Source organism: Oncorhynchus tshawytscha, linkage group LG25, assembly GCF_018296145.1.
Source record: "Oncorhynchus tshawytscha isolate Ot180627B linkage group LG25, Otsh_v2.0, whole genome shotgun sequence".
NCBI classification, from domain to species: domain Eukaryota; kingdom Metazoa; phylum Chordata; class Actinopteri; order Salmoniformes; family Salmonidae; genus Oncorhynchus; species Oncorhynchus tshawytscha.
Window position 1 is genome coordinate 45177547 of NC_056453.1, and position 127062 is coordinate 45304608.

At 43.7% G+C, this 127062-nt stretch overlaps 1 protein-coding gene across 1 annotated transcript; it reads right to left on the reverse strand.

Moving 5' to 3' along the window:
• Positions 1-12653: 12653 nt before the first annotated feature.
• Positions 12654-67107, reverse strand: LOC112222549. Its single transcript, XM_042305791.1, has 14 exons — positions 65603-67107; positions 64151-64201; positions 39697-39797; positions 36157-36304; positions 35073-35122; positions 32894-32999; positions 24075-24233; positions 23269-23389; positions 23111-23163; positions 21475-21563; positions 20974-21153; positions 20214-20410; positions 14233-14362; positions 12654-13984 (listed from the first exon to the last, which is right to left on the reverse strand). The coding sequence occupies exons 1-14, from the start codon at positions 66687-66689 to the stop codon at positions 13946-13948; spliced, it is 2511 nt and encodes an 836-aa protein (XP_042161725.1). The 5' UTR covers positions 66690-67107; the 3' UTR covers positions 12654-13945.
• Positions 67108-127062: the final 59955 nt, after the last annotated feature.

Genomic DNA, 127062 nt, shown 5'->3' on the forward strand with positions numbered 1-127062 from the left:
TTCCAGGGTTAGTCAGTTATAGGGCCTTATAGAGGGTTATAGTTAGAGGGCCTTCCAGGGTTCCAGGGTTAGTCAGGGGTTCAGGGGTAGAGGGCCTTCCAGGGTTAGTCAGGGGTTAGAGGGCCTTCCAGGGTTAGTCAGGGGTTAGAGAGGGCCTTCAGGGTTAGTCAGGGGTTATAGATAGCCTTCCAGGGGTCAGGGGTTATAGAAGGCCTTCCAGGGTTAGTCAGGGTTATAGGGATTATAGAGGGCCTTCCAGGGTTAGTCAGGGTTTATAGAGGGCCTTCCAGGGTTAGTCAGGGTTAGAGAGGGCCTTTCAGGGTTAGTCAGGGGTTATAGAGGGATTATAGAGGGCCTTCCAGGGTTAGTCAGGGTTATAGAGGGATTATAGAGGGCCTTCCAGGGTTAGTCAGATGGGTTATAGAGGGCCTTCCAGGGTTATCAGGGTTATAGTGGGTTATAGAGGGCCTTCCAGGGTTAGTCAGAGGGTTCCAGGGTTAGAGGGCCTTCCAGGGTTAGAGAGGGCCTTCCAGGGGTCAGGGGTTATAGAGGGCCTTCCAGGGTTAGTCAGATGGGTTATAGAGGGCCTTCCAGGGCCTTCCAGGTTAGTCAGGGGTTAGAGAGGGCCTTCCAGGGTTAGTCAGGGGTTAGGATTATAGAGGGCCTTCCAGGGTTAGAGAGGGCCTTGGGTTATAGAGGGGTTATAGAGGGCCTTCCAGGGTTAGAGGGAGGTTAGAGATGGGTTATAGAGGGCCTTCCAGGGTTTAGGGATTATAGAGGGTTAGAGAGGGCCTTCCAGGGTTAGTCAGGGGTTAGAGAGGGCCTTCCAGGGTTAGTCAGTTATAGGGTTAGAGAGGGCCTTCCAGGGTTAGTCAGGGGTTATAGAGGGCCTTCCAGGGTTAGTCAGGGGTTATAGAGGGATTATAGAGGGCCTTCCAGGGTAGAGGAGCCTTCAGGGTTATAGAGGGCCTTAGTCAGGGTTATAGAGGGTTATAGTTATAGAGGGCCTTCCAGGGTTAGTCAGGGATTATAGAGGGCCTTCCAGGGTTAGTCAGGGTTATAGAGGGCCTTCCAGGGTTAGTCAGGGGTTATAGAGGGCCTTCCAGGGTTAGTCAGGGTTATAGAGGGCCTTCCAGGGTTAGTCAGGGGTTATAGAGGGCCTTCCAGGGTTAGTCAGGGGTTATAGAGGGCCTTCCAGGGTTAGTCAGGGCCTTCCAGGGTTAGTCAGGGGTTATAGAGAGGGCCTTCCAGGGTTTAGGGGTTAGAGGGCCTTCCAGGGTTAGTCAGGGGTTATAGAGGGCCTTCCAGGGTTAGTCAGGGGAGGGCCTTAGGGTTAGAGGGGGGCCTTCCAGGGTTAGTCAGGGGTTATAGAGGGCCTTCCAGGGTTAGTCAGGGTTAGAGAGGGCCTTCCAGGGTTAGTCAGGGGTTAGGGTTAGAGGGCCTTCCAGGGTTAGTCAGGGGTTATAGAGGGAGAGGGCCTTCCAGGGTTAGTCAGGGTTATAGAGGGCCTTCCAGGGTTAGTCAGGGTTATAGAGGGCCTTCCCAGGGTTAGTCAGGGGTTATAGAGGGCCTTCCAGGGTTAGTCAGGGTTATAGAGGGCCTTCCAGGGTTAGTCAGGGGGTTATAGAGGGCCTTCCAGGGTTAGTCAGGGGTTATAGAGGAGGGCCTTCCAGGGTTAGTTATCAGGGCCTTATAGAGGGCCTTCCAGGGTTAGAGAGGGCCTTCCAGGGTTATCAGGGCCTTCCAGGGTTATAGAGGGCCTTCCAGGGTTAGGGTCAGGGGTTATAGAGGGCCTTCCAGGGTTAGTCAGGGGTTAGAGAGGGCCTTCCAGGGTTAGTCAGGGTTATAGAGGGCCTTCCAGGGTTAGTCAGAGGGTTATAGGGTTATAGAGGGCCTTCCAGGGTTAGTCAGGGTTAGTCAGAGGGTTATAGAGGGCCTTCCAGGGTTAGTCAGGGGTTTAGAGAGGGCCTTCCAGGGTTAGTCAGGGGTTATAGAGGGATTATAGAGGGCCTTCCAGGGTTAGTCAGGGGTTATAGAGGGCCTTCCAGGGTTAGTCAGGGGTTAGAGAGGGAGGGCCTTCCAGGGTTAGTCAGGGGTTATAGAGGGCCTTCAGGTTAGTCAGGGGTTATAGAGGGCCTTCCAGGGTTAGTCAGGGTTATAGAGGGCCTTCCAGGGTTAGTCAGGGGTTATAGAGGGCCTTCCAGGGTTAGTCAGGGGTTAGAGAGGGCCTTCCAGGGTTAGTCAGGGGTTATAGAGAGGGCCTTCCAGGGTTAGAGAGGGTCAGGGTTATAGAGGGCCTTCCAGGGTTAGTCAGGGTTATAGAGGGCCCTTCCAGGGGTTTAGTCAGGGGTTATAGAGGGCCTTCCAGGGTTAGAGAGGGCCTTCAGGGGTTATAGAGGGCCTTCCAGGGTTAGTCAGGGGTTATAGAGGGCCTTCCAGGGTTAGAGGGCCTTCAGGGGTTATAGAGGGCCTTCAGGGTTAGTCAGGGGTTATAGAGGGCCTTCCAGGGGGTTATAGAGGGCCTTCCAGGGGGTTATAGAGGGCCTTCCAGGGTTAGTCAGGGTTAGAGGGCCTTCCAGGGTTATAGAGGGCCTTCCAGGGTTAGAGAGGGCCTTCCAGGGTTAGAGGGCCTTCCAGGGTTATAGAGGGCCTTCCAGGGTTAGAGAGGGCCTTCCAGGGTTAGTCAGGGGTTATAGAGGGCCTTCCAGGGTTAGAGGGGTTAGGGCCTTCCAGGGTTAGAGAGGGTTATAGAGGGCCTTCCAGGGTTAGTCAGGGTTAGAGGGCCTTCCAGGGTTATCAGGGTTATAGAGGGCCTTCCCAGGGTTAGAGAGGGCCTTCCAGGGTTAGAGAGGGCCTTCCAGGGTTTAGAGGGCCTTCCAGGGTTTCAGGGGAGAGGGCCTTCCAGGGTTAGTCAGGGTTATAGAGGGCCTTCCAGGGTTAGTCAGGGTTATAGAGGGCCTTCCAGGGTTAGAGGGTCAGGGGTTATAGAGGGCCTTCCAGGGTTAGTCAGGGTTAGGTTAGAGGGCCTTCCAGGGTTAGTCAGGGGTTTAGAGGGCCTTCCAGGGTTAGTCAGGGGTTTAGAGAGGGCCTTCCAGGGTTATAGAGGGCCTTCCAGGGTTAGTCATGGGTTATAGAGGGCCTTCCAGGGTTAGAGATGGGTTAGGGCCTTCCAGGGATGGGTTATAGAGGGCCTTCCAGGGTCAGGGGTTAGTCAGCCTTCCAGGGTTATAGAGGGCCTTCCAGGGTTAGTCAGGGGTTATGGGTTATAGAGGGCCTTCCAGGGTTAGAGATCAGGGGTTATAGAGGGCCTTCCAGGGTTAGAGAGGGTTTAGAGGATTATAGAGGGCCTTCCAGGGTTAGTCAGGGGTTTAGAGGGCCTTCCAGGGTTCAGGGGTTCAGGGTTATAGGCCTTATAGAGGGCCTTCCAGGGTTAGAGGGCCTTCCAGGGTTAGGGGTTAGAGGGCCTTCCAGGGTTAGTCAGGGGTTAGAGAGGGCCTTCCAGGGTTAGTCAGGGGTTATAGAGGGCCTTCCAGGGTTAGTCAGGGGTTATAGAGGGATTATAGAGGGCCTTCCAGGGTTAGTCAGGGGTTATAGAGGGCCTTCCAGGGTTAGTCAGGGGTTATAGAGGGCCTTATAGAGGGCCTTCCAGGGTTAGTCAGGGGTTATAGAGGGCCTTCCAGGGTTAGTCAGGGGTTTAGAGGGATTATAGAGGGCCTTCCAGGGTTAGTCAGGGGTTATAGAGGGTTATAGAGGGCCTTCCAGGGTTAGTCAGGGGTTATAGAGGGCCTTCCATTATCAGGGGTTATAGAGGGCCTTCCAGGGTTAGTCAGGGGTTATAGAGGGCCTTCCAGGGTTAGTCAGGGGTTATAGAGGGCCTTCCAGGGTTAGTCAGGGGTTAGAGAGGGCCTTCCAGGGTTAGTCAGGGTTATAGAGGGCCTTCCAGGGTTAGTCAGGGGTTATAGAGGGCCTTCCAGGGTTAGTCAGGGCCTTATAGAGGGTTATAGAGGGCCTTCCAGGGTTAGTCAGGGGTTATAGAGGGCCTTCCAGGGTTATAGAGGGCCTTCCAGGGTTAGTCAGGGGTTAGAGAGGGCCTTCCAGGTTAGTCAGGGGTTAGAGGGGTTATAGAGGGCCTTCCAGGGTTAGTCAGCCTTCCAGGGGGTCAGGGGTTATAGAGGGCCTTCCAGGGTTAGTCAGGGGTTATAGAGGGCCTTCCAGGGTTAGTCAGGGTTATAGAGGGCCTTCCAGGTTAGTCAGTAGAGAGGGCCTTCCAGGGTTAGTCAGGGTTATAGAGGGCCTTCCAGGGTTAGTCAGGGGTTTAGAGGGCCTTCCAGGGTTAGTCAGGGTTAGAGAGGGCCTTCCCAGGGTTTAGAGGGCCTTCCAGGGTTAGTCAGGGGTTAGAGAGGGCCTTCCAGGTTAGTCAGGGGGGTTAGAGGGCCTTCCAGGGTTAGTCAGGGGTTATAGAGGGCCTTCCAGGTTAGAGGGTCAGGGGTTATAGAGGGCCTTCCAGGGTTAGTCAGGGGTTAGAGAGGGCCTTCCAGGTTAGTCAGGGGTTAGAGAGGGCCTTCCAGGGTTAGTCAGGGGTTATAGAGGGCCTTCCAGGGTTAGTCAGATGGGGAGGGTTATAGAGGGCCTTCCAGGGTTAGTCAGGGGTTATAGAGGGCCTTCCAGGGTTAGTCAGGGGTTATAGAGGGCCTTCCAAAATTAGTCAGGGGTTATAGAGGGCCTTCCAGGGTTAGTCAGGGGTTAGAGAGGGCCTTCCAGGGTTAGTCAGGGGTTAGAGAGGGCCTTCCAGGGTTAGTCAGGGGTTATAGAGGGCCTTCCAGGGTTAGTCAGGGGTTTAGAGGGATTATAGAGGGCCTTCCAGGGTTAGTCAGGGGTTATAGAGGGCCTTCCAGGGTTAGTCAGGGTTATAGAGGGCCTTCCAGGGTTTCAGGGTTAGAGAGGGCCTTCCAGGGTTAGTCAGGGGTTATAGAGGGCCTTCCAGGGTTAGTCAGGGGTTATAGAGGTTATAGAGGGCCTTCCAGGGTTAGTCAGGGGTTATAGAGGGCCTTCCAGGGTTAGTCAGGGGTTTAGAGTTATAGGCCTTCCAGGGTTAGTCAGGGGTTATAGAGGGCCTTCCAGGGTTAGTCAGGGGTTATAGAGGGCCTTCCAGGGTTAGTCAGGGGTTATAGAGGGCCTTCCAGGGTTAGTCAGGGGTTATAGAGGGCCTTCCAGGGTTAGTCAGGGGTTATAGAGGGCCTTCCAGGGTTAGTCAGGGGTTTAGAGGCCTTCCAGGGTTAGTAGAGGGCCTTCCAGGGTTAGTCAGGGGTTATAGAGGGCCTTCCAGGGTTAGTCAGGGGTTATAGAGGGCCTTCCAGGGTTAGTCAGGGGTTAGAGGGCCTTCCAGGGTTATAGAGGGCCTTCCAGGGTTAGTCAGGGGTTATAGAGGGCCTTCCAGGGTTAGTCAGGGGTTAGAGAGGGCCTTCCAGGGTTAGAGAGGCCTTCAGGGTTAGTCAGGGTTATAGAGGGCCTTCCAGGGTTAGGGCCTTCCAGGGTTTCAGGGGTTATAGGGCCTTCCAGGGGTTATAGAGGGCCTTCCAGGGTTAGTCAGTTATAGAGGGTTATAGAGGGCCTTCCAGGGTTAGTCAGGGGTTAGAGAGGGCCTTCCAGGGTTAGTCAGGGGTTAGAGGGCCTTCCAGGGTTAGAGAGGGCCTTCCAGGGTTAGTCAGGGTTATAGAGGGCCTTCCAGAGGGCCTTCCAGGGTTAGTTATAGAGGGCCTTCCAGGGTTATAGAGGGCCTTCCAGGGTTAGAGGGCCTTCCAGGGTTAGTCAGGGTTAGAGGGCCTTCCAGGATTAGTCAGGGGTTAGAGAGGGCCTTCCAGGGTTAGTCAGGGGTTAGAGGGCCTTCAGGGATTATAGAGAGGGCCTTCCAGGGTTAGAAATGGGTTATAGAGGGCCTTCCAGGGAGGGCCTTAGTCAGGGGTTAGAGAGGGCCTTCCAGGGTTAGAGAGGGCCTTCCAGGGTTAGTCAGGGGTTAGAGAGGGCCTTCTAGGGTTATAGAGGGCCTTCCAGGGTTAGTCAGGGTTAGAGGGCCTTCCAGGGTTAGAGAGGGCCTTCCAGGGTTAGAGAGGGCCTTCCAGGGTTAGAGGGCCTTCCAGGGTTAGAGGGCCTTCCAGGGTTAGGGGTTAGAGGGCCTTCCAGGGTTAGAGAGGGCCTTCCAGGGTTCAGGGGGTTATAGAGGGCCTTCCAGGGTTAGGGAGAGGGCCTTCAGGGTTAGAGAGGGCCTTCCAGGGTTAGAGAGGGCCTTCCAGGGTTTCAGGGGTTAGAGGGCCTTCCAGGGTTATAGAGAGGGCCTTCCAGGGTTAGTCAGGGGTTAGAGGGCCTTCCAGGGTTATCAGGGGGAGGGCCTTCCAGGGTTAGGGCCTTCCAGGGTTCCAGGGTTAGAGGGCCTTCCAGGGTTAGAGGGCCTTCCAGGGTTAGTCAGGGGTTATAGAGGGCCTTCCAGGAGAGGGCCTTCCAGGGTTAGAGAGGGCCTTAGTCAGGGTTAGAGAGGGCCTTCCAGGGTTAGAGAGGGCCTTCCAGGGTTAGTCAGAGAGGGTTAGAGAGGGCCTTCCAGGGTTAGAGAGGGCCTTCCAGGGCCTTCCAGGATTAGTCAGGGGTTAGAGAGGGCCTTCCAGGATTAGTCAGGGGTTAGAGAGGGCCTTCCAGGGTTAGAGAGGGCCTTCCAGGGGGTTAGTCAGAGGGGGTTAGAGAGGGCCTTCCAGGGTTAGAGAGGGCCTTCCAGGGTTATAGAGGGCCTTCCAGGGTTAGTCAGGGGTTAGAGAGGGCCTTCCAGGGTTTGTCAGGGGTTAGAGAGGGCCTTCCAGGGTTAGTCAGGGGTTAGAGGGCCTTCCAGGGTTAGTCAGGGGTTAGAGAGGGCCTTCCAGGGTTAGTCAGGGGTTAGAGGGCCTTCCAGGGTTAGGGCCTTCAGGGGTTATAGAGGGCCTTCCAGGGTTAGTCAGGGGTTATAGAGGGCCTTCCAGGGTTAGTCAGGGGTTAGAGAGGGCCTTCCAGGGTTAGTCAGGGGTTATAGAGGGCCTTCCAGGGTTAGTCAGGGGTTATAGAGGGACCTTTAGAGGGGGCCTTCCAGGGTTAGAGAGGGGTTAGAGAGGGCCTTCCAGGGAGATCAGGGTTAGGGTTAGAGAGGGCCTTCCAGGGTTAGTCAGGGGGTTAGAGAGGGCCTTCCAGGGTTAGAGATCAGGGGTTTAGAGGGACCTTCCAGGGTTAGAGATGGGTTAGAGAGGGCCTTCCAGGATTAGAGATGGGTTATAGAGGGCCTTCCAGGGTTAGTCATGGGTTCAGGGGTTATAGAGGGCCTTCCAGGGTTAGAGAGGGGGTTATAGAGGGCCTTCCAGGTTTAGTCAGGGGTTAGAGGGATTATAGAGGGCCTTCCAGGGTTAGTCAGGGGTTAGAGAGGGCCTTCCAGGGGTTAGTCAGGGGTTAGAGAGGGCCTTCCAGGGGTTAGTCAGGGGTTAGAGAGGGCCTTCCAGGGTTAGTCAGGGGTTAGAGAGGAGGGATTATAGAGGGCCTTCCAGGGTTAGTCAGGGGTTATAGAGGGATTAGAGGGCCTTCCAGGGTTAGTCAGATAGAGGGCCTTCCAGGGTTAGTCAGGGGTTAGAGGGCCTTCCAGGGTTAGTCAGGGGTTAGGGAGAGGGCCTTCCAGGGTTAGTCAGGGGTTAGAGAGGGCCTTCCAGGGTTAGTCAGGGTTATAGAGGGGTTAGAGAGGGCCTTCCAGGGGTTAGTCAGGGGTTTAGAGGGTTAGAGAGGGCCTTCCAGGGTTATTCAGGGGTTATAGAGGGCCTTCCAGGATTAGAGAGGGGTTATAGAGGGCCTTCCAGGGATTAGTCAGGGGTTAGAGAGGGCCTTCCAGGGTTAGTCAGGGGTTATAGAGGGATTATAAAGGGCCTTTCAGGATTAGAGAGGGGTTAGAGAGGGCCTTCCAGGGTTAGTCAGGGGTTAGAGAGGGCCTTCCAGGGTTAGAGTTGGGTTAGAGAGGGCCTTCCAGGGATTGTCAGGGGTTAGAGAGGACCTTCCAGGATTAGGGACCTTCCAGGATTAGTCAGGGATTAGAGAGGACCTTCCAGGATTAATCAGGGGTTAGACATGGCCTTCCAGGTTTGGTCAGGGGTTAGAGAGGGCCTTCCAGGATTATTCAGGGGTTAGAGATGGCCTTCCAGGATTAGTCAGGGGTTAGAGAGGGCCTTCCAGGTTCTGTCAGGGGTTAGAGATGGTTTAGAGAGGGCCTTCCAGGGCTAGTTAGGGGTTAGAGAGGGGTTAGAAAGGGCCTTTCAGGATTCGTCAGGGGTTAGAGAGGGCCTTCCAGGGTTAGTCAGGGGTTAGAGGGACCTTCCAGGTTTGTCAGGGGTTAGAGAGGGCCTTCCAGGATTAGTCAGGGGTTAGAGAGGGCCTTCCAGGTTTAGTCAGGGGTTAGAGAGGGCCTTCCAGGATTATAGTCAGGGGTTAGAGAGGACCTTCCAGGATTAGTTCAGGGTTTGAGAGGGCCTTCCAGGATTAGTCAGGGGTTAGAGAGGGCCTTCCAGGTTCTGTCAGGGGTTAGAGATGGGTTATAGAGGGCCTTCCAGGGCTAGTTAGGGGTTAGAGAGGGGTTAGAAAGGGCCTTCCAGGATTCGTCAGGGGTTAGAGAGGGCCTTCCAGGGTTTGTCAGGGGTTAGAGAGGGCCTTCCAGGGTTTGTCAGGGGTTGGAGAGGACCTTCCAGCTTTATAGAGGGCCTTCCAGGGCTAGTTAGGGGTTAGAGAGGGGTTAGAAAGGGCCTTCCAGGGTTAGAGACAGGTTAGAAAGGGCCTTCCAGGATTAGTCAGGGGTTAGAGAGGGCCTTCCAGGGTTAGTCAGGGGTTAGAAAGGACCTTCCAGGTTTGGTCAGGGGTTAGAGAGGGCCTTCCAGGATTATTCAGGGGTTAGAGAGGACCTTCCAGGATTAGTCAGGGGTTAGAGAGGGCCTTCCAGGTTCTGTCAGGGGTTAGAGATGGGTTAGAGAGGGCCTTCCAGGGCTAGTTAGGGGTTAGAGAGGGGTTAGAAAGGGCCTTCCAGGATAGAGTCAGGGGTTAGAGAGGGCCTTCCAGGGTTTGTCAGGGGTTAGAGAGGGCCTTCCAGGGTTAGTCAGGGGTTGGAGAGGACCTTCCAGCTTTATAGAGGGCCTTCCAGGGTTAGTCAGAGGTTAGAGAGGGTCTTCTGGTGCTAGTTAGGGGTTAGATAGTGCCTTCCAGATTTATAGAGGACCTTCCAGGGTTAGAGAGGGGTTATAGAGGGCCTTCCAGGGATTGTCAGGGGTTAGAGAGGGCCTTCCAGGGTTAGTCAGGGGTTAGAGAGGCTCTTCCAGGATTAATCAGGGGTTAGAAAGGACCTTCCAGGTTTAGTCAGGGGTTAGAGAGGGCCTTCCAGGATTATTCAGGGTTTAGAGATGGGTTCCAGAGAGGGCCTTCCAGGGTTAGTCGAGGGTTAGAGAGGGCCTTCCGGGGTTAGTTAGGGGTTAGAGAGGGCCTTCCAGGGTTAGGGTTAGAGAGGGCCTTCCAGGGAGAGGGCCTTCCAGGTTAGTTAGGGTTAGAGAGGGCCTTCCAGGGTTAGAGAGGGCCTTCCAGGTTTAGTCAGGGTTAGAGAGGGCCTTCCAGGTTTGGTCAGGGGTTAGAGAGGGGTTAGAGAGGGCCTTCCAGGGTTAGAGAGGGCCTTCCAGGGTTAGAGAGGGCCTTTCTGGGTTTGGCAGGTACGAGTGTGAATCCCTTTGTTAATATCATGCGAAATGCCTCTTTGTCTAACATGTTTTCTTAGGAATTCCTTTGGTGGGCTTGTTGGAGGGGAGGTGTCATGCTCTCTTTCAATCTCTCTCTCTCTCAATTCAATTTATGGGTTTTATTGACATGGGAAATATATGTTAACATTGCCAAAGCACGTGAAGTAGATCATTAACAAAAGTGACAAACAATACCAATGTACAGTTATTACACTCACAAGCGTTAAAGAATGAAGACATTTCAAATGTCTTATGTGCAAATAGTTCAAATACAAAAAGGGACAATAAATAAATATCTAATAATAATATATATATAATAACTAATAATAATATATATATAATATCTAATAATAATATATATATAATAACTAATAATATATATATATAATATCTAATGATAATATATATATAATAACTAACAATAATATATATAATATCTAATGATAATATATATATATAATAACTAACAATAATATATGTATAATATCTAATAATAATATATATATAATATTTAATAATAATATTTATATAATATCTAATAATAATATATATAATAATATCTAATAATAATAATATAATATATAATAATAATAATATATATAATATCTAATAATAATATATAAATAATATCTAATAAAAATATATATAATATCTAATAATAATATATATATAATATCTAATAATAATAATACATATATAATATCTAATAATAATACATATATACTATCTAATAATAATATATATATATAATATCTAATAATAATATATATATAATATCTAATAATAATATATATATAATATCTAATAATAATATATATATAATATCTAATAATAATATATATATAATATCTAATAATAATATATATATAATATCTAGGCAAGTCAGTTAAGAACAAATTCTTATTTACAATGACGGCCTACGAACAGTGGGTTAACTGCCTTGTTCAGGGGCAGAAAGACAGATTTTTTTACCTTGTCAGCTCGTGTATTTGATAGTCCAACGCTCTTACCCCTAGGCTACCTGCCGCACCATATTTGACCATATTATATAATATATATGATATGTGGAAGGACCACCAGAGGGCAGGCTGGAATCACGGATAGTAGCCCAACAAGGCATGGGAGACAAGGTAACCAGAGGCAATTAAGTACAGCTGAAGGTACTAATGACATATTCTCCTTCCCCTATAAGAGAGAGAATGGAACCAGCAGAGAGGGAGGGGAAAACTATCTCTGGAAGATGGCCACCAAGACAGAGGAGCGATCCATGAAGAACCACTAAAACGGTGATAATCCCGTGACTTTTTTTGTAGTTTAAAGATAATCCTATTGTGTTCCTGTTTAATCTGGAGAAGAAGATGCATGTTTTTCCTTGGGAGATTTTCATTTATTATGTTGGAGTGTTTGTATTGACCAAATGCCCTCAATAGAGAACTGTGTTCAATCAAGAAAACCAACTCCTGGCTCGTTTATTCCACCTTCACGCTTTAGAGTGACGCCCAATTAGTTGGTCCGCTCACAGATATAATATAATTGTATGACCATATTAGAGACACATATCTCCCTCAGATTACACAGACACACAAAGAATTCAAAATCAAAACCAATTTTGATAAACTCCCATATCTACTGGGTGAAATACCACAGTTGTGCCATCACAGCAGCAATATTTGTGACCTGTTGCCACAAGAAAAGGTCAATCAGTGAAGAAAAAATATAATTGTAAATACAACCATATTTATTTTGAGGTTAGGCAGTGCAGCTCAGTTTCCACCTCATTTTGTTGGCAGTGTGCACATAGCCTGTCTTCTCTTGAGAGCCAGGTCTGCCTACCATTGAGCACCACATTCTTTTGGAGAGATTGGAAACCCAAATTGGTCTACACGGACAAGTTCTGGCCTGGTTTAGATCTTATCTGTCGGAAAGATATCAGTTTGTCTCTGTGAATGGTTTGTCCTCTGACAAATCAACTGTAAATGTCGGTGTTCCTCAAGGTTCCGTTTTAGAAGACTATTGTTTTATTGTTTTCACTATATATTTGACCTCTTGGGGATGTCATTCGAAAACATGTTAACTTTCACTGCTATGCGGATGACACACAGCTGTACATTTCAATGAAACATGGTGAAGTCCCAAAATTTCCCTCGCTAGAAGCATGTGTTTCAGACATAAGTGGATGGCTGCAAACTTTCTACTATTAAACTCGGACAAAACAGAGATGCTTGTTCTAGGTCCCAAGAAACAAAGAGATCTTCTGTTGAATCTGACAATCTTAATGGTTGTACAGTCATCTCAAATAAAACTGTGAAGGACCTCAGCATTACTCTGGACCCTGATCTCTCTTTTGAAGAACATATCAAGACCATTTCAAGGACAGCTTTTTTCCATCTACGCAACATTGCAAAAATCAGAAACTTTCTGTCCAAAAATGATGCAGAAAAATTAATCCATGCTTTTGTCACTTCTAGGTTAGACTACTGCAATGCTCTATTTTCCGGCTACCCGGATAAAGCACTAAATAAACTTCAGTTGGTGCTAAATACGGCTGCTAGAATCCTGACTAGAACCAAAAAATGTGATCATATTACTCCATTGGGAATAGGGTGCCATATGGCTCTGGTCTATAATAGTGCACTCCATTGGGAATAGGGTGCCATATGGCTCTGGTCTATAGTAGTGCACAATATAGGCAATAGGGTGCCATATGGCTCTGGTCTATAGTAGTGCACTATATAGGGAATAGGGTGCCATATGGCTCTAGTCTATAGTAGTGCACTCCATAGGGAATAGGGTGCCATATGGCTCTAGTCTATAGTAGTGCACTATATAGGGAATAGGGTGCCATCTGAGATGCTGACATCATGTGAAACCGGGACAAAAGGCTTATAGTTTAAACGTTGATTTATTCATGTTTAACTCACCGACATGGTTGAATGGACATAAACTCTCTCTTTTTCCCATGAAATATGATTTTTATACATTTGTTTCTGAGTGATCCACCCATCCAATGGACGATATGGATAAGACATTAGGATTGTGTGTGTATTAACCAAACGTTGAGTCCTATCCATGTGGGTTTCAATGGGAACATATCATTAAGACAAACCCATAATGAAGTTGACAGATCTCTTCCCCTTGAAGAGATCTTCTGACCTCCTGGTTAAATGAAGGATCAATAAAACAAAAGACAAGGATGTACTTCTGATCAGAATCAGAGACGAATAACAATGACATGAAACAGAAACATCCGATCTAAACTAAAACATCTACTACTTTACAACATATCTGCGGTATGTTCAGCAGGGCAAACAGTTCACAAACATTAACACTGTGTTCTCTAGGACACTAGAGTCCTTCTTGTTACGAGCAGATCTACAGGTGTATTTTTTTTACTATGGACAATACAGGGACTAACAAATGGAACAGGCATACTTTACTATGGACCAGAGACCTCCATCTCCAGAATAGAGAGGGGTTCAGTAAAGACCTCAGTCTCCAGAGTAGCGAGGGGCTCAGTAGAGACCTCAGGTTCCTGATGCTCATTGTGGTGGTAGAGTAGAGAGGGGCTCAGTGGAGAACCCAGGTTCCTGATGCTCATTGTGGTGGTAGAGTAGAGAGGCTCAGTGGAGACCCCAGGTTCCTGATGCTCATTGTGGTGGTAGAGTAGAGAGAGGCTCAGTGGAGACCCCAGGTTCCTGATGCTCATTGTGGTGGTAGAGTAGAGAGACTCAGTGGAGACCCCAGATTCCTGATGCTCATTGTGGTGGTAGAGTAGAGAGACTCAGTGGAGACCCCAGATTCCTGATGCTCATTGTGGTGGTAGAGTAGAGAGGGGCTCAGGGTTTACCAGGTTGTGGGTCTCAGCTTGTTGGTTGACAGGGTTGATGGACTTAGACCTCATGGAGCCGGGGGGCGGCAGTGCTGTTCTGGACTACACTGTCATGCTTAAAGATAGACGGGATCAGCCTGGTGTCTATGGGGTGTCAATCTCATGGTAGATGGGATCAGCCTGGTGGCCTATTGGGTGTCAATGTCATGCTTGATGGGATTGCCTGGTGGTACTAGGTGTATCCTAATGGAGGATGTTGCTTCAAAGGGGGGGTCTGGGAGGAGGAGGAGGTCTCCTCAGGATGATTATCTGAGCACTTGGTCCCTGGCGGAGTAGGGGGCTCAGCTCCTCTTCACTGTACCCCATCATCATTCACCGGTACCCCATTCACCTCCACAAGCCGACAGGAGAAAAACAAGGCAGGGTTAAGGTGAGTAGTTGATGTAGGGTTTCAGGGTTAACACAGAAGCTTAACATTACTAAATAAAACACATTATTAAATGTTAGGGGTTAGGGTACCCTGTCCTGCAGTGCAGTCCGTAGGTTAGGGTTAGGGGTTAGGGTACCCTGTCCTGCAGTGCAGTTTGTAGGTGAGCCACTTGTCTGTTGAGCTGCACCAGGGTTAGGGGCTAAGTTTACCTTTTCTAGACTGTCTTGTAGTGCTGTCTGTAGACGTGACACCTGTCTGTTGATGTAAACCAGGGAGATCTCTTCTTTAAACACCTGACAGTTCAACTTCATCTTATCCAGAAGACAAACCTCTGATGGCCTGTAAGGTCACATGACACAGATAAAGATATGTTATAAACCTTACAATGAGGACATACAGGGAGCTGCCGTAATAATGGAAACACGACTAAATGAAGGATACAAAGTATATTCAAAGCATGAGCTTCCACACAGGTGTGTTTCCTGAGCTAATTGACACTACAACCGCCTGGGCCTCCCGGGTGGTGCAGTGGTTAAGGGCTCTGTACTGCAGCGCCAGCTGTGCCACCAGAGACTCTGTGTGACGTAGAAGTCCGTCACTGGCCGCGGGCAGCATTTGGTTCTTTAACGCACACACATATTCATCACTCCTCCCTGCGCCATTATACCATAAGTTAACAATGTGGGTCGACACACAATTTAACTTCTGTCTTGGTGCATGCATTTCACACTTGTCAATGTTCATATTTGAGAGATACAATAATTATTATACTTATCAATGTTGTGGATGAGCGCATTGTTTGTTTGTTCTGTTCCTCTCTCTCCATCTCTGTAGCTTCTGGGTATGCTGGAAAAGGACCCGAGCTAAGGGAATTGGGTTGGCTTTATAGTGCCTGTCCCAAATGGATTATTAATGCATATTGAAAGATATTGTCAGTAATGATGTAATGTTGTAAATGTTATGTTGTGATATTGTTTAAAACCGTGTTGCAATGTATATCCTTTAGTATGTTTAGTTCATGGAAAATGTAGGTTTGTATTGTTAATTGATTAATTAATTAGGGTTAATTGTTCTGAGGGGAGGGGCTAGCCCTACAAAAGGAGCCTCTCTCCAGTCTCTAAGGGGGATTTTTTGGATTGAGCTGTGGATGGGGCAGCATTGTTGTTAAGCTGTCCCATAAGGTAGACGTTGATGGCAGTACTGTTATTTTCTGTTCCGGAATCACTTGTAAATAAGAACTTTTGCGGTTCCGCCATCTTTTTATTTTTATAGAGGTTAGGTTATCCAGTTTAGCCATCTGGCCTACTCTACGTGACACTCTGGGTTCGTGCCCAGGCTCTGTCGTAACCTGGCCGCGACCGGGAGGTCTGTGGGGCGAGGCACAATTGGCATAGCGTCGTCCGGGTTAGGGAGGGTTTTGGCTGGTAGGGATGTCCTTGTCTCTTCGCGCACCAGCGACTCCTGTGGCGGGCCAGGCGCAGTGCATCCTAACCAAGGTTGCCAGGTGCACGGTGTTTCCGCCGACACATTGGCTGGATGCGCGCTGTGTTAAGAAGCAGTGCAGCTTGGTTGGGTTGTGTATCGGAGGATGCATGAATTTCAACGTTCGTCTCTCCCGAGCACGTGTGGGAGTTGTTACGATGAGACTATCAGTACTCACTAACACAACAAGCACCTGGTCGTTCAGTCTATCAGTACTCATTAATGAGTACTGATAGGCTGAACCACCAGGTGGTTGTTGACGGGTTAGGGTTCCCTTTTGGGAACGACCCCTCCCCCGTTCAGCTGGAACGTGGCGCATGGAACGCAAAAATATTCGTAGAAATATTTAACCTCCACACATTAACAAGTCCAATAGCTCAAATGAAAGATAAACACCTTGTTCATCTAGCCAGCAAGTCAGATTTCTAAAATGTTTTACGGCGAAAACATAGCACATATTTTTGTCAAACCACCACCAAAGACACAGCTAATTTGAATAGCCACGGTGAACAAAATATGCAATCAACAACCGCAGGATTAAAAGAAAAATAATTCATTAACCTTTTGAAAATCTTCATCAGATGACAGTAATAGGACATGTTATACAGTACATTTATGTTTTCTTCAATAATATGCAATTTATATCCATAAATCTCTGTTTACAATGACGCCATGTTCAAAAAATGCTACTCAGATGTCCGGAGAAATGATGATAGCCCCGGCAGATAACGTCAGATAACAAGCAATACACATCAAACTTTGACTAAATATACATGTTTTACGTATAGTTAGAAAGATACACTTCTTCTTAATGCAACTGCTGTGTTACATTTATTTTTAACGTTACAGAATTCGTTCACTAGGCTATAATATGAGACGGCGCTCATAGATAAGCAATATGACTCCGCTATCTTGGAGTCCACAGAAACCCAAAATTAACACATAAATATTCCCTTACCTTTGATGTTCTTCGATCAGAAGACGTGGAAGGAGTTATACTTACCAAAAACTGTGTTTGGTTTTCAAGTCTCTGTCTTTAGGTTATCAAACGCGACAAATTCCGGTTGAAATGCAGCCAAAATTCTAGCGGATGCACATCAAAACTTCAAAATTACATATTATATGTCGACTAAACTGGTCAAACTAAGTGCAGAATCAAACTTTAGCATGTTCTAAACATGCAAAACAATCTTTAGCTCGAACAGACAAACCTACATCGTTTGGTCAATCCTGGAACAAAGAGAGCTCCGGACCCGACGCGCGCATGAAAGTACATGTATTTTCGCGTGACCCGGAGGTTTCAGCCCGCCAAAACTCGAGGGAGCCGATTCTCACAATGAGAGGCCCCACTGAAAGAGGACACCGCGCTGAAGAGATAGGAACTGTTCCCAGATCCGTAGCTGGTTGGGAAAGGTGGGGGCGATGACGTCAAAGTTGTGCCAACTTTCATGATGACAAGAGAGAGTTCGGGAGAATGGCTGCCCTGAGAGTTCTGCTTTACATACAGACATAATTTGAATGGTTTTAGAAGCTTTAGAGTGTTTTCTATTCAATAATAATTATTATATGCATATATTAGCAATTTTTGACAGATTTTTTTTCTGTTTACTATGGGCACGCAATTCCTCCAAAGGGGGCAGTAGTCAGCCCTATCTTTAATAAACCTCTTGCGTCGACCTGAGACGCAGACGTCCCATCTAGGCATCTGGAAATGCAAATGCGCTACGCCAAATGCTAATAGCACTCGTTAAAACTCAAACGTTCATCAAAACACACATGCAGGGCACTGAATTAAAGCTACACTCATTGTGAATCTAGCCAACAAGCCAGATTATTAAAATGCTTTTCGGCGAAAGCATGAGAAGCATGAGAAGCTATTATCTGATAGCATGCAACACCCCGAAATACCTGAAGGCGACGTAAACAAAATAATTAGCGTAGCCGGCGCTACACAAATAGCAGAAATAAAATATAAAACTTTCATTACCTTGGACGAGCTTCTTTGTTGGCACTCCTACATGTCCCATAAACATCACTATTGGGTCTTTTTTTTCTCGATTAAATCGGTCCATATATACCCAAAATATCCTTCTATGGAAACTGTGATTCAGAAAAAAACACTTTCAAAACGCTACGTCATTTTTTTAAATTAAAAAAGTCGACGATAAACTTTCACAAAACACTTCGAAATACTTTTGTAATCCAACTTTAGGTATTAATAAACGTTAATAATCTAGCTCCACGCTTTCAAATCATCTTCCAAAGTCTCTCTTCCAAAACGTCCTGTCGGAGACCGGATGGAAAGTGGTCTCTCTTCCTCGTTTGACCAAGAAACAACGAGAAGGCAATTGACGAGTGGTGACATCGTGTGGAAGCTGTAGGACTTGCAATCTCGGCCCCATTTAATTTCGTGCCCCTTGAACAATACATGCAAGTGGCGCATGGATATTTTTTTCAGTTTTCAGTGATCAGTTTTTCTTGCGCTTTTCGATGAAACAGACGCTCTGTTATAGTCACAGCGGTGATTTAACCAGTTTTAGAAACGTGAGAGTGTTTTCTATCCACACATACTAATCATATGCATATACTATATTCCTGGCATGAGTAGCAGGACGCCGAAATGTTGCGCGATTTTTTTTTCAGCCTATTAACACAACAACCACCTGGTGGTTCAGCCTACCAGTACTCATTAACACAACAACCACCTGGTGGTTCAGCCTATCAGTACTCATTAACACAACAACCACCTGACCTTTCAGCCTATCAGTACTCATTAACACAACAACCACCTGACCTTTCAGCCTATCAGTACTCATTAACACAACAACCACCTGACCTTTCAGCCTATCAGTACTCATTAACCCCTCAACCACCTTGACCTTTCAGCCTATTAACACAACAACCACCTGGTCATTCAGCCTATCAGTACTCATTAACACAACAAACACCTGGTGGTTCAGCCTATCAGTACTCATTAACACAACAACCACCTGACCTTTCAACCTATCAGTACTCATTAACACAACAACCACCTGGTCGTTCAGCCTATCAGTATCATTAACACAACAACCACCTGGTGGTTCAGCCTATTAACACAACAACTACCTGGTCGTTCAGCCTATCAGTATCATTAACACAACAACCACCTGGTGGTTCAGCCTATTAACACAACAACTACCTGGTCGTTCAGCCTATCAGTACTCATTAACACAACAACCACCTGGTGGTTCAGCCTATCAGTACTCATTAACACAACAACCACCTGGTCGTTCAGCCTATTAACACAACAACCACCTGGTCGTTCAGCCTATCAGTACTCATTAACACAACAACCACCTGGTGGTTCAGCCTATCAGTACTCATTAACACAACAACCACCTGACCTTTCAGCCTATCAGTACTCATTTACACAACAACCACCTGGTCGTTCAGCCTATCAGTACTCATTAACACAACAACCACCTGACCTTTCAGCCTATTAACACAACAACCACCTGGTGGTTCAGCCTATCAGTACTCATTAACACAACAACCACCTGGTGGTTCAGCCTATCAGTACCCATTAACACAACAACCACCTGGTCGTTCAGCCTATCAGTACTCATTAACACAACAACCACCTGGTCGTTCAGCCTATCAGTACTCATTAACACAACAACCACCTGGTCGTTCAGCCTATCAGGACTCATTAACACAACAACCACCTGGTCGTTCAGCCTATCAGTACCCACCAGAGTTGCAGGGTGTCTTCTTTAGCATATGCATCAGATGCAGCAAACATGAGCGCCAACACTTGATAAATACTGCATAAACTATATTAAAAGATAAATTGCATGAAGAAATATATATATATTTTTAAAGTAACAAAGTATAATTCTACAAAGTCCTAGACAAAAAACATTGACATTGCCTTTTTGTTTCCCTTAAAATAAAAACATTACAAAGGCATCAATTTGATCCAGTTTATTTGTAGATTTGATTAGTAATAGAGTTCTAGTAATGCATAACGTCCATTCATAGCTTCTTTTGGCAAAGTAGAAACTAAATATATAATAATAATATAACCAGCCAGGTTGGTGAAATGATTTGCTGTATTCCTAAACAAAAGCACGAGTCCAACTGTAAAGGATGAATTGCATAAATAAATAGCATATATTCATTTACATTTTATTATGTTACTAGTGAGTCAGTGTGCGAGCGAGAGACTGAATCAGTAACTGAGAGTCGATTTGAACTATGAGAAAGTTGTGAGGAGCTTCTTCTTTTAACTGCTTTCCTTGGTTGACCACCAGAAAGACTTTTCCCTCCGTGTGAACGTGACCATATATAGGATATATTTTATATGAAAGACTGATATTACACCACCTACTGTATATCTTAAAGACTGATATTACACCACCTACTGTATATCTTAAAGACTGATATTACACCACCTACTGTATATCTTAAAGACTGATATTACACCACCTACTGTATATCTTAAAGACTGATATTACACCACCTACTGTATATCTTAAAGACTGATATTACACCACCTACTGTATATCCGAAAGACTGATATTACACCACCTACTGTATATCTTAAAGACTGATATTACACCAGCTATTGTATATCTTAAAGACGTTCTAACAACAACAATGCATTGTCTGTACTGCATTGCATTATGGGAACAGTAGGCTTTGTTGTCTACACATAGCAGCCACCTACTTGTTCCTGTGAGCGCCTGCATCTCTCATGGTCTCTCTGAGGCTCTGTAGACTGTGTCTCTTGTCCCTGAGCAGTCTCATAGCCAGCCCCAGGCGCTGCTCCAGCTCAGGGAAGCTCAGCCCTGACGTGTCCACCTCTACACCCATGCTCTTCAGCTCCGAACAGAATGCTACCAGGCCGTGGTGGATCTCCTGCACCTGAGGTGTCAGAAAGAGGAGTCAACAATGAATGAAAATACCCCTAGATGCTATGCTATGCTTAGTTAAGCTATGTTATGCTATGCTTAGTTATGCTATGCTATGCTTAGTTATGCTATGCTTAGTTATGTTATGCTATGCTTAGATATGCTATGCTATGCTTAGTTAAGCTATGTTATGCTATGCTTAGTTATGCTATGCTATGCTATGATCTTTATGTACATATTCTTTATCCCTTTACACTTGTGTGTATAAGGTAGTAGTTTTGGATTTGTTAGCATCTAGCTAACGTTGGTTATTACTGCATTGTCGGAACTAGAAGCACAAGCATTTCGCTACACTCGCATTAACATCTGCTAACCATGTGTATGTGACAAATAAAATTTGATTTGATTTGATTTTATTAGTTATGCTATGCTATGCTATGCTATGCTTAGTTATGCTATGCTATGCTTAGCTATGCTATGCTATGATAAGTTATGCTATGCTATGCTATCAGAAGGCTACCAGGCAACATGAGAAGAAGAAGATCAAGAGTTCGTGGTGGGTCGTCACCATCTCACCTGTAGGATAACGTTTTGTAGAGAGTCCACCTGTTGGTTGAGCTCCCGGATCTTTTCCTCTTTACCTGGCAGGCTGACCACCTGTATCGGCTGTATCTGGCGGTTCTGACTGACATGTCCGTTGTCATGGTAACCATTAACACCAGGGGTTGGGGCCTTGCTTACACTTTTAGCCTTCGCCTGTTGGAGGGACAGAGTTTAACAGAGACAATTAGTTCAACAACCCACAGAAAACCCTGGAGAACAACCTTGTCAGTTGAAGGCTTGATGGTTCATCATTAGTTTCTTGATATAAGACACAACTTATTAACTTTTCACTTGTATAGTCGCATCTTCTCTTTGATGTATTGCAGCTGGGAGTAGACTACAGAGCCAATACTGTAACTTGTAAGTGGACATGATTGTGAGTATTGCAGTGATGTCTGGCACAAGAACAAGCTATTGTGTGTGAAAGCCAGATTGTACATTCTATGCAACAATGTTATTGGGTTCAGTGTTTACTTTTTTGCACAGCTGCAGCTCTAGTTGTTGGTTCTCGGAGATCACCAGATCAGATACATGTTGGTCTGGTATCAGCTCCTCTGAAGAACCTTCAAAGCACAGACAAACATGATTTATTGTCACATATCAATTATACATTCAATAATAAAGTATGGCATAGACCTAACCTGGTCCAAGATCTGTGCGGTCTTGCCAACTCCCATAGTCATTGTCTATGTTTGGCGTGTAACAATGAAAAGAAGTGTTGAGAATACAGTACAAACAGATCTGGGACCAAGTCAAGTCAAGTTGAGTAAATTAGAGTAGAGTAAAATTGAATAAGGTAAAATAGAGTACAGTAGAGTAGAACAAAGTAGAGTGCAATAAAGTGGAGTACGGTAAAGTAGAGTAGAATAAAGTAAAGTAGATTACAGAAAGGAGAGTACAGTAAAGTATAATAAAGTAGAGTAGAATAAAGCAGAATACAGTAAAATAGAGTAGAGTAGAACAAAGTAGAGTGCAGTAAAGTAGAGTAGAATAAAGTAGAGTATAGTAAAGTGCATTATAGTAAAGTAGAGTACAGTAAAGTATAGTACAATAGAGTAGAACAAAGTAGAGTACCGTAAAGTAGAGTACAGTAAAGTAGAATAAAGTAGAGTACAGTAAAGTGAAATAAAGTAGAGTACAGTAAAGTATAGTACAATAGAGTAGAACAAAGTAGAGTACCGTAAAGTAGAGTGCAGTAAAGTAGAATAAAGTAGAGTACAGCAAAATGAAATAAAGTAGAGTACAGCAAAGTGAAATAAAGTAGAGTACAGTAAAGTATAGTACAATAGAGTAGAACAAAGTAGAGTACAGTAAAGTATAGTACAATAGAGTAGAACAAAGTAGAGTACTGTAAAGTAGAATAAAGTAGAGTACAGTAAAGTCGAATGCAGTAAGGTATAATAAAGTACAGTAGAGTAGAATAAAGCAGAATACAGTAAAATAGAGTAGAGTAGAACAAAGTAGAGTGCAGTAAAGTAGATTACAGTAAAGTAGAGTAGCATAAAGTAGAGTAGAGTTAAGTAGAGTAAAGTAGAGTGAGGTAAAGTGGTAGAGAGGACATCAATATACAGTAGATTGATACAGTAGAGAGGACATCAATATACAGTAGAGGACATCAACATACAGTAGAGAGGACATCAATATACAGGAGAGAGGACATCAACAAACAGCAGAGAGGACATCAATATACCGTAGATTGATGCAGTAGAGAGGACATCAATATACCGTAGATTGATACAGTAGAGGACATCAACAAACAGTAGAGAGGACATCAATATACAGTAGATTGATGCAGTAGAGAGGACATCAATATACCGTAGATTGATACAGTAGAGGACATCAACAAACAGTAGAGAGGACATCAATATACAGTAGATTGATACAGTAGAGAGGACATCAATATACAGTAGATTGATACGGTAGAGAGGACATCAATATACAGTAGAGAGGACATCAATATACAGTAGATTGATATAGGAGAGAGGACATCAATATACAGTAGATTGATACAGTAGAGAGGACATCACAAATAATTCTCTCTCTGTGATCTGCTCTAGTGTACAGTATGATGTTAAATGATGATTGACAAACCAACAAACGCAACTAGTACCATTTATGGTGATCTCCATCAGCTGAGAGGTCCTCTGGACCATCAGGTTAGGGCTTTGGCATCCATTACAGGAAGCAACCAAAAGAAAAAAGGAAATATATATTTACAATATAGAATAGAATTATGGGTTAGTCCTGATAATTGGTAGACATACATACCTGAACTTGAAGGAATTCATTGGATTCATGTTGAGGCAGTTTATTTGCAGAGAGGACTTTGATTTGCTCATATTCACTAATGCTGCTATGAATTTCTCTACGTCATTAGGATCCAAGGTTTCTACAGGGAAGAAAAATACACTGCTAATGAGGGAAATGGCTGTTATCCAGTGTGAAGTACTCGACGGAGGATTGGCAGAGTAACATTAAAAACGCTTTGATAATCTGGAAAAACGCAATAGAAATCCAAATCAATCATTATTTGTATTACTGATGAATGACATGGTATTTGAGACAACACAGTCAACAATAAAAATCAATCATTGTTCTATTGATCGTATAATCGATTAACCAATTGATCGACAGATCGATTGACCGACTAATCAACTAATCAGCTGATTAATTCATCACACCCAGTAGTAAGTCCATCATGGTGGGTGCAGTTCTCTGTAGATTGACATGTATCATTAACCCGACTAATCAACTAATCAGCTGATTAATTCATCATACCCAGTAGTAAGTCCAGTCTCTGTGAGGTCGTGGATGGTGGGTGCAGTTCTCTGTAGATGGCTGACATCGTATAATCGATTAACCAATTGACCGACTAATCAACTAATCAACTGATTAATGTATCATACCAAGTAGTAAGTCCAGTCTCTGTGAGGTCGTGGATGGTGGGTGCAGTTCTCTGTAGACGGCTGACATCGTATAATCGATTAACCAATTGATCGACCGACTGATCAACTAATCAGCTGATTAACCAGTTGACCGACTAATCAACTAATCAACTGATTAATGTATCATACCCAGTAGTAAGTCCAGTCTCTGTGAGGTTGTGGATGGTGGGTGCAGTTCTCTGTAGATGGCTGACAAAAGCTGCTCTCTCTCCTGCACGCTGGAGATGTGAAGGACATCGAGGGTGGTGAGGTCTATGGAGGCTATATCAGCCCCACACAGCTCTGCCTCTGTCAGGGTCAAAGGTCAGTAAAAACTTCAGTGGACTTAAGCCTGGAATATAAGTTTGCCTTTGGAGTTCCATCATCAGATCTTATTTTTTCAATTTAATATAACAAGCTTATAGCCCACATTAGGCACACAAGTAAATTTATTTCAATGTTTTCAAGAAGTAAAACAAATAGTCTAATGATTTCATTAAATATTAATAAAAGCCACACAATACAGGCTTTCAATCCACAACAAGGATGACTTCATATGTCAGCATCAAACTGAAAGTACAGTAGTTCTGTCAGTGTTACTATCAGGTTATTGGTCACCTCCCTGACCAAGGCCCTCCCCCGATAGCTTAGACTTGCCGGGTGGCAACACTAGGAAGAGTCTTTCCAAACGTCTTCGACGCTGCAGACATGTGTTGGTCTCCTTCCCCAGATCTGTGCCTCGACACCATCCTTCCCCAGATCTGTGCCTCGACACAATCCTTCCCCAGATCTGTGCCTCGACACAATCCTTCCCCAGATCTGTGCCTCGACACAATCCTTCCCCAGATCTGTGCCTCGACACAATCCTTCCCCAGATCTGTGCCTCGACACAATCCTTCCCCAGATCTGTGCCTCGACACCATCCTTCCCCAGATCTGTGCCTCGACACCATCCTTCCCCAGATCTGTGCCTCGACACCATCCTTCCCCAGATCTGTGCCTCGACACCATCCTTCCCCAGATCTGTGCCTCGACACCATCCTTCCCCAGATCTGTGCCTCGACACCATCCTTCCCCAGATCTGTGCCTCGACACAATCCTTCCCCAGATCTGTGCCTCGACACCATCCTTCCCCAGATCTGTGCCTCGACACCATCCTTCCCCAGATCTGTGCCTCGACACCATCCTTCCCCAGATCTGTGCCTCGACACCATCCTTCCCCAGATCTGTGCCTCGACACCATCCTTCCCCAGAACTGTGCCTCGACACAATCCTTCCCCAGATCTGTGCCTCGACACAATCCTTCCCCAGATCTGTGCCTCGACACAATCCTTCCCCAGAACTGTGCCTCGACACAATCCTTCCCCAGATCTGTGCCTCGACACAATCCTTCCCCAGATCTGTGCTTCGACACAATCCTTCCCCAGATCTGTGCCTCGACACAATCCTTCCCCAGATCTGTGCCTCGACACAATCCTTCCCCAGATCTGTGCCTCGACACCATCCTTCCCCAGATCTGTGCTTCGACACAATCCTTCCCCAGATCTGTGCCTCGACACAATCCTTCCCCAGAACTGTGCCTCGACACCATCCTTCCCCAGATCTGTGCCTCGACACCATCCTTCCCCAGAACTGTTCCAATCCTTCCCCAGATCTGTGCCTCGACACAATCCTTCCCCAGATCTGTGCCTCGACACAATCCTTCCCCAGAACTGTGCCTCGACACAATCCTTCCCCAGATCTGTGCCTCGACACAATCCTTCCCCAGATCTGTGCTTCGACACAATCCTTCCCCAGATCTGTGCCTCGACACAATCCTTCCCCAGATCTGTGCCTCGACACAATCCTTCCCCAGATCTGTGCCTCGACACCATCCTTCCCCAGATCTGTGCCTCGACACAATCCTTCCCCAGATCTGTGCCTCGACACAATCCTTCCCCAGATCTGTGCCTCGACACCATCCTTCCCCAGATCTGTGCCTCGACACAATCCTTCCCCAGATCTGTGCCTCGACACAATCCTTCCCCAGATCTGTGCCTCGACACAATCCTTCCCCAGATCTGTTCGACACCATCCTTCCCCAGATCTGTGCCTCGACACAATCCTTCCCCAGATCTGTGCCTCGACACAATCCTTCCCCAGATCTGTGCCTCGACACCATCCTTCCCCAGATCAGAGATCTGTGCCTCGACACAATCCTTCCCCAGATCTGTGCCTCGACACAATCCTTCCCCAGATCTGTTCCAATCCTTCCCCAGATCTGTGCCTCGACACAATCCTTCCCCAGATCTGTGCCTCGACACCATCCTTCCCCAGATCTGTGCCTCGACACAATCCTTCCCCAGATCTGTGCCTCGACACAATCCTTCCCCAGATCTGTGCCTCGACACCATCCTTCCCCAGATCTGTGCCTCGACACAATCCTTCCCCAGATCTGTGCCTCGACACAATCCTTCCCCAGATCTGTGCCTCGACACAATCCTTCCCCAGATCTGTGCTCGACACAATCCTTCCCCAGATCTGTGCCTCGACACAATCCTTCCCCAGATCTGTGCCTCGACACAATCCTTCCCCAGATCTGTGTGACACAATCCTTCCCCAGATCTGTGCTTCGACACAATCCTTCCCCAGATCTGTGCCTCGACACAATCCTTCCCCAGATCTGTGCCTCGACACAATCCTTCCCCAGATCTGACACAATCCTTCCCCAGATCTGTGCCTCGACACAATCCTTCCCCAGATCTGTGCCTCGACACAATCCTTCCCCAGATCTGTGCCTCGACACAATCCTTCCCCAGATCTGTGCCTCGACACAATCCTTCCCCAGATCTGTGCCTCGACACAATCCTTCCCCAGATCTGTGCCTCGACACCATCCTTCCCCAGATCTGTGCCTCGACACAATCCTTCCCCAGATCTGTGCCTCGACACAATCCTTCCCCAGATCTGTGCCTCGACACAATCCTTCCCCAGATCTGTGCCTCGACACAATCCTTCCCCAGATCTGTGCCTCGACACAATCCTTCCCCAGATCTGTGCCTCGACACAATCCTTCCCCAGATCTGTGCCTCGACACAATCCTTCCCCAGATCTGTGCCTCGACACAATCCTTCCACAGATCTGTGCCTCGACACAATCCTTCCCCAGATCCTTCCCCAGATCTCCTTCCCCCAGATCTGTCTCGACACCATCCTTCCCCAGATCTGTGCCTCGACACAATCCTTCCCCAGATCTGTGCCTCGACACAATCCTTCCCCAGATCTTCTGTGCCTCGACACAATCCTTCCCCAGATCTGTGCCTCGACACAATCCTTCCCCAGATCTGTGCCTCGACACAATCCTTCCCCAGATCTGTGCCTCGACACAATCCTTCCCCAGATCCTCGACACAATCCTTCCCCAGATCTGTGCCTCGACACCATCCTTCCCCAGATCTGTGCCTCGACACAATCCTTCCCCAGATCTGTGCCTCGACACAATCCTTCCCCAGATCTGTGCCTCGACACAATCCTTCCCCAGATCTGTGCCTCGACACAATCCTTCCCCAGATCTGTGCCTCGACACAATCCTTCCCCAGATCTGTGCCTCGACACAATCCTTCCACAGATCTGTGCCTCGACACAATCCTTCCCCAGATCTGTGCCTCGACACAATCCTTCCCCAGATCTGTGCCTCGACACCATCCTTCCCCAGATCTGTGCCTCGACACAATCCTTCCCCAGATCTGTGCCTCGACACAATCCTTCCCCAGATCTGTGCCTCGACACAATCCTTCCCCAGATCTGTGCCTCGACACCATCCTTCCCCAGATCTGTGCCTCGACACAATCCTTCCCCAGATCTGTGCCTCGACACAATCCTTCCCCAGATCTGTGCCTCGATACAAGCCCAAAGAGGTTCTACTGAACTACAATACTACAGTCGTGGCCAAAACTTTTGAGAGTGACACAAATATAAATTTTCACAAAGTCTGCTGCCTCAGTTTGTATGATGGTAATTTGCATATACTCCAGAATGTTATGAAGAGTGATCAGATGAATTGCAATTAATTGCAAAGTCCCTCTTTGTCATGCCAATGAACTGAATCTCCCAAAAATATTCCCACTGCATTTCAGCCCTGCCACAAAAGGGCCAGCTGACATCATGTCAGTAATTCTCGCGTTATTAACATAGGTGTGAGTGTTGATGAGGACAAGGCTGGAGATCACTCTATCATGCTTATTGAATTCGAATAACAGACTGGAAGCTTCACAGGAGGGTGGTGCTTGGAATCATTGTTCTTCCTCTGTCAAACATGGTTACCTGCAAGGAAACACGTGCCGTCATCATTGCTTTGCTAAAAAGGCTTCACAAGCAAGGATATTGCTGCCAGTAAGATTGCACCTAAATCAACCATTTATCGGATCATCAAGAACTTCAAGGAGAGCGGTTCAATTGTTGTGAAGAAGGCTTCAGGGCGCCCAAGAAAGTCCAGCAAGCACCAGGACCGTCTCCTAAAGTGATTCAGTACAGTACAGAGCTGGCTCAGTAATGGCAGCAGGCAGGTGTGAGTGCATCTGCACGCACAGTGAGGCGAAGACTTTTGGAGGATGGCCTGGTGTCAAGAAGGGCAGCAAAGAAGACACTTCTCTCCAGGAAAAACATCAGGGACAGACTGATATTCTACTAAAGGTACAGGGATTGGACTGCTGGGCAAAAGTCTGTCCCTGATGTTCCAGGAAAAACATCAGGGACAGACTGATATTCTGCAAAGGGTACAGGGATTGGACTGCTGAGGACTGGGGTAAAGTCATTTTCTCTGATGAATACCCTTTCTGATTGTTTGGGGCATCCGGAAAAAGCTTGTCCGGAGAAGACAAGGTGAGCGCTACCATCAGTCCTGTGTCATGCCAACAGTAAAGCATCCTGAGACCATTCATGTGTGGGGTTGCTTCTCAGCCAAGGGAGTGGGCTCACTCACAATTTTGCCTAAGAACACAGCCATGAATAAAGAATGGTACCAACACATCCTCCGAGAGCAACTTCTCCCAACCATCCAGGAACAGTTTGGTGATGAACAATGCCTTTTTCAGCATGGTGGAGCACCTTGCCGTAAGGCAAAAGTGTTAACTAAGTGGCTCGAGGAACAAAACATCGATATTTGGGTCCATGGCCAGGAAACTCCCCAAACCTGAATCCCATTGAGAACTTGTGGTCAATCCTCAAGAAGCCTTTAATGTCCTTGTTTTTTGAGGTGGGAGTTGAGCAGGTCTGTGTTTTGTTTACCTCTGAATCAGAAGACTGACTATACCGGCACACTTTACAGTGACAAAACAAGGGTTATGACACATTTTTTCATCTACAATCAAAAACCCACAAATTCTGACAAACTCCAAGCATTGATTGTTCAAGAATGGGCTGCCATCAGTCAGGATGTGGCCCAGAAGGTAATTGACAGCATGGCGGATTGCAGAGGTCTTGAAAAAGAAGGGTCAAAATATTGCAACTCTTAGCATCAACTTCATGTTATTCATGTAAGTCAATAAAAGCCTTTGACACTTATGAAATGCTTGTAATTATACATCCGACAAAAATATCTAAAGACACTGAAGCAGTAAACTTTGTGAAAATTAATATTTGTTTCATTCTCAAAACCTTTGGCCACGACTGTATATCAGACTGAAATGTTATGGCTGTAGGCCATTTATCTGACTATCAGACTGAAATGTTATGGCTGTAGGCCATTTATCTGACTATCAGACTGAAATGTTATTGCTGTAGGCCATTTATCTGACTATCAGACTGAAATGACTGATGCTTTAACATGATCAATCTTTTGTCTGAGAAAATGTTCCTGCCCATCAGGAAATTCAAATGTGCCTCATGATTTATACTGAACAAAAATATAAACGCAACATGTAAAGTCTTGGTCTTGTGTTTCATGAGCTGAAATATCAAATCAAATCAAGCCCTTCTTACATCAGCTGATATATCAAAGTGCTGTACAGAAACCCAGCCTAAACCCCCAAACAGCAAGCAATGCAGGTGTAGAAGCACGTGCACCTTGTACAGGTGCACCTTGTGCTGGGGACAATAAAAGGCCACTCTAAAATTTTTGTCAAACAATGCAATGCCACAGATGTCTCAAGTTTTGAGGGCTCTTGCAATTGGCATGCTGACTGCAGGAATGTATACCAGAGCTTGGAATGTTCATTTCTCTACTATAAGCTGCCTCCAACGTTGTTGTAGAGAATTTGGCAGTACGTTCAACCAGCCTCACAATCGCAGACCTCGTGTAACCACGACAACCCAGGACCTCCACATCTGGCTACTTCACCTGAAGGATTGTCTGAGACCAGCCACCCAGACAGCTGATGAAACTGAGGAGTATTTCTGTCTGTAATAAATCCCTTTTGTGGGAAAAAAATCATTCTGATTGGCTGTGCCTGGCTCCCCAGAGGTGGGCCTCGCTCCCATAGGATGCCCTCCCAGGCCCAGCCATAGCTGCGCCACTGCCCAGTCATTTGAAATCCATATATTATGGCCTAATGAATTGACTTAAATTGACTGATTTCCTTAAATGAACTTTAACTCAGTAAAATCGTTGAAATTGTTGCATGTTGATTTTGTATATATATTTTTAGTATAGATACTGAAAACCGGCATTTCTCTTCTCTCCATGCAGCGTTAGGATATCCAGTCGAGTCATTAGGATCTCCTTCTCTCGCTCACTCAAACACACCAGACAGAATATTACTACTCTATACAGTGGGGAGAACAAGTATTTGATACACTGCCTATTTTGCAAGGTTTTCCTACTTACAAAGCATGTAGAGGTCTGTAATTTTTTATCATAGGTACACTTCAACTGTGAGAGGCGGAATCTAAAACAAACATCCAGAAAATCACATTGTATGATTTTAAGTAATTAATTTGCATTTATTGCTTGACATAAATATTTGATACATCAGAAAAGCAGAACTTAATATTTGTGTATCCATAGTCCATATCCATACGTCTCTACTGTATCCATAAGTCCAGTGTATCCATAAGTCTCTACTGTATCCATAAGTCTCTAGTGTATCCATAAGTTTCTACTGTATGCATAAGTTTTTTTTAAGGTATTTTTCAATGCAGATGCCCGGATATTTGTAGGCGGTTAGGGATCGATGGGAGAACCAACCAAATATATAGTCAATTGCAGCTCTACGATAGCCTGGTATTGAAGTCAATATACCCAGAGGAGGACGGAAGCCAGCTGTCCTCCGGCTACACCATGGTGCTACCCTACAAAGTGCTGCTGAGGCTACTGTAGACCTTCACTGCAAAACAGTGTGTTTTAATCAATTATTTGGTGACGTGAATATATTTAGTTAGGATAACGTTTTTACATTTCACTATTTTAAAAAAAAAAAAAAGAATTTCACTAAGTAGGATGGTCCTCCCCTTCCTCCTCTAAGGAGCCTCCACTGGTGTCCTAAAGCCAGACTGGTGAGCATTCAAATGAAAAGTTCTATCGAAAAAGGACAGCAGCTGAGAAATGACCAAGAGTTCAAACATTTTTTGCTAAACATTAACGTTTTAATTATTAAGATCGCAGAGATCGCCACCTTTTGTGGAGCGGGAGAACAAGGGCCGCCTTTCTACACCTTAGGAATAATACCAAAGAAAATGGATCAATTTAAAATATGAGTCAAGGGCTCCACAATTAGAGGTGCAGCAAACCATAGAAGACACGGGTCAAGCATATGTGGACGTTTAAACATCAATAACAATCAGAGCATCCAGAAGTTCCCTAGTAGTGACTTGACGAAGACAGAACAGTGGGACAGAACATTTCTCCTGTAAGATAAATGGCCTACAGCCATAACATTTTGATTAAAGGATCAGTCATTTCAGTCTGATAGTCAGATAAATGGCCTACAGCCATAACATTTTGATTAAAGGATCAGTCATTTCAGTCTGATAGTCAGATAAATGGCCTACAGCAATAACATTTTGATTAAAGGATCAGTCATTTCAGTCTGATAGTCAGATAAATGGCCTACAGCCATAACATTTTGATTAAAGGATCAGTCATTTCAGTCTGATAGTCAGATAAATGGCCTACAGCAATAACATTTCAGTCTCATAGTCAGATAAATGGCCTACAGCAATAACATTTCAGTCTGATAGTCAGATAAATGGCCTACAGCAATAACATTTCAGTCTGATAGTCAGATAAATGGCCTACAGCAATAACATTTCAGTCTGATAGTCAGATAAATGGCCTACAGCAATAACATTTTGATTAAAGGATCAGTCATTTCAGTCTGATAGTCAGATAAATGGCCTACAGCCATAACATTTTTGATAGTCAGATAAATGGCCTCAGCAATAACATTTCAGTCTGATAGTCAGATAAATGGCCTACAGCAATAACATTTCAGTCTGATAGTCAGATAAATGGCCTACAGCAATAACATTTCAGTCTCATAGTCAGATAAATGGCCTACAGCAATAACATTTCAGTCTGATAGTCAGATAAATGGCCTACAGCAATAACATTTCAGTCTGATAGTCAGATAAATGGCCTACAGCAATAACATTTCAGTTTGATAGTCAGATAAATAGCCTACAGCAATAACATTTTGATTAAATCTCATAAAATGACAAACCCAAAACTAACTGCCTGTAGATCAGGACCTGAAGCATGGATATGCATATTCTTGGTACCATTTGAAAGGAAACACTGAAGTTTGTGTGAATGTGAAAGGAATGTAGGAGAATATAACACTTTAGATCTGGTAAAAGATAATACAAACTGACTGATCAAATGTGCCTAATTTGTTTATTATTAATAAAGGTGAGTTAATTGGCAACGTCAGCTCAGCGGTTCAAATAAAGGTGTTTAAAGGTGAGTTAATTGGCAACGTCAGCATGGGAATGTAATGGGAAGAGACATAAATGAGTTCTGAAGAGGGAGGGAGGAGGGACATGATGAAACGGTGTTACCTCTGATGAACTGGAGGCTTTTCTGAAGGCCAATACTGCTGAACCACTGGCAGACTTCTTCTGTGTTCAACTCTCCTAGAGGTTTTCCCCCTTGTCTGTCGAAATCCTATACCACCCACACATACACACACACAGAGAGTTAAAATGTCAATTCCAGTTCAATAAAAACAAATGGAGCGGGACAGGGGTAGCATTCCTGAGGTTTTCTTCAAACTTTGCAGACTTCTTACTTGTTAATTTGCCATTTACAACGTCACACCGAACATTCTAAACAGTGACAAGGATATTTAGGCAGAAAGACAGACAGAAGGAAAAAGAAAGACTGAACTAGTGGAAAGATGGGGCAAAGAGAAAAAAAAAATCACAGTTTTAGAGCTCATGCTATTCTACATATTTGGCCATGATGCTGAGAGAATTTAGCTTTTTAAAGATAATTCCCTGCAAATCTAAACATAGTTCCTAAGAGCAGAGAGAGAAGTGTGCAGTTTTATAGCTAATATAATGTTATTCTACACATTCTACAATGAGGCTGAGAGAATTTTGCATTTCAAAAGCTAATTGTCTGCTATTCTACATTTTGCAATGATTTTGCAGATGGAGGAACCATGGGGAGGGTGGGGGGGGGGCGACAGAGAGATGGATACTGTATGAACCATGGGGAGGGTGGGGGGGGAGGGGTCTCCAGCGAGTGGACAAACTCAGGAATGAAATGTCAACAACAAACAAGCCATAATATTCATGATTTATAAAATACAGAATTATGAAAGAGAAGTGATGTGGAAAAGATTATTGCTGGAAATCAATAATGAGACTTGGTATTAACAACGTAGATGGAGAAAATGTTGCCGCTCCTGTTTCTCATATCTGTAATCTGACCCCTCAGAACCTGGAGGGAAGCTGAAAGTCATTACACAAGAATGGTAAAGTGTCTACTTTGCTTGTTCTAACAGCTGACCAAATCAGTCCACTGCCGGCTCTTAGCAAACTTTTGGGAAAGAATTGTGTTTGACCTCTCAGCATACCTATCGAGTCAACATGTACTGTACTGAGAAAAATAACTGATGATTGGCTGAAATAAATTGACAATAAGAAGATTGTGGGAGTTGTACTGTTAGATTTCAGTGCTTTATGTGTGTGTTAGAGTGTGTCTATGTGTGTGTGTTGGAGTATGTTTGTGTGTGTTTGTGTGTGTGTGTGTGTTTCTGTGTGTGTGTGTGTTTCTGTGATTCTGTGTGTGTTTCTGTGTGTGTGTGTGTGTTGTGTGTGTCTGTGTGTGTGTGTGTGTGTGTGTGTGTGTGTGTGTGTGTGTGTGTTTTTCTGTGTGTGTGTGTGTGTTTTTCTGTGTGTGTGTGTGTTTCTCTATGTGTGTGTTTCTGTGTGTGTGTGTGTGTGTGTGTGTTTCTTGTGTGTGTGTGTGTGTGTGTGTGTGTGTTTCTCTGTGTGTGTGTGTGTTTCTCTATGTGTGTGTTTCTGTGTGTGTGTGTGTGTGTGTGTGTTTCTGTGTGTGTGTGTGTGTGTGTGTGTGTTTCTCTGTGTGTGTGTTTCTGTGTGTGTGTGTCCATGAGATGTTTTGTGTTTCTCTGTGTGTGTGTTTCTGTGTGTGTGTCCCCTCACAGTTCCCTTCCGTTCCATGAGATGTTTTGCTGTTTGCTGAGTAATAGGAGATGGAAGGGAATTCCACCACAGTGAGTCTGTCCTGTATAGCAGTGTGTGACCGTGCTTAGTCTGTCCTGTGAGGATGTATTACAGACACTACGGTAGTCAGGGATGTATAGATCATTGTGAATGCAAGGCTCGAGCATAACTGTAATTTATCCATTTCTATTCCTTTGTTGCTAACACAGGAAATATACTTTTCACTTCTTACTTCTACATACTATGTACCAGATGTTTCTCTATGGTCACCAGGGATACATCCCAAATTGCACTCTACTCCCTACAGAGTGTACCGGCTCTGGTCAACAGGACTGTTCTATGCAATCCTATTTTGGCAAAACCTGGGCACTGTGACCACGATCCTGAGAATATTCGCTGAGTCATTGCTTTGAGTAGTTTGGGTTGTATTTCTGAAGTTCAGACGCATTGTGTTTTATAGTTATATTTGGGGCAGCTTTCTGTTTCCGTGCCGTTGCCACCCTGAAGGTCTTGCTTTTTATGGGGATTGACTGTGTTACTGTACCTTCTCTGGGAAGCTTCCATTCTGGTCATTAGGCTGTGGCATGAATGATGCTGTGAGAGGAGAAAGAGAGAGGTGAAAGAGAGAGTGGGAAAGAGAGAGGGGGAAAGAGAGAGGGGGAAAGAGAGATGGAAAGGGGGAGGAAAGAGAGAGGGAAAGAGAGGGGAGGAACGATTGAGAGGGAAAGAGGGAGGGGGAAAGAGAGAGGGGGACGAGAGAGGGGGAAAGAGAGAGGGAAAGGGAGGGGAGAAAGAGAGAGGGGAAAAGATGGAAAGAGGGGAAAGAGAGGGGAAAGAGAGAGGGAAAGAGAAAGGGGAAAGAGAGGGGAGGAACGAGAGAGAGGGAAAGAGAGAGGGGGAAAGAGGGAGGGGGAAAGAGAGAGGAGAAATGGTGGAGGGGGGGAAGGGGGAGAGAGAGGGGAAAGAGAGAGGAGAAAGAGAGAGGGGACAAGATGGAGGGGGAAAGAGAGAGAGGGGAAAGAGAGAGGGGGAAAGAGAGGGGAAGAGAGGGAAATGGAGGGGAGGAAAGAGAGAGGGAAAGAGAGGGGAGGAACGAGAGAAGGGGAAGAGAGGGAAAGAGAGAGGGAAGAGAGGGAGTGAGAGAGAGTGGGAAAAGAGAGAAATGGGAAAGAGAGAGTGGGAAAGAGGAGAGGAAAAGAGAGTGGGAAAGAGGAGAGGAAAGAGAGAGTGGGAAAGAGGAGAGGAAAGAGAGAGTGGGAAAGAGAGGGGAGGAAAGAGAGGGGAGGAAAGGAGAAGTGAGCTCTGTTAATTTTTCAACTCATGTAACAGGACAGAAATGCTCATGTTCTGTACTTCCAAGGAAGATGAATCAAAGGAAGGTCTTATATTTATTGTGCTAAACCTTCTGATTGATAGACAGGGAAATGTATCAATGATATCAGTCGCTGTAACACATAATGTGGTGTGCATAAAGAACATCAAACGTGTTATAAGAGGATATGAAGAGGTCAACATTATCTGTAGTAGTAGTAGTAGTAGTATCGGTATTAAATCGGAGTAATAGTACTAGTTGTATTGACAGTATCAATAACACAACAATAAACCAGTTTTACGATTGGAGACCTCACCAACTGTGATGCGCCGTTGCCGCGGTGATCCTTCCTCCTCCTGGGCGTGGTCAGGGCTCTGATTGGATAAGGAGTGGAAGGTGTGGCTTCTAGGAATGGTCACAGTGGTGGCCCCGCCCAGACTGCAGGAACAAGCTGCTCCAGGTTTCTACAGTAAATGGACGACCAGACATATGACATACATACACCACTCTGTCCAAACAGGAAACACAAAGAGGACACTTTGCACATTCCCTGTCTTGGATTTTAAAGCATTGGATTGGTGTAAAAATTAGCTGGAGGCAGATTCCACCATTGATAAATCCAAGTGCACTTGGAAAGGAGGGTGGGTAATCAGGACACTATGTTGTCCCTGCAAACTTCGAACCCATGGTCTTAGACAACCTCGTACCCTCGTACCAACTGAGACACACAGGAGCATAAAACAAGCACATTATTTTGGTGAATTAACTTAACTCAACAAAGAGAAACAAAGAGAAATTTTCATCTCTTACTTTCTTCATTCATAATTGAGCTAAATAGCCTAGCTAAACTAACCTAGCTAAATAACCTAACTAAATAACCTAGCTAAATAACCTAGCCAAATAACCTAGCCAAATAACCTAGTTAAATAACCTAGCTAAATAACCTAGTTAAATAACCTAGCTAAATAACCTAGCTAAATAAACTACCTAAATTGGATCAAGGAGAAATGTTGCTCTGCAGACATACTGAACTACTAAGAAAGGTTAGCTTATTAAAACTTATTTGGGCTAGGTGGCAGTATTTTCACATCCAGATGAAAAGCGTGCCCAGAGTAAACTACCTGCTTCTCAGGTCCAGAAGCTAAGATATGCATGTTTAGTAGATTTGGATAGAAAATATGCATAGTATTATTAGTATTGGATAGAAAACACTCTGAAGTTTCTAAAACTGTTTGAATGATGTCTGTGAGTATAACAGAACTCATATGGCAGGCAAAAACCTGAGAAAAATACAACCAGCAGGTGGGAAATCTGAGGTTTGTAGATTGCCTATCCAATATCCAGTGTAAATGGGGTCAGATTGCACTTCCTAAGGCTTCCACTAGATGTCAACAGTCTTTAGAAAGTTGTTTCAGGCCTCTGCTGTGAAAGGGGAGAGAATAAGACCACTCAGAGTAAGTGGCTCAGCTGAAAGCCATGAGTTGTTTATCGCGGATGGCCGTGAGCGCGAGAGCGAGCTCCGTTCCCTTTCCTTTCTAATGACAACGGAATATTATCGAAGATTTATCCTAAAACATCATAAAAATTGATTATATACATCGTTTTCTATGAACTTTAATTGAACTTTTTTGTACTTTCGTCTGGACTTAGTGCCCATACTTTGTGCATTTGAATTAGTGAACTAAACGTGCAAACAACAAGGAGGAACTTGGACATAAATGAGTGACTTTATCGAACAAAACAAACATTTATTGTGGAACTGGGATTCCTGGGAGTGCATTCCCGATGAAGATCATCAAAGGTAAGTGAATATTTATAACGCTATTTCTGACTTTTGTTGACTCCACAACTTGGCAGGTATCTGTATGGCTTGTTTTGGTGTCTGAGCGCTGTACTCAGATGATCGCATGGTGTGCTTTCGCCATAAAGCTTTTTTGAAAGTCTGACACAGCGGTTGCGTTAAGGAGAAGTTTATCTTTAATCCTATGTATAACACTTGTATCTTTCATCTAAGTTTATGATGAGTATTTCTGTAAATTGATGTGGCTCTCTGCAATTTCACCGGATGTTTTGGGGGCAAAACATTACTGAACATAACGCGAAAATGTAAACGGAGATTTCTGGATATAAATATGAACTTTATCGAGCAAAACATACATGTATTGTGTAACATGAAATCCTATGAGTGCCATCTGATGAAGATCATCAAAGGTTAGTGATTTATTTTATCTCTATTTCTGCTTTTTGTGACTCCTCTCTTTGGCTGGAAAATGGCTGTATGTTTTTTGTGACTTGGCACTGACCTAACATAATCGCATGGTGTGCTTTCGCCGTAAAGCCTTTTTGAAATCTGACATGATGGCTAGATTAACAAGAAGTTAAGCTTTAATTTGATGTATTGCACTTGTGAATGTATGAAAGTAAAATATTTATATAAAAAATAATTGAATTTCGCGCTCTGTCATTTCACCGGCTGTTGTCGAAATGTTCCTCTCGTGGAACCCCAAGCCGTAAAATTAAGGCAGTGGTTGTTTACAGGAAATGTTCCAAAGCTTGTGATTGATTATGCATAAGGGTCAAATGACTATTCAAAATCGGGACGGGAGCAACTATGGGTTTTCTACAATTGATCGCATCCATTGGTAGAAAACAGCTGAGACGCTGCAGGGCTGACCCACACCAGACTATGCTGACGTTTTAGTAACCAGACCAGCCCAGTACAGCTTGGTTTGGTTCAATAGTGGATCAGTAACCAGGCCAGCCCAGTACGGATTGGTTTGGTTCAGTAGTGGATCAGTAACCAGGCCAGGACAGCCCAGTACAGCTTGGTTTGGTTCAGTAGTGGATCAGTAACCAGGCCAGCCCAGTACAGCTTGGTTTGTTTCAGTAGTGGATCAGTAACCAGCCCAGCACAGCTTGGTTTGGTTCAGTAGTTGATGAGTAACCAGGCCAGCCCAGTACAGCTTGGTTTGGTTCAGTAGTGGATCAGTAACCAGGCCAGCCCAGTACAGCTTGGTTTGGTTCAGTAGTGGATCAGTAACCAGGCCAGCCCAGTACAGCTTGGTTTGGTTCAGTAGTGGATCAGTAACCAGGCCAGCCCAGTACAGCTTGGTTTGTTTCAGTAGTGGATCAGTAACCAGCCCAGCACAGCTTGGTTTGGTTCAGTAGTTGATGAGTAACCAGGCCAGCCCAGTACAGCTTGGTTTGGTTCAGTAGTGGATCAGTAACCAGGCCAGCCCAGTACAGCTTGGTTTGGTTCAGTAGTGGATCAGTAACCAGGCCAGTACAGCTTGTTTGGTTCAGTAGTTGATCAGTAACCAGGCCAGACCAGTACAGCTTGGCTTGGTTCAGTAGTTGATCAGTAACCAGGCCAGACCAGTACAGCTTGGCCTGGTTAGGTAGTGTTAAAAATCCAGGCCATATGACTGTGGTCTTGAAAAATAGACCAGATGAAGTGTAAGGACCATATAAATAGATATAGGACTCACCTTTGTCTCTGTACCCTTGTGGTGTCCGTGACAACACAGGTAGTACCATTGAGGCTTCATTTTAAAGTTGTTATTGTTCTTCTTCTTTTGTGTTTGAAAAAAGCGTCAATCTAAATATTGGTGATTTAAAACCACCTGCAGTGCTGGAGTACTGAACCAAATCTCGTCTCATTAATATATTGTGGCCACTAGATGGCGGTGATATAGCTTAAATCAGCCACAGGCAACCCAACTTGAAGAAGAAGAAGACAATGCTCTGGATCCCCACCCAGTTGTATACTTTAAAATGGTGGAATACCTGAATGGTAATGTCCATGCTAAAATGGGTTATATCCATCTAGTCCTTTATTTATCGCTATGGGCATTACCCTTTGGTAGATAGAGGCCTCCATCTTGGTACTGAGAGGAAGCAGTCGCAGTTCTGCTCTCAGGAACTCATGGCAACTGGCGTCCGCGTTGCTCCAGTCATCTATAGAGAGAAACAGGGAGACATGTTATTAAAACTTTTTAGGGATAGCCACCATTTTTTAATTTTCACCTAAATGACATACCCAAATCTAACTGTCTGTAGCTCAGGACCTGAAGCAAGGATATGCATATTCTTGATACCATTTGAAAGGAAACACTTTGAAGTTTGTGGAAATGTGAAAGGAATGTAGGAGAATATAACACAATAGATCTGGTAGAAGAAAATACCTACCAGTCTTTGAAATAAAAGAAAAAGGTCACAGTTAAAGGCATCACTCTGGTTGTAATTCCGAGAGTGTCCACAAGATGGCAGCAGTGTATGTGCAAAGTTTCAGATCGATAACTTGAAATATGAGCAAACTACATGACATTAAGTGTGAAGTCCCCAAGTACATTTAGGCAAATCGTGAAGGAGACATTTCAAATCAAATGTATTTATATAGCCCTTCATACATCAGCTGATATCTCAAAGTGCTGTACAGAAACCCATCCTACAACCCCAAACAGCAAGCAATGCAGGTGTTGAAGCACCTTTGCATTCATATTCCATTTTTTTCTGCAAGAATATCGTCAAATCTGTGTACTTGGACTTTGATTTAGCTTTCCAAGTATTAGTAGCCATATTATAAGTTCAACATTTTCATAACTTCATAACTCTGAATATCCTTATAATGTTTGTCCAAAATGAAAAGGCATGCTGTCGTACAAGGTTAGCAGCTACATTTTACGACAGATACATAGTTTCTGGATACTCCCGTAAATCCCAGCTCATTGGCTATCTAGCTAGCTTTGTTTGACCCCGATTGGTTCAAGTGAAGACCGCCAACATCGTCGGTGTGCCATGAAGGCATCACTCTCTGACCAAATATGGTGTGCTATAGGATATACTACACCCCTAATGATATTGTGAAGTCTGGTTACCTTCTAAGATCTCGGAGGAATAGATATGAACGTGATTTGACTCGTTGAAACAACGTTTAGGGTGAGATTTTTACAGATTCCTTTCTTTGCAAATTGAACGAGTGGAAATACAAAGTCGATCGTGCATGCTATATGGGTCTTTTTAGGATATGAAAGGATTTTATCTAATAAAACGACACTTCATGTTATCTCTGGGACCCTTTGGATGATAAATCAGAGCAAGATATCAGAATGTAAGTACACATTTTACCTTCAGAGGTGAATTTATCAAACCTATCACGAAGAAAGAAATGTTTTTGTTGATAGGAGCTCTCCTCAAACAATAGCATGGCATTTTTTTTGCAGTAATGGCTACTGTAATTTGGACAGTGCAGTTATATTAACAATAATTTAAGCTTTCAGCAGATATAAGACACTTATATGTACCGACATTTGTTGTTTCTCTCAAATCTGCGATCTTGACGATACGAGCTACATGATTTAGAAAGATAGCTTGGATGTAAACTGATTAATTAATTAATTCATTTAGATGTTTTTGTGAAACATTTAGTTTGGATCCAAGCCTACAGAAGGAAGCAGGGGGAATGATTTTGTCCCTATGAAATCACGTATGGGAAACCAAACTTACCCTGCCCTGTATCACATATCACTAATAATGGGGTGCTGGCTTAGAGAGATCTGAAATAGAACGAGTCCCCTCCTTTTCTCTAGAAACAACAGGACAACATCAGTCATGAACCATAACATCCTACCACATCAACAACAGGACAACATCAGTCATGAACCCAAACATCCTACCACATCAACAACAGGACAACATCAGTCATGAACCCTGACACCCTACCACATCAACAACATCAGTCATGAACCATAACATCCTACCACATCAACAACATCAGTCATGAATCCTAACATCCTACCTCATCAACAACAGGACAACATCAGCCATGAACCCTAACATCCTACCACATCAACAACATCAGTCATGAACCCTAACATCCTACCACATCAACAACAGGACAACATCAGTCATGAACCATAACATCATACCACATCAACAACAGGACAACATCAGTCATGAACACTAACATACTACCAACCCTGACTCTGTGTCATTCTTGGATCTAATGAACCCTAACTCTTGGATCTAATGAACCCGAACGCTGTGTCATTCTTGGATCTAATGAACCCTGACTCTGTGTCATTCTTGGATCTAATGAACCCTATCTCTGTCATTCTTTAATCGAATGAACCCTAACGCTGTGTCATTCTTATCTAATCAACGCTGTGTCATTCAGTCATGAACCCTAAACTGTGTCATTCTTATCTAATGAACCCTAACGCTGTGTCATTCTTGGTCTAATGAACCCTAACGCTGTGTCATTCCTAATGAACCCTAACGCTGTGTCATTCTTGGATCTAATGGATAATGCTGTGTCATTCTTGGATCTAATGAACCCTAACGCTGTGTCATTCTTGGATCTAATGAACCCTAACGCTGTGTCATTCTTGGATCTAATGGATAATGCTGTGTCATTCTTGGATCTAATGAACCCTAACGCTGTGTCATTCTTGGATCTAATGAACCCTAACTCTGTGTCATTCTTGGATCTAATGGATAATGCTGTGTCATTCTTGGATCTTATGGATAATGCTGGGTCAATCTTGGATCTAATGGATAATGCTCATCTGCTGCAGAGCGACGTGTTCATCTTCAATAATAATCTCTCTGTGCATTTTGAGTAAAGTGTTTCCCTTCTCTCTCTAGAGGTTAACTCTATCTGGTTATGTTCTCTCTAGGACAGAGACAAACATTTAGAAAGTTGGGGCATTGAGGTTTCTGCGTTATAATGTGTTTACATGACACTAAATGATATGGTAGCCGTTTTAATGCTCCATTAACATATTTAAAAAAACAACTCTCTAAATGGCTCTGCTCTAAGGTGATTATCCCCAGTAATAAATGGGTTGTTTGGATCCTGGATGCTCATTGGCTGGTAGAAGGGAGTTGTTCACCACAATCCTCACATTCTCTGGGTGCCTGTTAACAATTCCATTCGATTTTATCAATGCACGTTCACTGTCCCACAGCCCAGCCAGTGAGTATGGTCTATCTGCTGACCCTAGACTGTAGGATGTGTGTGAGGTGTCCCAAGTAGTGCCAAGAAAGAGTTGGGTTCAATAGGGTCTGGCTCCAGTCAATACAGTGGCAAGAAAAAGTATGTGGATTTCTGCATGAAGTGGTCATCATATTTGATCTGATCTTCATCTAAATCACAACAATACACAAACACAGTGTGGTTAAACTAATAATACACACATGATTGTATTTTTCCTGTCTATATTGAATACATAATTAAACATTCACTGTATAGGTTGGAAAAAGCATGTGAACCCCTAGGCTAATGACCTCTCCAAAAGCTAATTGGAGTCAGGAGTCAGCTGATCTGGAGTCCAATCAAGGAGACGAGATTAGAGATGTTGGTTAGAGCAGCCCTGCTTTATAAAAAACACTCACAAAATTTGAGATTGCTATTCACAAGAAGCATTTTCTGATGTGAACCATGCCTCGAACAAAAGAGATCTCAGAAGACCTAAGATTAAGAATTGTTGACTTGCATAAAGCTGGAAAGGGTTACAAAAGTATCTCTAAAAGCCTTTGATGTTCATCAGTCCACAGTAAGACAAATTGTCTATTAATGGAGAAATTTCAGCACTGTTGCTACTCTCCCTGAGTGGCCATCCTGCAAAGGTGACCACAAGAGCACAGCACAGAATGCTCAATGAGGTTAAGAAGAATCCTAGAGTGTCAGCTAAAGACATACATAAATCTCTGGAACATGCTAACATCTCTGTGGACGAGTCTACGATACGTAAAACACTAAACAAGAATGGTGTTCATGGGAGGACACCAGGGAAGAAGCCACAATGCTGCACGTCTGAAGTTTGCAAAAGTGGACCTGGATGTTCCACAGCTCTACTGGACAGATGAAACTACAGTTGAGTTGTTTGGGAGGAACACACAATACTATGTGTGGAGAAAAAAGGCACAGCACAGCACACCAACATCAAAACCTCATCCCAACTGTAAAGTATGGTGAAGGGAGCACCATGATTTGGGGCTGCTTTGCTGCCTCAGAGCCTGGACAGCTTACTATCATCAACGAGAAAATTAATTCCCAAGTTTATCAAGACATTTTGCAGAAGAATATTAGGCAATCAGTCCTCCACTTGAAGCTCAACAGAAGATGGGTGATGCAACAGGACAACGACCCAAAACACAGAAGTAAATCAACAACAGAATGGCTTCAACTGAAGAAAATAAACCTTCTGGAGTGGCCCAGTCAGTCCTGACCTCAACCCGATTGAGATGCTGTGGCATGACCACAAGAGAGCAGTTCACACCAGACATCCCAAGAATATTGCTGAACTGAAACAGTTTTGTAAAGAGGAACGGTCCAAAATTCTTCCTGACCGTTGTGCAGGTCTGATCCACAACTACAGAAAACGTTTGGTTGAGGTTATTGCTGCCAAAGGAGGGTCAACCAGTTATAAAATCCAAGGTTTCACATACTTTTCTAGCACTGCACTCTGAATGTGTACGTGGTGTGTTCAATAAAGACATGAAAACATATAATTGTTGGTCTATTGTTGTGACCTAGATGAAGTTCAGATCACACTTTATGATCAACATATGCAGAAATCCAGGTCATTCCAAAGGGTTCACATACTTTTTCTTGCCGCTGTTTGTGTACTAGCCAGCTAGCTAGTGTGTACTACAGGTAACTGCCAAAACAAAGGAAACACCAACATTACCCAAGTATCTTAATAAGAAGCAGGGCCACCACGAGCCAGAATGCATCTTGGCATAGATTCTACAAATATGTGGAACTCTATTGGAGGGATACGACACCGTTCTTCCACAAAATAAATTCCACAATTTGGTGTTTTGTTGATGGTGAAGGAAAACGCTGTCTCAGGCACCGTTTCAGAATCTCCCATATGTGTTCAATTGGGTTGAGATCTGGTGAGTGAGATGGCCATGGCATATGGTTGACATCGTTTTCATACTCATCAAACCATTCAGTGACCACTCGTGCCTTGTGGAGGGGGGCATTGTCATCATCTTTTAGGTAATCCGTCTCTTTTTTTCAGAGATATCATGAAGAACTGCATAAGTGTTGCTAAGACTCTACACTTTCTGGAGAACAGAGTTTTGAAATAGAAGCAGAGTATGATAGCTAAGGAGATTCAGGCATTTGATTGCAAATGCGGAGAGAGTCAAAAAGAGAAAACAGAAGGCAGTTGTACAAAACTGCTGTCTCCGGATTACATCTTCAAACTAAGGGCAACCATGGCATCCGTGACAGAGAGTGGGAAGCATGTATACGGGTAGAAAAATCTATCTAGCTACATTTTCAGATAATATACATTTCTAATTGTGTAAGAAAGTCATTTTCATTGCAAGTTAAAGTGTACTGTTAGCTAGCTGGCTCTCTAGCTAATGTGTATGATCTGTGTTGTAGTATTATTGATATCTCAGAGCCACTTTCTTTTCTAGTTATAGCCTAATGTTAGCTAGCTAGCTAACATTGAACCTAATTGGTGGTTAGCTTTAGCTACTTGTAGGTGCAGTATGATTTGGGATTATGGTTCATTATTTAGCTAGCTAGCTACGTGTCTGAACAAAAGACTCCATCTGCAAGAGAACCATTTCACTTTATCATTTATTCTGTATCCTGTTCATGTACCAAATAAATATTGATTGATTTGATATAGTGTGTGTTTACAAGAGAAGGTAATGTGAAGAACAACATGACTTGCACCAAAGTCAAATTAGGATTTAACGTTAGGCCAACAAGACAGTGTCCAAGTTAAAAAATGATCCGGGAGCCCCGCTTTTATTTCATCACAACTGTAAACTATTTTCTGTAATTAACTCGCCATCAACTTGTAAATAATGATCTTGTTGTGAGTTTATGTTCCTGTATTAATGTGTATGAATTAGCTAAAGGTAAGACGTTGTCAGCTATATGGTCATACCAAGCCCAAAGGCCGGCAGATGGCGATTTTGAGTAATTTCATCTTACCATCCAAAGGGAATCTATGCAGCCGGCTAGCTTATAAACTCACATCTCCTGTGGACTGGTTGGTACATAAAATATTCTCCATTCAGCCTGCAAAGACGTCAATTTCCACCTTAACTCGATTTAATGGCGAGGAGGCGGGAAACCTTTTTGAAAATATGCTTCCGTTCTTTATGAATCACAATTTTCCATCTGTGACGAGCTAATGCTCATCCCAGATGTTGCACATTGCTGTCATCCAATCATGTTGCTGCATTCTGTTTTGATAGTTTCACAGTAAATTATTGCTGCAACCTGATTGGCTGAATGTGAAATGAAACATCCGGTAATAGAAATATCTGGAGTTTCATAATAAACTATGCATATTTCCCCCGTTTTTTTCTACCTTCCCGTCAATAAATCAATTTAAGGAGGAAAATCGAGCTCTTTGTAAAATGCTTTACACCCTGCTGGCCTATCAAAGCTCTAAATATCCCCCCGGTTGTCACTTCTCCCTAGAGTCATCATAATCCTTATCATAGCATAATGCTCCGTTCCCAATTTGCTAGTGCTAGTTCTGGACTCAGAGTGTGATTGGCAGGCAGCCTATACTATACCGTAACCGTAGGACACACTGGCTGGCTGAGCTCTGTCTGGCTGATGACAGATTGTGTTCCAAATGGATCCCTGCGGAGTGCTATTGGCTCTGGTCAAAAGTAACACACTATGTAGGGAACGAGGGTGCCATTTAGGAAAAAGAGATTGTTCTGTGACACAAACTGGGTTCTTTCCCACAGAAAGCTGACATTCTAACATTCCCATAACAGATCGCTGGATCTGTGGAGCTGCAAAATGCCTTTCCCTTTTTACCTTTTTAAAACAAGCTGGAAGAATGATTAATGCTGGGAAACAAGGCTGGGAAACATGGCTGGGAAACCAGGCTGGGAAACTAGACTGGGAAACCAGACTGGGAAACAAAGCTGTAAAACAAGTCTGGGAAACGAGTCTAGGAAACAAGGCTGGGAAACGAGTCTGGGAAACAAGGCTGGGAAACAAAAGCTGTACAATATGTCTGGGAAACAAGACTGTGGCCTTAACAATTGAGGGTGAGCATATTTTCCTGGCACCACTCCACCAGGGCTCACATCTCTTCCCTGTCTCGTCGTTGTTGGTAAACTCTAACGGGCCGACCCCCACTGCAAACTTGACGATAGAGTTGGAGATAGAGTTGGAGACATGCGTAGCCACGCAGTCATGGGTGAACAGGGCCCACAGGAGGTAGCTGAGCACGCGCCCCTGTGGGGCCCCCATGTTAAGTATCAGCGGGACACAGGGGTTGTGGCCTACCTTCACCCCCTTGGATCTGCCCGTCAGGAAGTCAAGGACCCAGATGCACAGGGAGGGGTTCAGATCAGGGGGGTTGTATATTGATGATTTTGAAAAAGTCACAAAAAAAGGCATGTGCTCTGATCCTTGCACAAGAGACACAACTGCATTGCTGCTCCACTTGTGTGGCAAGTTAGGAGATATCTAATCAGTGGAAGATGGATTTAAAATGACAGAATTAATAGTGAAATGAGAAAGAAAGGCTGCTTTGACAAAAAGCCAACAGGTATTTAGGATTTCTACTAAATGGAGTTGTTGTCATGTGTAGCTGTAAGATGGTGAGAAGTGCAGTAACATTAATGTCTAGCCTTAATTACCCTCATTAGCTAGCTTCTCTCAGTTTGATGAAGACAGGTACTATCCGATGGGATGATACATAACTAGGAAGAATTTAGTCTAGTGCGAGTTAACAGCCCTAGATGGGATAGGGCAGTGTGCAGTGTAATGGCGATTGTCGATCTGTTGGGGCGGTATGCAAATTATAGTGGGTCTAGGGTGTCAGGTAATCGGGAGATAGTCATTTAGTTGATTTAGTTGAGTTACCTTCGCTTTCTTGGGTACAGGAATAATGGTGGACATCTTGAAGCAACTGGGGACAGACTGGGATAGGGAGACATTGAATATGTCTGTAAACACTTGAGCCAGCTGGTATGTACATGCTCAGAGGACTCGGCTTGGGAGGCCGTCTGGGCTGGCAGATTTACGAGGGCTAACTCGCTTGCATGTCTTACAACAGCCATGGAGATAGAGAGCACACAGTCCTCATGAGCGGCGGGGGCCCACGTCGATGGCTTGGTGTTGTTTTCCTCAAAGCAGACCAAGATGGTTTTTAAATTGTCCAACAGTGATGCGTCGGATTCTGTGAATTAGCTGGCTTTCCCTTTAAAATCAGTGATTGTCTGGAGGCCGTGGTTAAATGTGATGGTTTGCGCTTACAGTTTTGAGCGTTTTTTGATTATTTTATTTTTTTAACATTTATTTTATTTAACCTTTATTTAACCAGGAAGGGCTCATTGAGATTTAACATCTCTTTTTCAAGAGCGTTCTACATTCCAGGGTTAGATTGAACAGATATGTAAGTGGTTCAGCTATGAAATCAGCTGTCAGATTTAAAAAGCAGGGATCCAAAAGATCAGGACCTGCAGGCTTTCTCTGATCTAAGGATATCAGGGCTTTATGTACCACCTGCACTGAGAATGGCAAAAAAGCTAAAAGTTTGACCAGCTCTCACTGGTTCATCCACACAGAGCTGTACAGAGACAAAGGACACTGAATCAAACAGCCTACCAGACGATACAATTCAGCATTTCAGTTTTGTCATATACAGCAACACTTCAATACACATGCCGGTAATTCATTAACATTACTGTTACAAGACAGACTTAATAGCCTTCCAAAACTTTCTAGGGTCATTCAGGTTATCAGTGGTAACAGATATAAAATATTCAGACTTGGTAAGAAAATAACACTTGTTTCGTAACTGCCTAAAAATAAGCCAATCAGCATCAGAACACGATTTCCTTGCTTTAGCCCAGGCTAAATTTTATTTGTCACATACACATGGTTAGCAGATGTTAATGCGAGTGTAGCGAAATGCTTGTGCTTCTAGTTCTGACAATGCAGTAATAATCCAACAAGTAATCTAACTAACAATTCCAAAACTACTGTCTTATACACAGTGTAAGGGGATAAAGAATATGTACATAAAGATATATGAATGAGTGATGGTACAGAGCAGCTTAGGCAAGATACAGTAGATGATATCGAGTACAGTATATACATATGAGATAAGTATGTAAACAAAGTGGCATAGTTAAAGTGGCTAGTGATACATGTATTACATAAAGATGCAGTAGATGATATAGAGTACAGTATATACATATACATATGAGATGAATAATGTAGGGTATGTAAACATTATATGAGGTAGCATTGTTTAAAGTGGCTAGTGATATATTTTAATTCATTTCCCATCAATTCCCATTATTAAAGTGGCTGGAGTTGAGTCAGTGTGTTGGCAGCAGCCACTCAATGTTAGTGGTGGCTGTTTAACAGTCTGATGGCCTTGAGATAGAAGCTGTTTTTCAGTCTCTCGGTCCCAGCTTTGATGCACCTGTACTGACCTCGCCTTCTGGATGATAGCGGGGTGAACAGGCAGTGGCTCGGGTGGTTGTTGTCCTTGATGATCTTTATGGCCTTCCTGTAACATCGGGTGGTGTAGGTGTCCTGGAGGGCAGGTAGTTTGCCCCCGGTGATGCGTTGTGCAGACCTCACTACCCTCTGGAGAGGTCAGAACAAAACCATGGATTAACCCGCCTTTTAACCCTGAACCTGCGGAATGGGGCATGTTTGTTTACTATTTGGAAAAAAACAGAATGAAAGAATTTCCAGGCAGTTTCCACATCAGGGATAAACTCAATCTGCTCCAGTCAAAATAACAAATCATGAAAGAAAGCCTGCTCATTAAAACACTTCAAATTTCTCTTACGAATAAAACGTGGGTTTGTTTTAGGAACCTTAGTATTTCCAACAGCAACAACAGCACAATGGTCAGTTAAATCATTACAAAAAACACCAACCACAGAATATTTATGTGGAACATTTGCCAATATCAAATCAATCAGGGTAGATTTATCTGGGCATTTAAGATTTGGGAGAGTAGGTGAGTTAATAAACTGGGTAAGATTCATAGAATTACAAAACATTTTTAAATCATCAGACAATGGCTTTAACCAACACCATATCCTTCCTGTTTGGCCCTGTCCGGGGGTGTCCTCGGATGGGGCCAGTGTCTCCTGACCCCTCCTGTCTCAGCCTCCAGTATTTATGCTGCAGTAGTTTATGTGTCGGGGGGCTAGGGTCAGTTAGTTATATCTGGAGTACTTCTCCTGTCCTATTCGGTGTCCTGTTTGAATTTAAGTGTCCTCTCTCTAATTCTCTCTTTCTCTCTTTCTTTCTCTCAGAGGACCTGAGCCCTAGGACCATGCCTCAGGACTACCTGACATGATGAGTCCTTGCTGGCCCCAGGCCACCTGGCCGTGCTGCTGCTCCAGTTTCAACTGTTCTGCCTTATTATTATTGGACCATGCTGGTCATTTATGAACATTTGAACATCTTGGCCATGTTCTGTTATAATCTCCACCCGGCACAGCCAGAAGAAGACTGGCCACCCCACATAGCCTGGTTCCTCTCTAGGTTTCTTCCTAGGTTTTGGCCTTTCTAGGGAGTTTTTCCTAGCCACCGTGCTTCTACACCTGCATTGCTTGCTATTTGGGGTTTTAGGCTGAGTTTCTGTACAGCACTTTGAGATATCAGCTGATGTACGAAGGGCTTTATAAATACATTTGATTTGATTTGATACAGGGCTGAGGCAGGGCTGAGGCAGGGTCAGGGCTGAGGCAAGGTCAGGGCTGAGGCAGGGTCAGGGCTGAGGCAGGGCTGAGGCAAGGTCAGGGCTGAGGCAGGGTCAGGGTTGAGGCAGGGTCAGTCCTGACCCTGCCTCAGCCCTGACCCTGCCTCAGCCCTGACCTTGCCTCAGCCCTGACCCTGCCTCAGCCCTGCCTCAGCCCTGACCCTGCCTCAGCCCTGCCTCAGCCCTGACCCTGCCTCAGCACTGACCCTGCCTCAGCCCTGTCTCAGCCCTGACCCTGCCTCAGCCCTGCCTCAGCCCTGACCCTGCCTCAGCCCTGACCTTGCCTCAGCCCTGACCCTGCCTCAGCCCTGACTCAGCCCTGACCCTGCCTCATCCCTTTCTCAGCCCTGACCCTGCCTCAGACCTGACCCTGCCTCAGCCCTGTCTCAGCCCTGACCTTGCCTCAGCCCTGACCCTGCCTCAGCCCTGACCCTGCCTCAGCCCTATGCCATTCCTGCCTCAGCCCTGTGCCAGCCCTGCCTCATTCCTATGCCAGCCCTGCCTCAGCCCTGTGCCAGCCCTGCCTCAGCCCTGTGCCAGCCCTGCCTTAGCCCTGTGCCAGCCCTTAGACACAGAGGAAGACAGCCAGAAAGGAATGTCTGGGCTGAGGCATGCTGAGGCATGCTGAGGGAGGGGTGAGGGAGACGGTGGCATCGAGCCTGAAGCTGGACGGATCCGTTTTCCACCAGCCAGTGGGATAACCACTAGTAATGGAGAGATGAACATCATCCTCAAGAAGGAGAATAATACTCAGTCAGGACACACAGGGGTGAAAGGAGTTTTTACTGTGTTCCTTTCAAGGGGAAGATACACACACATACAGTATGTACGTAAGGAAAGGGACTGCGAAAGGGAACAAGAACCAGGGAACATGTTTCAACACCTACTGAAATCATTTCCGGCAGGGGATTGACAATGGAACCCTGTTTAAATTAGCCTCCTTTCTTAATGAAGCCGTGCAGAGTTGGTTACATTTCCAACTTCGTCCTCCAGAAGAGTCAGAGCACATATTACAGAAAATAATATAGCTAAACTCCAATGATAGAGAATATACATGTTTGGAAAAAAATATATATATATATATATATGATGTATACGGAAGTTATTAATGAATGACGTTGTAAAAAATGTGTCACATCAAATCAAAATCAAATGTTATTTGTCACATACACATGGTTAGCAGATGTTAATGCGAGTGTAGCGAAATGCTTGTGCTTCTAGTTCCGACAATGCAGTAATAACCAACAAGTAATCTAGCTAACAATTCCAAAACTACTGTCTTATAGACACAAGTGTAAGGGGGATAAAGAATATGTACATAAGGATATATGAATGAGTGATGGTACAGAGCGGCATAGGCAAGATACAGTAGATGGTATTGAGTGCAGTATATACAAATGAGATGAGTATGTAAACAAAGTGGCATAGTTAAAGTGGCTAGTGATACATGTATTACATAAGGATGCAGTCGATGATATAGAGTACAGTATATACGTATACATATGAGATGAATAATGTAGGGTATGTAAGCATTATATTAGGTAGCATTGTTTAAAGTGGTTAGTGATATATTTTATATAATTTCCTATCAATTCCCATTATTAAAGTGGCTGGAGTTGAGTCAGTGTGTTGGCAGCAGCCACTCAATGTTAAACCGTCTGATGGCCTTGAGATAGAAGCTGTTTTTCAGTCTCTCGGTCCCAGCTTTGATGCACCTGTACTGACCTCACCTTCTGGATGATAACGGGGTGAACAGGCAGTGGCTCGGGTGGTTGTTGTCCTTGATGATCTTTATGGCCTTCCTGTGACATCGGGTGGTGTAGGTGTCCTGGAGGGCAGGTAGTTTGCCCCCGGTGATGCGTTGTGCAGACCTCACTACCCTCTGGAGAGCCTTACGGTTGTGGGCGGAGCAGTTGCCGTACCAGGCGGTGATACAGCCCGACAGGATGCTCTCGATTGTGCATCTGTAGAAGTTTGTGAGTGCTTTTGGTGACAAGCTGAATTTCTTCAGCCTCCTGAGGTTGAAGAGGCGCTGCTGCGCCTTCTTCACGATGCTGTCTGTGTGGGTGCACCAATTCAGTTTGTCTGTGATGTGTACGCCGAGGAACTTAAAACTTACTACCCTCTCCACTACTGTTCCATCGATGTGGATAGGGGGTTGTTCCCTCTGCTGTTTCCTGAAGTCCACATTCATCTCCTTAGTTTTGTTGACGTTGAGTGTGAGGCTGTAGGCTGTCTCGTCGTTGTTGGTAATCAAGCCTACCACTGTTGTGTCGTCCGCAAACTTGATGATTGAGTTGGAGGCGTGCGTGGCCACGCAGTCGTGGGTGAACAGGGAGTACAGGAGAGGGCTCAGAACGCACCCCTGTGGGGCCCCAGTGTTGAGGATCAGCGGGGTGGAGATGTTGTTACCTACCCTCACCACCTGGGGGCGGCCCGTCAGGAAGTCCAGTACCCAGTTGCACAGGGTGGGGTCGAGACCCAGGGTCTCGAGCTTGATGACGAGCTTGGAGGGCACTATGGTGTTAAATGCCGAGCTGTAGTCGATGAACAGCATTCTCACATAGGTATTCCTCTTGTCCAGATGGTTTAGGGCAGTGTGCAGTGTGGTTGAGATTGCATCGTCTGTGGACCTATTTGGGCGGTAAGCAAATTGGAGTGGGTCTAGGGTGTCAGGTAGGGTGGAGGTGATATGGTCCTTGACTAGTCTCTCAAAGCACTTCATGATGACTGAAGTGAGTGCTACGGGGCGGTAGCACCATCGTTTAGCTCAGTTACCTTAGCTTTCTTGGGAACAGGAACAATGGTGGCCCTCTTGAAGCATGTGGGAACAACAGACTGGGATAGGGATTGATTGAATATGTCCGTAAACACACCAGCCAGCTGGTCTGCGCATGCTCTGAGGGCGCGGATGGGGATGCCGTCTGGGCCTGCAGCCTTGCGAGGGTTGACACGTTTAAATGTTTTCCTCACGTCGGCTGCAGTGAAGGAGAGTACGCATGTTTTAGTTGCGGGCTGTGTCAGTGGCACTGTATTGTCCTCAAAGCGGGCAAAAAAGTTATTTAGTCTGCCTGGGAGCAAGACATCCTGGTCCGTGACGGGGCTGGTTTTCTTTTTGTAATCCGTGATTGACTGTAGACCCTGCCACATACCTCTTGTGTCTGAGCTGTTGAATTGAGATTCTACTTTGTCTCTATACTGACGCTTAGCTTGTTTGATTGCCTTGCGGAGGGAATAGTTACACTGTTTGTATTCGGTCATGTTTCCGGTCACCTTGCCCTGGTTAAAAGCAGTGGTTCGCGCTTTCAGTTTCACGCGAATGCTGCCATCAATCCACGGTTTCTGGTTTGGGAATGTTTTAATCGTTGCTATGGGAACGACATCTTCAACGCACGTTGATTTGATTTGATTTGAATGACGTTGTAAAAATGTGTCACATTGTAAATGAACAAAGATGTATGCAAATCAATGCTCAATACAAAAGAATTACCAACTCATAGCTCTGCCACAGTAGCTCAAAAAACAAGATTTACTCAAAAGAGAAAGGAATGAATTAGTTGGTCTGCCGCCAATCAAAAGCCTGGATTCAAATTACTAATATAAATCATAAGATGTATCTCTCTTCATACTGTCTTTAGGTGGCTTGCTTTTGGAGTCCAAGAGTGATTGTTGATTTATAATGTCCGCGTTCAGATGAACCTACAAACAGTCCTGTCAGTCCGGTCTGAAAAACCACTGTCAGTCCTTGGGAAATGTGATTATAAAAACCACTGTCAGTCCTTGGGAAATATGATTATAAAAACCACGGTCAGTCCTTGGGAAATGTGATTATAAAAACCACTGTCAGTCCTTGGGAAATATGATTATAAAAACCACGGTCAGTCCTTGGGAAATGTGATTATAAAAACCACGGTCAGTCCTTGGGAAATGTGATTATAAAAACCACGGTCAGTCCTTGGGAAATGTGATTATAAAAACCACGGTCAGTCCTTGGGAAATGTGATTATAAAAACCACGGTCAGTCCTTGGGAAATGTGAATATAAAAACCACGGTCAGTCCTTGGGAAATGTGATTATAAAAACCACAGTCAGTCCTTGGGAAATGTGATTATAAAAACCACGGTCAGTCCTGGGAAATGGGAAATGTGAATTATAAAAACCACGGTCAGTCCTTGGGAAATGTGAATATAAAAACCACGGTCAGTCCTTGGGAAATGTGATCCTTGGGAAATGTGATTATAAAAACCACGGTCAGTCCTTGGGAAATATGATTATAAAAACCACGGTCAGTCCTTGGGAAATGTGAATATAAAAACCACGGTCAGTCCTTGGGAAATGTGATTATAAAAACCACAGTCAGTCCTTGGGAAATGTGAATATAAAAACCACGGTCAGTCCTTGGGAAATGTGAATATAAAAACCATAGTCAGTCCTTGGGAAATGTGAATAGGTTGAATGAATGTGAATAACTCTTAGGTTTTATTTGTATAAAGGGTCCAAATAGAGAAGTTCATGTCCCTCGTAAGACAGATGCAAAAGGAAACAGCAGAATTTTAATATACTTGGAAAGACATCTGATGGGTGAATTAAAGAGCAACTGCCCCTAAATAAAACAAACTTTGAGGCATCGATATGAGTCAGAAACATTCATTCTATTGGCAAAATTGAGTACAAACTGGAAATAGGATCATTTTGGTCATGAAGTCAGTCTTGTCTAAAACTGAGTTTGGCACCTCAGTGCGTCACAACGAGTAACTGAAAGTTGGGTTTGGATTACAAATCATGCCCCAATTTTGCCAAACTCCAAGTGCAAATCTCCCCGACGTGGACTTTGCTTCTCTTCATTGAATGGGGCTCTGTTGTGCCATCGCCACCATAGTGAAGGACAGTGGCCAAAAAGCCGTTTGAGCATGGGGCAGCGTCACTGAGGACTTCCACCATTTCAATGTAGTCAACTGGGTGGGACACCCAACTTCATTGTGACCCTGTTTGAGTCATGGAGTCAAAATTGACGACATAATAGTGCTGACCGTGCTGTCAAAGCCCCTATAATGGCATCTATCTCTATGATCGCCCCCAACCCATTCAAAGGATCACATCCATTTTACACTGAAATCCCAATACGGATTGGCCATGCTATGCATGCTTCCAGCAGGATGCACAGCCAACTGGTTTGGAAGGGCCGTATCATGTGGAATAGGTGGCTGAAGTTTATTGGTGGTGAGTATTCCGGTAGCTAGACTATAGGCTGCTGGTTATATTTTAATCTTCATTATCACTAGCATCGCTTGCACAGCTGACGACACATTAGATAGCTAGCTACAAACTAGCTAGCTGGATAACGTTAGCCTACCTCAGTAAAACTCAGATTTGGCATATATATATATATAATATATATATTATGTAGATATGCAAGTCAGTTTAAGAACAAATTCTTATTTACAATGACGGCCTTGTAAACAATATACCATTTTTTTGTAAGGCAAATAATTGATTGTGATGTCGCCAGACGACTTTAGATACAATATAACTTAACTAAGATTGAGTGGACCACCGACCACCGTATTTTAGCTGAGGAACATTCGCATTGCTAGATATTTTTTTCCTAACTTTGCTATTAACAGTAATGGCAACATTACCATCTCTCTGAAATTAAATTTACCGACATCATTATATGGCAAAGCTGTTTCCTACTAATGATTTGCCAACTTTAGCGATGTCATCGTATTTGCCACTCTAAATTAGTGTCATCTAGACAAAACAGTCACGTTTGCCTCCGAGGGTCAATGCATGTCCAGGGCACAAATAAATATCTGATGCAGCTGTGGTACTAGCTATGTCATGTCTGACTACAACAGTGTACTAACTAGCAGCAACAAACTCAATAGGGTAACGGCATCACCGGCCTGACTCTAATCCAATCTGGAGCCAATCAGTCTACATCTGGAAAGCATAGAATTAGCTTCCAAACCAGATTACGTTATTTCTCATGCTATGTTTATAGCTGAGGGATGATGACAAACGTTGACCCTGTTTTTCTGTTAGACAAAGTGTACAGTTGCCAGACTGATCCCCCTGGTCATGGGCGCTGGGACCTACCAGAAGAAGCAGAGTTAGGTATCACAACATGTTCAGAAATGTGATCGCAATGGTCCTCCAAAAATATAATTTAATTCACTGTTCACTTGCTATTTTCATAAGCTTGTCAGGCAATACCTCAGAACGAAAGTGTGTTAGTCTCCCTTGACTCCTATGAAAAGGACACACCGACACGAGGCCTCTGATAGTGACCTGAGTCACTATACTGATAACACAGATGGCTTCATCAACAACGACAGGGCGTGTGTGTTATGTGAAAAGGTGTATGTAATAATACTTGATAAACTAGTAGGCTAATTCCCCAGCCAAGCAACAAGTAGAGTCATTGTGTTTGTAAAGTGCATTAGGAAAAAAGCTTTGTCCTTTCTTTAGAGCAAAATGCAATTAACCAGTTGGCTGTCGCCCTGTCACGGGCCCTTCCAATCAACACCACCAGTTTGATGGGTAGGTTCAAACTCAAATTACATTTCATTTGTCACATGCTTTTTAAACCACAGGAGTAGACTAACAGTGACATGCTTAGTGACCGGTTCCTTTTCAACGAAGCAGAGAGAAAGAAAATAGAGAAATAACAGAAAGTACACGTAATAATAATAAATATCATAATAATAAATATGCATTGATTCACCATAACTTGGCTATATACCTGTACAAAGTCAATGGGTAGGGGTACAAGGTAATTGAGGTAGTGTCACGCCTTGATCTGTTTCACCTGTCTTTGTGCTTGTCTCCACCCCGCACCAGGTGTCACCCATCTTCCCCCATTATCCTCTGTGTATTTAGACCTGCGTTTTCTGTTTGTCTGTTGCCAGTTCATCTCGTCAAAGCCTACCAGTGTGTTTTTTTGGACTCCTGTTTCTCTTGTCCCTGTTTTCTCGTCATCCCGGTTCCAAACTTTTCTGCCAAGAGACTGCCTGCTGTCCTCTACCTATCTGACTCTAACCTGGTTATGAACCTCTCCTGTCCTTATTATGAACCTCCTGTCCTTTGCCTGTCCTCGACCTGTCCTTTGCCTGTCCTCGACCTGTCCTTTGCCTGTCCTCTGCCTGTCCTCGACCTGTCCTTTGCCTGTCCTCGACCTGTCCTTTGCCTGCCTCCTGTGGTATAATAAACGACTACTATTGAACCTTCCGTCTCCTTTGTCTGCATCTGGGTCATATCCTGAGTCGTGATAAACAGTCAGGGCCAGTTCGTACTATCTACTAGGCAGCAAGCCTCTACGGTAACCTCCCAGACTCTCAGTAACCCCGCTGCTGGCGGTGCTTCTCCCCAGCCTATCCCAGCTTCCCGAGAACCCCACTTACCTCCTCCGGAGTGCTATGCTGGAGATCCAGGAACCTGTTGAGTAATTCTCTCCCAGTGCTACCTCATCTTCGAGCTGACGCCATCTTTGTTTCACTCGAAGGTAGCATATCTTATAATGCTGATGTTATGGAGGGCTCTTGCCTGGGCGACAGCGGTGTGGGAGCAACAATCCACCGTTTGCCTCATTCTGGAAAAGATAGGCCTCTCTCCCATTATCTGGGAGAGAGGCTGCTCAACTACGTCAAAACTCCTGTAGTGTGGCAGACTATGCGGTAGATTTTCACACGTTGACCGATGAGAGTGCCTTGAACCCAGAATCTCTTTTCGACACGTTCCTTAATAGATTATCGGAGGAAGTTAAAGACGAGCTCGCAGCCCTGGGAGCTCCCCATGGGCCTCAACACCCTCATCCCCTTGACCTTACGATTGATGGGCGGCTACGGCAATGTAGGAGGGAGAGGAGGTGTTCCCCCATCACACTTGCTTGCCCACTGCTCCCACCTCGACACAGAGGAACACAGGTAGTTCCCGACGTCCACCTTACCGAGAGAATCAGATGTCACCCGAGTGCCCATGGGAATCACAGAGAGCGGGCGAGTCACCTCCTCCAGAGCCCAAGCTACTGTGAAGGGCTAGATTGTGTCTGGAAGAATGTTTACGAAGACTGAACACCAGGAGCTGTCTGTATTATGGGACAACAGGACATTATATTTCCACTTGTCCATTAAAGAGACCAGGGTCACCAGTAGGTACGAGAACTCTGGTGGGTCGTACAGGGATTAAAAAACCGTCTACCGCTCATCTACTTGGCTTTCAAACCTCTTCCTTCGGAACGCCTACCAACTGGTTCGGATACGGGAAGGAGACAAGTGGAAAACAGCCTTTAACACAGCTAGTGGGCACTATGAGTACTTGGCTATGCCTTTCGTACTGACCAAAGCTCCCGCTGTGTTCCAGGTCCTGGTCAACGATGTGCTCTGGGACACGATGAACCTCAAGAGCTCAAGAGCACGTCTTCCATGTCTTTCACGTCTTCCACGTCCTGCACGTCCTCCTTTAGCGTCTCCTGGAGAACCAGCTTTCCACCAAAGCAGAGAAGTGTAAATTCCATCCCTCCACCCTCTCCTTCCTCAGATACGTCATCGCTCCACCCTCTCCTTCCTCAGATACGTCATCGCTCCACCCTCTCCTTCCTCAGATACGTCATCGCTGCACCCTCTCCTTCCTCAGATACGTCATCGCTGCACCCTCTCCTTCCTCAGATACGTCATCGCTCCACCCTCTCCTTCCTCAGATACGTCATCGCTCCACCCTCTCCTTCCTCAGATACGTCATCGCTGCACCCTCTCCTTCCTCAGATACGTCATCGCTCCACCCTCTCCTTCCTCAGATACGTCATCGCTCCACCATCTCCTTCCTCAGATACATCATCGCTCCACTCTCTCCTTCCTCAGATACGTCATTGCTCCACCCTCTCCTTCCTCAGATACGTCATCGCTCCATCCTCTCCTTCCTCAGATACGTCATCGCTCCACCCCAGATACCCCAGATACGTCATCGCTCCATACTAAGAATGGGGGCGGAACACCCATTCTTAGTATGGACTGACCATAACAACCTGGAATATCTCCACACCGCCAAGCACTTAGGCAGGCTCGTTGGGCCCTGTTATTCAACCGTTTCAATGTCACTCTCTCCTACAACCTGGGGTCCAAGAATGTGAAGCCTGTTGCACTCTCACGTCTGCATAGCCTCACTGCGACTCCGGTTGACCCCGAGACCATTTTACAGTTTTGATGTGTTCACTATTATTCTACAAAGTAGAAAATAGTCAAAATAAAGAAAAAGCCTTTTTTTATTTAACTAGGCAAGTCCGTTAAGAACAAATTCTTATTTTCATTGATGGCCTGGGAACAGTGGGTTAACTGTCTTGTTCAGGGGCAGAACGACAGATTTGTACCTTGTCAGCTTGGAGATTCGATCTTGCAACCTTTTGGTCACTAGTCCAATGTTCTAACCACTAGGATACCTGTCGCCCCTTGAGTGAGTTGATGTGTCCAAACTGTTAACTATATATATATAACTATATATATATATATAGTATATATATATATAACTATATATATATAACTATATATATATATAACTATATATATATATAACTATATATATATATATATATATATATATATATATATATATAACTATATATATATATATATATATATAACTATATATATATAACTATATATATATATATATATATATATATATATATATACTATATATATATATATATATATAACTATATATAACTATATAACTATAACTATAACTATAACTATATATATATATATATATAGAAAAGAAGGCTAATAAAATAATAGGGGTTCATATATAAACTGTGTCCAAACTGTTGACTGGTGCTATATATATAAGAAAAGAAAAGTTAGCAGTATGTATATATATATATATATATATATATATATATATACTACTAACTTTTCTTTTCTTGGCCCCTGGTTTTGTGTGTATATATAGAAAAGAAGGCCAATAAAAGAAAAGGGGATCAAGAATGATATTATTTCATATCTGATCCATCCCATAACAACAATGTTCAACACGTAATTAAATCTCATCATATCCTGTGTCATGAATTATCTCCTTAGAGCTGCTTGTTTTTTGTCCGAATACTTGGTACATAAACATGGTAACTTGTTGTTACCTTTTAATCTTATTCTCAGTGTCATTACACTGCACTGTTTTCAATAAATTCATGGAGTAGCCAGAAAAATAGAAGAAGCAGCCAGACAAGGAGTTTTCGGGCTGGAGGTGTCCGGGGAGACTCCCCCAACCACTTGAATAAAAATACATTTAAAATTATTGAAAATGTATGAATTAATTGTGTTGTTAGACGATATTCAAATCAAGTACAATATGATCAGGACTTCTTCCTAAGTAAGATGACCTTTTTTAACATTAAGCCTGCCTTCTCTTGAGATTAAAATCATATTAACAGTTTTACTGCAAGACAAGAATGGCCACAATGATGTTAGTTCTTCAAATTATGTATTTTATTGGTTCTGCTGCTTTGGACACTTTGTGTAAGGAAACCAGGGTTTCATTTTGTAATTTGGGTGAACTATTCCTTTAAAACTTTGGCCTGTCAATCAATCTCTGTGGGTGGGATTGTCAGGGGAGGGGGCAGGATGTTTGTGAGTAACAGAGTTGGTATGGTTTCAGATCTGTCAATCAATCACTGTGGTTGGGACTTTGAGGGAATAGATTAGTAATCCAGTCAGAAAAGTCTACTCTTTCAATATAATTTATTGTGGCAAAGACCTAAGAGAAAATGTTGTGTTTTGTCAAGTAAATATAGATTACATGTTGAGAAACCATGTAGAATTGCAGAAAAAACACTTTCAGAGCCCCCATCAGATTGTGCATCCCCCAATCTTAAACAAAGTCAAGCGCCTATGAATAGACCTGCAGGTGTGATTGATGACTCAACTCATCATTACCACTTATGTTACATGGCTCGTAGAAATTCACTCATCATGCTCTCCCTCCTCCGTGAAAATAAATTAGACTGCAGCCAACAAGAACTAACACAAACTCAGCTACTGAGACGTGGGACAGACAGCAGACTGACCAACCAGCGGTGTCCCTGTCATCACCACTTTGTGACTGACTGGCGTCTGTCCTATCAGTAGATCACCAGAAAATACATTTAGTTCTTCTAGTCGGAGATGGCTATACAGACTTTACCGACTGAAAATATGCCTAGTTAACTTCACTAGGGTATGTGGGACGCTAGCCAGTTGACGAGGAATTTCCAGGGCGCCAAATTCAAAACAACAGAAAACCCAAAATTAAAATTCCTCAAACATACAAGTATTTTACACCATTTTAAAGATACACTTGTTGTAAATCCAGCCACAGTGTCTGATTTCAAAAAGGCTTTACAACGAAAGCACACCAAACGATTATGTTAGGTCAGAGCCAAGTCACAGAAAAACACAGCCATTTTTCCAGCCAAAGAGAGGAGTCACAAAAAAGCAGAAATAGAGATAAAATTCATCACTAACCTTTGATGATCTTTATCAGATGACACTCATAGAATGTCATGTTACACAATACATGTGTGTTTTGTTCGATATAGTTCATATTTATATCCAAAAGAGTAAACATTGTCGCGTTATGTTCAGTAGTTCTAAAACATCCATTTGCAGAAATACTCATAATAAGCATTGCTATAAGATACAACTGTTATGCATGGAAGTTTAGATCCACTTCTGTGTCATCCGCTGTGTCAGATTTTTTTTAAACTTTACGGGAAAAAAACACATTGCAATAATCTGAGTATGGCGCTCAGACAACAAAAACAAGCCATACAGATATCCGCCATGTTGTGGAAGTCAGAAATACTATTATAAATATTCACTTACCTTTGATGATCTTCATCAGAATGCACTCCCAGGAATCCCAGTTCCACAATAAATGTTTGATTTGTTCGATAAAGTCCATCATTTATGTCCAAATACGTACTTTCTGTTTGCGCGTTTAGTACACAATCCAAACTCACGACGCACGGGTAGGTCCAGGCGAAAGTTCAGATGAAAAGTCATATTACAGTTCATAGAAACATGTCAAACGAAGTATAGAATCAATCTTTAGGATGTTTTTATCATAAATCTTCAATAATGTTCCAACCGGAGAATTCCTATGTCTGTAGAAATGCAATGGAACGCAAGCTAACTCTCACGTGAACGCACGTGGCCAGCTCATGCCACTCTGGCAGACCTGTGACTCAATCTCCTCTCATTCGCCCCCACTTCACAGTAGAATCCTCAAATAAGATTCTAAAGACTGTTGACATCTAGTGGAAGCCTTGGGAAATGCAATTTGACCCCATAGACACTATATATTCGATGGGCAATGACTTGAAAAACTACAAACCTCAGATTTACCACTTCCTGGTTGGATTTTTCCTCAGGTTTTTGCCTGCCATATGAGTTCTGTTATACTCACAGACAGCATTCAAACTGTTTTAGAAACTTCGGAGTGTTTTCTATCCAAATCAACGAATTGTATGCATATTCTAGCTTTTATGGCTGGGTAGCAGGCCGTTTAATTTGGGCACACTTTTCATCCAACACTTCCAATGCTACCCCCTACCCTAGAGAAGTTAACGTATGAAGTGGAAAAAGTAACCAGCTAACAATGAGGCTGATCCCGCCTGTTCATTTAACGCTGCATTGTCTTCCCCTAGTTTGAAGACTGAAATGAGAAGGTAGGTTGAGTCTGTGGGGAGAGCAGGCCTTTCAGAGAGAAAGGTAGGTTGAGTCCGTGGGGAGAGCAGGCCTTTCAGAGAGTAAGGTAGGTTGAGTCTGTGGGGAGAGCAGGCCTTTCAGAGAGAAAGGTAGGTTGAGTCTGTGGGGAGAGCAGGCCTTTCAGAGAGTAAGGTAGGTTGAGTCTGTGGGGAGAGCAGGCCTTTCAGAGAGTAAGGTAGGTTGAGTCTGTGGGGAGAGCAGGCCTTTCAGAGAGTAAGGTAGGTTGAGTCTGTGAGTCAGAGAGAAAGGTAGGTTGAGTCTGTGGGGAGAGCAGGCCTTTCAGAGAGAAAGGTAGGTTGAGTCTGTGGGGAGAGCAGGCCATTCAGAGAAAGGTAGGTCGAGTCTGTGGGGAGAGCAGGCCTTTCAGAGAGTAAGGTAGGTCGAGTCCGTGGGGAGAGCAGGCCATTCAGAGAGTAAGGTAGGTCGAGAGTCCGTGGGGAGAGCAGGCCTTTCAGAGAGAAAGGTAGGGGTCTGTGGGGAGAGCAGGCCATTCAGCGAGTAAGGTAGGTCGAGTCTGTGGGGAGAGCAGGAGAGTCTGTGGGGAGAGCAGGCCATTCAGAGAGCAGGCCTTTCAGCCAGTCTGTGGGCAGAGCAGGCCATTCAGCGAGTAAGGTAGGTCGAGTCTGTGAGGAGAGCAGGCCATTCAGAGAGAAAGGTAGGTCGAGTCTGTGAGGAGAGCAGGCCTTTCAGAGAGAAAGGTAGGTCGAGTCTGTGGGCAGAGCAGGCCTTTCAGAGAGAGAGTGAAGAAGATGATGACATGAGTAGAGTGATGAAGGGTACAGAGCCACAGCAACCCAATGCCTGGGAACACAAACACACATACCTCACTCACCCAGATTGTGCTCAGTGAACAACAGCAGATTGATGCTCGAGTTGAAGCTCCCTGGAATAGAAAAGATGCCAATAACCACATCCACTTTAATATAATAAGTTAGCATGCTTGAATTAAACAAATATCACACTTGTATTCATTTGAAATGGAGAGCAGAGAAGAAAGGGTGGTGACTGCAGTAGGTCCTGTGGGATGCTGTGTGATGTGACTAATACAGTATGTCCTGTACTGTGTGATGTGACTAATACAGTAGGTTGTGTGATGTGTCTAATACAGTAGGTTGTGTGATGTGTCTAATACAGTAGGTCCTGTACTGTGTGATGTGACTAATACAGTAGGTCCTGTGCTTTGTGATGTGACTAATACAGTAGGTTGTGTGATGTGACTGATACAGTAGGTCCTGTAATGTGTGATGTGACTAATACAGTAGGTCCTGTGCTTTGTGATGTGACTAATACAGTAGGTTGTGTGATGTGACTGATACAGTAGGTCCTGTAATGTGTGATGTGACTAATACAGTAGGCTGTGTGATGTGACTAATGCAGTAGGTTGTGTGATGTGACTAATGCAGTAGGTCCTGTTTTTTGTGATGTGACTAATACAGTAGGTTCTGTACTGTGTGATGTGACTAATACAGTAGGTTGTGTGATGTGTCTAATACAGTAGGTCCTGTACTGTGTGATGTGACTAATGCAGTAGGTTGTGTGATGTGTCTAATACAGTAGGTTGTGTGATGTGACTAATACAGTAGGTCCTGTGCTGTGTGATGTGACTAATACAGTAGATTGTGTGATGTGACTAATACAGTAGGTCCTGTACTGTGTGATGTGACTAATACAGTAGGTCCTGTACTGTGTGATGTGACTAATACAGTAGGCTGTGTGATGTGACTAATGCAGCAGGTTGTGTGATGTGACTAATGCAGTAGGTTGTGTGATGTGACGAATGCAGTAGGTTGTGTGATGTGACTAATGCAGTAGGTTGTGTGATGTGACTAATACAGTAGGTTGTGTGATGTGACTAATACAGTAGGTCCTGTACTGTGTGATGTGACTAATACAGTAGGTCCTGTACTGTGTGATGTTACTAATGCAGTAGATCCTGTACTGTGTGATGTGACTAATACAGTAGGTTGTGTGATGTGACTAATACAGTAGGTCCTGTACTGTGTGATGTGACTAATACAGTAGGCTTTGTGATGTGACTAATGCAGTAGGTTGTGTGATGTGACTAATGCAGTAGGTTGTGTGATGTGACTAATGCAGTAGGTTGTGTGATGTGACTAATGCAGTAGGTTGTGTGATGTGACTAATGCAGTAGGTTGTGTGATGTGACTAATGCAGTAGGTTGTGTGATGTGACTAATGCAGTAGGTCCTGTGCTGTGTGATGTGACTGTGTATATTCTGTGACCGTAGTACTGTAGGTCCTAGTGGTAGGAATGTTAGACTCACTCTTCCGGGGGGGCTCAGGTAGAGGAGCCACCTGGTAGGCACTACAGAGGAAGCTGGGCTTGGGTCTCTCCTTCTCCTCAGCAGTCCTGACCTCCCCCTCCCTCTCAGGGGCTGGAGCGTGAAGGAGCACCTCCTGGTCTGGTTCTCCCAGATACCCTTTACTCCCATCCACCATTTGCCTCTCCTGGGTCTCTGCGTCTCTCTTGGTCCCCTCCTCTTCAGGCTCCTGGTCCAAATCCTCCATCCTCTCCTCCTCTTCCTCTTCTTCCCGGTCTCCGGCGGTGTTGCTACTCCCATCACTACCAGTCCCATACGTGTGCGCCACGCTCTCCTCGTCCGAGATGATGTCATCAAAGAACTGGTCTTCATCGATGACGTCAGAGGGAGTGGGAGGGATCAGGTTGATGACAGGTGGGGTGAGGAGGCTACCTGTACCTGAGCCGCCAGGTGTGTCAAACAGAATTGAGTCCTCCTCCTTCGCTACCTCCATCTCCTGCTCCTTCTCCTCCATTGCCTCACTCTGCTCCCCCTCACCTGTAATGTTTCTCCTCTGGTGTGCCCCAGGCTCTTCCTCGCTGGCTTGGCTTCTCCTCTTTGTCTGCTCTCCTCCCGGCTGCTCTCCTCCCGGCTGGTCTCCTCCCGGCTGGTCTCCTCCCGGCTGGTCTCCTCCCGGCTGGAGAGGAAGGGAGCACAGAGGCTTCAGCAGTCTTTTCTTCTTCAGTGCCCTGCGGACGGCCGACACAGAGCTGGAAGATGGACTAACAGCACTGAGCATCTGGACTGGTGCAACCTCTTTGGTCAGAGTGAAGCTAGGGTTGGCCAGCCCAAGATCCTCCACCGTGATGTGGATAGCACTGGCCTCTCCCTCCCCTGAGATCCCCTGGTCATCCCCCAGACAAGTCCACTCCAGCTGTGTATCCCTCTCCCCGCTCTGCCCTCTCTGGCTCTGGTCTGGTAGTAGTTCTTTGTCCTCACCTCCCACACAGGAGCAGCAGCAGCACAGCAGCCTGCAGGAGAGATCATGTACATTCTTCCTCCACAGACACAGACGATGCCTTTGAGGACCATGCAACCTCTCTGCAGCCATGTCTTCCCAATCTTAGAAAATAATGGATAAATCCAGCACACTGGTGATCTTGATGTTTCTGAAAATGTTATGGGTTTTATTTTACCAGCATTTCCCAACTATGTCTGTCATGCGTTCCCTGCCAATTCCAATCACTCTGCACATCCTCGGGCAGTCTCAGACAGTCTCAGACCACAAGGAGGCCATTCTTCAGTTTCATCTGATAACATAATTTCTCTGACACGTCAGATCACTCTGCACTCCACTTACCTCAGACAGCCCCAAAAAACAAACAAAGAGGCTGGTATAGTTGCTAAACTAGTGTCTTCTGACATCTGTCTTGTCATGAGCTTGGCAAGCAAGACTATTGGTAAACATTGTCTTGTTTTTCCAGTTTCATCTGATAAGCCTTCGTCAATAGTCTGACGGAAGGATGAACAGCGAACAGCCACCCACACCTCTGCACTGTGCTCCTGCTCTAACCCTTTATATGGGCTTCACACGCCATGCAAATATATCCTTCTGCAGTCTGTGTTGCTTAGCAAGCAGAGAGGACTAACCTATTCATGTTGCTGCTCTGGGTCAGAGGAACACTTTAAATGAATACCAGTTTTAATTAAAAAGGCCTTTCATATGGAAAGCAGGGCTTCGTGTTTAGACGTTGCTCTGCTTTAAAAAAGCCACACAAGTGACAATGATACCCGGGAAAATAACATCTTAATGAAATTCAACGTATTATGGATGAACGTACATTTTTTCCCCGCATTAATTCCGAGTGGTTACAGGGTTAATTCTCCATAGTTACAGGGTTAATTATCCATGGTTACAGGGTTAATTCTCCATAGTTACAGGGTTAATTCTCCATGGTTACAGGGTTAATTCTCCATGGTTACAGGGTTAATTCTTCATGGTTACAGGGTTAATTCTCCATAGTTACAGGGTTAATTCTCCATGGTTACAGGGTTAATTCCGCGTGGTTACAGGGTTAATTCTCCATGGTTACAGGGTTAATTCTCCATGGTTACAGGGTTAACTCCACGTGGTTAGAGGGTTAATTCTCCATGGTTACAGGGTTAATTCTCCATGGTTACAGGGTTAATTCTCCGTGGTTACAGGGTTAGTTACAGGGTTAATTCTCCATGGTTACAGGGTTAATTCTCCACGTGGTTAAAGGGTTAATTCTCCATGGTTACAGGGTTAATTCTCCATGGTTACAGGGTTAATTCTCCATGGTTACAGGGTTAATTCCGCATGGTTACAGGGTTAATTCTCCATGGTTACAGGGTTAATTCTCCATGGTTACAGGGTTAATTCTCCATGGTTACAGGGTTAATTCCGCGTGGTTACAGGGTTAATTCTCCATGGTTACAGGGTTAATTCTCCATGGTTACAGGGTTAACTCCACGTGGTTAGAGGGTTAATTCTCCATGGTTACAGGGTTAATTCCACATGGTTAAAGGGTTAATTCTCCATGGTTACAGGGTTAATTCTCCATGGTTACAGGGTTAATTCCGCATGGTTACAGGGTTAATTCTCCATGGTTACAGGGTTAATTCTCCATGGTTACAGGGTTAATTCTCCATGGTTACAGGGTTAATTCTCCAGAGTTACAGGGTTAATTCCATGGTTACAGGGTTAATTCTCCATGGTTACAGGGTTAACTCCACGTGGTTAGAGGGTTAATTCTCCATGGTTACAGGGTTAATTCCGCGTGGTTACAGGGTTAATTCTCCATGGTTACAGGGTTAATTCCGCGTGGTTACAGGGTTAATTCTCCATGGTTACAGGGTTAATTCTCCATAGTTACAGGGTTAATTCTCCATAGTTACAGGGTTAATTCCACGTGGTTACAGGGTTAATTCTCCATGGTTACAGGGTTAATTCTCCATGGTTACAGGGTTAATTCTGCGTGGTTACAGGGTTAATTCTCCATGGTTACAGGGTTAATTCTCCATGGTTACAGGGTTAATTCTCCATAGTTACAGGGTTAATTCTTCATAGTTACAGGGTTAATTCTGCATGGTTACAGGGTTAAGTGGTTAAGGTTAGGGCTGTGGTTTGGGGAAGGCTTAAAACAAAAGAATACAAAACGACTCAATATTACCATCAAGTATCATCAGTATTCTCAGGGCTTGCTAGAGCATTGTGAACTGCAGTAGCGCATTGATCTGAGCAGTGTGCTTCGGATCTGAACATCATGAGTTTGCTGGGCAATCGGTTATTGAGTGAGCAGCGATGAAGGCATTCACAGGACATTTTAAAATGTCTGAAATCATTTCTAGAGATCAGGCTGGTGTGTAATCCCTGAGTCAGTGTTGACATTGTGTTGAGGCTCAGTGTTTGGAGCAGGTGTGTACTATACGTGGATCAGCGCACGCACACACACACACACACACACACACACACACACACACACACACACACACACACACACACACACACACACACACACACACACACACACACACACACACACACACACACACACACACACACACACACACACACACACACACACACACACACACTGCCAGTGAGCAGATGCATGGCACACCCACCACCCCTAAGGCATCAGATAAATCTCCTTTCATGCCACAAGCCCAGTCCTGTTCTCGGATTGGTGAGAAGACAGACAGAATGAATTTGAGAACGCCCTGCCCATCACCACCACCCAACTAAATCCCTGCCCAATACCACACAACACAACCCACCTAAATCCCTGCACATCACCACCCAACTAAATGCCTGCCCATCACCACCACCCCAACTAAATCCCTGCCCATCACCACCACCCCAACTAAATCCCTGCTCAATACCACCATCCCCAACTAACTCCCTGCCCATCACCAACCAACTAAATCCCTGCCCAACACCACCCAACTAAATCCCTGCCCTCACCACCCAACTAAATCCCTGCCCAACACCACCCAACTAAATCCCTGCTCAACACCACCCAACTAACTCCCGTATCTCATCGGTAATTAGCCCACCTATCTACCTACCTCATCCCCATACTGGTATTTATGTATTTATCTTGCTCCTTTGCACCCCAGTATCTCTACTTGCACATTCATCTTCTGCACATCCTACAATTTCAGTGTTTAATTGCTATATTGTAATTACTTCACCACCATAACCTATTTATTGCCTTAACTCTTTCATCCTACCTCATTTGCACACACTGTATATAGATTTTATGTTTGTTTATTCCATGTCTAACTGTGTTGTTGTATGTATCTAACTGCTTTGCTTTATCTTGGTCAGGTCGCAGTTGTAAATGAGAACATGTTATCAACTAGCCTACCTGGTTAAATAAAATAAAAGTACAATTAAAAATGTATATAAAAAAACAACTAAATTTCTGCCCATCACCACCACCCAACTAAATCCCTGCCCATCACCACCACCCAACTAAATCCCTGACCATCACAACTAAACCCCCCATCACCCCCCAATTAAATCCCTGCCCATCACCCCCCAATTAAATCAATTAAATCCCTGCCCAACACCACCCAACTAAATCCCTGCCCATCACCACCCCCAACTAAATCCCTGCCCATCACCACCCCCAACTAAATCCCTGCCCATCACCACCACCCCCAACTAAATACCCTCCAATCACTATCCCCCAACTAAATCCCTGCCCATCACCACCACCCCCAACAAAATACCCTCCAATCACCACCCCCCAACTAAATCCCTGCCCATCACCACCACCCCCAACTAAATACCCTCCAATCACCACCACCCCCAACTAAATCCCTGCCCATCACTACCACCCCCAACTAAATCCCTGCCCATCACCACCACCCAACTAAAGCCCTGCCCATCACCACCCCCAACTGAATCCCTTCCCATCACCACCACCCAACTAAATCCCTGCTCATCACCACCACCCAACTAAAGCCCTGCCCATCATCACCACCTAAATAAAGCCCTGCCCATCACCACCACCCAACTAAAGCCCTGCCCATCATCACCACCTAAATAAATCCCTGCCCATCACCACCACCCCCAACACCCTCCAATCACCACCCCCAACTAAATCCCTGCCCATCACCACCACCCCCAACTAAATACCCCCAATCACCACCCCCAACTAAATCCCTGCCCATCACCACCACCCCCAACACCCTCCAATCACCACCCCCCAACTAAATCCCTGCCCATCACCACCACCCCCAACTAAATACCCTCCAATTACCACCACCCCCAACTAAATCCCTGCCCATCACCACCACCCCCAACTAAATCCCTGCCCATCACCACCACCCAACTAAAGCCCTGCCCATCACCACCCCCAACTAAATCCCTGCCCATCACCACCACCCAACTAAAGCCCTACCCATCACCACCACCCAACTAAATCCCTGCCCATCACCACCCCCAACTAAATCCCTGCCCATCACCACCACCACCCCCAACTAAATCCCTGCCCATTACCACCACCCAACTAAAGCCCTGCCCATCACCACCCCCAACTAAATCCCTGCCCATTACCACCACCCAACTAAAGCCCTGCCCATCACCACCCCCAACTAAATCCCTGCCCATCACCACCACCCAAATAAAGCCCTGCCCATCACCACCCCCAACTAAAGCCCTGCCCATCATCACCACCTAAATGAAGCCCTGCCCATCACCACCACCCAACTAAACCCCTGCCCATCACCACCACCCAACTAAAGCCCTACCCATCACCACCACCCAACTAAATCCCTGCCCATCACCACCACCCAACTAAAGCCCTGCCCATCACCACCCCCAACTAAATCCCTGCCCAACACCACCACCCCCAACTAAATCCCTGCCCATCACCACCACCCAACTAAAGCCCTGCCCATCACCACCCCCAACTAAATCCCTGCCCATCACCACCACCCAAATAAAGCCCTGCCCATCACCACCCCCAACTAAAGCCCTGCCCATCACCACAACCCAACTAAAGCCCCTGCCCATCACCACCACCCAACTAAAGCCCTGCCCATCACCACCCCCAACTAAAGCCCTGCCCATCATCACCACCTAAATGAAGCCCTGCCCATCACCACCACCCAACTAAAGCCCTGCCCATCACCACCACCCAACTAAAGCCCTGCCCATCACCACCACCCAACTAAAGCCCTGCCCATCACCACCACCCAACTAAAGCCCTGCCCATCACCACCCCCAACTAAAGCCCTGCCCATCATCACCACCTAAATGAAGCCCTGCCCATCACCACCCCCAACTAAAGCCTGCCCATCACCACCACCCAACTAAAGCCCTGCCCATCACCACCACCCAACTAAATCCCTGCCCAATACCACCACCCAACTAAACCCCTGCCCATCACCACCACCCAACTAAATCCCTGCCCATCACCACCACCACCCCAACTAAAGCCCTGCCCATCATCTCCACCTAAATAAACCCCTGCCCATCACCACCTAAATAAATCCCTGCCCATCACCACCTAAATAAACCCCTGCCCATCACCAGCTAAATAAACCCCTGCCCATCACCACCACCCAACTAAATCCCTGCCTATCATCACCACCTAAATAAACCCCTGCCCATCACCACCACCCAACTAAAGCTCTGCCCATCATCACCACCCCCAACTAAATCCCTGCCCATCACCACCTAAATAAACCACTCAAATTATTGGATCTCTAAGTTTTCCTCTTTGGGCTAGACGTCCCGCTAGCGGAACACCTCGACAACATCCGGTGAAATTGTAGAGCACGAAATTCAAAATACAAAAATCGTAATATTAAACATTCATGAAAATACAAGTGTATTACATTGTCTAAAAGCTAAACTTCTTGTTAATCCAGACGCTTTGTCAGATTTCAAAAAGGCTTTACGGCGAAAGCATACCATGCGATTATCTGAGGACAGCGCCCCACATACAAGAGCATTACAAACATTTTCCAACCAATCAGAGGTGTCACGAAAGTCAGAAGTAGCGATACAATAAATCACTCTTCTTTGAAGATCTTCCTCTGTTTGCAATCCCAAGGATCCCAGCTATATAACAAATGGCTGTTTTGTTCGATAAAGTCCTTCTTTATATCCCAAAAAATTCTGTTTAGTTTGCGCGCTTGATTCAGTAATCCACCTGTTCCCCTCGTTCAAAATGCATACAAAGGAATCCCAAAAGTAACCAATAAACTTTGTCCAAACAAGTCAAACAACTAATCAGTCCTCAGGTACCCTAATACGTAAATAAACAATGAATTTTAAGACAGAGAATAGTGTGTTCAATACCAGAGATAAATAACGGAGTGCGCGCCCTCAACCACACGCGCCACAAGACTACAGTCATAATGGGAGACACTTAGAAAAACTACAAATTCTAGCTCATTTTTTAAAAAACAAGCCTGAAACCTTTTCTAAAGACTGTTGACATCTAGTGGAGGCCATAGGAACTGCAATCTGGGAGGATTTCCTTTGATTTTCCCATAGACAGCCATTTCAATGTGTGTTGACCTGAAAATAAATATTTACGGATTGATTTTCCTCGGGTTTTTGCCTGCCATATCAGTTATGTTATAATCACAGACATTATTTTAACAGTTTTAGAAACGTCAGAGTGGTTTCTATCCAATACTACCAATTATATGCATATCCTAGCTTCTGGGCCTGAATAACAGGCAGTTTACTTTGGGCACCTCAGTCATCCGAACTTCCGAATACTGCCCCCTATCCAAATCAAATCAAATTTATTTATATAGCCCTTCGTACATCAGCTGATATCTCAAAGTGCTGTACAGAAACCCAGCCTAAAACCCCAAACAGCAAGCAATGCAGGTGTAGAAGCACGGTGGCTAGGAAAAACTCCCTAGAAAGGCCAAAACCTAGGAAGAAACCTAGAGATGAACCAGGCTATGTGGGGTGGCCAGTCCTCTTCTGGCTGTGCCGGGTGGAGATTATAACAGAACATGGCCAAGATGTTCAAATGTTCATAAATGACCAGCATGGTCGAATAATAATAAGGCAGAACAGTTGAAACTGGAGCAGCAGCACAGTCAGGTGGAAGTTGAAACTGGAGCAGCAGCATGGCCAGGTGGACTGGGGACAGCAAGGAGTCATCAAGTCAGGTAGTCCTGGGGCATGGTCCTAGGGCTCAGGTCAGTTGAAACTGGAACAGCAGCATGGCCAGGTGGACTGGGGACAGCAAGGAGTCATCATGTCAGGTAGTCCTGGGGCATGGTCCTAGGGCTCAGGTCCTCCGAGAGAGAGAAAGAAAGAGAGAAGGAGAGAATTAGAGAACGCACACTTAGATTCACACAGGACACCGAATAGGACAGGAGAAGTACTCCAGGTATAACAAACTGACCCCAGCCCCCCGACACAAACTACTGCAGCATAAATACTGGAGGCTGAGACAGGTGGGGTCAGGAGACACTGTGGCCCCATCCGAGGACACCCCGGACAGGGCCAAACAGGAAGGGTATAACCCCACCCACTTTGCCAAAGCACAGCCCCCACACCACTAGAGGGATATCTTCAACCACCAACTTACCATCCTGAGACAAGGCTGAGTATAGTCCACAAAGATCTCCGCCACGGCACAACCCAAGGGGGGGGCGCCAACCCAGACAGGATGACCACAACAGTGAATCAACCCACTCAGGTGACGCATCCCCTCCAGGGACGGCATGAGAGAGCCCCAGTAAGCCAGTGACTCAGCCCCTGTAATAGGGTTAGAGGCAGAGAATCCCAGTGGAAAGAGGGGAACCGGCCAGGCAGAGACAGCAAGGGCGGTTCGTTGCTCCAGAGCCTTTCCGTTCACCTTCCCACTCCTGGGCCAGACTACACTCAATCATATGACCCACTGAAGAGATGAGTCTTCAGTAAAGACTTAAAGGTTGAGACCGAGTTTGCGTCTCTGACATGGGTAGGCAGACCGTTCCATAAAAATGGAGCTCTATAGGAGAAAGCCCTGCCTCCAGCTGTTTGCTTAGAAATTCTAGGGACAATTAGGAGGCCTGTGTCTTGTGACCGTAGCGTACGTGTAGGTATGTACGGCAGGACCAAATCAGAGAGATAGGTAGGAGCAAGCCCATGTAATGCTTTGTAGGTTAGCAGTAAAACCTTGAAATCAGCCCTTGCTTTGACAGGAAGCCAGTGTAGAGAGGCTAGCACTGGAGTAATATGATCAAATTTTTTGGTTCTAGTCAGGATTCTAGCAGCCGTATTTAGCACTAACTGAAGTTTATTTAGTGCTTTATCCGGGTAGCCGGAAAATAGAGCATCTTCAACCATCCCTAAGAAGTTTCTCGAGACATTTAGAGTTACTATCACAATAAGCCCCTTCAACACTCAAGTGGATGGCTTCACGGAAAATACTTTCCCCACCTTTTCACGCTATGTGAATTTAGAAAGCTGTGCCCGTTGGAAAGCCGTGCCCGTTAGAAAGCCGTGCCCGTCAGAAAGCCGTGCCCGTCAGAAAGCCGTGCCCGTCAGAAAGCCGTGCGTTAGAAAGCCGTCAGAAAGCCGTGCCCGTTAGAAAGACGTGCCCGTTAGAAAGACGTGCCCGTTAGAAAGACGTGCCCGTTAGAAAGCCGTGCCCGTTAGAAAGCCGTGCCCGTTAGAAAGCCGTGCCCGTCAGAAAGCCGTGCCCGTCAGAAAGCCGTGCCCGTCAGAAAGCCGTGCCCGTCAGAAAGCCGTGCCCGTTAGAAAGCCGTGCCCGTTACAAAACCTACTACTATCAAGGCACAAGGCGAGACCCAGATGCAGACACAGGAGGCAGATGGTTGGAGTTTTACAATGTTTAATAATCCAAAGGCAAGAGAATGGTCATGGACAGGAAAAAGGGTCAAAACCAGATCAGAGTACAGGAGGCACAGAGTGGCAGACAGGCTCGTGGTCAAGGCAGGCACAAAGTCCAGAAAACAGGCAAGGGTCAAAACTGGGAGGACTAGAATAAGGAGAATAGCAAAAGGAGTACGGGAACAACACGCTGGTTGACTTGACTAAACATACAAGACAAATTTACACAGAGAGACAGGAAACACAGGGATAAATACACTGGGGAAAATAAGCGACACCTGGAGGGGGTGGAGACAATTACAGGAACAGGTGAAACAAATGAGGGCGTGACAACTAGAAAGCCATACCTATTCATCACCCAATCACCCAACCTTTCCCCATCTGTTTTATGCTCAGAGTACTGTGACTATGGTTCTCAAGAAGTCTCATAGCAGTCATATCCTTAAAACTTCTTAAGGTATAGTGGGCAGCATTTTCACTTTTGGATAAACAGCGTGCCCAATTTCAACTTCCTGCTATTCATGCCAGGAATATAAGATATGCATAACCTTAACCCTAACCCTTTTAGTAGATTTGGATAGAAAACACTCTGAAGTTTCTAAAACTGTTTGAATCATGTCTGTGAGTAAAACAGAACTTATGTAGCAGGCAAAACCCAGAGGACAAACCATTCAGAATGTTTTTGTTTTTGGTCTCTGTCTGTTCACTGATATCTCATTGGCAAATTATATTTCTTAGGAACCTGTTTTCAGTTCCTACCGCTTCCACTGGATGTCACCAGTCTTTGGAATTTGGTTGAGGTTATTCATTTGTGCAATGAAGAAGTAGGCCATCTAGGAACTGGGTAACACTGTTGAGAGTGAGTAAGACTTGAAAAGTAGCGTTGGTTTGTTGTCTTCCTGTATTGAACACAGACAGACCCGTCTACAATTTGATCGATTATTAACGGTTAAAAATACCTAAAGTTGTATTACAAAAGTAGTTTAAAATGTTTTGGCAAAGTTTCTAGGCAACTTTTGAAATATTTTGTACTGACGTTGCGTTTTTTTGGAAGCTGTTTTTTTCTGGATCAAACGCGTCAAATAAATGGACATTTATATATATTGACGGAATTAATCGAACAAAAGGACCAATTGTGATGTTTAAGGGACATATTGGAGTGCCAACAAAAGAAGCTTGTCAAAGGTAATGCATGTTATATATTTTATTTCTGCGTTTTGTGTAGCGCCTGCAGGGTTGAAATATGCTATCCTCTTTTTTTACTGTTGTGCTATCGTCAGATAATAGCTTCTTATGCCTTCGCCGAAAAGCCTTTTGAAAATCTGATATGTTGGCTGGATTCACAACGAGTGTAGCTTTAATTGAGAATCTTACATGTGTGATTTAATAAAAGTTAGATTTTTATATCATTTTTAAAAAGTTACTGTCCTTTTATTTTATTTTGGAATTAAATTTACAGGAAATATGTCTTCTACCTTTTTAATGTTCTGGGTGTTTGTTGGTTCTCATGAAGACAGGAGACTCATATGACTATGTCCATACACCTCCCAACTGGACAGCTATTTCCCCTGTTAAAATGTTGCTCTCTATTGTTATTTGTAACGTTGATTCGTTAGAGGACTGAAGACTTAAGTTACAATGTTATATCGCCTGGTGAAAGACGCAGTTAGAAGTCTGTGTCAACTACGAGCTACATTCCCCTCAGAGGGGAAACACATCCAAACTAAACAGAATAAGGAGGCTTGAAATGTTGAGAAATCCAGTACTCCACAATAATGCCTGCCTGTCAAACTTATTTCCATCAGTCTCGAGGTGGATTTACATCATCTAGACTTTTGGTAATTAAATTTAGAGTATGTTTGGAAGCATAAGCCCTTTCTATTTCAATGAACATTTACAACCAAATGTGTCGTAATTGCAAAGCTTTGCAAAGCTTATTGAAAAGCTCAATGGGCAACTGACTATTCTTACCCACATAAAGTTGACCAACCATATCACTGAAGGTCAGCTCCCAGTTCACCATATCACTGGAGGTGAGCTCCCAGTTCACCATATCACTGGAGGTGAGCTCCCAGTTCACCATATCACTGGAGGTCAGCTCCCAGTTCACCATATCACTGGAGGTCAGCTCCCAGTTCACCATATCACTGGAGGTCAGCTCCCAGTTCAGCATATCACTGGAGGTCAGCTCCCAGTTCACCATATCACTGGAGGTGAGCTCCCAGTTCACCATATCACTGGAGGTCAGCTCCCAGTTCACCATATCACTGGAGGTCAGCTCCCAGTTCACCATATCACTGGAGGTCAGCTCCCAGTTCAGCATATCACTGGAGGTCAGCTCCCAGTTCACCATATCACTGGAGGTCAGCTCCCAGTTCACCATATCACTGGAGGTCAGCTCCCATGTTACCTCAATTGAGGTACTATGTACATGTAGGTAGAGTTATTAAAGTGACTATGCATAGATAATAACAAGAGTAGCAGCAGCATAAAATAGGGGAGGGGCAAAGCAAATAGTCTGGGGAGCCATTTGATTAGATGTTCAGCAGTCTTATGGCTTGGGGGTAGAAGCTGTTTAGAAGCCTCTTGGACCTAGACTTGGTGCTCCAGTTCCCACTTGCAGTGCAGTAACAGAGAGAACAGTCTATGACTAAGGTGACTGGAGTCTGACCATTTTTAGGCCCTTCCTCTGACACCGCCTGGTATAGAGGTCCTGGATGGCAGGAAGCTTGGCCCCAGTGATGTACTGGGCTGTACGCACTACCCTCTGCGGTCAGAGGCCGAACAGTTGCCATACCAGGCAGTGATGCAACCCGTCAGGATGCTCTCGATGGTGCAGCTGTAAAACCTTTTGAGTATCTGAGGATCCATGCCACATCTCCTCAGTCTCAGATCCCAAGTTAGTTTGTTGGTGCTGTGGACACCAAGGAACTTGAAGCTCTCAACCTGCTCCACTGCAGCCACTTCGATGAGAATGGGGGTGTGCTCGGTCCTCTTTTTCTTCTAGTCCACAAACATCTCCTTTGTCTTGATCACATTGAGGGAGAGGTTGTAATCCTGGCACCAAACTGCCAGGTCTCTGACCTCCTCCCTATAGCCTGTCTCCTCATTGTTGGTGATCAGGCCTACCACTGTTGTGTCATCGGTAAACTTAATGATGGTTTTGGAATCGTGTCAGGCCGTGCAGTCATGATTGAACAGGGAGTACAGGAGGGACACCTATGTTGAGGAGCAGCGTGGTGGATGTGTTGTTACCTACCCTTGCCACCTGGGGGCAGCACGTCAGGAAGTCCAGGATCCAGTGGCAGAGGGAGGTGTTTAGTCCTACGGTCCTTAGCTTAGTGATGAGCTTTGAGGGTACAATGGTGTTGAACACTGAGCTGTAGTCAATGAATAGCATTCTCACGTCAGTGTTCCTTTTGACCAGGTGGGAAAGGGCAGTGTGGAGTGCAATAGAGATTGCATCATCTGTGGATCTTTTTGGGCTGTATGCAAATTGGAGTGGGTCTAGGGTTTCTGGGATGAGGGTGTCGATGTGACCCATGACCAGCCTTTCAAAGCACTTCATGGCTACAGACGTGAGTGCTACGGGCCGGTAGTCATTTAGGCAGGTTACCTTAGTGTTCTTGTTCACAGGCACAATGGTGGTCTGCTTAAAACATGTTGGTATTACAGACTCGGACAGGGAGAGGTAGAACATGTCAGTGAAGACCCTTGCTAGTTGGTCAGCGCATGCTTGCAGCACACATCCTGGTAATCCGTCTGGCCCTGCGGGCTTCTGAATGTTGACCTGTTGACCTGTCTAAAGGTCTTACTTACGTCTGCTGCAGAGAGCGTGATCAGACAGTCATCTGGAACAGCTGATGCCCTCATGCATGTTTCTGTGTTACTTGCATCGAAGCGAGCATAGTAGTAGTTTAGCTCGTCTGGTAGGCTTGTGTCATTGGGCAGCTCTCGGCTGTGCTTCCCTTTGCAGTCTGTAATGGTTTGCAGGCCCTGCCACATCCGACAATCATCAGAACCGGTGTAATACGACTCGATCTTAGTCCTGTTTTGAAGCTTTGCCTGTTTGATGGTTCGTCGGAGGGCATAGCGGGTTTGTTGTAATCTTCCGAGTTAGAGTCCCGCAGCTCTAGCCTTTAGCTCAATGCAGTTGCTGCCTCTAATCCATGGTTTCTGGTTGGGATATGTGCGTACGGTCACTGTGGGGGGGACGTCATCAATGCACTTATTGATGAAGCCAGTGACTGATGTGGTGTACTCTTCAATGCCATTGGATGAATCCCAGAACATATTCCAGTCTGTGCTGCAAAAACAGTCCTGTAGCTTAGCATCTGCTTCATCTGACAACTTTTTTATAGACAACATTATGCACAAAAATGGTAATAGAATAGGCTACAAACAACGCAGATAAACAAACAAAAAAACACAATCGGTGGGGGGCACGTAAAACGTCTGCCTTCTGCTCCGGCGCCATTTTTACAACATCATGTTTATTCCGCAGTGATTCAAATAACATTTCATTAATTCACTGCAGGTGGTGTCAATTTCTGGTGTTAACCCCACTAGAATCACCACTCAAGTATAACCACGGTGTTAACCCCACTAGAATCACCACTCAGATATACCACTGGTGTTAACCCCACTAGAATCACCACTCAAGTATAACACCGGTGTTAACCCCACTAGAATCACCACTCAGATATACCACTGGTGTTAACCCCACTAGAATCACCACTCAGATATACCACTGGTGTTAACCCCACTAGAATCACCACTCAAGTATAACACCGGTGTTAACCCCACTAGAATCACCACTCAGGTATAACACCGGTGTTAACACCACTAGAATCAACACTCAGATATACCACTGGTGTTAACCCCACTAGAATCACCACTCAGTATAACACCGGTGTTAACCCCACTAGAATCACCACTCAGGTATAACACCGGTGTTAACCCCACTAGAATCAACACTCAGATATACCACTGGTGTTAACACCACTAGAATCACCACTCAGATATACCACTGGTGTTAACACCACTAGAATCAACACTCAGATATACCACTGGTGTTAACCCCACTAGAATCACCACTCAGATATACCACTGGTGTTAACCCCACTAGAATCACCACTCAAGTATAACACCGGTGTTAACCCCACTAGAATCAACACTCAGATATACCACCGGTGTTAACCCCACTAGAATCAACACTCAGATATACCACTGGTGTTAACCCCACTAGAATCAACACTCAGATATACCACTGGTGTTAACACCACTAGAATCACCACTCAGGTATAACACCGGTGTTAACCCCACTAGAATCAACACTCAGATATACCACTGGTGTTAACACCACTAGAATCAACACTCAGATATACCACTGGTGTTAATCCCACTAGAATCAACACTCACAGTACTTTTTACCTTAACACCAATATTTTAACACCCACTAATTTGCTGTGTGGATTGTGGGTCTTTAAAAAAAAACCTCTAAGTTGGATCACTTCAGCTCAGAGCTGAACAGAACATGACGCAGCAAGAAGCTCAAAACCCCTGCCAAGATGTGTACTGTAACAGATTTGAGAGAGAGAGAGCAGGGCACAGAAACAAGGGGAAACTCAGCCTCAGCTAAAAAAAACACCCACAGTTCATTTTGTAGCCTATGTTTGGTGCTTCTACACCTGCATTGCTTGCTGTTTGGGGTTTTAGGCTGGGTTTCTGTACAGCACTTTGAGATACCAGCTGATGTACGTAGGGCTATATAAATACATTTGATTTGATTTGATGTTCACAGTGAACAAGAAGGTTTTCTGTTTATTTTTGTGGCAGATCTTTAGATTTTTTTAAGAGCAAAATGTGTTCAGACACAAGAATCTGTGACATCAAAGAGAGGTTCCGTTTGTCACCACAGTGTGGCAGTGGTGAGGAGAACTACATGAGGAGAGAGTAGAAAACACTGGTCTCTGTTCTCCAACATCTGAATCGCCTGGTAAAGTCTAGATAAGACAGAAACCTCACTAGTGCTTTTCATTCACACCAGGGAGACAGACTCTGGATGATAACTTGATCTGATATTTGCAAGAATATCAATTTTGAGTATAACTCTGCCACGGACACAAACAGGGAGAGTGCCACTGGTCTCTCCACTCTCAGTCAGAAGAAGCCACTGAGATCAATATGGATCATTCTGATTCCTGAGACAGGCAGGATATTCGCTAGGCTAAGACTTGCTATAGGCCCGGGAACTCTCCCTAAAGACAGGATCCCTATGTGTATGTTCTCTGTCTGTTCCCAACAGTGTTGTTCCCTGTCCTACAGCTCTCACCACCAGAGAAAGAGGGAGTAGTAGATTCTGGACAGATCCCAGATGGCTAGAAGGCCAACAACAACAACAACAACAACAACAACAACCACCACCAACGCTGTAGAACTGATCTGAAAGCACTCCTCACTAATGGATCCTAGGCCCTGCTCTCTCTCTCTCTCACACACACACACACACACACACACACGTAAGGACTCTTCACTAAGGGAAGCTTGCCACACCTCTGCTCACAGTTCGGTACTAGTTTTCTCTGGAAACATGTTGTACATTTCCTTTGTGGCTGGAGTTTCCACAGCTAGTTATAGGCAGCTAGCAGGTCTCACGTATCTCTCCCTGGTTCCTTAATGTCCCCATTCTGTGGTTACCAGGGCGTCCCCTGTGGTTGACAACATTCTCCTAGGGTTGACCAACGTTTGCTCTCTAGCCTTCATGAAACCAACTTTCTCCCTCAGTCCCCAGCACACATCGTAATGTTTCTGGCTGTTGGCTGTTACATGCCTTGATATCCATTGGCTGTTGGCTGTTACATGCCTTGATCTCCATTGGCTGTTGGCTGTTACATGCCTTGATCTCCATTGGCTGTTGGCTGTTACATGCCTTGCTCTCCATTGGCTGTTGTTAAGACTCTCGGAGGTAGTGGGTCTCTTAGTACGTCTACAGACTGCTTGTGATATCACGTGGCATGGCAAGAGTCTATTCACTCTACTGCCCAATGCTGAATCCCTGTCTTTCTACCAGAAATAATGTCAACACTTCTCATGAGACAATAAGAGAAAAGTGCAGCGAGGAAGAGAGGACTTCGTCCCAAATGCCAACCTATTTTCCACACGACTCTGGTCAAAAGTAGTGCACTATATAGGGAATAGGGTGCCATAGGCCTCTGGTCTAAAGTAGTGCACTAAATAGGGAATAGGGTGTCATAGGCCTCTGGTCTAAAGTAGTGCACTAAATAGGGAATAGGGTGTCATTTGGGCCATTACCGAGTACTTCGGAATAACATCAAGAACCTCTTTATAATGCTGAGGATGTTGGGAAGGGAACAAGGAGGGTAACAATGTCCCCAAGTCGTTTCTGAGGAGTCTGGGAAGGGAACAAGGAGGGTAACAATGTCACCAAGTCGTTTCTGAGGAGTCTGGGAAGGGAACAAGGAGGGGAACAATGTCCCCAAGTCGTTTCTGAGGAGTCTGGGAAGGGAACAAGGAGGGTAACAATGTCACCAAGTCGTTTCTGAGGAGTCTGGGAAGGGAACAAGGAGGGGAACAATGTCCCCAAGTCGTTTCTGAGGAGTCTGGGAAGGGAACAAGGAGGGGAACAATGTCCCCAAGTCGTTTCTGAGGAGTCTGGGAAGGCCTGCGGAAATAATTGGACAGGATCTGCTAATAAATTCCAGAATTTAAAGGAGAACCAAGCTGGAACACACAGAAACGCAATCAAGAACACACTCTCAAACACGCAAGCATGAACACACACACTCCGACACGCAAGCACGTACACACACACAAACTCAGACACACAAGCACGAACACACACACACACACACACACACACACACACACACACACACACACACATGCAAGCACGAACACACACAATCACACACTCAGACACGCAAGCACACACACACACACTCAGACACACAAGCACCAACACACACACACACTCAGACGCGCAGTTGATTTGGACTCAAACAGTTACTTCACTGTTGCTTTCAGCTGAAGTATTTACCTACCAAATGTTATGAGACTAGATTAAAATCCCCTAGTGGTCTGTGATACCTAATTCCTTAAGGAAAAGGGAGAGAAATGCAGTAACCCAGCCCAGAAGTCAGGGATGAGGGGGAAGGAGGAAGGAAGAGAGAAAAAGGGGGGATGAGAGTGGAGGACAGAGGAGGGTAGGGGAGGGGATGAGAAGGGAGGACAGAAAAGGGCAGGGGAGGGGAAGAGAAGGGAGGACAGAGGAGGGCAGGGGAGGGGATGAGAAGGGAGGACAGAGGAGGGCAGGGGAGGGGATGAGAAGGGAGGACAGAGGAGGGCAGGGGAGGGGATAAGAAGGGATGACAGAGGAGGGGATGAGAAGGGAGGACAGAGGAGGGGATGAGAAGGGGGAGGACAGAGGAGTGCAGTGGAGGGGAAGAGAAGGGAGGACAGAGGAGGGCAGGGGATGGGGATGAGAGGGGAGGACAGAGGAGGGCAGGGGAGGGGATGAGAAGGGAGGACAGAGGAAGGCAGGGGAGGGGATGAGAGAGGAGGGCAGGGGAGGGGATGAGACGGGAGGGCAGTGGAGGGGATAAGAGGGGAGGACAGAGGAGGGGATGCGAGGGGAGGACAGGGGAGGGGATGAGAGGGGAGGACAGAGAAGGGCAGGGGAGGGGATGAGAAGGGGGACAGAGGAGGACAGAGGAGGGGATGAGAAGGGGGACAGAGGAGTGCAGAGGAGTGGATGAGAGGGGAGGACAGAGGAGGGCAGGGGAGGGGATGAGAGAGGAGGACAGAGGAGGGCAGGGGAGGGGAAGACAGAGGAGGGCAGGGGATGGGATGAGAGAGGGGAGGGGAGGACAGAGGAGTGCAGGGGCGGGGATGAGAGGGGAGTGGAGGACAGAGGAGTGCAGGGGAGGGGATGAGAGGGGAGGACAGAGGAGAGCAGGGGAGGGGATGAGAAGGGAGGACAGATGAGGGCAGGGGAGGGGATGAGAGGGGAGAAGAGGGGAGTGACCTTGGTGCCCTCTGGCCCAGCACCCTGTGTCTAATCAATTACTACTGGCATTCAGGAGCCCACAAACAATTAGCAACAGCAAAGATTGTGATGGGGTGTGGAGGGGCAGAGGAGGGCAGGAATGAAGCCAAACAAACTGATTTGATCAAAATGCTGTTAGTTTCAAGAATGTGAGTCAGAGGAATAAGTTCCCAAGGCTTCTAGTAAAGCCTTGTGATAAGACCCCAGGGCTTATAGTATAAACTGATAATAAGACCCCAGGACTTCTAATTTAACCTGATGATAAGACCCCAGGGCTTCTAATTTAACCTGGTAATAATACCCCAGGGCTGCTAGTATAACCTGATGATAAGACCCCAGGGCTTCTAGTATAACCTGATGATAAGACCCCAGGGCTTATAGCATAAACTGATAATAAGACCCCAGAACTTCTAGTAGAAACTGATGATAAGACCCCAGGGCTTCTAGTATAACCTGATGATAAGACCCCAGGGCTTCTAGTATAACCTGATGATTAGACCCCAGGGCTTCTAGTATAACCTGACAATAAGACCCCAGGGCTTCTAGTATAACCTGATGATAAGACCCCAGGGCATCTAGTATAACCTGATTATCTTCTTCTGTGTTTTTAAAACAGCAATTCATGAGCCAGATAACGTATTTCGTCCTCTGTAGTTGGACGTTACTACTAATACAATCATGAAATGTTATAGTGAGTATTAGAAGGGACCATATGTTTATGATCAATGCACATATATGACAGTATATATGTATGAATGACAGAAAGAGTTCCTGAACGTTCAGTAGGTTCTGAAAGACAGTATCACAAGTTGATTGGTCAAGTAGGGAACAAACAGCAGACAACTAACCAGCTACAGTAAAACAAACAGCAGACAACTAACCAGCTACAGGGACAACAAGGCAGCTACAGGAGACAAATCTGTCGTTCTGCCCCTGAACAGGCAGTTAACCCACTGTTCCTAGGCCGTCATTGAAAATAAGAATTTGTTCTTAACTGACTTGCCTAGTTAAATAAAGGTAAAATAAATTAAAAAATTAAAAAAGGACAACGAGGCAGCTACAGTAAGACAAACTATAGGACAATGAGGCAGCTACAGTAAGACAAACTATAAGACAGTGAGGCAGCTACAGTAAGACAAACTATAGGACAATGAGGCAGCTACAGTAAGACAAACTGTAGGACAACGAGGCAGCTACAGTAAGACAAACTATAAGACAACGAGGCAGCTACAGTAAGACAAACTGTAGGACAACGAGGCAGCTACAGTAAGACAACTATAGGACAATGAGGCAGCTACAGTAAGACAAACTATAGGACAATGAGGCAGCTACAGTAAGACAAACTATAGGACAATGAGGCAGCTACAGTAAGACAAACTGTAGGACAATGAGGCAGCTACAGTAAGACAAAACAGTAAGACAAACTATAAGACAACGAGGCAGCTACAGTAAGACAAACTGTAGGACAACGAGGCAGCTACAGTAAGACAAACTGTAGGACAACGAGGCAGCTACAGTAAGACAAACTGTAGGACAACGAGGCAGCTACAGTAAGACAAACTTTAGGACAACGAGGCAGCTACATATAAACACAAACCTTTTGCTGTTGTGGTTCAGATTTTTGAAGCAGGTCGGTCAGTCGGTGTCAATATTTCGCTCTTTGTTTTGCTCATTCATCACAGTCTCATTCACAGTCTCATTCACAGTCTCATTCATCACAGTCTCATTCACAGTCTCATTCATCACAGTCTCATTCATCACAGTCTCATTCACAGTCTCATTCACAGTCTCATTCATCACAGTCTCATTCACAGTCTCATTCATCACAGTCTCATTCATCACAGTCTCATTCACAGTCTCATTCATCACAGTCTCATCACAGTCTCATTCACAGTCTCATTCATCTCAGTCTCATTCACAGTCTCATTCATTCATCAGTCTCATTCATCACAGTCTCATTCATCACAGTCTCATTCATCACAGTCTCATTCACAGTCTCATTCATCACAGTCTCATTCACAGTTCATTCACAGTCTCATTCAGCACAGTCTCATTCATCACAGTCTCATTCACAGTCAGCACAGTCTCATTCATCACAGTCTCATTCATCACAGTCTCATTCACAGTCTCATTCATCACAGTCTCATTCACAGTCTCATTCATCACAGTCTCATTCAGTCTCATTCACAGTCTCATTCATCACAGTCTCATTCATCACAGTCTCATTCACAGTCTCATTCACAGTCTCATTCATCACAGTCTCATCACAGTCTCATTCACAGTCTCATTCACAGTCTCATTCAGTCTCATTCAGTCTCATTCACAGTCTCATTCAGTCTCATTCATCACAGTCTCATTCACAGTCTCATTCACAGTCTCATTCACAGTCTCATTCACAGTCTCATTCATCACAGTCCGATTCACAGTCTCATTTACAGTCTCATTCACAGTCTCATTCATCACAGTCTCATTCATCACAGTGTCATTCATCAGTGTCATTCATCACAGTCTCATTCATCACAGTCTCATTCAGCACAGTCTCATTCACAGTCTCATTCACAGTCTCATTCATCACAGTCTCTCTCATTCATCACAGTCTCATTCACAGTCTCATTCACAGTCTCATTCATCACAGACTCATTCACAGTCTCATTTACAGTCTCATTCACAGTCTCATTCACAGTCGCATTCATCACAGTCGCATTCAGTCCCATTCACAGTCTCATTCATCACAGTCTCATTCAGCACAGTCTCATTCAGCACAGTCTCATTCACAGTCTCATTCATCACAGTCTCATTCATCACAGTCTCATTCACAGTCTCATTCATCACAGTTTCATTCACAGTCTCATTTACAGTCTCATTCACAGTCTCATTCATCACAGTCTCATTCATCACAGTGTCATTCATCACAGTCTCATTCACAGTCTCATTCACAGTCTCATTCTTCACAATCTCATTCAGTCTCATTCATCACAGTGTCATTCATCACAGTCTCATTCACAGTCTCATTCACAGTCTCATTCATCACAGTCTCATTCACAGTCTCATTCATCATAGTCTCATTCATCACAGTTTCATTAATCACAGTCTCATTCATCACAGTCTCATTCATCACAGTTTCATTCACAGTCTCATTTACAGTCTCATTCACAGTCTCATTCATCACAGTCTCATTCATCACAGTCTCATTCATCACAGTGTCATTCATCACAGTGTCATTCATCACAGTCTCATTCACAGTCTCATTCTTCACAGTCTCATTCATTACAGTGTCATTCATAGTCTCATTCAGTCTCATTCACAGTCTCATTCATCACAGTCTCATTCACAGTCTCATTCAGTCTCATTCACAGTCTCATTCACAGTCTCATTCATCACAGTCTCATTCACAGTCTCATTCACAGTCTCATTCACAGTCTCATTCACAGTCTCATTCATCACAGTCTCATTCATCACAGTCTCATTCATCACAGTCTCATTCATCACAGTCTCATTCACAGTCTCATTCATCACAGTCTCATTCATCACAGTCTCATTCATCACAGTCTCATTCACAGTCTCATTCACAGTCTCATTCACAGTCTCATTCACAGTCTCATTCACAGTCTCATTCACAGTCTCATTATTCATAAGCCTCTCAGTCTCATTCATCACAGTCTCATTCACAGTCTCATTCACAGTCTCATTCAGCACAGTCTCATTCAGCACAGTCTCATTCATCACAGTCTCATTCATCACAGTCTCATTCATCACAGTCTCATTCACAGTCTCATTTACAGTCTCATTCAGTCTCATTCAACACAGTGTCATTCATCACAGTCTCATTCACACTCTCATTCACAGTCTCATTCATCACAATCTCATTCAGTCTCATTCACAGTCTCATTCTCAGTGTCATTCATCACAGTCTCATTCACAGTCTCATTCACAGTCTCATTCACAGTCTCATTCATCACAGTGTCATTCATCACAGTGTCATTCATCAGTCTCATTCACAGTCTCATTCACAGTCTCATTCACAGTCTCATTCACAGTCGCATTCATCACAGTGTCATTCATCACAGTGTCATTCATCACAATCTCATTCAGTCCCATTCACAGTCTCATTCATCACAGTGTCATTCATCACAGTCTCATTCACAGTCTCATTCACAGTCTCATTCAGCACAGTCTCATTCAGCACAGTCTCATTCACAGTCTCATTCAGTCTCATTCATCACAGTCTCATTCATCACAGTCTCATTCACAGTCTCATTCATCACAGTTTCATTCACAGTCTCATTCACAGTCTCATTCATCACAGTGTCATTCATCACAGTCTCATTCACAGTCTCATTCAGCACAGTCTCATTCACAGTCTCATTCACAGTCTCATTCATCACAGTCTCATTCATCACAGTCTCATTCATCACAGTTTCATTCATCACAGTTTCATTCACAGTCTCATTTACAGGCTCATTCACAGTCTCATTCATCACAGTCTCATTCATCAGTGTCATTCATCACAGTGTCATTCATCACAGTCTCATTCACAGTCTCATTCTTCACAATCTCATTCAGTCTCATTCACAGTCTCATTCATCACAGTCTCATTCATCACAGTCTCATTCACAGTCTCATTCACAGTCTCATTCATCACAGTCTCATTCATCACAGTCTCATTCATCACAGTCTCATTCATCACAGTCTCATTCATCATAGTCTCATTCACAGTCTCATTCATCACAGTCTCAGTCAGTCTCATTCAGAGTCTCATTCATCACAGTCTCATTCACAGTCTCATTCATCACAGTCTCATGCATCACAGTCTCATTCATCACAGTCTCATTCACAGTCTCATTCATCACAGTTTCATTCACAGTCTCATTCACAGTCTCATTCATCACAGTGTCATTCATCACAGTCTCATTCACAGTCTCATTCACAGTCTCATTCACAGTCTCATTCACAGTCTCATTCACAGTCTCATTCATTCACGGTCTCATTCATCAGTCTCATTCATCACAGTGTCATTCATCACAGTGTCATTCATCACAGTGTCATTCATCACAGCCTCATTCATCACAGTCTCATTCATCACAGCCTCATTCACAGTCTCATTCACAGTCTCATTCATCACAGTCTCATTCACAGTCTCATTCATCATAAGCTTCTTTCAGTCTCATTCACAGTCTCATTCACAGTCTCATTCATCACAGTCTCATTCATCACAGTCTCATTCATCACAGTCTCATTCATCACAGTCTCATTTACAGTCTCACAGTCTCATTCAACACAGTCTCATTCATCACAGTGTCATTCATCACAGTCTCATTCACAGTCTCATTCATCACAGTCTCATTCATCACAGTCTCATTCATCACAGTCTCATTCATCACAGCCTCATTCATCACAGTCTCATTCATCACAGTCTCATTCATCACAGTCTCATTCACAGTCTCATTCATCACAGTCTCATTCACAGTCTCATTCACAGTCTCATTCATCACAGTCTCATTTACAGTCTCATTCAGTCTCATTCAACACAGTGTCATTCACAGTCTCATTCAGTCTCATTCACAGTCTCATTCACAGTCTCATTCACAGTCTCATTCATCACAGTCTCATTCACAGTCTCATTCACAGTCTCATTCATCACAGTCTCATTCACAGTCTCATTCATCACAGTCTCATTCATCACAGTGTCATTCATCACAGTGTCATTCATCACAGTCTCATTCATCACAGTCTCATTCATCACAGTCTCATTCATCACAGTCTCATTCATCACAGTCTCATTCACAGTCTCATTTACAGTCTCATTCACCACAGTCTCATTCATCACAGTCTCATTCATCACAGTGTCATTCATCACAGTCTCATTCATCACAGTCTCATTCACAGTCTCATTCACAGTCTCATTCACAGTCTCATTCATCACAGTCTCATTCATCACAGTGTCATTCATCACAGTCTCATTCATCACAGTCTCATTCACAGTCTCATTCACAGTCGCATTCATCACAATCTCATTCAGTCCCATTCACAGTCTCATTCATCACAGTGTCATTCATCACAGTCTCATTCAGCACAGTCTCATTCAGCACAGTCTCATTCAGCACAGTCTCATACAGTCTCATTCATCACAGTCTCATTCATCACAGTCTCATTCATCACAGTCTCATTCATCACAGTCTCATTCATCACAGTCTCATTCACAGTCTCATTTACAGTCTCATTCATCACAGTCTCATTCATCACAGTGTCATTCATCACAGTGTCATTCATCACAGTCTCATTCACAGTCTCATTCACAGTCTCATTCTTCACAATCTCATTCAGTCTCATTCATCACAGTGTCATTCATCACAGTCTCATTCACAGTCTCATTCACAGTCTCATTCACAGTCTCATTCAGTCTCATTCACAGTCTCATTCATCACAGTGTCATTCATCACAGTCTCATTCACAGTCTCATTCATCATAGTCTCATTCACAGTGTCATTCATCACAGTCTCAGTCAGTCTCATTCAGAGTCTCATTCATCACAGTCTCATTTACAGTCTCATTCACAGTCTCATTCATCACAGTCTCATGCATCACAGTCTCATTCATCACAGTCTCATTCACAGTCTCATTCACAGTCTCATTCACAGTCTCATTCATCACAGTCTCATTCATCACAGTCTCATTCACAGTCTCATTCATCACAGTCTCATTCAGTCTCATTCACAGTCTCATTCATCACAGTCTCATTCACAGTCTCATTCACAGTCTCATTCATCACAGTCTCATTCACAGTCTCATTCACAGTCTCATTCACAGTCTCATTCACAGTCTCATTCACAGTCTCATTCAGCACAGTCTCATTCATCACAGTCTCATTCATCACAGTCTCATTCAGTCTCATTCACAGTCTCATTCACAGTCTCATTCACAGTCTCATTCATCACAGTGTCATTCATCACAGTGTTATTCATCACAGTCTCATTCATCACAGTGTCATTCATCACAGTGTCATTCATCACAGTCTCATTCACAGTCTCATTCACAGTCTCATTCATCACAGTCTCATTCACAGTCTCATTCACAGTCTCATTCATCACAGTGTCATTCATCACAGTCTCATTCATCACAATCTCATTCAGTTCATTCACAGTCTCATTCATCACAGTCTCATTCATCACAGTCTCATTCACAGTCTCATTCACAGTCTCATTCAGCACAGTCTCATTCACAGTCTCATTCAGTCTCATTCATCACAGTCTCATTCATCACAGTCTCATTCATCACAGTCTCATTCATCACAGTTTCATTCATCAGTCTCATTCACAGTCTCATTCATCACAGTCATTCATCACAGTCTCATTCACAGTCTCATTCATCACAGTCTCATTCACAGTCTCATTCACAGTCTCATTCACAGTCTCATTCATCACAGTCTCATTCATCACAGTCTCATTCATCACAGTTTCATTCACAGTCTCATTCACAGTCTCATTCATCACAGTCTCAGTCATCACAGTCTCATTCATCACAGTGTCATTCATCACAGTGTCATTCATCACAGTCTCATTCTTCACAATCTCATTCAGTCTCATTCACAGTCTCATTCATCACAGTCTCATTCACAGTCTCATTCACAGTCTCATTCACGGTCTCATTCATCACAGTCTCATTCATCACAGTCTCATTCATCACAGCCTCATTCATCACAGCCTCATTCATCACAGCCTCATTCACAGTCTCATTCATCACAGTCTCAGTCAGTCTCATTCAGTCTCATTCATCACAGTCTCATTCACAGTCTCATTCATCACAGTCTCATGCATCACAGTCTCATTCATCAGAGTCTCATTCACAGTCTCATTCATCAGTCTCATTCATCACAGTCTCATTCACAGTCTCATTCATCACAGTCTCATTCATCACAGTCTCATTCAGTCTCATTCAGTCTCATTCACAGTCTCATTCACAGTCTCATTCACAGTCTCATTCATCACATCTCTCAGTCTCATTCACAGTCTCATTCACAGTCTCATTCATCAGTCTCATTCAGTCTCATTCACAGTCTCATTCATCACAGTCTCATTCATCACAGTCTCATTCATCACAGTCTCATTCATCACAGTCTCATTCACAGTCTCATTCACAGTCTCATTCATCACAGTCTCATTCACAGTCTCATTCATCATAAGCCTCTTTCAGTCTCATTCACAGTCTCATTCATCACAGTCTCATTCACAGTCTCATTCATCACAGTCTCATTCACAGTCTCATTCATCACAGTCTCATTTCAGTCTCATCAGTCTCATTCATTCACAGTCTCATTCATCACAGTGTCATTCACAGTCTCATTCACAGTCTCATTCATCACAGTCTCATTCATCACAGTCTCATTCATCACAGTGTCATTCATCACAGTCTCATTCATCACAGTCTCATTCATCACAGTCTCATTCATCACAGTCTCATTCACAGTCTCATTCACAGTCTCATTCACAGTCTCATTCACAGTCTCATTCATCACAGTCTCATTTACAGTCTCACAGTCTCATTTCACAGCCTCATTCATCACAGTCTCATTCATCACAGCCTCATTCACAGCCTCATTCACAGCCTCATTCACAGTCTCATTCACAGTCTCTTTCATCACAGTGTCATTCATCACAGTCTCATTCACAGTCTCATTCATCACAGTCTCATTCATCACAGTCTCATTCATCACAGTCTCATTCATCACAGTCTCATTCATCACAGTCTCATTCATCACAGTCTCATTCATCACAGTCTCATTCATCACAGTCTCATTCACAGTCTCATTCATCAGTCTCAGTCAGTCTCATTCACAGTCTCATTCATCACAGTCTCATTCATCACAGTCTCATTCATCACAGTCTCATTCAGTCTCATTCAGAGTCTCATTCATCACAGTCTCATTCACAGTCTCATTCACAGTCTCATTCATCACAGTCTCATGCATCACAGTCTCATTCATCAGAGTCTCATTCACAGTCTCATTCACAGTCTCATTCTTCACAATCTCATTCAGTCTCATTCACAGTCTCATTCATCACAGTGTCATTCATCACAGTCTCATTCACAGTCTCATTCACAGTCTCATTCACAGTCTCATTCATCAGTCTCATTCATCACAGTCTCAGTCATCACAGTCTCAGTCATCACAGTCTCAGTCAGCACAGTCTCATTCATCACAGTCTCATTCATCACAGTCTCATTCACAGTCTCATTCACAGTCTCATTCATCACAGTCTCATTCATCACAGTGTCATTCATCAGTGTCATTCACAGTCTCATTCACAGTCTCATTCACAGTCTCATTCACAGTCTCATTCATCACAGTCTCATTCATCACAGTCTCATTCATCACAGTGTCATTCATCACAGTCTCATTCACAGTCTCATTCACAGTCTCATTCTTCACAATCTCATTCAGTCTCATTCACAGTCTCATTCATCACAGTGTCATTCATCACAGTCTCATTCACAGTCTCATTCACAGTCTCATGCATCACAGTCTCATTCATCACAGTCTCATTCAGTCTCATTCTCAGTCTCATTCACAGTCTCATTCAGTCTCATCAGTCTCATTCACAGTCTCATTCATCACAGTCTCATTCACAGTCTCATTCACAGTCTCATTCATCACAGTCTCATTCATCACAGTCTCATTCATCACAGTCTCATTCACAGTCTCTCATCTCATTCACAGTCTCATCTCATCACAGTCTCATTCACAGTCTCATTTCACAGTCTCATTCATCACAGTCTCATTTCACAGTCTCATTCATCATCACAGTCATTCATTCACAGTCTCATTCATCAGTCTCATTCATCACAGTCTCATCTCAGTCTCAGTCTCATTCACAGTCTCATTCATTCACAGTCTCATTCATCACAGTGTCATTCATCACAGTCTCAGTCTCATTCACAGTCTCAGTCTCATTCACAGTCTCATTCAGTCTCATTCACAGTCTCATTCATCACAGTCTCATTCATCACAGTCTCATTTCACAGTCTCATTCATTCACAGTCTCATTCATCACAGTCTCATTCACAGTCTCATTCACAGTCTCATTCAGTCTCATTCATCACAGTCTCATTCATCACAGTCTCATTCACAGTCTCATTCATCACAGTCTCAGTCTCATTCACAGTCTCATTCATCACAGTCTCATCACATCTCATTCACAGTCTCATTTCACAGTCTCATTCACAGTCTCATTCACAGTCTCATTCATCACAGTCTCATTCATCACAGTCTCATTCATCACAGTCTCATTCATCACAGTCTCATTCACAGTCTCATTTCACAGTCTCATTCACAGTCTCATTCATCACAGTCTCATTCATCAGTCTCATTCATCACAGTGTCATTCAGTCACAGTCTCATTCACAGTCTCATTCTTCATTCATCTCATTCAGTCTCATTTCACAGTCTCATTCATCACACAGTCATTCATCACAGTCTCATTCATCACAGTCTCATTTCACAGTCTCATTCATCACAGTCTCATTCATCACAGTCTCATTCAGTCTCATTCATCACAGTCTCATTCATCACAGTCTCATTCACAGTCTCATTCATTCACAGTCTCATTCAGTCTCATTCACAGTCTCATTCATCACAGTCTCATTCACAGTCTCATTCATCACAGTCTCATTCATCACAGTCTCATTCACAGTCTCATTCACAGTCTCATTCACAGTCTCATTCATCACAGTCTCATTCACAGTCTCATTCACAGTCTCTCACAGTCTCAGTTCATTCACAGTCTCATTCATCACAGTCTCATTCACAGTCTTATTCGCAGTCTCATTCAGCACAGTCTCATTCAGCACAGTCTCATTCACAGTCTCATTCACAGTCTCATTAATCACAGTCTCATGCATCACAGTCTCATTCACAGTCTCATTCACAGTCTCATTCATCACAGTCTCATGCATCACAGTCTCATTCATCAGTCTCATTCACAGTCTCATTCACATTCTCATTCATCACAGTCTCATTCACGGTCTCATTCATCACAGTCTCATTCATTCACAGTCTCATTCAGTCTCATCACAGTCTCATTCATCACAGTCTCATTCATCACAGTCTCATTCATCACAGTCTCATTTCAGTCTCATTTTCACAGTCTCATTCATCACAGTCTCATTCATCACAGTCTCATTCATCACAGTCTCATTCACAGTCTCATTCATCACAGTCTCATTCATCACAGTCTCAGTCATCACAGTCTCAGTCATCACAGTCTCAGTCAGCACAGTCTCATTCAGCACAGTCTCATTCAGCACAGTCTCATTCACAGTCTCATTCACAGTCTCATTCTTCACAATCTCAGTCACTCATTCAGAGTCTCATTCATCACAGTCTCATTCAGTCTCATTCACAGTCTCATTCATCACAGTCTCATTCATCACAGTCTCATTCATCACAGTCTCATTCAGTCTCATTCACAGTCTCATTCATCACAGTCTCATTCACAGTCTCATCACAGTCTCATTCATCACAGTCTCATTCACAGTCTCATTCATCACAGTCTCATTCATCACAGTCTCATTCATCACAGTGTCATTCATCACAGTGTCATTCATCACAGCCTCATTCATCACAGCCTCATTCATCACAGTCTCATTCATCACAGCCTCATTCACAGTCTCATTCACAGTCTCATTCACAGTCTCATTCATCACAGTCTCATTCATCACAGTCTCATTCATCACAGTCTCATTCATCACAGTCTCATTCATCACAGTCTCATTCACAGTCTCATTCATCATAGTCTCATTCACAGTCTCATTCATCACAGTCTCATTCAGTCTCATTCACAGTCTCATTCACAGTCTCATTCATCACAGTCTCAGTCTCATTCACAGTCTCATTCATCAGTCTCATTCATCACAGTCTCATTCATCACAGTCTCATTCATCACAGTCTCATTCATCACAGTCTCATTCATCACAGTCTCATTCTCATTCATCACAGTCTCATTCATCACAGTCTCTCATTCATCACAGTCTCATTCATCACAGTCTCATTCATTCATTCAGTCTCACAGTCTCATTTCACAGTCTCATTCACAGTCTCATTCATCACAGTGTCATTCATCACAGTCTCATTCACAGTCTCTCACAGTCTCATTCACAGTCTCATTCACAGTCTCACAGTCTCATTCATCACAGTCTCATTCATCACAGTCTCATTCACAGTCTCATTCACAGTCTCATTCATCTCATTCAGTCTCATTCACAGTCTCATTCATCACAGTCTCATTCATCACAGTCTCATTCACAGTCTCATTCATCACAGTCTCATTCATCACAGTCTCATTCATCACAGTCTCATTCAGTCTCATTCATCAGTCTCATTCACAGTCTCATTCATCACAGTCTCATTCAGTCTCATTCACAGTCTCATTCATCACAGTCTCATTTCACAGTCTCATTCACAGTCTCATTCATCACAGTCTCATTCATCACAGTCTCATTCATCACAGTCTCATTCATCAGTCTCATTCACAGTCTCATTCACAGTCTCATTCATCACAGTCTCATTCACAGTCTCATTCACAGTCTCATCATCACAGTCTCATTCACAGTCTCATTTCACAGTCTCATTTCACAGTCTCATTCATCACAGTCTCATTTCACAGTCTCATTCATTCATTCACAGTCTCATTCATCACAGTCTCATTCATCACAGTCTCATTCATCACAGTCTCATTCAGTCTCATTCACAGTCTCATTCATCACAGTGTCATTCATCACAGTCTCATTCACAGTCTCATACAGTCTCATTCACAGTCTCATTCATCACAGTCTCAGTCTCATTCACAGTCTCATTCACAGTCTCATTTCACAGTCTCATTCACAGTCTCATTCATCACAGTCTCATTCACAGTCTCATTTCACATCTCATTCACAGTCTCATTCATCACAGTCTCATTCATCACAGTCTCATTCATCACAGTCTCATTCAGTCTCATTCAGTCTCATTCACAGTCTCATTCATCACAGTCTCATTTCACAGTCTCTCAGTCTCATTCACAGTCTCATTCTCATTCACAGTCTCATTCATCACAGTCTCATTCATCACAGTCTCATTCATCACAGTCTCATTCATCACAGTCTCATTCAGTCTCATTCACAGTCTCATTCACAGTCTCATTCATCACAGTCTCATTCAGTCTCATTCAGTCTCATTCTTCACAATCTCAGTCACTCATTCAGAGTCTCATTCATCACAGTCTCATTCAGTCTCATTCACAGTCTCATTCATCACAGTCTCATTCATCACAGTCTCATTCATCACAGTCTCATTCATCACAGTCTCATTCATCACAGTCTCATTCATCACAGCCTCATTCATCACAGCCTCATTCACAGTCTCATTCACAGTCTCATTCACAGTCTCATTCACAGTCTCATTCATCACAGTCTCATTCATCACAGTCTCATTCATCACAGTCTCATTCATCAGTCTCATTCAGTCTCATTCACAGTCTCATTCACAGTCTCATTCATCACAGTGTCATTCATCACAGTCTCATTCACAGTCTCATTCACAGTCTCATTCACAGTCTCATTCACAGTCTCATTCATCACAGTGTCATTCATCACAGTCTCATTCAGTCTCATTCACAGTCTCATTCATCACAGTCTCATTCACAGTCTCATTCATCATAGTCTCATTCACAGTCTCATTCATCACAGTCTCATGCATCACAGTCTCATTCATCACAGCTTCATTCATCACAGCCTCATTCACAGTCTCATTCACAGTCTCATTCATCACAGTCTCATTCACAGTCTCATTCACAGTCTCATTCATCACAGTCTCATTTACAGTCTCATTCAGTCTCATTCAACACAGTGTCATTCATCACAGTCTCATTCAGTCTCATTTACAGTCTCATTCAGTCTCATTCAACACAGTGTCATTCATCACAGTCTCATTCACAGTCTCATTCAGTCTCATTCACAGTCTCATTCACAGTCTCATTCATCACAGTCTCATTCATCTCACAGTCTCATTCATCACAGTCTCATTCATCACAGTCTCATTCAGTCTCACAGTCTCATTCAGTCTCATTCAACACAGTGTCATTCATCACAGTCTCATTCACAGTCTCATTCAGTCTCATTCACAGTCTCATTCACAGTCTCATTCATCACAGTGTCATTCATCACAGTCTCATTCACAGTCTCATTCACAGTCTCATTCACAGTCTCATTCACAGTCTCATTCACAGTCTTATTCATCACAGTGTCATTCATCACAGTGTCATTCACAGTCTCATTCATCACAGTCTCATTCCCATTCACAGTCTCATTCATCACAGTCTCATTCACAGTCTCATTCACAGTCTCATTCACAGTCTCATTTCACAGTCTCATTCAGCACAGTCTCATTCACAGTCTCATTCATCACAGTCTCATTCATCACAGTCTCATTCAGTCTCATCACAGTCTCATTCACAGTCTCATTCATCACAGTCTCATTCATCACAGTCTCATTCATCACAGTCTCTCAGTCTCATTCATCACAGTCTCATTCACAGTCTCATTCATCACAGTCTCATTCACAGTCTCATCACAGTCTCATTCACAGTCTCATTCACAGTCTCATTCATCACAGTCTCATTCATCACAGTCTCATTCATCACAGTCTCATTCATCACAGTCTCATTCATCACAGCCTCATTCATCACAGTCTCATTCAGTCTCATTCACAGTCTCATTCATCATAAGCCTCTTTCAGTCTCATTCACAGTCTCATTCATCACAGTCTCATTCATCACAGTCTCATTCACAGTCTCATTCACAGTCTCATTCATCACAGTCTCATTCATCACAGTGTCATTCATCACAGTGTCATTCATCACAGTGTCATTCATCACAGTGTCATTCATCACAGTCTCATTCACAGTCGCATTCATCACAATCTCATTCAGTCCCATTCACAGTCTCATTCATCACAGTGTCATTCATCACAGTCTAATTCACAGTCTCATTCACAGTCGCATTCATCACAATCTCATTCAGTCCCATTCACAGTCTCATTCATCACAGTGTCATTCATCAGTCTCATTCACAGTCTCATTCACAGTCTCATTCAGCACAGTCTCATTCAGCACAGTCTCATTCACAATCTCATTCATCACAGTCTCATTCATCACAGTCTCATTCACAGTCTCATTCAGTCTCATTCACAGTCTCATTCATCACAGTCTCATTCATCATAGTCTCATTCACAGTCTCATTCATCACAGTCTCATGCATCACAGTCTTATTCATCAGAGTCTCATTCACAGTCTCATTCATCATCAGTCTCATTCAGCACAGTCTCATTCATCACAGTCTCATTCATCACAGTCTCATTCATCACAGTCTCATTCATCACAGTCTCATTCATCACAGTCTCATTCACAGTCATTCTCATCTCATTCAGTCTCATTCACAGTCTCATTCATCACAGTCTCATTCATCACAGTCTCATTCATCACAGTCTCATTCACAGTCTCATTCACAGTCTCATTCACAGTCTCATTTCACAGTCTCATTCATCACAGTCTCATTCACAGTCTCATTCACAGTCTCATTCATCAGTCTCATTCACAGTCTCATTCATCACAGTCTCATTCAGTCTCATTCAGTCTCATTCATCACAGTCTCATTCACAGTCTCATTCACAGTCTCATTCATCACAGTCTCATGAATCACAGTCTCATTCAGTCTCATTCACAGTCTCATTCACAGTCTCATTCACAGTCTCATTCATCACAGTCTCATCACAGTCTCACAGTCTCATTCATCACAGTCTCATTCAGTCTCATTCACAGTCTCATTCATCATAGTCTCATTCACAGTCTCATTCATCACAGTCTCATTCATCACAGTCTCATTCATCACAGTCTCATTCATCACAGTCATTCATCACAGTCTCATTCATCACAGTCTCATTCATCACAGTCTCATTCACAGTCTCATCACAGTCTCATTCATCATAAGCCTGTTTCAGTCTCATTCACAGTCTCATTCATCACAGTCTCATTCATCAGTCTCATTCATCGTCTCATTCATCACAGTCTCATTCACAGTGTCATTCATCACAGTCTCATTCACAGTCTCATTCAGCACAGTCTCATTCAGCACAGTCTCATTCAGCACAGTCTCATTCACAGTGTCATTCATCACAGTCTCATTCATCACAGTCTCATTCAGTCCATTCACAGTCTCATTCATCACAGTCTCATTCATCAGTCTCATTCACAGTCTCATTCACAGTCTCATTCACAGTCTCATTCATCACAGTCTCATTCACAGTCTCATTCATCACAGTCTCATTCATCACAGTCTCATTCACAGTCTCATTCATCACAGTCTCATTCATCACAGTCTCATTCATCACAGTCTCATTCATCACAGTCTCATTCACAGTCTCATTCATCACAGTCTCATTCATCACAGTCTCATTCATCACAGTCTCATTCATCACAGTCTCATTCACAGTCATTCATCACAGTCTCATTCACAGTCTCATTCACAGTCTCATTCATCACAGTCTCATTCATCACAGTCTCATTCATCACAGTCTCATTCACAGTCTCATTCATCACAGTGTCATTCATCACAGTCTCATTTCACAGTCTCATTCACAGTCTCATTCATCACAGTCTCATTCATCACAGTCTCATTCACAGTCTCACAGTCTCAGTCTCATTCACAGTCTCATTCATCACAGTCTCATTCATCACAGTCTCATTCAGTCTCATTCAGTCTCAGTCTCAGTCTCATTCATCACAGTCTCAATCATCACAGTCTCATTCAGTCTCATTCACAGTCTCATTCAGTCTCATTCACAGTCTCATTCATCACAGTCTCATTCACAGTCTCATTCATCAGTCTCATTCACAGTCTCATTCATCACAGTCTCATGCATCACAGTCTTATTCATCAGAGTCTCATTCACCACAGTGTCATTCATCACAGTCTCATTCAGCACAGTCTCATTCAGCACAGTCTCATTCAGCACAGTCTCATTCACAGTCTCATTCATCACAGTCTCATTCATCAGTCTCATTCAGTCTCATTCATCACAGTCTCATTCATCACAGTCTCAGTCTCATTTACAGTCTCATTCAGTCTCATTCATCACAGTCTCATTCATCACAGTCTCATTCACAGTCTCATTCATCACAGTCTCATTCACAGTCTCATTCACAGTCTCATTCATCACAGTCTCATTCACAGTCTCACAGTCTCATTCACAGTCTCATTCATCACAGTCTCATTCATCACAGTCTCATTCAGTCTCATTCACAGTCTCAGTCTCATTCACAGTCTCATCACAGTCATTCATTCACAGTCTCATTCACAGTCTCATTCATCACAGTCTCATTCACAGTCTCATTCACAGTCTCATTCACAGTCTCATTCATCACAGTCTCATTCATCACAGTCTCATTCATCACAGTCTCATTCATCAGTCTCATTCATTCACAGTCTCATTCATCACAGTGTCATTCACAGTTTCATTCACAGTCTCATTCACAGTCTCATTCACAGTCTCATTCAGCACAGTCTCATTCAGCATAGTCTCATTCAGCACAGTCTCATTCAGCACAGTCTCATTCAGCACAGTCTCATACAGTCTCATTCATCACAGTCTCATTCATCAGTCTCATTCATCACAGTCTCATTCACAGTCTCATTCATCACAGTCTCATTCACAGTCTCATTCATCACAGTTTCATTCACAGTCTCATTTACAGTCTCATTCACAGTCTCATTCATCACAGTCTCATTCATCACAGTCTCATTCATCACAGTCTCATTCATCACAGTCTCATTCAGCACAGTCTCATTCATCACAGTCTCATTCATCACAGTCTCATTTCAGTCTCATTCACAGTCTCATTCATCACAGTCTCATTCACAGTCTCATTCATCACAGTCTCATTCATCACAGTCTCATTCAGTCTCATTCACAGTCTCATTCATCACAGTCTCATTCATCACAGTCATTCATCACAGTCTCATTCATCACAGTCTCATTCATCACAGTCTCATTCACAGTCTCATTCATCACATCTCATTCAGTCTCATTCACAGTCTCATTCATCACAGTCTCATTCACAGTCTCATTCACAGTCTCATTCATCACAGTCTCATTCAGTCATTCACAGTCTCATTCATCACAGTCTCATTCATCAGTCTCATTCACAGTCTCATTCACAGTCTCATTCATCACAGTCTCATTCAGTCTCATTCACAGTCTCATTCATCACAGTCTCATTCACAGTCTCAGTCTCATTCACAGTCTCATTCATCACAGTCTCATTCATCACAGTCTCATTCATCACAGTCTCATTCATCAGTCTCATTCACAGTCTCATTCATCACAGTCTCATTCATCACAGTCTCATTCATCACAGTCTCATTCATTCATCACAGTCTCATTCTCAGTCTCATTCACAGTCTCATTCATCACAGTCTCATTCAGTCCCATTCACAGTCTCATTCATCACAGTCTCATTCATCACAGTCTCATTCATCACAGTCTCATTCATCACAGTCTCATTCAGCACAGTCTCATTCAGTCTCATTCACAGTCTCATTCATCACAGTCTCATTCATCACAGTTCAGTCTCATTCATCAGTCTCATTCATCACAGTCTCATTCATCACAGTCTCATCTCATTCACAGTCTCATTCATCACAGTCATTCAGTCTCATTCACAGTCTCATTCATCACAGTCTCATTCATCACAGTCTCATTCATCATCACATTCTCAGTCTCATTCAGTCTCATTCACAGTCTCATTCATCACAGTCTCATTCACAGTCTCATTCACAGTCTCATTCATCACAGTCTCATTCACAGTCTCATTCATCTCACAGTCTCATTCACAGTCTCATTCATCACAGTCTCATTCATCACAGTCTCATTCATCACAGTCTCATTCATCACAGTCTCATTCATCACAGTCTCATTCATCACAGTCTCATTCATCACAGTCTCATTCAGTCTCATCACAGTCTCATTCATCACAGTCTCATTCATTCACAGTCTCATTCATCACAGTCTCATTCATCAGTCTCATTCACAGTCTCATTCATCACAGTCTCATTCACAGTCTCATTCATCACAGTCTCATTCAGTCTCAGTTCATTCACAGTCTCATTCAGTCTCATTCACAGTCTCATTCATCACAGTCTCATTCATCACAGTCTCATTCATCAGTCTCATTCACAGTCTCATTCATCACAGTCTCATTCATCACAGTCTCATTCATCACAGCCTCATTCACAGTCTCATTCACAGTCTCATTCACAGTCTCATTCACAGTCTCATTCACAGTCTCATTCACAGTCTCATTCATCACAGTCTCATTCATCACAGTCCCATTCACAGTCTCATTCATCATAGTCTCATTCACAGTCTCATTCATCACAGTCTCATGCATCACAGTCTCATTCATCAGAGTCTCATTCACAGTCTCATTCATCACAGTTTCATTCACCACAGGCTCATTCATCACAGTCATTCATCACAGTCTCATTCACAGTCTCATTCATCACAGTCTCATTCAGTCTCATTCACAGTCTCATTCATCACAGTCTCATTCATCACAGTCTCATCACAGTCTCATTCACAGTCTCATTCATCACAGTCTCATTCATCACAGTCTCATTCAGTCTCATTCACAGTCTCATTCATCACAGTCTCATTCATCACAGTCTCATTCACAGTCTCATTCAGTCACAGTCTCAGTCTCATTCACAGTCTCATTCATCACAGTCTCATTCATCACAGTCTCATTCAGTCTCATTCACAGTCTCATTCACAGTCTCATTCACAGTCTCATTCATCACAGTCTCATTCATCACAGTCTCATTCATCACAGTCTCATTCATCACAGTCTCATTCACAGTCTCATTCATCAGTCTCATTCACAGTCTCATTCATCACAGTCTCATCATCACAGTCTCATTCATCACAGTCTCATTCATCACAGTCTCATTCACAGTCTCATTCACAGTCTCTCACATTCATTCACAGTCTCATTCACAGTCTCATTCATCACAGTCTCATTCAGTCTCACAGTCTCATTCATCACAGTCTCATTCATCACAGTCTCATTCAGTCTCAGTCTCACAGTCTCATTCATCACAGTCTCATTCATCACAGTCTCATTCACAGTCTCATTCATCACAGTCTCATTCACAGTCTCATTCACAGTCTCATTCATCACAGTCTCATTCATCACAGTCTCATTCATCACAGTCTCATTCATCACAGTCTCATTCAGTCTCATTCAGTCTCACAGTCTCATTCATCACAGTCTCATTCATCACAGTCTCATTCAGTCTCATTCACAGTCTCATTCACAGTCTCATTCACAGTCTCATTCATCACAGTCTCATTCATCACAGTCTCATTCACAGTCTCATTCATCACAGTCTCATTCACAGTCTCATTCACAGTCTCTCATCACAGTCTCATTCATCACAGTCATTCATCACAGTCTCATTCACAGTCTCATTCATCACAGTCTCAGTTCATTCACAGTCTCATTCATCACAGTCATTCATCACAGTTCATTCACAGTCTCATTTACAGTCTCATTCTTCACAATCTCATTCAGTCTCATTCACAGTCTCTTTCATCACAGTGTCATTCATCACAGTCTCATTCACAGTCTCATTCACAGTCTCATTCACAGTCTCATTCATCACAGTCTCATTCATCACAGTCTCATTCATCACAGTCTCATTCACAGTCTCATTCACAGTCTCATTCATCATAGTCTCATTCATCATAGTCTCATTCACAGTCTCATTCATCACAGTCTCATTCACAGTCTCATTCACAGTCTCATTCATCACAGTCTCATTCATCACAGTCTCATTCATCACAGTCTCATTCACAGTCTCATTCATCACAGTCTCATTCATCACAGTCTCATTCATCACAGTCTCATTCAGTCTCATTCACAGTCTCATTCATCACAGTCTCATTCACAGTCTCATTCATCACAGTCTCATTCATCACAGTCTCATTCAGTCTCATTCACAGTCTCATTCAGTCTCATTCACAGTCTCATTCATCACAGTCTCATTCATCACAGTCTCATTCATCACAGTCTCATTCATCACAGTCTCATTCACAGTCTCATTCATCACAGTCTCATTCAGTCATTCACAGTCTCATTCATCACAGTCTCATTCATCACAGTCTCATTCATTCACAGTCATTCATCACAGTCTCACAGTCTCATTCACAGTCTCATTCATCACAGTCTCATTCATCAGTCTCATTCACAGTCTCATTCACAGTCTCATTCATCACAGTCTCATTCATCAGTCTCACAGTCTCATTCACAGTCTCATTCATCACAGTCTCATTTCACAGTCTCATTCACAGTCTCATTCAGTCTCATTCACAGTCTCATTCATCACAGTCTCATTCACAGTCTCATTCATCACAGTCTCATTCATCACAGTCTCATTCATCACAGTCTCATTCATCACAGTCTCATTCATCACAGTCTCATTCACAGTCTCATTCATCACAGTCTCATTCAGTCTCATCACAGTCTCATTCATCACAGTCTCATTCATCACAGTCTCATTCATCACAGTCTCATTCATCACAGTCTCATTCATCACAGTCTCATTCACAGTCACATTCATCACAATCTCATTCAGTCCCATTCACAGTCTCATTCATCACAGTGTCATTCATCACAGTCTCATTCATCACAGTCTCATTCACAGTCTCATTCATCACAGTCTCATTCACAGTCTCATTCACAGTCTCATTCATCACAGTCTCATTCATCACAGTCTCATTCGTCTCATTCAGTCTCATTCACAGTCTCATTCATCACAGTCTCATCAGTCTCATTCACAGTCTCATTCATCACAGTCTCATTCACAGTCTCATTCACAGTCTCATTCATCACATTCAGTCTCATTCACAGTCTCTCAGTCTCATTCACAGTCTCATTCAGTCTCATTCACAGTCTCATTCATCACAGTCTCATTCAGTCTCATTCACAGTCTCATTCACAGTCTCAGTCTCATTCACAGTCTCATTTCACAGTCTCATTCAGTCTCAGTCTCATTCACAGTCTCATTCATCACAGTCTCATTCATCACAGTCTCATTCATCACAGTCTCATTCATCACAGTCTCATTCATCACAGCCTCATTCATCACAGCCTCATTCATCAGTCTCATTCACAGTCTCATCACAGTCTCATTCATCATAAGCCTCTTTCAGTCTCATTCACAGTCTCATTCATCACAGTCTCATTCATCAGTCTCATTCATCATCTCATTCATCACAGTCTCATTCACAGTCTCATTCATCACAGTCTCATTCACAGTCTCATTCATCACATCTCATTCATTCATTCACAGTCTCATTCATCACAGTCTCATTCATCACAGTCTCATTCACAGTCTCATTCACAGTCTCATCAGTCATTCACAGTCTCATTCATCACAGTCTCATTCACAGTCTCATTCAGTCTCATTCACAGTCTCATTCATCACAGTCTCATTCATCACAGTCTCATTCATCTCATTCATCACAGTCTCATTCACAGTCTCATTCACAGTCTCAGTCATTCACAGTCTCATTCATCACAGTCTCATTCATCACAGTCTCATTCATCACAGTCTCATTCACAGTCTCATTCATCACAGTCTCATTCATCACAGTCTCATTCATCACAGTCTCATTCATCACAGTCTCATTCAGTCTCATTCATCACAGTCTCATTCACAGTCTCATTCACAGTCTCATATTCATCACAGTCTCATTCATCACAGTCTCATTCATCACAGTGTCATTCATCACAGTCTCATTCACAGTCTCATTCATCACAGTCTCATTCACAGTCTCATTCACAGTCTCATTCATCACAGTCTCATTTCACAGTCTCATTCATCACAGTCTCATTCATCACAGTGTCACAGTCTCATTCACAGTCTCATTCATCACAGTCTCATCAGTCTCATTCACAGTCTCATTCATCACAGTCTCATTCATCACAGTCTCATTCACAGTCTCATTCACAGTCTCATTCACACTCTCATTCACACTCTCATTCACACTCTCATTCATCACAGTCTCATTCATCACAGTCTCATTCACAGTCTCATTCATCAGAGTCTCATTCACAGTCTAATTCATCACAGTCTCATTCACCACAGGCTCATTCATCACAGTCTCATTCACAGTCTCATTCACAGTCTCATTCACAGTCTCATTCACAGTCTCATTGACAGTCTCATTCACAGTCTCATTCACAGTCTCATTTCACAGTCTCATTCATCAGTCTCATTCACAGTCTCTCATTCAGTCTCATTCATCACAGTCTCATTCACAGTCTCATTCACAGTCTCATTCATCAGTCTCATTCAGTCTCATTCATCACAGTCTCATTCATCACAGTCTCATTCATCACAGTCTCATTCATCACAGTCTCATTCATCACAGTCTCATTCATCACAGTCTCATTCATCACAGTCTCTCAGTCTCAGTCTCATCACAGTCTCATTCATCAGTCTTTCAGTCTCATTCACAGTCTCATTCATCACAGTCTCATTCACAGTCTCATTCATCACAGTCTCATTCATCACAGTCTCATTCACAGTCTCATTCATCACAGTCTCATTCACAGTCATTCATCACAGTCATTCAGTTCATTCACAGTCTCATTCATCACAGTCTCATTCATCACAGTCTCATTCACAGTCTCATTCACAGTCTCATTCATCACAGTCTCATCAGTCATTCACAGTCTCATTCATCACAGTGTCATTCATCACAGTCTCATTCACAGTCTCATTCACAGTCTCATTCACAGTCTCATTCATAGTCTCATTCACAGTCTCATTCATCACAGTCTCAGTCAGTCTCATTCACAGTCTCATTCACAGTCTCATTCACAGTCTCATTCATCACAGTCTCATGCATCACAGTCTCATTCATCAGAGTCTCATTCACAGTCTCATTCATCACAGTCTCATTCATCACAGTCTCATTCACAGGCTCATTCATCACAGTCTCATTCACAGTCTCATTCACAGTCTCATTCACAGTCTCATTCACAGTCTCATTCATCACAGTCTCATTCATCACAGTCTCATTCATCACAGTCTCATTCATCACAGTCTCATTCATCACAGTCTCATTCACAGTCTCATTCATCATCAGCCTCTTTCAGTCTCATTCACAGTCTCATTCATCACAGTCTCATTCATCACAGTCTCATTCATCACAGTCTCATTCATCACAGTCTCATTCATCACAGTCTCATTCATCACAGTCTCATTCACAGTCTCACAGTCTCATTCACAGTCTCATTCATCACAGTCTCATTCATCACAGTCTCATTCACAGTCTCATTCACAGTCTCATTCATCACAGTCTCATTCAGTCATTCACAGTCTCATTCATCACAGTCTCAGTCTCATTCACAGTCTCATTCACAGTCTCATTCATCACAGTCTCATTCACAGTCTCATTCACAGTCTCATTCATCACAGTCTCATTCATCACAGTCTCATTCACAGTCTCATTCATCTCATTCACAGTCTCATTCATCACAGTCTCATTCATCACAGTCTCATTCATCACAGTCTCATTCACAGTCTCATTCATCACAGTCTCATTCATCACAGTCATTCATCACAGTCTCATTCACAGTCTCATTCATCACAGTCTCATTCACAGTCTCATTCACAGTCTCATTCATCACAGTCTCATTCATCACAGTCTCATTCATCACAGTCATTCATCACAGTCTCATTCATCACAGTCTCATTCACAGTCTCATTCATCACAGTCTCATCAGTCATTCACAGTCTCATTCATCACAGTCTCATTCATCACAGTCTCATTCATCACAGTCTCATTCATCACAGTCTCATTCATCACAGTCTCATTCAGTCTCATTCACAGTCTCATTCATCACAGTCTCATTCATCACAGTCTCATTCACAGTCTCATTCATCAGTCTCATTCACAGTCTCATTCATCACAGTCTCATTCAGTCTCACAGTCTCATTCATCACAGTCTCATTCAGTCTCATTCACAGTCTCATTCATCACAGTCTCATCATCACAGTCTCATTCACAGTCTCATTCACAGTCTCATTCACAGTCTCATTCACAGTCTCATTCATCACAGTCTCATTCACAGTCTCATTCAGAGTCTCATTCATCACAGTCTCATTCACAGTCTCATTCACAGTCTCATTCATCATAGTCTCATTCACAGTCTCATTCATCACAGTCTCATTCATCACAGTCTCATTCATCACAGTCTCATTCATCACAGTCTCATTCATCACAGCCTCATTCATCACAGCCTCATTCATCAGTCTCATTCACAGTCTCATCACAGTCTCATTCATCACAGCCTCTCAGTCTCATTCACAGTCTCATTCATCACAGTCTCACAGTCTCATCACAGTCTCATCACATCTCATTCACAGTCTCATTCATCACAGTCTCATTCAGTCTCATTCATCACAGTCTCATTCATCACAGTCTCATTCATCACAGTCTCATTCATCACAGTCTCTCATCTCATTCACAGTCTCATTCATCACAGTCTCATTCAGTTCATTCACAGTCTCATTCATCACAGTCTCATTCACAGTCTCATTCATCACAGTCTCACAGTCTCATTCATCACAGTCTCATTCATCACAGTCTCATTCACAGTCTCATTCATCACAGTCTCATTCATCACAGTCTCATTCATCAGTCTCATTCATTCATCACAGTCTCATTCATCACAGTCTCATTCATCACAGTCTCATTCATCACAGTCTCATTCACAGTCTCATTCATCACAGTCTCATTCATCACAGTCTCATTCATCACAGTCTCATTCATCACAGTCTCATTTCACAGTCTCATTCATCACAGTCTCTCAGTTCATTCACAGTCTCATTCATCACAGTCTCATTCATCACAGTCTCATTCATCACAGTCTCATTCATCACAGTCTCATTCATCACAGTCTCATTCACAGTCTCATTCACAGTCTCATTCAGTCTCATTCACAGTCTCATTCATCACAGTCTCATTCATCACAGTCTCATTCATCACAGTCTCATTCATCACAGTCTCATTCATCACAGTCTCATTCACAGTCTCATTCACAGTCTCATTCATCACAGTCTCATTCATCACAGTCTCATTCACAGTCTCATTCATCAGTCTCATTCACAGTCTCATTCATCACAGTCTCATTCATCAGTCTCATTCATCACAGTCTCATTCACAGTCTCATTCACAGTCTCATTCATCACAGTCTCATTCACAGTCTCATTCAGAGTCTCATTCATCAGTCTCATTCACAGTCTCATTCATCACAGTCTCATTCACAGTCTCATTCACAGTCTCATTCACAGTCTCATTCATCACAGTCTCATTCACGGTCTCATTCATCACAGTCTCATTCATCACAGTCTCATTCATCACAGTCTCATTCATCACAGTCTCATTCATCACAGTCTCATTCATCACAGTCTCATTCATCACAGTCTCAGTCTCATCACAGTCTCATTCATCACAGCCTCTTTCAGTCTCATTCACAGTCTCATTCATCACAGTCTCATTCATCAGTCTCATTCATAATCTCATTCATCACAGTCTCATTCACAGTCTCATTCACAGTCTCATTCATCACAGTCTCATTCACAGTCTCATTCATCACAGTCTCATTCATCACAGTCTCATTCATCACAGTCTCATTCACAGTCTCACAGTCTCTCATTCATTCACAGTCTCATTTCACAGTCTCAGTCTCATTCACAGTCTCATTCACAGTCTCATTCACAGTCTCATTCACAGTGTCATTCACAGTGTCATTCATCACAGTCTCATTCATCACAGTCTCTCTCATTCATCACAGTGTCATTCACAGTCTCATTCAGTCTCATTCATCACAGACTCATTCACAGTCTCATTCACAGTCTCATTCACAGTCTCATTCACAGTCTCATTCACAGTTGCATTCATCACACTCTCATTCAGTCCCATTCACAGTCTCATTCATCACAGTGTCAATCATCACAGTCTCATTCAGTCTCATTCACAGTCTCATTCAGTCTCATTCACAGTCTCATTCATCACAGTCTCATTCATCAGTCTCATTCACAGTCTCATTCATCACAGTCTCATGCATCACAGTCTTATTCATCAGAGTCTCATTCACAGTCTCATTCATCACAGTCTCATTCATCACAGTCTCATTCACAGTCTCATTCATCACAGTCTCATTCATCACAGTCTCATTCACAGTCTCATTCACAGTCTCATTCATCACAGTCTCATTCATCACAGTCTCATTCACAGTCTCATTCACAGTCTCATTCACAGTCTCATTCATCACAGTCTCATTCAGTCTCATTCATCACAGTCTCATTCAGTCTCATTCACAGTCTCATTCATCACAGTCTCATTCATCACAGTCTCATTCACAGTCTCATTCACAGTCTCATTCACAGTCTCATTCATCACAGTCTCATACAGTCTCATTCACAGTCTCATTCATCACAGTCTCATTCACAGTCTCATTCACAGTCTCATTCATCACAGTCTCATTCACAGTCTCATTCATCACAGTCTCATTCATCACAGTCTCATTCATCACAGTCTCATTCATCACAGTCTCATTTCACAGTCTCATTCATCACAGTCTCATTCATCACAGTCTCATTCACAGTCTCATTCATTCACAGTCTCATTCATCACAGTCTCATTCATCACAGTCTCATCATCATCACAGTCTCATTCATCACAGTCTCATTCACAGTCTCATTCATCACAGTCTCATTCATCAGTCTCATTCACAGTCTCATTCATCACAGTCATTCATTCACAGTCTCATTCATCACAGTCTCATTCACAGTCTCATTTCACAGTCTCATTCACAGTCTCATTCATCACAGTCTCATTCATCACAGTCTCATTCATCACAGTCTCATTCACAGTCAGTCATTCACAGTCTCATTCAGTTCATTCATCACAGTCTCATTCATTCAGTCACAGTCTCATTCATCACAGTCTCATCACAGTCTCATTTCACAGTCTCATTCATCACAGTCTCATTCACAGTCTCATTTCACAGTCTCAGTCTCATTCACAGTCTCATTCAGTCTCATTCATCACAGTCTCATTCATCACAGTCTCATCATCACAGTCTCATTCATCACAGTCTCATGCATCACAGTCTCATTCACAGTCTCATTCACAGTCTCATTCAGAGTCTCATTCATCACAGTCTCATTCACAGTCTCATTCATCATAGTCTCATTCACAGTCTCATTCATCACAGTCTCATTCATCACAGTCTCATTCATCACAGTCTCATTCATCACAGTCTCATTCATCACAGTCTCATTCATCACAGTCTCATTCATCACAGCCTCATTCATCACAGCCTCATTCACAGTCTCATTCACAGTCTCATTCATCACAGTCTCATTCAGTCTCATTCACAGTCTCATTCATCACAGTCTCATTCATCACAGTCTCATTCACAGTCTCATTCATCACAGTCTCATTCATCACAGTCTCATTCATCACAGTCTCATTCATCACAGTCTCATTCACAGTCTCATTCATCACAATCTCATTCAGTCCCATTCACAGTCTCATTCACAGTCTCATTCATCACAGTCTCATTCATCACAGTGTCATTCATCACAGTCTCATTCATCACAGTCTCATTCACAGTCTCATTCATCACAGTCTCATTCAGTCTCATTCACAGTCTCATTCAGTCTCATTCATCACAGTCTCATTCATCACAGTCTCATTCATCACAGTCTCATTCACAGTCTCATTCACAGTCTCATTCACAGTCTCATTCATCACAGTCTCATTCACAGTCTCATTCATCAGTCTCATTCATCACAGTCTCATTCATCACAGTCTCATTCACAGTCTCATTCATCACAGTCTCATTCACAGTCTCATTCATCACAGTCTCATTCACAGTCATTCACAGTCTCATTCATCACAGTCTCATTCACAGTCTCATTCATCACAGTCTCATTCAGTCACAGTCTCATTCATCACAGTCTCATTCACAGTCTCATTCACAGTCTCATTCATCACAGTCTCATTCATCACAGTCTCATTCACAGTCTCATTCACAGTCTCATTCACAGTCTCATCATCACAGTCTCATTCACAGTCTCATTCACAGTCTCATTCATCACAGTGTCATCATCACAGTCTCATTCACAGTCTCATTCATCACAGTCTCATTCACAGTCTCATTCATCACAGTCTCATTCACAGTCTCATTCATCAGTCTCATTCACAGTCTCATTCACAGTCTCATTCATCACAGTCTCATTCATCACAGTCTCATTCAGTCTCTTTCAACACAGTCTCATTCATCACAGTCTCATTCACAGTCTTATTCGCAGTCTCATTCATCACAGTCTCATTCAGCACAGTCTCATTCACAGTCTCATTCACAGTCTCATTCATCACAGTCTCATGCATCACAGTCTCATTCAGCACAGTCTCATTCATCACAGTCTCATTCATCACAGTCTCATTCATCACAGTCTCATTCATCACAGCCTCATTCATCACAGCCTCATTCATCACAGTCTCATTCATCACAGTCTCATTCACAGTCTTCATTCACAGTCTCATTCACAGTCTCATTTCATCACAGTGTCATTCATCACAGTCTCATTCACAGTCTCATTCATCACAGTCTCATTCATCACAGTCTCATTCATCACAGTCTCATTCATCACAGTCTCATTCATCACAGGGTCATTCACAGTCTCATTCATCATAAGCCTCTTTCAGTCTCATTCACAGTCTCATTCATCACAGTCTCATTCATCACAGTGTCATTCATCACAGTGTCATTCATCACAGTCTCATTCATCACAGTCTCATTCACAGTCTCATTCATCACAATCTCATTCAGTCCCATTCACAGTCTCATTCATCACAGTGTCATTCATCACAGTGTCATTCATCACAGTCTCATTCAGCACAGTCTCATTCATCACAGTCTCATTCACAGTCTCATTCACAGTCTCATTCACAGTCTCATTCACAGTCTCATTCACAGTCTCATTCATCACAGTCTCATTGACAGTCTCATTCATCACAGTCTCAGTCAGTCTCATTCACAGTCTCATTCATCACAGTCTCATTCACAGTCTCATTCACAGTCTCATTCATCACAGTCTCATTCATCACAGTCTCATTCACAGTCTCATTCATCACAGTCTCATTTCACAGTCTCATTCATCACAGTCTCATTCACAGTCTCATTCATCAGTCTCATTCATCACAGTCTCATTCATCACAGTCTCATGCATCACAGTCTCATTCATCAGAGTCTCATTCACAGTCTCATTCATCACAGTCTCATTCACCACAGGCTCATTCATCACAGTCTCATTCACAGTCTCATTCACAGTCTCATTCACAGTCTCATTCACAGTCTCATTCATTCACGGTCTCATTCATCAGTCTCATTCATCACAGTGTCATTCATCACAGTGTCATTCATCACAGCCTCATTCATCACAGTCTCATTCATCACAGTCTCATTCATCACAGCCTCATTCACAGTCTCATTCACAGTCTCATTTCACAGTCTCATTCAGTCTCATTCACAGTCTCATTCATCACAGTGTCATTCATCACAGTCTCATTCACAGTCTCATTCATCACAGTGTCATTCATCACAGTCTCATTCATCACAGTCTCATTCACAGTCTCATTCACAGTCGCATTCATCACAATCTCATTCAGTCTCATTCACAGTCTCATTCATCACAGTCTCATTCATCACAGTCTCATTCATCACAGTCTCATTCATCACAGTCTCATTCATCACAGTCTCATTCACAGTCTCATTCATCACAATCTCATTCAGTCTCATTCACAGTCTCATTCATCACAGTCTCATTCATCACAGTCTCATTCATCACAGTCTCATTCACAGTCTCATTCACAGTCTCATTCACAGTCTCATTCACAGTCTCATTCATCACAGTCTCATTCATCACAGTCTCATTCACAGTCTCATTCATCACAGTCTCATTCACAGTCTCATTCACAGTCTCATTCACAGTCTCATTCACAGTCTCATTCATCACAGTCTCATTCACAGTCTCATTCATCACAGTCTCATTCATCACAGTCTCATTCACAGTCTCATTCACAGTCTCATTCATCACAGTCTCATTCATCACAGTCTCATTCATCACAGTCTCATTCATCACAGTCTCATTCACAGTCTCATTCATCACAATCTCATTCAGTCCCATTCACAGTCTCATTCATCACAGCCTCATTCATCACAGTCTCATTCATCACAGTCTCATTCACAGTCTCATTCACAGTCTCATTTACAGTCTCATTCTTCACAGTCTCATTCAGTCTCATTCACAGTCTCATTCATCACAGTCTCATTCATCACAGTCTCATTCACAGTCTCATTCAGTCTCATTCACAGTCTCATTCATCACAGTCTCATTCATCACAGTCTCATTCACAGTCTCATTCATCAGTCTCATTCACAGTCTCATTCATCACAGTCTCATTCAGTCTCATTCACAGTCTCATTCATCACAGTCTCATTCATCACAGTCTCATTCATCACAGTCTCATTCATCAGTCTCATTCACAGTCTCATTCATCTCATTCAGTCTCATTCATCACAGTCTCATTCATCACAGTCTCATTCATCACAGTCTCATTTCACAGTCTCATTCATCACAATCTCATTCAGTTCATTCACAGTCTCATTCATCACAGTCTCATTCATCACAGTCTCATTCATCACAGTGTCATTCATCACAGTCTCATTCAGCACAGTCTCATTCACAGTCTCATTCACAGTCTCATTCATCACAGTCTCATTCATCACAGTCTCATTCATCAGTCTCATTCATCAGTCTCATCACAGTCTCACAGTCTCATTCAGAGTCATTCACAGTCTCATTCACAGTCTCATTCATCACAGTCTCATCATCACAGTCTCATTCACAGTCTCATTCACAGTCTCATTCACAGTCTCATTCATCACAGTCTCATTCAGTCTCATTCACAGTCTCATTTCAGTCTCATTTCACAGTCTCATTCATCACAGTCTCATTCATCACAGTCTCATTCATCACAGTCTCATTCATCACAGTCTCATTCACAGTCTCATTCACAGTCTCATTCATCAGTCTCATTCAGTCTCATTTCACAGTCTCATTCATCACAGTCTCATTCATCACAGTCTCATTCATCACAGTCTCATTCATCACAGTCTCATTCACAGTCTCATTCAGTCTCATTCACAGTCTCATTCATCACAGTCTCATTCACAGTCTCATTCACAGTCTCATTCAGCACAGTCTCATTCACAGTCTCATTCACAGTCTCATTCATCACAGTCTCATTCATCACAGTCTCATTCATCACAGTCTCATTCAGTCTCATTCATCACAGTCTCATTCACAGTCTCATTCAGTCTCATTCACAGTTCATTCATCACAGTCTCATTCAGTCCATTCACAGTCTCATTCATCACAGTGTCAATCATCACAGTCTCATTCACAGTCTCATTCATCACAGTCTCATTTCACAGTCTCATTCAGCACAGTCTCATTCAGCAGTCTCATTCACAGTCTCATTCACAGTCTCATTCATCACAGTTTCATTCACAGTCTCATTTACAGTCTCATTCACAGTCTCATTCATCACAGTGTCATTCATCTCAGTCTCATTCACAGTCTCATTCTTCACAGTCTCATTCAGTCTCATTCATCACAGTCTCATTCATCACAGTCTCATTCACAGTCTCATTCACAGTCTCATTCATCACAGTCTCATTCATCACAGTCTCATTCACAGTCTCATTCATCACAGTCTCAGTCAGTCTCATTCACAGTCTCATTCATCACAGTCTCATTCACAGTCTCATTCACAGTCTCATTCATCACAGTCTCATGCATCACAGTCTCATTCATCAGAGTCTCATTCACAGTCTCATTCATCACAGTCTCATTCATCACAGTCTCATTCACAGTCTCATTCATCACAGTCTCATTCACAGTCTCATTCACAGTCTCATTCATCACAGTCTCATTCATCACAGTCTCATTCATCACAGTCTCATTCATCACAGTCTCATTCATCACAGTCTCATTCATCACAGCCTCATTCATCACAGCCTCATTCATCACAGTCTCATTCATCACAGTCTCATTCATCACAGTCTCATTCACAGTCTCATTCACAGTCTCATTCATCACAGTCTCATTCACAGTCTCATTCATCATAAGCCTCTTTCAGTCTCATTCACAGTCTCATTCATCACAGTCTCATTCATCACAGTCTCATTCACAGTCTCATTCATCACAGTCTCATTCACAGTCTCATTCATCACAGTCTCATTCAGTCTCATTCACAGTCTCATTCACAGTCTCATTCACAGTCTCATTCATCACAGTCTCATTCATCACAGTCTCATTCATCACAGTCTCATTCATCACAGTCTCATTCATCACAGTCTCATTCATCACAGTCTCATTCACAGTCTCATTCACAGTCTCATTCACAGTCTCATTCAGTCCCATTCACAGTCTCATTCATCACAGTGTCATTCATCACAGTCTCATTCACAGTCTCATTCACAGTCTCATTCACAGTCTCATTCACAGTCTCATTCATCACAGTCTCATTCATCACAGTCTCATTCATCACAGTCTCATTCACAGTCTCATTCATCACAGTGTCATTCATCACAGTCTCATTCATCACAGTCTCATTCATCACAGTCTCATTCATCACAGTCTCATTCATCACAGCCTCATTCACAGTCTCATTCACAGTCTCATTCACAGTCTCATTCACAGTCTCATTCACAGTCTCATTCATCATAAGTCTTTCAGTCTCATCACAGTCTCATTCATCACAGTCTCATTCATCACAGTCTCATTCACAGTCTCATTCATCACAGTTTCATTCACAGTCTCATTTACAGTCTCATTCACAGTGTCATTCATCACAGTGTCATTCATCACAGTGTCATTCATCACAGTGTCATTCATCACAGTCTCATTCATCACAGTCTCATTCATCACAGTCTCATTCACAGTCTCATTCTTCACAATCTCATTCAGTCTCATTCACAGTCTCATTCACAGTCTCATTCACAGTCTCATTCACAGTCTCATTCAGTCTCATTCACAGTCTCATTCAGTCTCATTCACAGTCTCATTCACAGTCTCATTCAGCACAGTCTCATTCACAGTCTCATTCATCACAGTCTCATTCATCACAGTCTCATTCATCACAGTCTCATTCATCACAGTTTCATTCACAGTCTCATTCACAGTCTCATTCATCACAGTCTCATTCATCACAGTGTCATTCATCACATTCATCACAGTCTCATCACAGTCTCATTCACAGTCTCATTCACAGTTCATTCACAGTCTCATTCATCACAGTCTCATTCACAGTCTCATTCACAGTCTCATTCATCACAGTCTCATTCATCACAGTCTCATTCAGTCTCATTCACAGTCTCATTCACAGTCTCATTCACAGTCTCATTCATCACAGTCTCATTATTCACAGTCTCATTTCACAGTCTCATTCACAGTCTCATTCACAGTCTCATTCACAGTCTCATTCACAGTCTCATTCACAGTCTCATTCATCACAGTCTCATTCACAGTCTCATTCATCACAGTCTCATTCATCACAGTCTCATTCATCACAGCCTCATTCATCACAGTCTCATTCACAGTCTCACTCATCACAGTCTCATTCACAGTCTCATTCACAGTCTCATTCATCATAAGCCTCTTTCAGTCTCATTCACAGTCTCATTCATCACAGTCTCATTCATCACAGTCTCATTCATCACAGTCTCATTCATCACAGTCTCATTCATCACAGTCTCATTCATCACAGTCTCATTCATCACAGTCTCATTCACAGTCTCATTCATCAGTCTCATTCATCACAGTCTCATTCATCACAGTCTCATTCACAGTCGCATTCATCACAATCTCATTCAGTCTCATTCACAGTCTCATTCATCACAGTCTCATTCATCACAGTCTCATTCATCACAGTCTCATTCACATTCTCATTCACAGTCTCATTCATCACAGTCTCATTCACAGTCTCATTCATCATAAGCCTCTTTCAGTCTCATTCACAGTCTCATTCATCACAGTCTCATTCATCACAGTCTCATTCACAGTCTCATTCAGCACAGTCTCATTCAGCACAGTCTCATTCAGTCTCATTCACAGTCTCATTCATCACAGTCTCATTCAGTCTCATTCACAGTCTCATTCACAGTCTCATTCATCACAGTGTCATTCATCACAGTGTCATTCATCACAGTCTCATTCATCACAGTGTCATTCATCACAGTCTCATTCACAGTCTCATTCATCACAGTGTCATTCATCACAGCCTCATTCATCACAGCCTCATTCATCACAGCCTCATTCATCACAGCCTCTTTCATCACAGCCTCTTTCATCACAGTCTCATTCACAGTCTCATTCACAGTCTCATTCATCACAGTCTCATTCATCACAGTCTCATTCATCAGTCTCTTTCAGTCTCATTCACAGTCTCATTCATCACAGTCTCATTCATCACAGTCTCATTCACAGTCTCATTCACAGTCTCATTTCACAGTCTCATTCATCACAGTCTCATTTCATTCACAGTCTCTCATTCACAGTCTCATTCACAGTCTCATTCATCACAGTCAGTTCATTCATCACAGTCTCATTCATCAGTCTCATTCATCACAGTCTCATTCATCACAGTCTCATTCACAGTCTCATTCAGTCTCATTCACAGTCTCATCAGTCATCACAGTCTCATTTCACAGTCTCATTCATCACAGTGTCATTCATCACAGTGTCATTCATCACAGTCTCATTCATCACAGTCTCATTCATCACAGTGTCATTCATCACAGTGTCATTCATCACAGTCTCATTCATCACAGTCTCATTCATCACAGTCTCATTCATCACAGTCTCATTCATCACAGTCTCATTCACAGTCTCATTCACAGTCTCATTCACAGTCTCATTCACAGTCTCATTCAGTCTCATTCACAGTCTCATTCATCACAGTCTCATTCATCACAGTCTCATTCATCACAGTCTCATTCACAGTCTCATTCATCACAGTCTCATTCACAGTCTCATTCACAGTCTCATTCATCACAGTCTCATTGTCATTCTCACAGTGTCATTCATCACAGTCTCATTTCACAGTCTCATTCATCACAGTCTCATTCACAGTCTCATTCAGTCTCATCACAGTCTCATTCACAGTCTCATTCATCACAGTCTCATTCAGTCTCATTCATCACAGTCTCATTCACAGTCTCATTCACAGTCTCATTCACAGTCTCATTCATTCATTCACAGTCTCTCATCTCATTCACAGTCTCATTCACAGTCTCATTCATCACAGTCTCATTCACAGTCTCATTCATCACAGTCTCATTCACAGTCTCACAGTCTCATTCACAGTCTCATTCATCACAGTCTCATTCATTCACAGTCTCATTCATCACAGTCTCATTCATCACAGTCTCATTCATCACAGTCTCATTTCACAGTCTCATTCACAGTCTCATCTCACAGTCTCATTCTTCACAGTCTCATTCAGTCTCATTCACAGTCTCATTCATCACAGTCTCATTCACAGTCTCATTCACAGTCTCATTCATCACAGTCTCAGTCTCATTCACAGTCTCATTTCACAGTCTCTCATCTCATTCACAGTCTCATTCATCACAGTCTCATTCATCACAGTCTCATTCACAGTCTCATTCACAGTCTCATTCAGTCTCATTCACAGTCTCATTCACAGTCTCATTTCACAGTCTCATTCACAGTCTCATTCACAGTCTCATTCATCACAGTCTCATTCATCACAGTCTCATTCATCACAGTCTCATTCATCACAGTCTCATTCACAGTCTCATTCATCACAGTCTCATTCATCACAGTCTCATTCATTCACAGTCTCATTCACAGTCTCATTCATCACAGTCTCAGTCTCATTCATTCACAGTCTCATTCATCACAGTCTCATTCATCACAGTCTCATTCACAGTCTCATTCATCACAGTGTCATTCATCACAGTCTCATTCATCACAGTCTCATTCATCACAGTCTCATTCACAGTCTCATTCATCACAGTCTCATTCTCACAGTCTCATCACAGTTCATTCACAGTCTCATCATCACAGTCTTTCAGTCTCATTCACAGTCTCATTCATCACAGTCTCATTCATCACAGTCTCATTCATCACAGTCTCTCATCTCATTCACAGTCTCATTTCACAGTCTCATTCATCAGTCTCATTCACAGTCTCATTCATCACAGTCTCATTCATCACAGTCTCATTCATCACAGTCTCATTCACAGTCTCATCTCATTCAGTCTCATTCACAGTCTCATTCATCACAGTCTCATTCATCACAGTCTCATTCAGTCTCACAGTCTCATTCACAGTCTCATTCATCACAGTGTCATTCATCACAGTGTTATTCATCACAGTCTCATTCATCACAGTGTCATTCATCACAGTGTCATTCATCACAGTCTCATTCACAGTCTCATTCACAGTCTCATTCATCACAGTCTCATTCATTCACAGTCTCATTCACAGTCTCATTCATCACAGTCTCATTCATCACAGTCTCATTCATCACAGTCTCATTCATCACAGTCTCATTCACAGTCTCATTCACAGTCTCATTCATCACAGTCTCATTCAGTCTCATTCTCATCTCATTCACAGTCTCATTCATCACAGTCTCATTCATCACAGTCTCATTCACAGTCTCATTCACAGTCTCATTCACAGTCTCATTCACAGTCTCATTCATCACAGTCTCTCATTCATTCACAGTCTCATTCAGTCTCATTCACAGTCTCATTCATCACAGTCTCATTCATCACAGTCTCATTCATCAGTCTCATTCATCACAGTGTCATTCATCACAGTCTCATCATCACAGTCTCATTCATTCATCACAGTCTCATTCAGTTCATTCACAGTCTCAGTCTCATTCACAGTCTCATTCACAGTCTCATTCATCACAGTCTCATTCATCACAGTCTCATTCATCACAGTCTCATTCATCACAGTGTCATTCATCACAGTGTCATTCATCACAGCCTCATTCATCACAGTCTCATTCATCACAGTCTCATTCACAGCCTCATTCACAGTCTCATTCACAGTCTCATTCACAGTCTCATTCACAGTCTCATTCACAGTCTCATTCACAGTCTCATTCATCACAGTCTCATTCATCACAGTCTCATTCACAGTCTCATTCATCAGAGTCTCATTCACAGTCTCATTCATCACAGTCTCATTCATCACAGTCTCATTCATCACAGTCTCATTCACAGTCTCATTCATCACAGTCTCAGTCACAGTCTCATTCATCACAGTCTCAGTCAGTCTATCATTCAGAGTCTCATTCATCACAGTCTCATTCACAGTCTCATTCACAGTCTCATTCATCACAGTCTCATGCATCACAGTCTCATTCATCACAGTCTCATTCACAGTCTCATTCATCACAGTCTCATTCATCACAGTCTCATTCACAGTCTCATTCACAGTCTCATTCACAGTCTCATTCACAGTCTCATTCACAGTCTCATTCATCACAGTCTCATTCATCACAGTCTCATTCATCACAGTGTCATTCATCACAGTGTCATTCATCACAGTGTCATTCATCACAGCCTCATTCATCACAGTCTCATTCATCACAGCCTCATTCACAGCCTCATTCAGTCTCATTCAGTCTCACAGTCTCATTCACAGTCTCATTCATCAGAGTCTCATTCACAGTCTCATTCATCACAGTCTCATTCACCACAGGCTCATTCATCACAGTCTCATTCACAGTCTCATTCACAGTCTCATTCACAGTCTCATTCACAGTCTCATTGACAGTCTCATTCACAGTCTCATTCAGTCTCATTCACAGTCTCATTCATCACAGTGTCATTCATCACAGTGTCATTCATCACAGTGTCATTCATCACAGTCTCATTCATCACAGTCTCATTCATCACAGTCTCATTCACAGTCTCATTCTTCACAATCTCATTCAGTCTCATTCACAGTCTCATTCATCACAATCTCATTCAGTCTCATTCACAGTCTCATTCATCACAGTCTCATTCAGTCCCATTCACAGTCTCATTCACAGTCTCATTCATCTCATTCACAGTCTCATTCACAGTCTCATTCACAGTCTCATTTCACAGTCTCATTCACAGTCTCATTCATCACAGTCTCATTCATCACAGTCTCATTTCACAGTCTCATTTCACAGTCTCATTCACAGTCTCATTCATCACAGTCTCATTCAGTCTCATTCACAGTCTCATTCATCACAGTCTCATTCATCACAGTGTCATTCATCACAGTGTCATTCATCACAGTCTCATTCATCACAGTCTCATTCACAGTCTCATTCATCACAATCTCATTCATCACAGTCTCATTCATCACAGTGTCATTCATCACAGTCTCATTCATCACAGTCTCATTCAGTCTCATTCATCACAGTCTCATTCACAGTCTCATTCACAGTCTCATTCATCACAGTCTCATTCATCACAGTCTCAGTCTCATTCATCACAGTCTCATTCACAGTCTCATTCATCACAGTCTCATCACAGTCTCAGTCTCATCACAGTCTCTCATTCATTCACAGTCTCATTCATCACAGTCTCATTCATCACAATCTCATTCAGTCCCATTCACAGTCTCATTCACAGTGTCATTCATCACAGTGTCATTCATCACAGTGTCATTCACAGTCTCATTCATCACAGTCTCATTCATCACAGTCTCAGTCAGTCTCATTCAGAGTCTCATTCATCACAGTCTCATTCATCAGACTCTCATTCACAGTCTCATTCACAGTCTCATTCACAGTCTCATTCACAGTCTCATTCACAGTCTCATTCATCACAGTTTCATTCATCACCGTCTCATTCATCACAGTCTCATTCATCACAGTCTCATTCATCACAGTCTCATTCATCACAGTCTCTCATCACAGCCTCATTCATCACAGTCTCATTCATCACAGTCTCATTCATCACAGTCTCATTCAGTCTCACAGTCTCATTTCACAGTCTCATTCACAGTCTCATTCACAGTCTCATTCATCACAGTCTCATCTCATCACAGTCTCATTCACAGTCTCATTCATCACAGTCTCATTCATCACAGTCTCATTCATCACAGTCTCATTCATCACAGTCTCATTCACAGTCTCATTCATCACAGTCTCATTCAGTCCCATTCACAGTCTCATTCATCACAGTCTCATTCATCACAGTCTCATTCATCACAGTGTCATTCATCACAGTCTCATTCATCACAGTCTCATTCACAGTCTCATTCATCACAGTCTCATTCAGTCCCATTCACAGTCTCATTCATCACAGTCATTCATCACAGTGTCATTCATCACAGTCTCATTTCACAGTCTCATTCATCACAGTCTCATTCAGTCTCATTCACAGTCTCATTCATCACAGTCTCATTCATCACAGTCTCATTCACAGTCTCATTCATCAGTCTCATTCACAGTCTCATTCATCACAGTCTCATTTCACAGTCTCATTCACAGTCTCATTCATCACAGTCTCATTCACAGTCTCATTCAGCACAGTCTCATTCTCACAGTCTCATTCACAGTCTCATTCACAGTGTCATTCATCACAGTCTCATTCATCACAGTCTCATTCATCACAGTCTCATTCATCACAGCTCTCATTCACAGTCTCATTTCACAGTCTCATTCACAGTCTCATTCATCACAGTCTCATTCATCACAGTCTCATTCATCACAGCCTCATTCATCACAGCCACATTCATCACAGTCTCATTTACAGTCTCATTCTTCACAATCTCATTCAGTCTCATTCACAGTCTCTTTCATCACAGTGTCATTCATCACAGTCTCATTCACAGTCTCATTCACAGTCTCATTCACAGTCTCATTCATCACAGTCTCATTCATCACAGTCTCATTCATCACAGTCTCATTCATCATAGTCTCATTCACAGTCTCATTCATCACAGTCTCATTCATCACAGCCTCATTCATCACAGCCTCATTCACAGTCTTATTCACAGTCTCATTCATCACAGTCTCATTCAGTCTCATTCATCACAGTCTCATTCATCACAGTCTCATTCACAGTCTCATTCATCACAGTGTCATTCATCACAGTGTCATTCATCACAGTCTCATTCACAGTCGCATTCATCACAATCTCATTCAGTCCCATTCACAGTCTCATTCATCACAGTCTCATTCATCACAGTGTCATTCATCACAGTGTCATTCAGCACAGTCTCATTCACAGTCTCATTCACAGTCTCATTCATCACAGTCTCATTCATCACAGTCTCATTCATCATAGTCTCATTCATCATAGTCTCAGTCACAGTCTCAGTCAGTCTCATTCAGAGTCTCATTCATCACAGTCTCATTCACAGTCTCATTCACAGTCTCATTCATCACAGTCTCATGCATCACAGTCTCATTCACAGTCTCATTCACAGTCTCATTCAGAGTCTCATTCATCACAGTCTCATTCACAGTCTCATTCACAGTCTCATTCATCAGTCTCACAGTCTCATTCATCACAGTCTCATTCATCACAGTCTCATTCACAGTCTCATTCTCAGTCTCATTCACAGTCTCATCATCACAGTCTCATTTCACAGTCTCATTTCAGTCTCATTCACAGTCTCATTCATCACAGTCTCATTCATCAGTCTCATTCATCATCTCATTCATCACAGTCTCATTCACAGTCTCATTCACAGTCTCATTCATCACAGTCTCATTCACAGTCTCATTCAGCACAGTCTCATTCACAGTCTCATTCACAGTCTCATTCACAGTGTCATTCATCACAGTCTCATTCATCACAGTCTCTCTCATTCATCACAGTGTCATTCACAGTCTCATTCAGTCTCATTCATCACAGACTCATTCACAGTCTCATTTACAGTCTCATTCACAGTCTCATTCACAGTTGCATTCATCACACTCTCATTCAGTCCCATTCACAGTCTCATTCATCACAGTGTCAATCATCACAGTCTCATTCACAGTCTCATTCAGCACAGTCTCATTCAGCACAGTCTCATTCAGCACAGTCTCATTCATCACAGTCATTCACAGTCATTCACAGTCTCATTCATCACAGTCTCATTCCACAGTCTCATTCATCAGTCTCATTCACAGTCTCATTCATCACAGTGTCATTCATCACAGTCTCATTCACAGTCTCAGTCTCATTCACAGTCTCATCACAGTCTCATTCATCACAGTCTCATTCATTCATCACAGTCTCATTCACAGTCTCATTCATCACAGTCTCATTCATCACAGTCTCATTCACAGTCTCATTTCAGTCTCATTCA

What these genes read in the sequence shown, in the direction of transcription:
- LOC112222549 (XM_042305791.1), bottom strand. Translation starts at nt 66,689, where the DNA reads ATGGCTGCAGAGAGGTTGCATGGTCCTCAAAGGCATCGTCTGTGTCTG. An exon ending in ATGGAAGCTTCCCAGAGAAG is followed by an intron (nt 33,000 to 35,072) that starts GTACAGTAACAC and finishes TGGGTGGTATAG; the next exon opens with GATTTCGACAGACAAGGGGG. An exon ending in GATGGAGATCACCATAAATG is followed by an intron (nt 21,564 to 23,110) that starts GTACTAGTTGCG and finishes TGTGCTTTGAAG; the next exon opens with GTTCTTCAGAGGAGCTGATA.